Consider the following 144,179-nt stretch of genomic DNA (forward strand, 5'->3'; position numbering starts at 1 on the left):
ATGGGTGTCATCCCAGGGCTTTCCCAGGGAGAGAAGGGGAGAGATGGAGCGTCCCGGCAGCCGAGCATTTTGTAGAAGAAATGGAAGCAATCCATCGTCAGCTCCAACTCAACTCAGAAAGGGCGAAGGAAGAATACAAGAGGCAGGCAGACAAGAACCGAAGGGAAGGTGAAACCATAAGGGTGGGAGATAGGGTGTGGCTGTCAACCCAAGGGTTGCCGTTCAAAGGAGGTTGTAAGAAATTAAGACCCAGGAGATTGGGTCCCTTTGAGATCATTCAACAGGTCAACCCAGTGGCTTTCAGGCTCCGGTTACCCAACCACATGAAACTGCACCCAGTATTTCACAGGTCGTTACTGTCACCGTATGAGGGGGGACGAGAAGGGATGGCCACTCGGGGACCGGTCATAGAAGAAAGGGAATGCAGCAGCCATGTGGCAGAAATCCTCGACGCCAGGTGGAAGGGGGATCAGGTGGAGTATTTGGTAGCGTGGGAAGGAGAACCGGAGTCAGAAAACACTTGGGTAATGGCAGAAGATATCAATGACGAGGTATTGATAGAAACGTTCCATCAAAGGTTCCCAAGGAAACCTCAGCCTGTGGAGAGGTTCCGGAGGGAATACTTTGGGACCACCGATGAGGAGGAGGAGTTGGAAGGATTCCCGGACTCGGAAGGGGAAGGGGAGAAGGACTCTGAGGAGGAGGAGTACTTCGAGACCAGGAACCGCAACAGGTGGAGAGAAGTGTTCGAGACATCGGAAGATGAAGGAAGTTCATTCCGGGGTTTTGCCTCCTCACCGCCCATAGAGGAGAGGGCGGGAGGGGGTGAAGGGGGCCCTGGAGGGGAGGTGGATGTCAGGGAACTGCCATCGGAAGGAAGGGAGGTGAAAGGGCTCACACAGGTTGGGAGAGACTCAGCAGCTGAAGAGGGAACCAGTAGGGGGAGAGGAGGTGAGCTGAGGGAAAGTGAGCTGGAGGGATGGCTCAGAGACACTTCCAGCGAAAACAGTGGGGAGGTTTCAGGACCTCCTGTAGGGACACCCACTCCTCGCCGGAAACTGTCACGCAGAGAGTCCAGAAGACGTGTTTCCGTTAAGGAGCTTTTATGTTGGAAGCGATTCCGAAAGCAACCACTGTCGGAATCTGCCAGCGACTGACGGAGCCATGTTTAAGGGGCTCCGTTACAGACAGAGGTTTGCAAACTTGACCAAACTCTGAGGGACTTGGATTTTACACACAAGCAGCTCATCGTCCCATCACAAATACAATACAATACAATAAACAATACAAAACACAACCTTAACACACTAAACTAAACAAAGCAAAAGAACAACAATTTAAAAACATATATCATACCATTTCATCACTCTATCTTTCATTCCCTTATTTCATTGACCTCCTCTCACCTCCCTTTTTGTATTCCACTTCTATTACTTGTTTCAGCAATTCCTTTCCATCTTTCTCTATTTTTATCATTATGAATATCTTAACATATTTTGTACCTTATTTTCTATTAATACTGAAATACTTATTTATACCTAACTCCTTATAACACTTCTGCTAAAGCCATAAAATTTCATTCCAACAATTTTCTAACACTCATTAAATTTACAATATTTCTATATATAAACTTTAAACTTTCCCAATCTTCTACCACCATCTCTTCTCCCTGGTCTCGGATTCTGCCAGTCATTTCCGTCCATTCCATATAGTTCATCAACCTGGAGATCTTCTGTCCGAGGCTCTTAAATCTTTTCCAAGTCCCTTCTGCAGTTTTTCTTCATATTCTTTGATGCTGAGGGTGCTGAAGCGCAGGTCTTGGGGGGGCCCCGACCCAACCATACCCCCATTCCCTCTCGACAGACCAACCAACTCTCCACAGCTAAAACCAGTGTCCATACAATATCTCAAATCATGTTTCAAGGCTCCCCCAGATCCAAAGGCCCCCACAACTCCAATCACCTCCTGACCCAGATTCAAGACCCAAAGGTCAGTAAATCTCTGCATGAAAGAGTCTATCCAACCTTCCTTCTTCAATCCAAACAGGGCTCCAATCTTCAAATTCTGACTTTTTCTATATTCATTCATAAAAGGCCTCCACTTATAGTCCTCAGCTTGCCTCTGTAAAACTGGGGCTTCCACTTGTATTATTTTAGGTTTAACAACACCAACATTCTCCTTCGTCTTCTCCCCAGTTTGTCCTGTCAAAGTAGGTTCCTGTGTCAAATCCTGAACAATTTCTGTATTAATGGTCACTTTTTGTTCCAAATTAGTCACTTTTTGTCCCAAGTTCTCAAGTTTGGTATTCATAGCGTCCGTCTTCTTGTGGAGCTGTTCCAATGAATAGCTTATCTTAGATAATACAGTCACTAAGGCTCCTTCTGTCAACATTCTTAAAGTCCAAGGTCGATCTCTATTTCACACAGTTCTTATCTTGCAACTGGAAAAAACCCAGCTCCACTCTTGTAACTGTTTCAAAAGCTCCCTCTAGAGGGAAACAGTCTCCACTTGTATCAATCCTTTCAAACACAGTTTAAACTATAAAGATAGTTTCTTTTCCTACTTTTTAAACGCAGATGAGTACAATGGAAACAATATATTTCTCTTACTGCTAGTTGTCAAAAAATGTCACTCTTTCTGGCAGCCCGTTTCCAGGTTCGGAGCAGTGGTAATTTGGTTTTTCACTCTCTCCTGCAGGCTCACTAGGTCCAAAATTTTCCCCCTCTTCTCCTGCTTCCAAGGGGGGTTTAATAGTTTTAACCGATGGAGATTTAATCCTTTACAAAAATAAACTTTCCAAGGCTTTAACTTGCAACTTCTTTGCTTCAATCTGTTTACAAAAAAGGAAGGCGGACTTCCTGTTTAGAACCTTCCCGTTTCAATGCCAAATTAATGAATTTAAGGATCTAATTTTCCGTTCTACTCACGGGTAGTTGTTTAAAATCCAATTGTCCACAGGAAAAAGTCAGCGCTCTCCAGCAACAGTGATGCAGCTTCTCTCCGGATCCCCAAATCAGGGTTTCCCCGCGAGTAGGGGAGGTGCAAAGGGTGCCAGCCGAATCCCAAGTTCACAGGCTTCTCCCGCCTGTGATTTCAGTGGATCTCCGCCTTCGCCGTGGCGGTCAGACCCTAATTTCCACGGAGCAAATTCCTCCCGATCGGAGGAACTCCGCCATTGCCTGGAGGCGCCAACCCGGACGTCCATTTCTTGCATTTTGAATCCATTGGTTGCTTCCATTCATGGATGCTTCTCCTGAGAATTTGTCCAAAGGCTGGTTAATATTGTTGGCATCCGTCTGTCCCGGGAGACAATGGAGGAGTGCACCTTTGGGGGTGAAGTCAAGCCATTGGAGAATTACAGCGCCTGCTGTAGCTGTAGAGACCAATATGGGAGAGAGAGACATGTTTTGTTGCAGCTGGGGCAGATGAAGGCGTCCAGTTGTGGTGCTGCTGCATCATGGCATTTCTTCTGTCTGCACTCCTCCCACTTGTTATTCCTTCTCTTGCCACAGTGTGTACACAACCTGACTGTCTGTATTCAGGCACAACGGTCATCTGCAAGTGGTTGGTGTTGCAAACCTTCATGTCTCGTTTGCAGACTTCTTTGTAACACGGAGTTCGTCTGGCAGTGGGTCTGGTGCCAGAAGCCACCAGGATGACCAAACCATATTCACATTTGAAGCACAGTAGCATTGATTGCTGGGGAGCCTCACCAAGCATCCACATAGATACCAGGAGACTGTACATGGTAAGACAGATGATTGGTATAGCCCAAATCCTGTATTACCCATCATACCTCATGTGCCACCAGGAGGCAGAACTTTGATGGGACTTGTGACATTGAAAGGAGCTTGAAAAAATAGAATTGAGCTGTTGTTGGTCTTATGGCCTGCCAACACACACAATGATGTTAGCACCTCATGATAAGCCAAAGAAAAATTGCAACAAATAACAAGGGGCCATCCAGACATCCTTTTTATTGTGCTTTCATGGTTATTTGTGCTCATGATGATATTGGGGTGGTTAGAAGCAAACCCAGTTTCAATACTGCTGGCACCTGCAAAAGTTTCAGGGCTAATATAGTGCTTTGTTACCAGTCTGTGGATGCTCTGTAGCTTCCTGCTGAAATCCTGTAACTTTTCATATCACATAAGCTCCACCTTTGCTGTGCTACAGGGCAAGAGCATCCCTCTAGATGGCGATAATGTGGTAGCATTGAGGAAGCATCACAGAATGACTAAAATAGCAGAATGATGTGCAGAAAGTCCAGCATAAATTCACTGTTACTGTGTCAATAACAAAACAGTGAAAACCCTCCAGTCCTAAGGGGTTGTGAGTTGTATCCAGTGCTGTTGTGTTTAAGAGGAACAGACTTCTACTCACACAGTGTGACTTTCTTTTCCTTTCCTCCTTGCTTTGCCCCCTGCAGCAATCTCAAATTTGGTTTCAGGGGGTTAGGAGAGCCTCCACAATAGATTTTGGGGGTGTACAGGAGTTTGCAGAGGGGAGGGGAGCAAAAAAGTGAAGCCCTGTCTTAGAGTGGTACTCTGTTCACACTGCTCTGGACTCCACTCAGTTTTCTTTCCTGAATAATGACTTTGCTACTGGCGCAAAGAGCCAAATACATATTTTTTTGTGTGATCTTATTGGGCTTATTAGTCACTTGTCATCCAAAGGTCTCCAAGCAACACACAGCAAAAAACAAAAAATAGATATGCAATACATAATACCAGGGGAGGGGAAGTGGGAGGGGGGTCATATAATACACTAGTATTTCATATAACATAATATTTATTAAAAACTTATTCAAATAATACACAAAGCAATACTGTGACCCACTAACACACACTTAAATAAAAATAACAAACAAAGCAATACTCTCACCCACTAATTAGCAAATAAACAAAAATAAACAAAATCTCAACCTCCCCCAGTCCAAAAATCATTTACATTGAACCAACAACTTTCCCCCTTTAACCTCCCCAGCCCTCCCTGAAGCCTGGTGTCAAGGCCAGCTGTTACAAATCAGTGGTGGGTGGGTCCAAGTGTCCTCCAGGGGTGGTCTGACATCTTTCCTTTCCCTTCAGGTTGGAGCAGTAGCAAAACAAAGCAGGAAGATGATAGCAAAAGTTTTACCTACTTTGCAGTTGACCTGGCTATTGCTCCTGTCCTGCTGCTGGTGGTGGGGGGTAAAAAGGGACCCCTGACCATTAGGTCCAGTCGTGGCCGACTCTGGGGTTGCAGCGCTCATCTCGCTTTATTGGCTGAGGGAGCCGGCGTACAGCTTCCGGGTCATGTGGCCAGCATGACTAAGCTGCTTCTAGCAAACCAGAGCAGCACACAGAAACACCATTTACCTTCCCGCTGGAGCGATACCTATTTATCTACTTGCACTTTGACATGCTTTCGAACTGCTAGGTTGGCAGGAGCAGGGACCAAGCAACGGGAGCTCACCCCGTTGTGAGGATTCGAACCGCAGACCTTCTGATCGGTAAGTCCTAGGCTCTGTGGTTTAACCCACAGTGCCACCCGTGTCCCTGGTGGTAGAGGGTGCTTTCTATTTAAATTACACTCTGTTCTTCTGATTCCATTTATTATCCTAAATATAATATGTATTTTATTTCACAACAGAAAAGTTTCTGCTTGACCGTTTAAAAAGCAATTTCAGGCTGCATTTTTTGAAAACAACAACAACAACAACAACAACAACAACAACAACACAACTTCAGTTCTGGAGTATAATTCTGTCGACACGTGAACATTTGCTTCCAAATCCTTATCAATAGCTTGTGTCCCTTTGAATCAATAGGAAAAGACAATGGCAAGTTCACCCTTTGCACAATGCATGTTGAAGGTTTGAAGAACACGATGAGGACAGACTTGAGCTGATCCAGTTGTGCCATCTTTGGAAGCTACTGGAAGCTACGGCAGCAGGAATTCTCTTAATAACTAGACACGGGCACAAAGGGCAGAAAGCTGAGAAGTAAACAGGGACATTTGGCAAACACAAATTTAGCAGAGAATTAGCACCAGGCCTAATAAAGAGCAGCATGAAAAGCTGCTGTTTGCCATGGGAAGCATCAAGCCCCAGAAATTAAAACTCTGGTGCCATATGCTGAAACACGATCCATGCATATGGAAGGAGCTGGCATTCTCCACAGAGAAACTAGCCGTATCGTTGAGGGGAGCTGGACATCTCCGGGTACCATTTCCAAGCAGAGCCGCTTGAGGGCAGACTTGACACGCGCTGCCTTTCCACACTCGCTTTTTCGCCCGGGGAAGAAGTCAGTCTTTTAATTCCTCCTCCTCCTCCTCCTCCCAGCACCAAAGGGAGCAGGACAGTGACACAGGAATAAGGGGAACTGAGGCGAGGGATGGCATGTACAACCTAACGTACTAGCACAGCTGCCGAGGAGCTGAGCCAATGGCTGCGCAGCCAAGTCCACCCATCCAGTCCTGCTCTCAGAGCCTTAAGTTACTGCTTTGAACTACCCTTCTTGCTCAAAGAAGAACATGATGATGATGCTCAGTGTGAGTGGAAAGGAAGACCCTGCTGACAGTTAGATGACATGGCCCCTGACAGGGATTGCTGCTGAGAGGTACGTGGTTTCTTCCACAGGCCGAAAATGCAAAGCAAAGCAATTGCCTTGGGGATGCAAGCTAAGCGCCAGGATTATTAGTATTGTTGTTTTCATTTTTAAAAACAAGTAAAAAATCCAGCTTCATCTAAAAATTATTCATCTTGTCCCCTCACTCCACAGCTTACAACGCTCAGCTGATTTGTGCATTTCTTAATGTTCCTGGCAATGCTCAGCGCAGAGGCTGAGTAGATACTTCAGGGTACAGTGGGTGGGTACCTGTTAAGGCTGTTAGTTCTGGGTGAAGGTTGGCTTCTGCATGGCATGAAGGTTATGTGGTGTACAGGGGTGTCCATGTGTGTAGGTTCTGGATTTAATGCTTTGCACTGAGATCTCCATAGTAAAAAATGATGAGCATATGTCCCAGTGGAGGTATGTGTGTGTCCATGGACAAGCAAGTCTTCAGACGTAGGATTGCAGCGAAGTTTCTATTGTGAGGGAGATTTGCAATGCAGCCTCTTATAAAATCAGCCCAGGGACCCGTGTTGAATAAGCTGTTTCAAATCCTCCTCCTCCCTGCCAAACACAGGCACCAGCTTCCTATGTTTTCTTCTAGAATGGTGTCCTCTCTCTGTCAGTCTGTGGGACACAGCATAAAACCCTAGCCCCCTCTAAAATGGGTAAGGGATGCTAGGTTATAAGGGCACATATGCAGTTTCTTCAAAACTGCAGCAAGAAGCAACAGAAAGGGCAGAGGGATGAAGTTCAGCAACAGAGCAGAATAAGGCACTGCCATATGGCAAGAAATCACTGCTCATGTTGATGCCGTATCCTGCTTCAGGGTCAGAGGAAGACACTGAAGTGATCCCTTAATGTAATTGTCACATGATGGTCACATGACACATTTACAAACGGCAACTCTCAAAGCACAGAGAGCTAACTCCCTCGGTTATTTTTTTTTTAAAAAGGAGTTTTAAATGGGAGGTGTGGTTCTTGATTCAATGTGTATGCTCACTCAGCTCAAGATTGCTGCAGTATGTGTGTGACAGTGACTTCTACACTTATAGGGTGGTGTGGTAATTGGACAGATTTTGATCTCTGACCCAGATATTGTCATTCTGGTGATGCAGATAGCTATCTCAAACAACCACCGCATCTAAACTGATATATCGGATGTTGCATTTGCACATTCTTGCAGAAACTAGTTGGGGCTTTACTGTTGAAATTCTATAACACTTTCTTAGGAGTCACACCCCACAAAACTATCTTCTGAGTAAACACACCTAGGACTGTGCTGGAATGAATCATTATGGAAGGCACATTCAGGGACCCTCTGGACTGGTGTTTTTTGCAGGTGAATTCTGGAACATGTCATCGATGGAATAATAATACGTTGGTGATGGAGTTATACTGGACTCCACACTGGAGTTATACTAGAGATCATTCTGCATTCTTAGTTCTGCAACACTTCTTCAATTGCCACATCCACACCATACATTTAAAGCACCATGATGCCACCTTAAAATGCTTGGCTTCACCCAAAGAATTCTGCGAGGTGTAGTTTGTTAAGGGTGCTGGGAGTTGTCAGGAGACCCCTCGCAGATTCCAGTTCTCAGAGTGGTTTAACAATCAACCCCTCTTCACAAAGAACTCTAGGAACCGTAGCTCTGTGAGGGGGTTAAGGGCCTCCTCAGTGCCCTTAAGAAACCACAGCTCCCAGAATTCTTTGGGAAAAACCATAGCTGTTTAAAGTGGTTTTGTAGCATTTTGAATGTATGGGGTGAACATGGCCAATGCCAGCACATTATTGCCCTCTGGAGGGGCACTTTTGCACTACAGTGCAGCAAAAGTGGACTAGTTTTTTAAAAAAACAAAAACCTAGAACATTTGCTGTATGAAAAGTTACAGGATTTTAGTAGGAGGCTACAGATATGTCCCGATTGCACACAAAGCAGTATGACAGTGCCAAAAGTTTTGCAGGCACAAATGGTATTTAAAGTGTGATCGCATCTAGTCGCCCCACATCGTGAGTATGAATCATGACGAATGCTCAGTGAAAAGGACATCTGCAGGGGCTCTCAGACAAGACATAAAAGGTACGTTGGCATATAGGTACCTTGAAAAGCAATGGAGTAAGCCAGACAGCACCTGTGTTCAGTTGCTCGTTCCGAGGCACATTTTCATGTGCTTCCAATGTACTTTGGCAATTCATAAAAGCATCCTGTTAAAGCTTCCAGAGATGTTCAAGCCTGTGGGTGGACAAATGGAAAATCCCATGGAAATAGAAACAGGTCTCACACATTCCTACTCTCACACACCTACTCAGCTGGTGCTCGCAGAGAATGCCGAGTTCTGCCTTGACAAGACTTCAGTCTGCAGGAGGTCTGCTTCTGATGTTTGTTCCTCCAGATGGCAGGGATTCATCCTAGCGCCTGGTAGGCAGGGATTGGCGCTTAGGGTCAGCTGACTGAAGGCTCAAGCAGACTGCTATTGATAGCACGAGGTGGGGCTTTAAAGGCGCCTCATTTATGGAATCACATATTACAAAATTAATAGAGGAGGGTGTGTGTGATGATGATGATGATTTGTCAGCACCACAGCATGTGGGAAGAGGTCCACTCTTTGCTCTCTTGCTGCTTCCCCCACTCTTAGTAGTAGTAACAGGACACTGGGGGGACACTGGGGATGCAGAAGAAGATACCAGAGCCTGACAGCTGGGAGCCCCAGTTTGTGACTCACCTTTCTGCCTTGCTGAAATCTTAAGGACATTTTCAATCTTCAAAAGGAGCCCTGCCCAACATAAAGGCCTTGCTTGGGCCAGTCACAGTCTCTCAGCCTGACCTACCTCACAGGTTTGTTGTGAGGGTGAAATAGAGCCAAGGGGAAAGCTGTGTGCACCACCTTGAGCTCCTTGAAGGAAAGGCGGGATACAAATAAGTGTGGAAAGATTGGGTGGAGAAAACCTGGATTTAGCCATTGAAATGTATCTGAATTAGTTTGAGGAGTGACAAAAGCCAGTATTTATTTGTGTGGTGCACCACTGTTAATCTGTGGAATTCATTGCCACAGGATGTGGTGGTGACCACTTGCTTAGATAGATTTAAAGGAAATATAATATACAAGCGCATACATTAATGGAGGAAAATCAACTGTGGACTACTCGCTAAGGTGGCATAGTGTGTGTGTGTGTGTGTGTGTGTGTGTGTGTGTATCCCATCTTTCTCCCAGTTGGGATATATGAAACTTTCCTTCATATGCCTGCTGCTGTGGAGCAACAGCAGGAGAGGATGAATGCCTTTTTGTGGGCTTCCCAGAAGTGTCTGGTCGATCACTGTGGAAAACAGGATTTTTGGTTCAACTGAGCTCTTTCTTATGCCGTTACAATAATGAACTCTGGCTCAGAGTGGCAAGGGGCCTGCTCACCTGTCCACACGCTCTCCTTTCCAAGAGTGCAAAGTGTTAGTCTCAATCTTGCCCTCTACTGACTAGAGGCATGCCTGGTTGCTTATACCTGACAGGAAGTCCCACAGAATTTGGTGGAGTTTCCTTCTTGAGTAGACACGCATTGCAGTGCAAGCAGACAGTTTGCATCCTTCATTAGTACCCCCAACACCACCAATTGAGGTGGGCTGCCTTTCCCTACCTCAAGGGGCCAGAGAACCTCTCTGTCTGGCTCCCAGGCCACTCCCCACACCAGCCTTGCTTCATACCCTCTTTTGAACTTAACTGGAATGCGTCCTTGAACTCTGATGGTCCTCGCTTGCCTGAAGGAAGGTCAGAAAGGAATGTGGGTAGAAATCAGGCTACTGTACAAAGATACTGTTTGTTCATATCGCTGTATTCACCTTTGCCTCTGGCCTCAACTGCCATGGAAGGGAATTTCCCTTGTGTGGAAAATGGTTCCTCATCCCTGCCCTACTTGACGATGCTGCTAAGACTATTGATGTTATTCAAGAAAGAACTTAAGATGCTTCCTAAAACTATACAGTCATACCGCATGTTGCGTCCGCTTCAGGTTGTGTTCTTTTGGGTTGTGGACTGCCGAAACCTGGAAGTACAGGAATGGGTTACTTCCAGGTTTCGGCAGTCACACATGTGCAGAAGCGCTAAATCACGCTTTGCGCATGTTCAGAAGCACCGCATCACAACCCGCGTGTGCACAGACGTGGGTTGCGAACACTGTGGGTTGCGAACGTGCATCCCACATGGATCATGTTCGCAACCTGAGCATCCACTGTATAATGAGCAGAAATGAATGCCCTTTGGTTTCCCAGAGGATGCCTCCTGGCTCTTCAGGAGCTCCCCAATGACTTGTCTTCTAACTGCCAGATTGTTGGTCCCCAGAGTATCTGTTTTCCTCTCCCCAAACCTCCTGGTCCTGGACCTAAAGCACCAGAGACTTTTCTCCTGGGGTATGTGACAGGAAGGGAACCTTTTCAGCACAGTGTGACACCACCAGCATCAGCAGCCACCCCGTTCTGGCGTGAGGGAGACTGTCCCTCGTTAATCAGCATTTAATTAAAGGACATGCTGACATTTGGAAATCAGAAGCAAGTCTCCTGTGTGGGCTGGCTCCCTCTCCTTGCCTTCATCTTGCCTTTTCTCTGAATCACTTGCTGACATTTTGCCAGACGGCCATGCATTTGTCTCCTTCCCCTTTTCAATTTAAAAAATAAACAGAGGAGGAGGAAAGCTGCACTGCTGCTCCTTTGGGAGAGGATGATGCGAAGGCCTAGGAGGCTCCGGCAGTCAATGGCGGGACTGCGCGTTGCTCTCAACAGTCTGTCAAGACAAGGAACGAGCAGACAAGTGCCTAATTACTCCTTGTTGTAAGCCATGCCAAAAATTCCTGCTAGGCCTTGTCTAGACGGAAGTGCAAAGGGCCGCTGTCAGCTTTTGCTACCATTTTCTAAGAAGTATAGTGTAGTGAATGCAAGCATCCCTGCATGTCATGGCTAAAGCATGATGCCTTCCTTGTTGCTCTTTGGATACAATCCTTTGTGCACTGACTTAGGCTCACGTTCTACTGAACTAGATTCTACACAGCCATACTTTCCCCATCTCAGACACCTTGTCTCCTGCCGGTAAGGTCAAGGCAGTCCCATAATATCAGCTGTGCTGATAATATCTAATGTAGATTCTATATTGTCAGGAAACTAACCACTCTTGCCTATTTATACAAGTTGTTAGAAAAACACAAATCTAGTTTTGGGGCGGGTGGGTCAACTTATGTTAATTTCAGGGGCTTTTAAAAATATGGATTGTATCCAGCGAAGTCATCCTGTTTGTACAATGATTTCCATCTGCTCAACTGGACTTCCTTTCCTTCTGCCCCCCGTGCATAGGAGCCAGCTCCTAGGGGCCAAGGTCCCTTTGCTCCCCCACAAAATATTTGAGGGCCTGGGTGCCCCCCCCAGTTGGTGGGCATTGCTATTCAAATAGTGTGTGCACGCCACACCTTGTGATCAATTACGCATGGAAGGACTTACCTGGACCCCCCAATATTTTATTCAAGTTGGCACCCCTGCCCCCATGTGCCCCCCATGTGCTCCAGAGGGGGTTGGAGAACCCGCAGAACAGACAGGGAGAAGCGAAGGAGAGGAAGTCCCCTTGTGCAGGCAGAAGTCCTTGCAATAATGGGGCAACTTTGCTGGATACAGCTCAGTGTATTTATTTTAATTAGTGGCCAAGGGTTTATTGAAGCCTCATGCCCTGGAAGAGATCTTGCTAATTTTTTTCTTGTTTTTCCTTGTTTGCCCGAGTGAGGGAGAAACCTTGAGAGCCCTTCTGCTGCTCATACAGAGGAATGTATAACAGCAGTCATGCATTTATTTCAACACATAAAGCAAAAGAGAACACCTGAACAGTCAAGAACAATTCCCCCTCCTGCAACTGAGTGCCTCAGCAGTGCTATTTATCTTTCAAGTGAACATCTGCAGCAGTCTGGGTGAGAACTCATCAGCCGGGCTGCCCTTACCTTCTGAGCCGATCTGGACAGGGCTTGAGAGTGAAGCTCAGGGTTGCAACCTGAAGCTTTGAAACAGCTGAGCCACATCCCAAGCACAGTTTTCTTAAACAAAGACTACAACAAATTCTGAAACAGGCAGGTTACTGTTTCCTAACCCAACTCCGGTGGTGTCCTGGCTCCCGCTTGAAACATGCAAACAGAGGCTGTTACTTGTTAGTAAGAAAGATATATTTATCCGGGCAGGCAATGGTACAGGCTGCGCAGCAGATACAGTGCTCAGAAACCATGACTCTGGGGTTCAAGAACAGGGACTCTTCCAAGGTCACACCCTTCCCAGGCCTTGCTTTGCACCTTCCTCAATGGCCTTTGCCTGCGTAAAATGTGTCCTTGAGCTGCCTCTTGTTTGCCTGGATGTGTGATGTGTGTGTGTGTGTGTGTGTGTGTGTGTGTGTGTGTAAATGTATAAGGTAAAAGTATCCCTGACCATTAGGTCCAGTCGTGACCGACTCTGGGGTTGCTGTGCTCATCTCGCTTTATTGGCTGAGGGAGCTGGCGTACAGCTTCTGGGTCATGTGGCCAGCATGACTAAGCCGCTTCTGGCGAACCAGAGCAGCGCACGGAAACACTGTTTACCTTCCCACCGGACCTATTTATCTACTTGCACTTTGACGTGCTTTTGAACTGCTAGGTTGGCAGGAGCAGGGACCTAGCAACGGGAGCTCACCCCGTAACGGGGATTCGAACCGCCAACCTTCTGATCGGCAAGTCCTAGGCTCTGTGGTTTAACCCACAGCGCCACCCACGTCCCCCCGTATAAATGTATATATGTATCTAAAATGACCTAATTGCTGAGTGAGGGATGTAAAGTAGAGATGTGGTGAAGTTTCATCCAGGTTTACAGCAAGCGTCAGCAAACTTTTTCAGCCGTGGGCCGGTCCACTGTCCCTCAGACCTTGTGGGGGGCTGGACTATATTGGGGGGGGGGGAATGAATGAATTCCTATGCCCCACAAATAACCCAGAGATGCATTTTAAATAAAAGGACACATTCTACTCATGTAAAAACACGCTGATTCCCGGACTGTCCATGGGCCGGATTTAGAAGGTGATGGGGCTGCATCTGGCCCCCAGGGCTTAGTTTGGCAACCCATGGTTTACAGCATCCCCATTCCTGAGGTGCCTGAAACCCTGGCATCACACTGCAAGAGCATTCTAGATTGATGAGCAGATAGACTCTGCAGTCATTCGAGGCAGAAGTCCCATTGAAAACTTCAAGCTTGCTGCCATCCAACTGCCTTTGCAAACTCCCAGGCCCCCCTCTCCGCATTAGGTGCTTCCTGCCTCCCACACCTTCTGCTACTTTTGAAGCTGGTCCAGAGTTTTTGTTTATCTCTGAACCCATTCCAGGGATGGAGAAATGCAATCAGCAGTGAGCGATGGGGAGAGGAAGGCGAGGTGGGGGCGGGGGGGGAGCCTTCACCATTCGCTTCCCCTCGGCTGCTCATTTCAGCCTTCTTTCAAGCAGAAATTACTCGCATTAATCAAGGGAGAGAATGTGTTTGCAGCCCTGCGAATCTGGTGCCTGGAATCAAATTCCATCAGTGGCAGCGGGAGGACAGGAGCCTCTATCTCTGTCACACATGGCCTAATAGAGCCATCACCGGAGGAAATTGGATGTGAGAATTCTCCCAAATAAATCTGCCCTTAAAAATACCAGATCTACATGACAAATGGATGCTCGTAACAGAAACCAGTTCAGATGTCCAGTGTGCCAAATCAGTATGGATCACCCTGGCATTGGCTAAGGTGGGGGGGGGAGGTTTTGCAGAGGAAGGGTCTTCTAAGTGGGATTGTGACAGGTTGCAAGAGGAGAAGGGGCACAGCAGTTTCCTTGATCACCGTGCAGGGTATAAGGATTTGGGGATTTTGTTGCTAGGTTAGGTGTGTGGATTCTAGGATAATAACACAGGAGCCAGGACTTCTGGGGAATGTATTGCTGCTGAAATAAGAAGCAGCTCTCAAAACCTTTGTAGGGGGGCATTTCCCTCCAGTCATTCCTCTCCCCACCTGGTTTGGGTCTTCAGCAGTCAGGTGCACATGTTGGCCTATACCTACCCACTCTCTATGTTCGTTCCCAGAGGCACTATGAAGGTTCCTCATCCTGCTATAGTGCCCTGAATGTAGGTAATATGTTTGAATTTATTCACCTACCCCAGAACACTGAGACGGTACAGAGAGGCAACTTCGTTACACGCAAACAGCACTATTAAGTGCATTGTCCAAGATCACAGAGGGAGGAGGGATGGAGCTCTGTTGCAGAGCAGCAAAAACAAAGAAGTGTCTTGTGGATTCGCAGATTTATCACGATGGACCAGAGCCCGCTTCATCAGAGTAAGGAACTGAATCCGACCTCTCTCTTTTTGCAGCTCTGTTTAGCAGACTATTTTTCTTCCATGACAAGAAGCAAGGGGAGTTAATGTCCCAGGTCTTGCTGCTTAATTATAAGCAACACTGTAGCTTCTGGCAAGTGCAGCCATCTTCCAGGCGTCCTGGTCTGAGCATTTATCCTGAGCTCTCTAGGTGCTTTGAAGGAGCTATAGTGTTGCCACTATCCGGGCGTGACAGCTGGTTTATTTTTAGTAGTGGGACTGGGAATAAGAAGGTTGATTTGCACTTTGCCTTAGGGTGAGCCTTTTGCCTGTGTGAGGGAGACACTCATGTCGACTGGAAGGGATGATCTCACCATCTAAACATCTTCTGCGTACCAGGCGGAAAGGTCTCCAGCTGGGGCAAATTACTGTCACTCCTTTCAGATCAACAAAAGGATGGAGATTTACATCCTGCTCAGGAGATGCAGGTTTGAAGGCCAGAAAGGATAGTTTTGTAGTCGGTTGGATTAATCTGCTCAGTTGCCAAGGCCAGAGCATTTCCACCACCTAGTCACACTTGTGTGAAGTGTGTCTACTTGAGCTGCTGCTGTCTCTCTGGGTTAAGTTTATGGTGCTGTAACAGGGATGAGTGAATACGTCCATGTCAGTTTCTCCCTCATTTTTTCAATCTTAAATTGGGTTCTCCATATTTCTCCCATCAGTTTGTGAGTGGTTTTGGTGTTTTTTTTAAATAAAAAGTTCTCATGAAAATCAACCAGCATTTCAGCATTAATTTACATTAATTAGCACACCACATTTTTGTTAACAAATTTACCTAATATACATACTGTTGCAAAGAAATTTTCCCTAATACAAGGAGTTTTTCTATATTATTTTCAGTAATATTTGCATTTATATGCACACTTTACCCTTGTATATGCATTTTTATACACATTACTTGCCTGGAAAACTACATTGCAAAATCCATAGCAGTGCAGGTTTTGAAGGATTGCTGTGTTTCATTTTGCATATTGTGTGGATTAGGTAACTTCTCCTTTAAATGTGAATGGAATCAAATTTCTTCCCCATCTCTTTCCACTTAAAATGTTGGTACAATTTAAAAAAATAATAATTAAGGCCCCTCCCCACAATCCAGCCCACCTCATAGTTAATAATTAATTTGGGTTATTCATTTCCAGACTGGTTTCAGGCTTATCCCCCTTCACCTAGCCTGTTCCTAGGTTCCATCTCTTTGTCACACACTAGCGGGTGGGGCCATGCAGATGTCAACACTGGAAACAGCACCTTCTTCTGCGTAGTTAATATTGCGCACTGAATGCTTGGGAACTGCGATATCCCCCGCAGCAAAGAACAGCCCTGAAGGAACAAGATGGGACTGTGTACAATGAATGAGAAAAACACATTTATTCTGCAATAAGCTAAGGGGCGAAAGCCCCCAGTCAGTTGTTATGTCTCTTGCAAGATATTACATTTTTCCAGCTTCTTCACCCCATTCAATAGGTGTCCACTTTGCAAGGAAGTCATAAAGACAAAAACCTGCTCTGGCTTCTGCAAAGGAGTTAATCACTTTCTCCCACATCAGACTGCAAACTCGTCTTGCCATTGTTCTGAGCAGTGCCCGCCCTGTACCCCTATCTATTCCTTTTCAACTGTGTCTGTGCCTGTGGAGCCACTGAATGCCTTCTGTTCTTTGCTTCATACCCAGCAGCACCAGATGATTGAATCTTGACCTTTATTGTTGTGCTTTATTAACTCTCTGTCTTACTGTGTGAGGACTGAGCACCATGGCAGGTGGACAGGGAGACAAATGCCATTTCCATTCCATGCACATACCTGGGGGTTGTTGGACCACAAAACAAAAAATTCGGAGTGAGTTAGTGCTGTGGATTTCTCAAAGGTTTTCTGTTAAAGAGGCTTCCAGTTTTTTCTGCCTCATTCTCAGGGCACTTTAGAATGTCTTTAGACCGTCAGTGGCTTTTGAGCTTGTTTTGTTGTTGCAAGGTGGCCGAGAGTGGCGTGTCTGTTTTTCTTTGGTGAAAGCCAGAAATCACCAACACGGCACCCTCAAGCATGCACGCTCCTCCAGAGGCCTTCCCTAGCACTCGCAGGGTGCCTCTGCTACTGCTCAAATTAGGCTTGAAAGAAGCATCCTATTATAGTCAATAAGACAGGCTGTGGTTTGTGTTTGGTTGTGCTTCGAGGCCCCAAGCCCTTCCCCCATAAATAACTTCACACTGACACTTAAATTTTAGTTTAAGTTATTGGGCAAAATTTTAGGCCACAACTTTATTAATTACAGCAAAGTGAGCAGTATTGGCTTAGGCATTGGCAACAGACTATAACTGACTCCTGCCTCTCTGGCTGGTAGTCTGAAAGGGTAAACGCCAAACGAGGGAGCAACATTGATGAAGATCAACCGAAGCTCACCCCAGGGTTCCTGTGGTCCTGGCGTGGCCCTAGCTCCTCAAGCGGACTTCGGATGAGATCCAGGGCCCTCAGATTCCTTTATCGGAATACCCTATTTCTGGAGGGGCAGTTGATGGCTGCACCTCCCCTCCCACATACTTCAGTAAGCCAATGCCTAACCGCCAAACCTTACAAAGTTGTGACGATTGCTAAGGGGGTAGGCGAAAACCAAGTGGCTACAGCCAATCTGCTCAATGGAAAAAAATCCTACCCAGCCCCTGCTCCAAAGCAGGCGACCCAATCCAAAGCAAGGCCAAAGACCTAAAATCAGGGAGGGAGGGCGGATGTTCAGCATCGCGAAGCAAGTGCCCCCAATCAAATCACGCTGCTGCTTTTATAGGCCTCGGGAATCACGCCACTTGCCCTGATTGACCAAAACAGCCTGGCGCAATCCCAGGGCCTAATGGTTAAGGCTTGGCCAACACCTAGCTACAACCTACCCTACAGGGGTGTCCTGGGGGCCTGAGTGCAACCAGGACCCTCATTAAGGAGGATCCCATTTGCGCTTCAAGGCCCCCAAGCTGTTGCCCCATAAATAACTTCACACTGATACATAAATTTGTGTTTGGCTGTGGACTACTTCCTATGTTCAGAGTGGTTGAATTGCCCTCATGACAGCAGAACCGGGTGGGAACCTGTGTAGCTACTAGGGCCTACCCTGGTATACCTGATTGCAGTTTGTGCATTGCCCATGATATTTCTCCAGTTTGCAAATATCCCCACAGACTCAGAAAGGATTGGCGACCCCTTCAGTAAACGTTTCAACAACACTCTCCCGCTTCTCAGTCATCCTTAGTTGAAAAAGCCCCATGGGTGGAGTTAACACAGGAAGGCTTGCCCTGGTTTTTAATTGAGGGACAGGAGTGTAAAGTGAGATGATTTGTAGAATGGGAGAAAAGGGCACTCAGGAGTATCCCTCAGCTACCCCATAAAAAAGCACGACAAAACCCTTTCATCCCACTTATGAGAATTTCACCAAAATTTTCTCTCCTGTTTGGAGATTGCCTGATGCAAATTCTTTCTCATTAATTGATGGGAAATGGTAGTGTGTGTGTGTGTGTGTTTTGGCACTAGCAGGTTTTGTGACTGGATGGGAACAAAGAAACAAAGATCTCTGTCCTCTTCAGCAAAATCTTATTGGGTAATTTTAAGCAATCTGCCACAAAAAGCATGGCGCTGTCTTCTTAGATGTTATTAAGGCCCCCTTCATGCATTATGCACATGAAAGTGTTTCCATGAAGGAAAGCAGGACCATGCTCTCCACCTTGCCCCCAGCATTGTTCCTCTTTCCACCAGTGCCCCTTGATGTCCGTACCAGACCCATAGCTATGGGGAGGCTAGCCAGGATTTTTGCCCCAGGTGAATCCTCGAGAGGGGTACCATTGAGGCTCCCAGCCCATGTGTGTACACAAATGGACATGGGTGGATGTGTGCCAAACCGGTTCTTTGACCTGGGTGAAAAAAAGCCTAGTTTTGCCCCTGGTCTGCTCTTTGAGCATAGAAATCAGAAGAGGGGAAGCCTTGCTACTTCTGTTTCTGTGTGATCTGGAATACTGCCCTCACAGGGTTAGAGATGCATAGAGCTCTATGCACATAGGCCCCGCTTCTTCAGATGTCTATCCTGAGGGCAAGTGGCACAGCCCTCTTCCTCTTCATTGCATGAATCTCCCTTCCTACGTCTGGTGCACCAAGGGGGTTTCAGACCACATCCAGAGAGTAGTTTCCTCCAGAAATCACAGCTCTACATGAGAAAGGGAATCAGGTTTTTCTGCCAAAGTGGTACCTGCCAACTAACACAGTGGTGTTTTTGTTTGTTTCTGTTTTTTGCTAGTAACTGGTTTAGGCTGTGTTATCTGTGCTTTCAGGGATCAGCATAGATTGTATGCAGCTAATTGGTTCCATGCGCTTGGGACTTTCAAAAGCCTCCCGGAAAAAGCACAGACATTTTCACAGCAAATAGAAATGAAAACAGGTAAAAGTAATCAGGGAACCAGAACTGGCTATAGCTCCCTGTCAAGTGTAAACCCAGGTTTATTACCCTGTAATGTGTGAAACAGCCAGCTGTAAGCCAGCCCCAGTGCCCCTGTGTTGCAGATATTAGTGTTTGTTTTGTCCTTCAGTGTTACCTTTCAGACGCTTCCTGCACATGTTGGGCTTCTTCTCACATTGTGGACTGTTAATATGGGTCAGGTGAGTCCAATTCTGACTCATATTTTTTCACCTTTGAGGGCACCAATTTCATAGTTGGAACCATGTAGAAGAGGAGCAGCCTGTCTGCCAATGGTGCTTGGGCGCCGGCCACATTCAGGGAGATGATATGCAAATTGCCTTAATTATGCAAAATATAATTATATAAAATCAAAATTACATGAAACGGAATTATGCACCTTAGCTGCATCCCTCCAGCTCATGACAGATTTCAGATATGCTTCTCTGTGCAGAACAAGTTGCCCATTGCTGCATTAAACTCCCAGGTTCTTTCTGTTATTTAAAAATTCAATTTCCCCCATGGAGGTTTAGAAGTATTAAACAAAAAAGGGAGTACAGAATACAGTAAACAAAATCATTATCTACGGCACAGAAATAGAAAACCCGAAACAAATTAGAAAAGGATTCTTGGATTTCTACAGACAACTATATAAAAGTAAGGAAAAGAATAATATGAGAAAGATAGAAAGATTTTTAAAGGAAAAAGAAGTGCAGAAGATCCCGACGGACAAAAAAGATTTTTTGAACGCCCCAATTGAAACAGAAGAAATAAAAGAGGTAATAAAGGAATTGAAAAAAGGGAAAGCTCCAGGACCAGATGGATTTACAGCCAGATATTATAAGGAAATGAGAAGCACCCTACTTATACCATTGAAAGTAGTCATAAACAACATATTAAAGAACTGTGAAATTCCGGAAACATGGAAAGAAGCCTTTATCACACTTATCCCAAAACAAGATTCGGATTTGACACAGGTTAAAAATTATAGGCCTATTTCACTGTTGAACACTGACTATAAAATCTTTGCGAGTATATTAGCAAAGAGAATGAAAAAAGCATTGCAAGAATTTATACATAAGGATCAAGCGGGCTTTCTTCCTGGCAGACAGATGAAAGATAATATAAGAAACATAATAAATATATTGGAATATCTGAATGCCAGGAATGAAAAACAAGCTATTTTAATCTTTGTGGATGCTGAAAAGGCCTTCGATAATATATCATGGAACTTTATGTTTAAAAACCTAGAGTATATGGAAGTGGGTAAGGAATTTTATAATGGGATAAAGGCAATATATACAGAACAGAAAGCGAAGCTAATAGTAAACAACTATACCACAGAAGATATTAAAATAACCAAAGGTACAAGGCAGGGATGCCCACTGTCGCCACTATTATTCATTATGGTGCTGGAAGTTTTGCTAAAATCAGTAAGAAAAAATGAAGATATAAAAGGGGTGTCTATAGGGAAAAATGAATACAAAGTTAAAGCATTCGTGGATGACTTGGTATTGACAGTAGAAGAACCAGTGGAAAGTATTGAAAGAATCTTAGTAGAAATAGAACAATTTGGTCGAGTTGCAGGATTTTATCTCAACAAAAAAAAGACGAAAATCATGGCTAAAAACATGAATCAAGAACTAATTGAGGAAATACAACAAAGGACAGAGATAGAAGTGGTGAACAAAGTGAAGTATTTAGGAATATGGTTAAGCCCCAAGAACATTGACTTGTTACAAAACAATTATTTACCTATGTGGAATCAGATAAAAAGGGATTTGGAGGTGTGGGGAAGACTGAAATTGTCCTTTTGGTGGAGAATATCCACGATAAAAATGAGTGTGCTACCAAAGATGTTATTCCTTTTCCAATCATTGCCGATAATTAAGGGGGCATCAATCTTTAAAGAATGGCAAAAAATAATTTCAAGATATATCTGGCAGGGTAAGAAGCCAAAGATTCAGTTTAAGTTATTAACAGATGCAAAAGAGAGAGGTGGCTTCGCCCTGCCAGATTTGAAATTATATTATGAAGCATCATGCCTCTGTTGGATAAAGGAATGGATTAAATTAGAAAATGGAGAGCTGTTAGATTTAGAAGGATTTGACAACAGATTTGGTTGGCATGCTTACCTATGGTATGAGAAGAAAAAAATTCACAAAGGTTTTGAAAACCACATCTTCCGAAGATCACTGATAGAGGTGTGGGAGAGGTATAAAAACTTGTTGGAACCTAAACTCCCCCATTGGATTTCCCCATTAGAAGTGATGAGTGTGAAAAAAATTAATATGAGGGGGAGGTGGATAACATATGGAGAACTGGTAACAAGAGAGGGGGGGAAATGGAAAATGAAAACTTATGAAGAGGTGAAAGAATTTGTTTACGACTGGTTACACTACTTTCAGATTAATGAAATGTTTAAAAAAGATTGTAAAATGTGTGGGTATGAAGGTAAAGAATCAAAATTCCAAGTGGAGGTATTGAATAATGAGTATAAAAACCTGTCTAAAATGTATAAAGTGTTGCTGGAGTGGCATACAAAAGATGAAGAGGTAAAAGTAGTAATGATACACTGGGCAAGAGACTTTGGTTACAATATACAGTATGATGATTGGATGAAATTATGGAATGAAAGGCTAAAATTTACGGCATGTACTCCCGTTGAAAGAAAATATAATGAAAATGTTTTACAGATGGTATATAACGCCAGTTAAACTGGCCAAAATGTATAAAACATGCAATAAGTGTTGGAAATGTAAAGAAAAAGAAGGTACTTTCTATCATATGTGGTGGGAGTGTAAAAAGGCGAAAGACTTCTGGGAAATGATCATACAATGAATTGAAAAAGATGCTGAAATATACGTTCGTTAAAAAACCAGAAGCCTTTCTATTAGGAATGGTAGGAAACGAAATCAATAAGAGAGACTGTAAACTGTTTCAATATGCAGTGACTGCCGCAAGGATACTTCTGGCCCAAAGATGGAAACAGGAAGAAATTCCAACAGTGGAAGAATGGAGAAGGAAATTGACTGAATATGCAGAATTGGACAAATTGACTGGGAAGATTCGATATCAGAAAGACCAAAAGTTTATCGAGGACTGGGAGAAATTTACAGAATATCTGAAAAATATATGTGATGTACAGACAACGCTTGTTGGTTTTGAAGAGACTCTGTGAAATAGTAAGAAATACTGCAAAAAAGAGAGTAAGAGGAAAAGGAGTGGGGAAAGGCAATATTATGTTTAGAAATGTGTCAATGAATAGAAATTTTTCGAAAGATTGACAGAGAAACTGAGGGAAGTCAAAAATTGAAGCATGAGTGTAAAAAAATTTGTTGATTGTATAAAACTTGTTTGGAAAATGAATAAAAATTATTAAAAAAAAAAAGGGGGGGGGGGAGGGAAGTGGAAGGTCCCAATATGCTTGGAGTCCCAGGACTCCAAAATCTGAGGAACTACATTTTTAGATGATGTATATCAGATGTGCTGCTTCTGCAAGCCACTTCCACTACACTAGAAGCACACCTTTTTAAAAATAAAAACAAAAAATTCCAGCCAGCTGAAGTAGAATTGGCCTTGTCTCTTATTCCTAGATGCTCTGGGAACCCTAAGATTTTGTATGGTGAGTTCTATCCACTCCTCACCCTTCACTGTGCTCTGCATCTCTCTCTCTCTCTCTCTCTCTCTCTCTCTCTCTCTCTCTCTCTCACACACACACACACACACACACACACCTAACAGGGAAATGGGAGTCAGCTGGGATTCTTTGGATCTTTTAGCAGCACATGATACCATAATGGTAGCAATTTCATCATGATATTAGCTGTAAAGTAAACTTGTGCCACCAGGTTTAAATCTGAGACCATGAGGACTAGAAACTAGGATTTAAAAAAATTATAAAGCTGAAATCTGGGCCCATTTGGCACACATGCTAATTTATACATGCAGAGTCCCAAGTACTGTCAACAAATCTAAAATGTGACAAATAATTTGACACACACACAAATTCATGAAGAGGCACGCAGACACCTTGCACAATTCTGAACCATCTAACATAACCGTATCATATATTTGTTGGCAGTACTCCAATTACTGACCCAGCACAGTTCCCTTAGTGAGGTACAGCTAAACATAGTCACATACTGCTGATGAGAGGAAAGTGTGTGTGTGTGTGTTTGTGTTGAAAGAGAGAGAGGAGTGAATGTGCCTCTGGGAGCGAAGGCCCCATTCCCACAGGCAATACCAGAGGTGGGGTCTACTTGCTAAAGCATGACAGGCAGCTTGCTGGCCGCAAGGGAATATTGATTACTTTTACAGTGTAAAGTGACAGAGCCTATTTGGATGATGTAATGAAGACAGATGATTCTGGTCTCCTCTCTGCTCAGCTTGGAGGAGGAGCTGAGGAGGGGGAAAGGAATCATCAATCAGATCCTGAAGACACACTCCATCGCTTTCTCCACCTTTGCTCCCCCCCCCCCGCCCCGCCTGGTCCCTTTCTCCCATCACATTCCCCCAGGCCTCTTTGTTCACACCTCTAGGCTATTCCGCACCCCTCCCTCCCTTAACCTTCTTTTCCGTTGCAGCTCATTTTCTCAGAAATGAGCTGGCTCCCTATTAATTGCCCTGCCTCCACCGATGCAACAGCCGCTGATCATTCCGTTCTCATTAGTGCAGTCTCTGCCCGTGTCTCTGAGAGCTGGGGGAAGCCATTCAAACCCCTTTTTAATAAGCAAAGAGATGAAACAAGGTATGGCTATTGAACGACTAACCCAAGACCTCACAGCACATGTGTGTGAGAAAGAGGACAGGGACCTGAACCAATGTCCACTGTGGATCTTGCTCCTGCAGGAAGTAGTGATGGCCACAACCTTGGATGGCTTTAAATGGGGATTAGACACATTCGTGGACTGTCAATGGCTATGTCCTTCCTCCACTGTTGAAGGCAGTATTGGTTGCTGGGAATCGGAAGTGGAGTGAGTGCTGTTGCACTCAGGTCCCGCTTTGGGGATTCTCATAGACATCTGCTTGGCCACTGTGATAACAGGATGCTCGACTAGGTAGACCATTGGTCTGATCTAGCAAGGCTTCCCTTGTGTTTGTGTATAACCTAGACAGCCATCTTATTTTTGACCAGTGGCATTTTTCTTCACTACCCCCCCATGAGTATATATGTGTTGCTTGTTTAATAATGGAAATTATTTATAGCAGGGGTCAGCAAACTTTTTCAGCAGGGGGCCGGTCCACTGTCCCTCAGACCTTGCTGGGGGCCGGACTATATTTTGAAAAAAAAATTAAATGAATGAACTCCTATGCCCCACAACTAACCCAGGAATGCATTTTAAATAAAAGCACACATTCTACTCATGTAAAAACATGTTGATTCCCGGACCGTCCGTGGGCTGGATTGAGAAGGCGAGTGGGCTGGATCCAGCCCCCGGGCCTTAGTTTGCCTACCTATGATTTAAAGCCTGTGTTTCCACACTAGATGCCCAAGTCAGCTAACATCAATATAAACGCAAAAACGCACAGCAAAATGAATGAATAAAAAGGAGAAGATTTAGGGAAATGTCCCCTAGTTCAGTGGTAGATCACCTGGTTGCATGCAGAGGATGGCGGGTTTTAAACCACTGCTAATTGCCGATAAAACTGGACTAGATGGGCCAGTGATATTTCACAAGGATAATCTATACCACAAATAATGTGAGGAGAGGAAAGGTGGCCTTCTACAGGAAAGAGGAGAGTTCCTCACTTGGTGTAAATAATGGGGAAAAGATGGCTCTACCCTCTCTTGGAAACTTCTGTCTGTTTCCAGCTTAATGAGGAGATGGGAAGAACTGGAGCAATGATGACACCCTGTTCCACTGCCCTGTGCAACGTGCATGCGACAGATGTTCAGAAAAGTAATGAGTTTGCACATTAATTTCAGGAGCTACCGCCCAATTAATACCTAGGGTGGGTGGAAGGGATGTGCCTTCAAGTTGGACGGCTGTTCTGCAACACAAAACCTGCTAAGGATTCTGCAGCTCATACTGTGGGGGAGACCGATTCTGAAATCTGCCTTTCCTTCCATTTGTGATGGTTAGTACTGAATGCCAGGGATGCATACATGACGCAGATAATGTCAACCTCATTGGTGTTCTGCAGTGCAACTTAGGACGCACCTTTTCCTTCCAATTTATGATGCAGAAAGAACTATTATTCCTTACTTGCTATCAGCTTCTACTGTGCATGACTGTTAGGACTGAAATTGCATTCCAGCTTCTCCCCGGTTGCCTGGGCTTCCTGATTTCAAAAAGACACATGGGAAAAGTTACTTTATGGTGTCTTCCCCTGAGTTTTATTTGAAGTGTGGGAAGCTGGAGCAGCGAGGACTCCTGAGAGCAGCATACTTACTGATTTTGTTTTTAAGTTCATCTTGGAGTGTTGGACTAGGACTTGTGAAACCAGGCTTCCAGTCCTCACTTGGCCAAGGAGCTCACTGGGTGACTTTGGGGCAGTCATTGTCTCTCAGGCTACCTCACAGGGCTGTTGTGGAGACGAGAATAAGTGGTGTTTGCCACCTTGAGCTCTTTGGAGAAAAGGTAGGATATAAATGTAATAGCAAATAAATAACAGTGGCAGGCCAACTGTATTATGAGGATGGGGCACTGAAAATTCATGCTATGTGTCACATTAGTGACCTCTAGGAGCAGGGAAAACTTCATAGGGGATTTCTTAAAGGCCTGGATACCTCTCTCCGTTGTATGCAGGGATTAGGATGCTGCTATAGCTGTGATACACAACACTGCTACTAAAGCAGAATTATAAAACCAGACGGTTAAATATCTCTCCATTCCAGCTCCTGTTTCAAATAGAGAACAACTAAATATTCATAGACAACTTTCAATCAATCTGATTGCTCTACTGAATTTTCATGGTGCTTCCATCAAGAACTTTAAGTTCAGATCTGCCTCATATGTGCTCATGAATGATGCTTCTGAAAATACCATTATGTTTGCAAATGCTGCTTTTGAAGTTCACAGAGGTGCAATAATTTTGTTGCTCATTAGCTCTCATAGTATTTGAGATGCTTTAATCTGGTGTTGCTGAATGGTTAATTCAGTGTCTACATCTGATTACTTTGGGGACACACAGTCTTGATTATGTACTTTGTGGTAGCTTGACTCCATCTCAGGTGTGCTATGAATATAAAAACAACCTGCCCGCCTTGATTCTAGGTGATGGGAAGTTCTGAAAGAAAATGAATAGGCCACAATTTAGATTTGGGTACTTGTCAAAGAAAACCACAAACTGCACATCTGTACAGCACATTAAACCTCTGGCTGGCATAGTATCTTAAATTATATTCAAATTAGCTAATATCTGTGCAAATAAAAGACTTGACTATTTTATCTAGCCATTGTTAGAGCAGATTCTTGGATCAGCTGCAGAGGGGTATCCAGTGTTGTTAGACTCCAGCTCCCATCAGTCCCCACAGTCTGTGGGCAGAGATCATGGGATTTGTAGTCCAACAACATCTGGAAGGCATGGCCACATGGGCTACCCCTGGTCTGATATAGGCTCACCCAGATGGTGATTTGCTTCCCATGTTGCTGGTCTGGTGTCACAAGCAGTGAATTGTGTTTACTTCAGGTCAATGGTATAATTCAGTGGAGAACCTGCTAGTGGAGAGTTTAAGGAAGTTTCAGAGTGTGTCCCTTCACTGAATTCCTGCTCTTTCATTCTTGTCTTGTGAATTTAGTTGATCCACTATTGTGTGCATCATGCCTTCTGCCTTCTGTGCCCTTGGTGCATCAAACAAAGTGGCAGGTGTCAAAGGGTGTGTTTGTGTGTGTTCAGATGAGACCTTTTCAGAAAGGCATCACAAAAGAGAAGAAGTGCTGCAAACCAGCTCACTGAGAAACATGAGACATGTAGACAACAAAATACTATGGATAGAGTAAGAGGTCAAAGCCATGCATTGTTGTGGAAGTGTTTCTGGTGAGCGTGTGGAACGTGATGTGGCATGATAGCACAATATCCTTCCTCCTACTGGAAGTGTGGCTCCAGTTTTTTCCTTCAATAATACCAAATTTGTGTAATTGTGGCTATGAAATCACACGTTCTTGCATAATTTTAATACATTTCTGCAGTGCACCGGGCCAGAGGCGGCAGTGGGGGTGGAGTGGGGGGCAGGGAGAATAATCTTGAACTACAGTTGTGAACTCACCAGGTCCAGAATAGTGATACAGCTGTGCAGAGTTCTAGGAGAGGGTGGTGCCTACCATACAAGTTAACAAAGTTAAGGCATGAATGAGCAGATAGAAGAAGGTTACTTAAAGGGCTTTTTTTCCAGCCTGAACTCACCAGAACTCAGTTCCGGCACCTCTCAGGTGGGCGCCATTGCCATTCTAAGAGAACGAGGGAGACGTTTATGGTGAGTTCTAGCACCTCTTTTTCTAGAAAAATAGCACTGGTTACTTCTATTCTGATTCCACTATATTTGGGATGCATCAAGCTTGGGGGGGGGGGCTGCATGAGGTGTTAGGTAGCACCTCTCTGGTGGGAGACACATCATGCTGTTTCTGGGGTAGTTTGTGCACTTTTGGTCCCCACCCTGCACTCAACTCTCATCTATGGCTCCTAGAAGTTGCCAGCATACAACAGCAACCACATCCCAGGAATGGCTTTGACTGGCTAGCTATACCAGGTGAGGGTAGCTGATGGGTCTCAAACCTTTGGTGAGTTAGGGACTGCCCCTGCATGTGAAGATGGATTGAGTAGACAAGACTAATAGTGGGTCCAGTCAAGAAGGTGGTTTCTGCATGTGTTATAGGGGTCAAGTGAGGGGCAGATGGGGCTTGTCAACTTGGGAAGGTAGCCCATCTAGGAGAAGGAAAACTCCACTGCCTTGTGGGATATCTTTGGGAGGAAAAAAAAGGCTAAGGAAGGCTTACACCAGCGGTTCTCAACCTGTGGGTCCCCAGATGTTGTTGGACTACAACTCCCATCATCCCTGAGCTCTGGCCTTGCTAGCTAGGGGCGATGGGAGTTGTAGTTCAACAACATCTGGGGACCCACAGGTTGAGAAAGGCTGGCTTACACAAATCCAGAGTGGAGTCCCTAAGATGGTTTGATGGTGCCTTGTATGACTCCTTCTGGCAACTCCTGCAGCCAAACTGGTGCCAAACATATTGCTCTGCTTTCCTTTGGACCACAACAGTGAGGCTGAGAGGACGATCTTGTCATCTGGGCAGCTCAGGAGCTTCATACACACTGCCCAGGCTTGTGCCCCGGGGAGGTCACTTTGGTGCTGCTAAAGCAGCAGTTTGGCTTCACCCCGGAGGCACACTCCATGGTCTCTTGAGACAGGTGGATGCCAGCATGAAGGATCAGTCAAGAAACAGTTCAGCAGGATACAAGCATGGGCAGAAAAAGGGGGTGCACTGGGGGCGGGCCGCCCCGGGTGTCACCACTGAGGGGGGTGACAAAATGCTGGGCGGCACTCACCACAGGGCCTGCAGTGTGCCCAAGCCACGTGTCTCACTTGGGAGTGACGCGGTGGCTTGGGCGCCCTCAGGCTCTGCGCTGCCCAAACGGTGTGCCCACCACCTCCCCCTCAACTGTAGGGCAGCTGAGTGGGAGCAGGCAGGCAGACTCCACGGAGCATCCTGCCCCGGCTCACCCCGCCCTGCGTGCTGCCCCAGGTGCCCAATTGGCTTGCTGTCTCTTGACTGATCCTTCATGCTGGCATCCACCTGTCTCAAGAAACCATGGAGTGTGCCTCCAGGGTGAAGCCAAACTGCTGCTTTAGCAGCACCACAGATTTTACACTGGAAAAGAGGGCTGTGGACTGAGCATCATAAGCAGACTGCTGGGTGAAATGTGTGAATGAGTTCATTTACTTTTGCAGTTATCAGTACCAAATCTCACAAAACAAGCTGTGCCATTTTTGGATGCACCCAAAAGTGCCAGAGCCCCTTTTGCAGAGTTCTGCATTTATCTAAATTTCCCTTTCCTATCATTTCCTTTGGGTCTGTGGGATACCAATATTCTGCATGTGCTCTGGAGATAGTGAGATCTGTAGATACAGCCACCAGTGGCAATCATACTAGAGTCTAGACACTAGATGAGCAGCAAACTATATCTCCAAACTGTGCTCACCTCTTTGCCAGGTGAGTCATGGGCAGAGCCCTCCATCTCTGGGTAGATCAGCCTGGTTCTGCAGAACTGGACTCCTATTGCAAAACATTTCTTAATGGCAATTCACTTCATGAAAAGAATTACAGAAGCAAATCTTCAGCGGCACAGTTATTTTTAGTGACCATTCATCCACTAAGAACAAAAGTTCTGTCAAGCTCCATTGTGAGGATCATGCAAATGAAAGCCGCCAAGCCAAATAATAACAATAATAATTTTTTTAAAAAGAAGCCCAGCTAGGAACAAAGTCAAAAAGAAAGATCAAGAGCACACAATGTTTGTACCATCATTGCTGCTTCTGAAAGTTGCACAGATGCTGGCGGGTGGAAGGGGGAGCGGAGGCTTCTGTTTTTCTGCCCAGCCTAATAAGGAAAGACCCCAGTGTGCATCACTTGGTCTTGAGTGCTCACAAGAACACCTTTATGTGGACCGATACATTTCAAAGATGGACCAAATCCTAGATTCCTATCAGGTCCTCTTCCCATGTTCAACTCCAGAAAAGTGATTTGGATGACCTGTCCTTTAAACAGACCCCCACATATCTTGTCACTCTTTATAAGCTAGTCTGTGATTGCAAATTGCCACCTCAGAAACGGACCTCAGGGGAAGCCAAAAGATACAAAGGAAGTGCTGGTGGTGAACAATAGATGGCTAGCTACATTTTATAAAGGAGGCGCTGCTCTTTGAGACACAGAATACTATCTGTAATTTCCTGTCGTGTTGAAATCATAAAATAAATTGAGAGTTGTGATTTTTAAAATCTGGTCGCAGGGAGACAGAAATAATATAGTGTGTGTGCCGGAGGGAGAGAGACTGCAAATTAATTTGGTGCTTTTTCACTTTAGAATTAATTAGGTTCTTAATTGAGCTTCCTAACTGGGTAATAATGCCCAGATCCAGGAGCCTGCCTTAGCAGAAGGTAACAGTGTGGAACTGTGCGGTGAATGTAAAGATCTCATCATAACACCATTGATGCAGAAGTCTTGCCGGCGCTGCGGCCCAATGAGGAGAGAGCAAGGGATGGGGAATAATGTATTCAATAACCTCACTTTCAGGTTGCAAAGCTCCTTTCCATAGCCTATGCCGGAGGGAGGGAGGCCTCTTCATATGCACTCGTCCAAGGGCTTCCCTCCCCCCTTCCTTGCACACACACACACACACACACACACACACACACACACTTCCCTTACAATTAGGAAGATACCTATTCAACACTGCTCTTATTGCTAGGCTTTGTCTCTCTGTCCTTTCTTAGCTAGCAAGCTCTATCCTGAGTCAATCGGTGTTCTTGCGCTCAACGGTTTGGTTGGTTGCTTTTGTGTTATCTCTGCCCAAGAATTCCAGCTCTGCTGAAGTCTTGAAATTAAGGCACCAGGGAAGAAATCACATAAAGGAGGAGAGAGGGGGGAAAAGTAAGGCAGTGTTCTTCTCTTTCTTTGTTTAAAGTCTTGTCTGGTGGAAGAAAGCATGAGTGACATTTTTGTGAATGTGTGTGCACTGTGTACTATATAATGTTACACTGTATCTCTGTGTTGTGTGTGTGTGTGTGTGTGTGTGTGTGTGTGTGTGTGTGTGTGTCCCTTTATTCTTATTTTAAGCAATGAATCGAATGCCAGTGCCTGTGAATGATAATCATACGTTCTCATTTACGCACACACCCATTTGTTTGAATAGTGTTTTGTTATACCTGCAATCAGTATGTTCACATAAATCTGTGGATTCTTGATGAATAAGAGGAGATATATTGTCATTCCCAAGAAAGTCACCCTAAGTGGATGCGAAGACAAGTAGCTGCATGTGGATAGGGTCCTAAACATACCCATATGTCTGCAGTGGAAAGATAAATAATGTGCATATGCACACACAATAAATCCTATTGGATCAGAGCTCTTTGGCTCAATTTAGATTTGTTTTAAATATAAGACAATTGTATGCAGGCATATGGGACCATTTGCTTATAATGTGTTTACTTTTGCTCATGGTTGGACACTATGTCCTTTTCAGATAATAGTTTTATAGGAGTGTGTGTATATGTGTGGGCTACTAAAATGAACTTTTTGATTTTTTGCACTCTATACATATCTTTGTTTATATGCTATAAAGAAAATTATTACGTCTGCATGATTAAAATGCTGCTGCCATGTGTGAAGTATGCATGCCTTTATAACCATAAGTTTATTTCTGTGGAGACAGGCAACATATACTAGGTATGTTGCTCTTACATACATTTCTTAGAAGTTATTTTGAAATGAATGCAGTTGACTTTAGACTGAGGTGTGCTCATGGAATCAGCCCAATCAGGCACAAGTCCTTGCTTATTGTCAACTGCCATCTGTGTGTATGAGTAAAGCCTTTGTTTTTTCTGATGCCGTTTGCAACCAACTGATGGCTGCCTGTATATTTGTGTGATCAGATAAAAAGTTCCTTAATCTGTTGCAGTCAAATATCCCTCTTTGACTGCAGGCGAAAGGCAAAGACACACGGTTAGTAATTACATCTCTTTAAAGGAGTGTGACCTGAACAATAGATAATGGTAGGTAGCTTGATTTTATTTAAAAAGTAGCATGCCTTTGGTTACAGTTACAGAGAAGGGTGATGACCACCTCTAAAATGCGACATTGTGCTAAGTAAAAGCTAGAACTTCAGCGTAGCAACTGAGAGTTTTTAAAGGAAGTCTTTATGAAGCCCAATCAACAGGCATAAACAGGAAAGATGAATCAATTCTCGGAAGGGAGAACCTTGATTAAAGTCATTTAGTTATTATAATTACTTCAAGGGTGTACATAAAGATGCACTCTGGGACAGCCTTCACCAGCCAGGTGTTTGGGGCTACAGTTCCCATCAATGGTGCTGGTTGGGCTGAGGGGAATTGAAGTCCAATGCAGCTGGAGGGCACCAGCTTGGCAAAAGATGCTCTAGGTGTATCCCCAACTGCCAATTTAAGAGATAACAGTTTGGTGCAAAGAGACTAAAGACTTTTCACTGATTTACGCTCCTACCAGTAAAGAAAGATGGTCAACATGAAAGCTCGTGAGATGAATAATCGTTTTCTCTGTTGGAAGCTTACTTGAGAAGAACACAAAAGAAAAGGGTGAACAGGGACATAAAGAGTGGAGAGAGGGAATGAGAAAGCAAAAAAGGAATAGAATTTGAGACTGTGTTGGTAGTGAATTTTGGAAGTGTGTGTGTGTGTGTGTGTGTGTGTGTGTGTGTGATCTCACCCACCACAACCCCATGGGGATATTGATTCGTGTTAATAGTGTTTGCCAGCTGGCATGATTGTGAGATGAAAGAGTATGTTGAACTTCAGATAGGATCTCCCTTTTCCTTTGATTTTGCCTCACATTTCCAGATCCTCTGCAGGTTCGCCCAGGATAAGAGAGACATGGCATTATTGGTCATTGCCTTGCTCCCACTGGCTTTATTTGTAATGAAGGTGGAGAAATCTTGTTTGTACTCCATACTGTGCGATGGAATTTGTCTATTAAAAGCAAGCTAGCCAGGGAGACACCGTAGTCTCGATGCAGACACATCCCTGCTGGGAAGAAATCTGCACTCCCTTTGTTTCTGCCTTAATATTTTTTCAATAAGGAGAAACTGCTAGCCATAGATTACAGACGGCGCTGGCACACCTCCTGGGCGAGGCGAAGTGCACTGCTTGGGGGTACAAAGAACATTTGCTAACTATTAATTGTTGAGCTATAGGATCCTAATGTGATGGAGCTGTGTGGGTATGTTTAGACTGGAGAAGAGAAAAGTAAGTATAAAAGGAACAGCTGAAGATGGAGGAGAATTGGTCTGTTTTGCTCCAGAAGGCAGCTAGAAATGGCAGGGAAGCAAATTTTGGCTAAGCATGAGGCAGCACACTCCCCTAATGGTGAGAACTGGTTGGCAGTGGCCCAATTTGCATGTAACATGGAGCCAAACCATAGCTCAGCAGAAATGAGGAAATACAAGTGAGTTTCTGGAGTGAATATTTCAGCCACCATGTGCTCTTTCTCTGGTCCTGTTGCTGCCATGCTACTTCAAACTAGTTTGGTGTGGCATTATGTCCAAACCCAGGTTTGCGGCTAGTCGCTGAGTCTGGTGTCATGAAAGAGGAGCAAGTTGTTAAATATTTAATTTGTAATTGTTGTGTTTTTTACAGCCAGGAAGGAGAAGAGACAGTTACTAGATTTTCTGCCTCAGCTGCCCAAATAGCTTGGCCTGCCTTGAATGCCATGCACCTTGACTTATGGTGGGAACAGGGCACCATTTGCTGCTCCATTTCAGGCAGCAAAATGTCTTGAGCAGCCCTGGGGGGGGGGGGGGAGGCTGTCCGTCTTGGAGGCATTTAAGCAAGGGCTGGGGAGCCTCCTCTCAGTGGTTGCACGCATCCTGCACTGCAAATCCTGCACTGAGCACGGGCTTGAACTAGATAACCTCTTAGCTTCCTTCTAACTCCATGTGTGGTATCCAGCTCAGTTTTACCCAGAGTACAACCATAGAACTGAATGAACACGACTAAGTTAGGTCCATTCATTTCAGTGAGTAAAACTTGGTTGAATGCCACCCTGTGGCCCTGATTCAACTAACCTGGTGTGCTAGTGGAAGCCAGCGCACAAGATCTTGCAAGTGCAATGGGATTTCCCCTCTGCACATCCCCTGCACCTCTCCTAAATCCACTCTGGAGGGTCAGTAGAACCCCCAGACCAGTGCACAGGCGGGGAGGGGAAAGGGGGGATTGTTCCAGCTGGCTAGGGGAAATGCTTGCACTGAAGAAGCAATCAGAAGATTATGACATTGAATTCCACCCTGTGTTTCTGTGATTCAAACTTGGGATATGGATCAAGATAAATGTGAAACTTTCCCCCCGCTTATGCTCAGAAAAGAAGGTTATGAATACTCTAGATTGAGCTAGATTATAGCTGTGAATATCAGCAGAGTGAGCCTATAGATGATTCAGAACAGAGTGTTCATATTTCCAAAACGAAAAAGAGGATTTGCTGATGTCCCATTGCCAGAAAACTGAAATAGCAAAAGATCTCTCTGTGTGTCTTGAAAATGTATTCTGTAAAAGAAAAGGGGGGGGGGATCTCTGAGTGGTGTGAGATTCTAAGGGTTCATGTTTCCACCACCCTCCCACCCATTTGCAATCTCACACAGAGCCCCTTTCCTTTGCTCCCTTTAATGGTCCATCACCCAGACAATCGCCTCATCAGGAAGCTATCCTGGGTTATATTTGAACACTTGCTTGATCCAGGGGTTAGAAGGGTCTCACATACAGCCTAACCCCACAAATGAATAACACTACACAGACACACCCCAGAACAAGACATTTGTCCCCAGATCTACAAACAGCAAAATACAGATTCTCTGTAGAAATACAACAGACAAGTAAGCAAAGGCATTAGAACACACATCATTAAATCAGCTAGTAATACACAATTGCTCTTTTAACCCAATGCCTGTGAAGTAACAGCTTATTCAAGCAAGTTTTCAGTCCATCAGGATCCCTTCAGGCCTTCCTCTTTCTCCTTGGTCCACACTCCCAGCCACATTTCTGCATCTCAGAGCTGCTGTCTCCCACATTTGGCAGTTCCAAATGGTGAGTTTTGACATGTTTAAGCCAGGATGCAAGACTTGGTCCCAGAGCTGCATTGCTCAAAGGCCTTGCACATTCTTTACACTGCATAATTAAACTGCACTCTTGGACAGTGTTCCAAGAGGGGGGCTAGGGATCTCTGGCAGTGGAGGAGCTTCATGCTCTGGCACCGGGGGCGGAGAGCAGGCGGGGGCGTGGCGCGTGTCCTGGGGGCATGGTGGGGTGTGCCACCTGCGGGGGTGGGGCGCCCAGCGCGGGTGGGTGGGGGCAGCCGCGATGGCACCCTGGGGATTGTGCTGCCGGGGGTGGTGTGCTCCCCCTCTTCCTCTGCCAGTGATCTCTGGCACAGTTTCCTATCACCTTTAAACTACAATTCCCAGCATTCTTTGAGGTAAAGCTACAGCAGTTAAAATGGGACAAAGCCTATGTATGTTCTGAAGATGGTGAAGCCTTGTGTATTCTATCCCTTGCCCCACCCCCAGCAGTCCTGATCTTATTGGGGGTTGTTTTGCAGAACTGAGACTCTATTGTCCTCACTGATTCCTAAATGAGTTTATCTGTCCATCCCTCCCTCTCTGCTCTCCCATCTCACCTGTCATTAGTCTGGGTATAAACCTGCTGAAGCTGCACATGCAGACCCTATTTTACAAATATGATGTGAATGCCAGTATGAGAGGCCTCTCTCTCAGTCCTCCTTAGGGTACTACTTACATGTTGTCAGACAAGAAGACGAAAGAGGATATGAATTTGCTTAACATTTCCACATGCTAATTCATATGTATCAGTACAGATTTCAAAATGTTTGCTAAAATTTAAATAGAAATACCACATGTCCTACCATAGTGGGGAAGCCTAGATCCTAGTTACCCCCTGGGAACTGAAGTTTACTCCTCACACAGCTACAGTTCCCAGCACCCATCAACACACTACAATTCCCATGATTCTTGGCACGGTTGCATGTTTTAAATGCCCTTTAAGTACATGATTTGTATGCAGCCTTGGACTGGGGTAGCCCTTCAAATAGCAGACTCCTTCCAAGTGAGGACTGTGTTCTGCCAAGTAGGACATAGGTAAAGGTAAAGGGACCCCTGACCGTTAGGTCCAGTCGCGGATGGCTCTGGGGTTGTGGCACTCATCTCACTTTATTGGCCGAGGAAGCTGGCGTACAGCTTCCGGGTCATGTGGCCAGCATGACCAAGCCGCTTCTGGTGAACCAGAGTAGTGCACGGAAATGCCATTTACCTTCCCGCCGGAGCGGTACCTATTTATCTACTTGCACTTTGACATGCTTTTGAACTGCTAGGTTGGCAGGAGCAGGGACCGAGTAATGGGAGCTCACCACTGACCTTCTGATCGGCAAGCCCTAGGCTCTGCGGTTTAACCCACAGTGCCACCCAAAACTACCACCCAAAACCCTTTCCTGCGCCTTCCTCACCATAAAAGACAGGTGAGAAGCAGTGCCTAGGCCAGTGCCTCTTGCTTTGAGTGTCTCTTGGTGGTCTCAGTTCAGCTCTGTTACCATCCCAGGTTTGGCCAAAAATGTTCCTGGCTTTTAAAAATTTCCTTAAACCTGGGTATATTTGCAGTAGACGGATATGTGACCATAAGAGAGAGAATGGATACAGCTTTTGCAGTTTGCTAACATGCTCTTTGAGGTTCCCTGCACTTATTATCCCTCACCTCCTTTCATCCTGAAGCTTCCAGTTCTTAATCCTATCGGGAACTTAGATCTCTTACCACGGATGAAAGAGGAGGAAGCTTCTGGTCAGGTCTGCACCTGGCAGGTGCAGCTCTGCTCTCCTTGCACTTCCATAGCATAAATGTCACTGCTCACTGAGACCTGAGGACAAACTGCACAGTATGTTAGGCACACTTTTGAAAAAGGAGCCGACTGTCAGCCATTGCTGGTGAGGAGAGATATTACCGTAAACAGAAAACAGTAATTGACAACTTCTCTCCTCTCTTTACTGCAGTGCTGCCTGTTTGCTCATCCTCTTTCTCTCTAGGCCAGGGGTTTCTAAGCCCTTGTTCAGGAGTCTAGTCCAGCCCCCACAATCAATTTTAACCCCCCCAAAAAACAACAACAACCCACATGATTCGTTTGTTTGTTTACTGGACACAGCATTCACTCCACAAATCACCCCTTTCCTGGCCAGCAAATCAATCATTTGATGAGTGGAGGGGAATTAACAACCCTCCTCCTCAGCTGGTTTGCCTGGATCAGTTGAGGAGGTGGGCTATGTGCCTCTGTCTGTGTGGCAGTATGTGTTCAAAATTGCTTGGACCACCTGCAACACTGACATGGGGCCCTGGGAGAATTGGTGAAGGGTGAATTTGGCTGATAAAAGGTTAGCTATCTATGCTCTCGGTGTTGCACCACAGACGGCTGGTGGTGGAAGGAGCAGCTGCAGTTCGTCTGCAGTCCCCCTCTGGGTGGCATGGTGGAGACTGAACTACTCATCCAGCCACCCTGTGGAAGCCAGAATGAAGAGGGTTCATGAGCCTTCCAGAGAAAGAGAGCAGCAGGCGAGTCATCAGAGGTGGCAGCAGCCCTCACAGAATCCTTGCTGCCCTTGTTTGTGTTCAGTGGCTAGTCTTATCTGATCCAGCTCCAATGTATTAGAGCCAAAATAGCCTTTAAAAATAGACAAATGTGCCCATGTCCCTTAGCTCGAACAGTTAAACTTTGTCCCTGCTGATTATAATTACGTTCCACTGATCATCCAGTTATCAATATATACAATTATTAGGCTTGCTAAAGCTTACATGCCTAGCCAATTATGAATTTCATATGCAGTACAAGGCTGAGCAGTTCCGTATTGCCCACACTAATACAGCTCACAGCAGCTACTCTACCTATTTGGGACAACTTTGCAGTGGCATTTTAGCATGAAAAATTCTGCCAGTGACCTTTGGCTGCTCAAACATCTGCCAAATATTCTCAGAATATTTGAAAGCTACATTTGAGATCCAGTGATACTTGATTTCATTTTTTGATCAAACTGTCAATATGTTATAGTATCCCATAGCCTTTGGCATACATGCATACATGCATACATGTAGTATTTGACTCGGTATGTCATCTTGATATTTCAGTGTCGTCAATCTGTCCACAGAGAACATAAGGAACCCTTTAAATGTTGCACAGGATTTTAGGATATTCAAATTCAATTTGTGTGGGACACCACTTGTCTTCACCACCAATCACTGTGAAGTGAGAGTATGCTCTAGAGCAGAGCTGTGGTTGGTTTGGAGCCCTCCAGTGTGAAGCACACTCTGGCCATGGGAGTTGTGGTCCAACAACATCTGGATGGCCACAGATTCTCCACCCCTGACTATAGTGCACCCAACACTCACCTATAGCTGTGCTTTACATGGGAACAGTGGCAGTGATTAGCTTTCTTTCAAAGAATTTCTTCCATCAACACTAAGCTTCTCCAAAAACCCTACATAAAGCCAAGTTCCCTAGCAAATATGTAGCTTGAAAACGACTGTGTGTGGGGGTGTGGGGGTGTGATGGCTAGACTGCAATCATATTTTCAGTATGCAACAGTATGTTTGAGAGCCTATGAGATTTCATATTTTGGATCATTCTTTTTGCAGCCAAACTGGGTGGCTTTATCTAGCAGTTGGTAGGAGTGTCTAATTTTGTTTTTTTCCCCCAAGTCACAAAGAGAGTAAAGGTAACCATGTTGGCTCATCAAAAATATTTCAAATTCCATTTTATAACAATACCTTTATTAGTCCCACCAAAATATCACAAAACAGTGTGCAAACTTTCAAGTTCGACAGAACTCTTTGTCAGGCCAGATGGTAAACACGTGTGGGATGGGGGAGGGCAGGGAGAATTTTTTTCAATTGATGCTGAAACCATGGAATCTGCATCTGGTCACAGTCTTATGATGGAAGGGGGAAAGAGGTAGCAGACATTCAAATGAGGTTCTTTTGAATGCACACACAGGGAACAGAATTACTAGGGGAATTGCCATGTGGGTGTTAAACAGCAGCAGTCGGAGCAGGCAAAGGAGGGAGGGAGCACAGCAAAAGCTCAAATCAAGTGAAATGGAGCAAAATGAAATTCATCTAGTATCATTTTAATCCAACGTTCCAGCAGCTGCCTTGGCTAATTATTCTTCAGCCGGTGCTGGTGGAATGTCAGCAGGCGGGCGGTGTCCGCAGGGAGGTTGGTTCGCAGAAAAAGGAGTTCAAGATTCTGCCAGCATTCTTGTCTTCCCATTTGCCTTAATTTGCTCTCCTTCCTACTGAAAACTTCTCTCTTTTTTTTTGTAAGGGATAATGGTACATGAACAGAGGACTTGGGGCCACTATAATGCTGAAAGTTCATGTCATATCAGATTGGATCAGATTTCAGGAAGTGGGACCAGATTTGTTTTTGAACCAGGAGGTAAACCATCCCCCCCCCCCTTTGCTGGTCAAAGTGGTTTAGTAAAAATGCTCCAAATTAACCTGACTCCCTGTAAGAGCCATAGTTCATCTAATCCAAGATACTCGACTCCAACAGAGTAAAGGCACACAGGCCAGTTTCATCCTTGGAGATATGTGTGGGAGCACTTAGTTTTCTCATTATTCCCCTTAATTTGTTAGCATTCAGAATTATAGTAAAGATGTAACAACAGAGAAATCGTCTGCTGTACTGAGCGCTCAGTTAATTGCCAGTGTCACTTCAATTTCACTCTGGGGGTGTGCAGCCATGCATATTTTTTGGCAGGGACCCCACCTTGGAAAAGCACTCACTGTCTTTCTGACAGGGAAGAGGAGCATATAGCTCTCCAGATGTTGCTGAACTCTCCTTAGGCCCAGCCAGCATGGCCAATGGCCAGGGATGGTGGGATTTGTAGGAAGCTGAATTAGCTGTAGAAAGGGGGTAGTCGGACATGGGGCCCTCAGATTGATGTGGGACTCCCAGGAGCCATATTAGAACTGAAAGAAGGGCTTGGATCAGGCCAAAGGGACAACCAGATGACCCAATAAGGAGCTCACAAGCAGGACCTTGTGGAATAGTTGGGGGAGTTGAGTATGTTTCAGTCTGAAGAAAAGAAGACTGAGAGATGATATGAGGCCCATCTTCAGATCTCTGAAGGGCTGTCACCTGGAAGATGGAACAAGTTTGTTTTCTGCTGCTCCAGAAGGGAGGACCTGAACCAAAGGATTCAAGTAACAAGAAAGAACGTTCTGATGGTAAGAACTGTTTGACAATGGAATGGACGCCCCCAGAAGGTGGTGGACTCTCCTTCACTGAAGGTTTCTAAACAGATTTTGGATGGCCATCTGTCAGGGATTCTTTAGTACAGTCGTACCTCGGGTTATAGATCCTTCAGGTTACAGACTCCACTAACCCAGAAATAGTACCTTGGGTTAAGAACTTTGCTTCAGGATGAGAACAGAAATCACATGGTGGCAGCGGGAGGCCCCATTAGCTAAAATGGTACCTCAGATTAAGAACAGTTTCAGGTTAAGAACGGATCTCCAGAACGAATTAAGTTCTTAACCTGAGGTACGACTGTAATGATTTCTGCACTGTAGGGGGTTGGACTAGATGGCCCTGGAGTCCCTTCCAACTCTACAGTTCTATGATTCTGTGAACATCTGGAGGGGCACGGGTTCCCCATCCTTTTTCTTCAGGTCCAGGAGGAGCCTGTTGTTCATGTTTGAGTAGAAGCCGGATTTGCACAGTGCTGATTTGACTGAGACTGTATTCAGACACCACTTCATTCCATTTTCATGATGTTTCATTACCTCATAATTTCCATGTTTTATGGTCCATAGCACATAAAAGGAACATTAGAAACTGGGACAGAAATGCTACCATTATAATCAGGATAACTAATGCAATAGACCCCAAGTCTGAATGCAGAGCAGGGCTGTGCACAGCTCTGATTGGCTGGTCTGTGCAACAAACATGCTCCCCCATAAGCAGCAGATTTCAAAGTGTAAAAAGAAGTGAAAATGACAAACAAATAAAATTTGAGCAGATAAACATGCTGTTGCTTGGGGGTGGCGGGCAGAAGCAAAATGCCACCTTGCACAAGGTAGAGTTCATTGTTACTTCTCTTAACTTTCTCTTAGCTTAACTTAACCCAGATACAACCCAAGCCCACTTTTTTATTGTTGACATTCCTTGGGGGACGAACAACCAAGAAATCCATAAACACACCCTGAGTGAGAATTCTAGGCTGGAGGCTGCGGTGCAAGGGTTATGCTTGTTTTCTTTGTTCCGGTCATGCAAGATGAATGGCCAGGCATTGCTAGGAAAATGTTTTTCCTCATTTCCCCTTTCCCTGTTAGACACTCTGGAGATCAAGTTCATGAGAGTGATTCCTTCACAGTGTGTGTGAGAGTGCAGGTCAGAGGCATCCTCAGAAATAGCTGGAATTCGAACACGCAGGGTTCGACCGGTAGCGTTGCCATGTTTCCATCCTCTCCCTGGAGTTACTCTTGTTAAGCTTGATGTGAAGAAAGGGTCATATGCCCTTTGCTTTGGGAAGTATGTGTTTGTGAAAGGGAGGTGGGAGAGAGGGAAAGAGAAAATGAGTGAGATCTGATGTGCTCCTAGTACAGTAGACGCAGGGGTTTTCAAAACCTTATTTTTCAGCTTCTGAAATGCTTGTAACAGAGAAGCCCCAGATACCTCTATCCCCCAAGAAACATTCCACGTATATACAATGTACACCATACAGTCAAACATTAGGCAGGTCCGAACAATAGTTTAGAGTTGATTATATCAGTTAAGTGTCTTCTACTCTCTGTCTTAACGGACTGTCTCAGAGTGAGCCACACTTAGCTGGCGGTGAAGAGACAACATGGTAATTTCCAGTGTACTGAATAAACATGAACCATACTGTTTTGAAATTGTCTTTGGCCTTTGTGTTCCTTCATGAGGTGTTTCGTTAGTTTCTCCATAACAGCTTTGTTCTATAGTGCATCTCACCATACCTCTAGAGACAAGTTAGCAGCCGTTTTCCAATATTGTGTTTATATATTTCCAGCTGTACACATGAAAAAGATCAATAGGTCCTTAAACAATCAGTACTTATGGCCATCTATAAACATATTAAATAACAACCGCCATGTTTGGCTCCACCCTCGACTCCTCCTGACGTCAAACGCCTGCAACGTTGCCCCCCACCCCATCGCCCTTGCAAGTGGGCACCTCTGGACAGGTGTAACCTGCAATGTATACTGATATTTTGTCAGTGACACCACTTTGTAGACTCAATCTGACTCCTTCTATGCTGTTTTCCCTCTTTTAATCCCCTTCTTCTAATCTTCTTTCCTCCCCGCTCTCCTCAGTCATATCCAGATCACTGAAGCATAATTTACAACACTGCTTCTTCCCTCACTCTCTAGTTGCTTGTCAAAATTACTGGGGATTAAGCAGAGACCTAACAGTTTAGTCCTTCTTTGCATTTCTGTTTTGGGCACCTGAAAATGACGCCCCTCATTCCCCAGCTCTTCCTGTCCTTTCCTGTGTTCCTGTTTGACTCTGCTGTGTCACTGTGTTCTCAGATGAGCCACAATTTTCCTCCAGGGGACTTGAAACCCAGACTGTTCAGTTTCATGAGGAGAGGTGCTCTTGCTGCTGCAAGGGAAAGATGGAAAAGTTCTCAGCTTGCTGATAGGAATGTAATAGGTACTCAGAGCAGCTTTTCCTTGGGCTGAATTGTTGTGGTGTTTTGGTTGTGCTAAGTAAGGGAAGAGACTGAGGCTGTGTCAACATCAATCACGAGGAGCCTGATGGGCAGGAGATGGGCAATACAACACCCCTCCCCGACCAGATTGGCTTTTGAATCTTATTTCAGCAGCAGTGATGGGACAGCATCTTCCACCACATCTGAGGAGAGTAGGCTGCTTAGGGCAGGGGTAGGCAACCTAAGGCCCGTGGGCCAAATGCAGCCCAATTGCCTTCTCAATCCGGTCCACGGATGGTCCAGGAATCAGTGTGTTTTTACATCAGTAGAATGTGTGCTTTTATTTAAAATGCATCTCTGGGTTATTTGTGGGGTATAGGTCTGAGGGACGTTGGACTGGCCCACGGCTGAAAAAGGTTGCTGACCCCTGGCTTAGGGCATGGGAGAGGAACCTGGTCTGGCCTTATCTTCCCTACTCTCTGCAGGCCACCCACCTGTCAATGACCTGATGCCACAATGCTACCAGGCTTCACCATGCACGGTATGGAAAGAGCCTGATCGGCAGCCTTGAAGTCTTGATCCAGCAGCTGATGAGTGGTGATTTCTAGCCTGTTTTCTGCATGGATTGGCTATGCAATTGAGTTTCCCACTCCTGACATCATGCCTTATCTTTAAAAACTTGTTGGCACACCTTCATCTCTTTTGAACTTCTCGCCTTTCCCCCAAATTCCTGGATTGTGACTCCCGAGCCTTGTGTCTACGGCTCAGCCTTGCCATTACTTGCTTGAACAAAACCCTCCTTCTTACTATAAGTAAGAGCCTTTGCTTGCATGTTTTGGAGGAAGAGCCAAGACATGCTTCTACATGGTCTAGTGGCAGCATACATGCAGAAGAACCACAAAGATGGTGTACAAACCCCTGCTATCTGATTGCGCTGAATGAGTCTGGATTTGGAGGAAAGCATGTTAATAATGGTGGGGTGGGGGGATTACTGTTCCTTAATGGTCAATGGCCAAGCTGTGCATGTTATGTCTTTGCTCAGGGGGGATTTACATATAGTTCCTCTTACTAGTCCACCATCCAGGCAGTTGACAGTTTTTAGAGTTGCTTAGCTACTTCAACTTAGTAGAAGTAGGTGATGTACCTGCAGACCATTTTCTGGGTCCTCAGTAGGGAAGGGAGAAAATCTGCCCCCCATTTAAAGGCACTGTTTACCTAATTTGCGTTTTCTGAAACAATATGAGAACTGAAACACAGTCATCCTTCAAAATATGTGCTTCTCTGAATTATGCAGCCAAGTACTATGAAGAAAATGCATAATCTGGGGCACAGTGTCCATAAATATGCATTTATTATTGAAAAAAACGTACAAAATGTATTATTTAAGGCAGTGCTTTTTTCTAAAAAAAATGTTTAGGGGTACTCTCATTTTCCTACTCATATTGAAATACTGCCCTGCAATGAGGCCAAACATAGATTCACAAAATGTTTAGAGGTAGCATACCCCTGCGTTCCCCCCCCCCCAAAAAAACACTGATTTTATGGGATTATGACTTTGCAGAGATGTGTCTATTGGGTGAAATTGCATAACATGTATATATTAGGAGAAATTCACACTAAAATGCTGGTGAATTTTCACAAGGACTCCCTTTTTAAAGAAATCACAAATTGATCTGAAAATGTGGAGGACTCAATTTGAGATTAGAAAAATGAGAAATTGTGATTGTAGCACTGAAAATAACCTTTACAGAACAGAAAAAAGGTTACTGCTATTGGGGAAAATATTATTTTGAAGTGCTTTATTTGATGTGGTAATTGCAGGGATTTTCACAGAGGAGACATTTCAGGCAAATGGCTCCCCATATGAAAATAAGGTGGGAAACACCTCATGTGTGAGTTTTACCACTTAAAAATAAATGTGTGAACCAGTCCTTTGCTCTAGTTCCCTCCTAGGGCAGATCCATCCATATGCCTTGGCTCACATCCCTTGTTTAGTTGCTAGTAGTATATGAAAGAACCAGTATTTATGGCCATTTTCTCCTCTAGGTGGTAAATTTTGCCGTCATAATGCAGTGTGCTTCCCAAGGTACCAGGTAATTATTTGAAATGGACCGATGTATAGGGGGCTTAGTGTCACTCTATCCCATTTGGAGCAAGCTAGATTGTTTCATTGGTTGTTTATAGGAGAGTTCTCAAAACTCTAATCTTTTATTGCAGAGCATTACTCTCAGTATTTTTAGGCTGTCACAATCTGCAATGCAATTTAGATGAATTGTTTCACCCCAATGAAAGACACTCTAGAAGAGAGGTGGTTGACCTTTGCTGGCCTTATACCAGGCATAGGCAAACTCCAGCCCTCCAGATGTTTGGGACTACAATTCCCATCAACCCTAGCTAACAGGACCAGTGTTCAGGGATGATGGGAATTGTAGTCCCAAACAGCTGGAGGGCCGGAGTTTGTATGCCCGCCTTATACATATGCCTTTGGCCAATCTTCTAGGGCCTGCATGCCTGTGGTGGGTGTGGCCAAAGTGGAGGGATGGGGAGAATGTTCCATTGCGCAAGCAAAAATATTTGTAGTGATTTGTACAAGGTGCATTGTAGCATGTACCTTCATTCTGCGTTGGACCTTAGGGGAGTCAAGAAGGCAGAAAGGAACCTGCCTTTTCGTCGGAACAAAGAGAGCTGCCTGACACAGAGTCAGACCATTGGTCCATGTGGCTCAGCATTGTCTGCAGTACCTGGTAGCATCTCTCCAGCATTTCAGATGGGGAGTCTTTCCCCGATGCTACTTGGAGCTGCCAGGGGTTGAACCTGGGACCTTCTGCATGCAAGGTGGAGGCTCTTGCACTGAGCTGTGATCATGCCCTTTTATTTTGCAGGGATGGCCTTACTGTTAGGCAGAATGAGGATGTTTCAGAGGCCGGATGCAGGAGTGGGGTGGCAGTGGCTTCCAAGTCTAGCTTGCACAGGCCCCCCTAGCATACTGCCCTCATCTATCTCAGCACCAGTACTGAAGTAAAGGCTGGTTGCTGATCTGCGCAGCCTTTTTACGTGGAATAGAGGGAGGTTCTGGCGCCATCTTGTTCTCTGCCTCAGACAGCAAAAGGTCCTAGGCCAGCCCTGAGGAATCAACACAAAGGACCGTGTGTGCATATAACTGAAAACTGAGAATCTGGGAAGCTCTCATTATGCTTAGACCAGGATTAAGGTGCTCATGAAACTGATGCAAATGTGCTTTTGAAGATTTAGCAGCCTGGCAGCCTTTTAAGAAATAATGCATCAATGCCTCCAGAATATCAGCATGTGGCTTCAAGAGTCAGCCAGGCATGGTGGGAAGCGGGACTGGGAAGGCTTAAATCTCTGAAAGAACCAATGTGACTAGAGTAGACCCATCACAATTAATGGCCCCAGCTTAGGACAGGATTCACCTAATGAACCCTGTCAATAGAAACCCTGAGCAAGGATTTCCGCTTGTGCCACAGCAATTTCCCCATGTCCTCCCTGCATGCTCCCCAAATGGACCCTGGGGGAGTCAGAAGAACCCCCAAAATGCCACACAGAGGGTATTGTTCCATTTGACAAGCTGAAAAGCTTGCACAGACAGAACATTCACCTTAGCACTATGATGAATTCCATCCATAGTCGAGTTCATTTCGGTGAGTGTCCCCTGTGTAAAAGTTAGTTGAATACCACCCTTGGTGTGGGGAGAGCAGGGGTCAAATCCCCATAGCCCCCAAACTGACTGGGTGATCTTGAGTCAGCCCCTGTCTCTCAGCTTACTCCTCACAGGGCTGTCATAAGGCTAAAAGGCAGGACATAATATGCTTTAGAGGAAATATTGGACACAAATCTAATAGATAAAACATCTTTATCCTCTCTGGCCCCACCACACACAACTCATTAAGAGCAACGTGGGAAACTGAACACCTTCCTCCGCTTCAGATATCTGAGTAATACGCACCTCCCAAGCCACCTTGGTAACGTCAGCATCCCCTGTGCTGTTTGCGTGTATTGGGGGAGGCAGGCTGCGTTTCCATTCAGTACTGGGAGAGCTTGGCTGCCTTGTGTAGGTGGTCTGCTGCAGACAGCCCACCAGTTGATTGTTTAGAGCACTAATCAAAAGGGGATGTTTTCCCTTGCACAAAGATTTGTGTGAGGCAGCCTCTGACTCCCCTCTCCTCCCCACTTTTAAGGAGCTTAAAATCTTTAGTAGCTCATTGTTGTCATTCTCTGTATTAGAGTCCATTACTCATCAGGGCTCTTTTGTGCTGTTCCTGCAGATCTAGGTGAATTCCCCACTGGTTGTATCATCTGGTATTGCATTTCCTAACTCGCCGCCTAGATTTAATTACAGGCAGTGCTGCAGAGAGATGAAATGTCTGAAAGACAAAGCAGCGCTGAGAGACACTGGGGCATCCTGACAGGCTGGGCCTGAGCCTGCTGCTGCTGCTGCTGCTGCTTTGAGCCGACAGGAAACATGACAGTGTTCCTTGTGTCTTGAAAGCCAGAGACGGTGTAGCTAGGGAATATATACACAAATTGAGCAAATATATACACATCTCAGTGCTGATGATACCACTTTTGTGTGATCCTGTGTTTATGCTGGGCTGCTATACAGAGTGCCTCCAAGCACATCTATTTATTTGTTTATATATTGAATTTCTATTCCACTTTTTTCTCCAAGGAGCTCAAGGTGGCGTACATGGTTCTCCCTCTCCTGCATTTTATTCTCCCAACAACCCTGTGAGGTAGATTAGCCTGAGAGGCCATGGTGAGCATCATGGCCTAGTGGGGATTTGAACCCTGGTCTCCCAGGCCCTACTCTGGCATTCTAACCACTATACCACACTGGCTGTCATATTAGGCCAAAGCGGAATTGCTGTAGTTGTTAGAACATGGCTGACCAACACAGTGCCCTTCAGATATCTTTGAACCACAATTCCCATTATCCCTGATGGTTGACCATGCTGGGTGTTGGTCCAACAACATCTGGAGGGCAAAAAAAGCTAACCTGGGTTATGCTGTTAGACCAGGGCTAGGGACATCCAAGTTTAAATTCCCACTCAGCTGCAAAGCCCACAGCCAGTCCCATCTCACACAGCACAATCCTATGCATCTCTAGCTCAGTGGGGCTTATAACCAACGCAAGTGAGTATAGGATTGTGGCCTTAGCCTAATCTATGGTACAGGGTTGCTATGAAGATGGAACAGAGGTGGGGACATTTTGTCTGCAGTCCTGAGATCCTTGGAGGAAGGATGGGATCAAAATGGAATTAACAAGTAACAAGCTAATGGCAGGGTTTGACCTTTGCCTTGTCCTGTAGGTAAACCTTGAGGGGGAAGTAGCTAAGCATTGTAGCATGCTCTGTTATTTATCAAACGAAGTGTGTGAAAATGTGGAATTTAACACTTCTCCCTGTTGCACTGAAATAGTAACACCTTCAGCAGGCACAAGCAAGTCTGCTAACACTGCCTTAAGGCATGCCTGATGAAGACTGAAGAAATCCACACTTAGTGGGTGAGATGCATCTAATGTACACAGGGAAGTTGGTGCCCAAATTAAAGTAAACAATTGTCTGGGTTTTCATTTAATTGGGGGTGTTGTTCTTTTAGCTTTGACCACAGATTACCAGGAACAACATTTACTTATTTTACTTACTGACAATGAAAAGGTGATTTGGCATATTTTATATCATCAATTATTTCTAAAGGTCTTTTGATGTGGAAATGGGTTTTGGAGGAATGCTCTCTTGGCAGGATATCAGCCAGCCTTCTTGCTCAAAGATCTTTCCTGCAACCTTCTACCCGCCCCACCTCCAAGTGTTATTGTTGGAGCAAAACAGTTTTTACACATGTTCCTCTGTGGGAATTACCGTATTTTTCGCTCTATAACACGCACCCAACCATAACACGCACGTAGTTTTTAGAGGAGGAAAATCCATAGGCATGCCACCCGTAGGCATTCCCTCCATAACACGCACAGGAGGAAAAAAGTGAGTGTTATGGTGCAAAAAATACGGTACTTTAAGGCACTCCACTGGAGCAACTGACCTGTGTTTTGTCAAAACACAAGGAACCCGAGCATAGCAAAGAGGTTACAAGTAGAAATCCAATGGCTTGCTCACCCAAATGGCAGAGGTAACTTGAGCAAGTATATGGCAAATAGGTGTCCTGCTTTCTCTTTACTTTTATTCCAAGTTTCTAAATGTCAGATGGGGGCTAACTTCCAGGATATCCTAGGTCCACTCTATTAATCTTCAGGTTTTGTGAGTCATGCTGCTCTCTTATGCCAAACACCTATTATTGTGCAGGAAAGCAGAGCTTTAAAGTATCTACAAGAGTGCAGCCTGCTGGATATTGTGGACTACAACTCTCATCTTCCCTGAACGTTGGCTATGCTGGCAGGGGTTGATGGGAGTTGTGGTCCCAAACTTCTGGTGGGTACCACATCAGCTGCTCCAGGAATATATATGCCATCTATATTTCAATAGTTTGGGAGATGAGAAGAACGCTGCTGTCTCAAGCACAACTTCTATTCTTTCATGCTAATATGAAGTAATTTGTTAGCAAGTGCCACAGGAGCAATAGCAGCTTGCGCTCTGACCCTGGATCACTTGTGGTCAAACTTAGTTGCAAGGTTTCTCTCACTGGCATCTCCTAAGCAGGACTACAAGCAGCTGACAGGGGCAGATATCACGGCCTAATAGACAGATAAAGTGTCAGGCTGAGGCAGCATTCATCAGCTTGGTGCCCATCAGCCCTGACTTCATTCAACACCTTACCCGGCCATGTTACTCCTTAGGTGAAACTGAGCCACTCACACGCTCTCAGCTTAACTTACCTCACAGGGTAGTTATGAGGATAGTATGTTATGCATGCCACCCTGGGGGAAGGATTGAAGCCAGCTAAAACAAGAAGCTCGTTACAAGTTCATTAAGGTTATTGCCACTGTTTCACAGTAATAGCTATCTAATATGGTTTTCGCAATTAGCATACGTATCAAACCTCTCAATGATTATTATCTTTATTGTTCTCATAACATGCACATTTGGGAAAATACTGCATAATGGCTGCTCAGCCTGTGCAGTCTGTACACACATGAAAGGTTTGACAATCTTTGAGTGGCCAATGGGCCAAATCCTTTTTGACATGATTGAGGGGGCCTCCGAACTGTCCCTATTTTGTATGAGGGATTCTAGCACACACCAGTAGTCAACATGGTGCTCTCCAGATGTTTCAGACCATAGTTCCCATCATCTCTGGCTTTTGACCACACTGACTCGCACCCACCTGCAAAACTGATTATTTGGGGAGTAATCAATGTGATGCTCTCATTGTCATCTGATTAGACACTGTGAAAGTAGGATGCTGGACTAGGCGGGCCTTTGCAGACCCTCCAAGTGTCCCTATTTTCCAGGGATGTCCCTGATTTAGAGAAGCTGTCCAGGTTTCTTATTGGATCCCGGAATATCCCGCTTTTCCTTAGGACGTCCCTATTTACATTGGAGAAACGTTGGAGGGTAAGGAGTTATCTGACCCCCAAGCTGTCTGAAGGCAATCCTGTATAGAGAAGGGTTGGAAGTTGCTCAGAGTGGCTGGGCCAACCCAGTAAGATATTTAGGGTATAAATAGTAAAGTAATCATTATGGAATGAGACGTCCCTATTTTCATCAGAGAAATATTGGAGGGTATGCCTTTGGTCTGAATTTAATATAAGGACATGATCCTGCTGGATCAGACCAATAGCCCATCTTATTTTTGGTCTTTGTGGAAGCCGCCCAGAGCGGCTGGGGAAACCCAGCCAGAGAGGTGGGGTACAAATAATAATAATAATAATAATAATAATAATAATGATAATTATCATTATCATTATCATCATCGTCATCATCATTATCTAGCATCCTCTTCTCATGGGAGCCAAACAGATCCTTGTGGGAAACCTGCACACAAGAGAACTCTCCCCTTTTGTGGTTTCTAGAAACTGATATAGCAATACTTGGATTTGGGTAGGAGACAGCTGTTTTGGATTTTATGAAATGGGATAGACAATTTACTGGGAATAGCACCTCCTGCCTGTTTGCAAGCTTCTGCACCTCATAATTACATAAACGTTTCCAATGTTTACAACCTCAAAGTGATTCTTATTCTTTAGCCTGGATTTCCCACTGCTTGAGGAAGGGAAACCATCTTTAGAAAGTATATACCTCCCTAAAATGACTTGATGGGAAAGTAATATGGATAGTCAACAATACCACTATTCTATACCACTTTTCAATGTACAGAATGTTTTTCTTTTCTTATCTCACCACTCTGTTATGAATCTGTCACATGAACCTTGCAAACCACTTTGCTTGTCAATGAATAATTCAGCTTTGTCAGCCAAAAAGTGGGCATCCCTCCTAAAATAAACAATCTCAGCTGGTTTTCTTCCAATAATAATTCACAGCCTAATGTGTTGATTCAGATCTGTGATGGTGAAATGTGACATTATTATGCTACTGTACTGCAGTATGGAGCGCAGTGGTTCGATAGATCCACTTTATCTTTTGTCAAGTTAGACAGGAGATTCACTGTTGTCTAGGCTCTGTCTGTACTACATTTTTATGATGGATTAGTTATTACTTGAGGAAGGGCTGTCGCTCGGTGACAGAGTACATGCTTTGCATGCAGAAGGTCCCCAGTATCAGCAGGTATGACTAGGAAAGATTCCTGCCTGAAACCCTGCCATACAGTAGACAATATTGATCTAAATGGGCCAACGGTTGACGTGGCACGTGCTAAGATTAAGAAAGATCGTGCGAGGGCATATTATCTTTAGTTGCTGACCTTTCTCCAGGGCCGTCACAAAACTTAGTTTTCAAGTAATGCCATCTGTATATCTTGAAGGGAGTAAGCACTAGGAGCAAAAACCTTTTGGGATATAATCATATTGGGCATATAATTCACTATTTGCTAGTCTGTCCCTTATGTGACCACAGCAATACGACAAGTATTTCTTGATTTCTATGTAGACTGATGTGATAATAACAGTACTATACAGATGTACCACTATGCATAAGGAGGAAATTTAGTGTCCTCCAATAATAATAATAATAATAATAATAATAATAATAATAATAATTTTTCTCTTTCTCCTCTTGCCCTTTCCTTTTTGTTATTGCCTTCCTTCTGGGTCTGTCCTGGTTAACATATCCTTTCACCTAGTTTTCCTCTTGGTTGGAAGATTTCAGTTTCAGCTTTATATATATAGATCTGGTTTGCTTAGCCAGAGCTTAGCACAAATGAGCAGGTTCCTGGGCTGAAGATCACAGCTGCTGCACTTCTCCCCTGGTCCTGGGGCTGGTTTGGCTCTTAGTGTTACTTTCAAAGCTGGGCCAGTGGTTTGTCTCACTCCAGACAATCTGCAAGCCGCCATCAGTGTTTGTTCTTGGGTTATCACTTGTGCTTTGTCTGGGAGGACACAAACCATGAGTTTGTGATGTATGTAATGGTATGTAATGGGTTCAGATGTAATGCTAAGCCAAACCATGGTTTAACCCTGGGTAGTGAGGCAGCAGCAGGACTGGGGGAAAAGTGCTAAGGGGAACCGGTTAAGGGGAGTGTTGGGGATGAAGAGTGGACATGGCAACATTGCAGCTCCTCTTATTTACAGCATTTCTGCACCACAGTGGAAAGTTCTGCTTAATTGTTTTTAATCAATAAAATGTTAATAATAGCAACAAAATCAAATATTTTCCCACAGTATTGGGTTAAAACATAACAATCAATTATTTGTAAATAACCAGGTTTATATTACCTATATGCTGCCAAGAAACTATGCATCCTTTTTAAAAATATGAATTCTGTTAATGGTTTTAACTGAATTGGCTTCATTGCGTGCTAAATATGTTGGACATGGCTTTTCTTTATAATAGATGTTTAACAAATATTGTAAATCTGCATTATATCTTGCTGTTTGCTAGTCGGTTGAGGTTTCATCTTTGGTTAGCACATATCAAAACTGACTCGGTCCAAGACAGCCTCCTCGGTTTCATGTCTCCTAGCTTTTGGAGACTAACGTGTTAACTTGCGCTTCCTTGATGTGGTGCTGTAGAAATTTTTCTTCATTCCCCTCCCATGCTTTAAAAATTGTTCTGAACATTGGTTTTAGATTTCCCCCACCCACCTTGATTATGTTTTGTGCAGCTGCATTAATTAGACCCCAATTGTGAGCACCACGAGATATTTAAATATAAAAGAAAAAGAAGCATGTGACAATACATTTTGCTGTGTAGCTGCATTCCCCCCTTCCATTTCTTTGTCTTAAATATATTCTGTGTTTAATTGGTTAAATATATTCTTTGTTTAATGCTTAATTTCCCAGATGTTGGGACTCAAGCCTCATTCAAAAACTGTGATCCCTTTTCTTTAATCCTAGATGAGAAAGGGTTGCCTATGATGATTCGGAGGGTGGAGGGAGGTGAATATGGCCTGCCCTTTCCCACAGTGTGTCCTGTCTGAACACTGGCACTGAAAACCAGTGAGCCCAGGAGGGACGGGTTATGACTCAGTGGCACATTTCTGGATAGGGCTGGAAGAGAACCCTGTCTGAAATCCTGGAGACCTGTTGCCAATCAATTTTATCTATTTATTTATTGCATTTATACCCCATCTTTTTCTCTAAGGAGCTCAAGACCCGATTGTCTCCCTCCTCCTTTAATCCCCACAGCAACCCTGTGAAGTAGGTTTCGCTGCAAGGCACTGAGTAGTCCAAGGTCAACTGATGAGTTTCATGGCCGAGTGGGGATTTGAACCCTGGTCTCTCAGCTCCTAGTCGAACACTTTAACCACTGCACCACTCTGGTTCTCAATGTTAACAATGCTGAGCTAGATGGACCCAACAGTCCACCATATAGAGCAGCTTCTTGTGTTCCTATTTTCCTATCCCCTTTTGCTCCCAGCTCATTATATACTTCAAGCTCAGCCTTTTATCGTAAGAAGAGAATACAAGCAGATTCCTCCCCTCCCTTCTAAATAGATGTCTCTCCCCCCCCCCATCCTTTTCTTCTGAAGCTCAGGGAGCTCTACAGCCAGAGGAAAGAGCTGTGGTGGGTGGCTTGTGATGTGGGCCCAGTACGACTGTCAGTTGCGTTGCCAGGAGTTCTTTTCCTTCCTTGGCATGTACTGTTTAACCTGCCTCTGGATGGTAACAAGGGTCTCATCAGAAGCTCAAGAATGTGTGTAGTCATGGTAAACAATGAGCTCTCAGAGGGGACAGAGCTGGGAGAAGAATGGGCATTCTGTCACACTCCCTGCAATCTCTCAGCTCCTTGGAGACCAGGCGTAACCTGTGGAATGAAAGCACCTGAGAGGCTGGAGGTGGAGAGAGCAAAGGGAGGAGGCAGCTGGGGACTAAATTAACTGGTGCCTCGCAATATTAGGGGCACACAATAGGACATCTCCTACGACTTGAGTGTTAGAAACTAGAAACTCACACCCCGAGCCGCCATGGAACAAAACTGCTGGGGGCTCACGATTGAAGGCCTCACGAAAGCCTTATTATGTCAGAGACTCAGAGCACGTATATAATCTGTGAGATTTTTGATGTCCAGTTTTACGCACAGTTTTGCTATTTTATATCCCAGCCCTTCAAAAGGAGGCAGTGAAAGCTTGTGGATGCCCTAAACCTAAAGGCTGATAAATCACCCGGGCAGTTTTCAAAGCACAGGTACTTTAAGTTCATAGGGGTAGGCCAGCCGGATATTTCAAATGTACAGGGAGCTGCCTTATACCAAGATAGACCACTGGTCCATCTAACTTAGTACTGTCTACACTGGCTGGCAGCAGCTCTCCAGGATATCAGGCAGGAGTCCTTTCCAACCCTAACTGTAGATGCCATGGGTTGAACCTGTGGTCTTTATCAAGAAAAACATGTGCTCTACCACTGAGCTATGGCCCTTGCATATACAAGTGAGATTGCCAGTGTGATGCAATTTTACTTTTCTTTTTTAGCAGACAGGAATTATAGCCAAATTCCCCTAAAGGGCATCTTCATTGCATCCTGAGAATAAAGCTTGGTAGCACGTCCTCCTCTGACAGCCAAAATAGTGGATAGCAAGCTATTAAAAAAGTAGGATTTCTATTTCTCCTAATTTTCATGCTGTTTTAGACAATAGAAAACAGTCCAGCCCAAAGGTCCATCTAGCTTACCGTATTTTTCGCTCTATAGGACGCACTTTTTCCCCTCCAAAAATGAAGGGGAAATGTGTGTGCGTCCTATGGAGCGAATGCAGGCTTTCCCGGGCTTTTTGCAGCTCCGCGCCACCCTCCGGAGCCCCGCGCGGCTTCGCGCGGGGCTCCGGAGGGTGGCGAGGAGCTGCCTGCGCCCCAGGGCTTCCTGCAGCTCCGCGCCACCCTCCCGATCCCGGCGCGAAGCCGCGCGGGGCTCCGGAGGGTGGCGCGGAGCTGCCTGCGCTCCAGGGCTTTTTGCAGCTCCGCGTCACCCTCCAGACCCCCGCGCGAAGCCGCGCGGGGCTCCGGAGGGTGGCGCGGAGCTGCCTGCGCCCCAGGGCTTCCTGCAGCTCCGCGCCACCCTCCCGATCCCGGCGCGAAGCTGCGCGGGGCTCCGGAGGGTGGCGCGGAGCTGCCTGCGCCCCAGGGCTTCCTGCAGCTCCGCGCCACCCTCCAGACCCCCGCGCGAAGCCGCGCGGGGCTCCGGAGGGTGGCGCAGAGCTGCCTGCGCCCCAGGGCTTCCTGCAGCTCCGCGCCACCCTCCCGATCCCGGCGCGAAGCTGCGCGGGGCTCCAGAGGGTAGCGCGGAGCTGCCTGAGCTCCAGGGCTTTTTGCAGCTCCGCGCCATCCTCCAGACCCCCGCGCGAAGCCGCGCGGGGCTCCGGAGGGTGGCGCGGAGCTGCCTGCGCCCCAGGGCTTCCTGCAGCTCCGCGCCACCCTCCCGATCCCGGCGTGAAGCCGCGCGGGGCTCGGGAGGGTGGCGCGGAGCTGCCTGCATTCCGAAGCCTGGTGCGCACTGAAGAGCGCGTCCGGGCTTCGCGCACCTCTCCACAAGCCTGGGGAGACCGGCTCGGTTCCCTAGGCTTGCGGATAGCAGGCTGTTCTGGGGGCTGGGGTCGGGGGAAGCTCGGGCTTCCCCCGCGCCTGCCCCGTGCCTGGGGAGGGAATTTTTTTTCTTTATTCCCCCCCCCAAAAAATAGGTACCTTGAACGCACCTTGTTTTAGAGGGAGAGAAGAAGAAAAAAAATTTTTCCCCTGTTCTCCCCCTCCTATGATCCGGTGCGTCCTATGGTCCGGTGCGTCCAATGGTGCGAAAAATACGGTAATTATAATCTTCTGTACTGAGAAGGTAACTGGGAAAACGGATAAGAGCCTTTCTCTTCTCCGTCTTTCAGTTGCAGATGTATGTTAGGAAAAAGCAATGGAATAAATATGCAGAGAATGCTGCAGCTGAAACATTGCAAAAACATCATCTCCAAAGACAGATTTTATTCCATTCTTTTTTTGGACTATGCACTATTCTCCTCCTCAGACTAGCCAAGTTTTATTTAATGCTCCCACTTGAGATTTGATACGGATGTTTTGACTAGGGGATATACAAGATTTCTCTGGTTCACTCAAAAAATGCCTTGAGCTTTTGAAATGTTCAAGCTGAATGCCGGGGGGGGGGGGGGAGCCCCTGAGGTCTCTTCAAGCATTTAACTTTGAACACTTGAAAAGCCCAATATCCTGCTGCTCCGCCACCCATTCTGCCAGTCCTCCCACCCATGGGTGTCCATGGGTGTGGAGAGAAAACAAGGAGACAGTTGTTGCCCCCTCCCAGATCTCAGGACTCTTCCTCATCGACTGAAATGGGGAAATCAGCAAATACCTTTAACCTTTTTTCTTTCTTTTTTACAGAATTGGTCAACATTAGCAGGCATGGCAAGGCCTTTAGAGATCATCTTATGAGATCAAGTCTGTCAAATTCTACACAACTAGATACAAAGTTTGTTTGTGTGTGTGTGTCTGTGAGACACCTTGACAAAGTTTGAGGCTTTTTAAAAAAAGAGAGAATAAAAGAAATGACTGTAACTTTTTTAATGAATCAGATGAAATGGTTTCAGTAATGGAATAAACAACCTGGGTACAGAAAGTTTCAGTACGTGACATTTTAGAACTGTGTATCATCATTCTTGCCACCATCCATTTTCTTCACTGCCACCACCAAGGGACTAAGGCTGCAGCCCTATGCCAGCTTACCTAGGAACAAGCCTAGCTGAACTTAATGGGCCTTCCTTCTGAGTAGGCATGTACTGTATAGGCATGTGCTATGAGGAGCAGCTTTGGGATCCTGCAAGATCTGCATTTCATGTTTATCTTGCAAGTCTATTCAACTGAATCATGAAAAAGTTTTCAGGCAGACACCAGAATTGTGAAAGGTTGTCCTCAACTTAGATCTGTGAACTTCATGGAAAGTGGATTAGTGCCAGCTATTCACAGAGTTTAGTTCTGATGACATAAGCTAGGTACTTTCCATGCATTTTCTAGGAATAAGAGAATTTTTAAACGGGGCTAGTTTAGTCTAGCAATGAGTAGTCTTTCTAGACTTCACATCTCAATGTTACCAAAATCCCCTCTCCTCAAACAGGTTTCTTATTTCCATAGCTGAAGTTGTGGGGAAGACATTATGGACTCCCAGCCTTCCTTGCCTAACCTGATTCTTTGGGCACATTAATGGTATATTTTCCATTGTGGGACTTAATCTTCTTGACCAGGCTGAAGTGGTGGCAGCATTTCCAGCTTTCACAGTGCAATGCAGTCTACATGTAAGTGCATAAGCTTTTCTTAGAGCACATTGGCTACAAGCATCAGTTAAAGGTGTATTGGTGGTTCAGTGGTAGAATTCTTGACTGCCATTCGGGAGGCCCAGGCTTCATTCTTGGTCAATGCAACTCCCATTTGAGCGACCCTCAACTGGCACAGTGTGTCGGTGGATCTGGCTATTAACCAGAAGTTTGGCAGTTTGAGCCGACCCAGGGACAGCTGTGGGCAGGGAGTTAGACTAGATGACCATTGAGGTCCCCTCCAATACTACAGTTCTTTGATTCTGTGCTCCTAAGATCACGGAAATAAATGGGCTTGGATGCACCTGATTGTATGTTGAACTGAGACGTCTAGGTCAACAGAGTTAATGGAGGAATTAAGTGTTGTGGCTGGTAGGAGTGGGAGGTTTGGAAGACACATTCTTAACTACATTCTCCTCCAGTTCTGAAGTTCCCCTGTGGGATATCTTAAAAGCTGTGTGCAAAAATAAAAAGTGTGTGCCCAAGCAATCCAAATCCTGCACCAAGAAAAACTGAATGCGTTTAGGGTGCAGTGGGCCCAAACCTGTGGACCTTCTTCCATGCAGGGAAGTTCCTTGCTGAACTTCAGACCCATGACTAAGACCTGCTTGTTCCAGCAGGCATGTTAATGTAGTGTTCAGTTTTATGAGAAGTTTGCATTATTCTATTATTTACCGTAATTCTCTGTATGTTCTATTTTTATGTACCGTGCTTAGAAATGTGAATGATTAAGTGGTATATAAACATCATAAATAAATACAATATCTTACCTTTCTGCCAAGGAATTCAAGGTGGCCTGCATGGTGTTCTTCCCCTTCTTGTTTTGTCATCACAACAACCCTGTGAGACAGAACTAAAGAGATCAGGGTTCAAATGCCATGCTCCGTCCCACAGCCTAACCTACCTCACAGGTGTGCTGTCAGGATAAATGCTCTCTTTGAACTTTCTGTTTACTATTTTAAAGCACATTTTATACCATCCTTCCTCCAAGGACCTCATGGAATTGTTCTTTCCTAACCTTATTTCAGAGGGATGCAAGCGGCACTGTGGTCTAAACCACTGAGCCTCTTGGGCTCACGGATCAGAAGGTGAGCTCCCATTGCTCAGTCCCAGCTCCTGCCAACCTAGCTGTTCGAAAGCACGCGAAAAAGTGCAAGTAGATAAATAGGTACTGCTCCGGTGGGAAGGTGAACGGCGTTTCCATGCGCTGCTCTGGTTTTGGTGTTCTGTTGCGCCAGAAGTGGCTTAGTCATGCTAGCCACATGACCCGGAAAAACTGTCTGCAGACAAACGCCAGCTCCCTCGGCCTGTAAAGCGAGATGAGCGCCACAACCCCAGAGTCTTTCGCGACTGGACTTAACGGTCAGGGGTCCTTTACCTTTACCTTTTACCTACCCTTATTTCATCCTTACAACAATCCTGTTAGGTAGATTAGGTTGGGAGACACTGACTGGTCCAAGGTCATCCAACGGACAATCCAGATGACAATCTAGCCACTACACCAGCCTTACGCAACCTAGTGCCTACCAGCTGTTTAGACGGGACTACAACTCCCATAACCCCAGGCCAGCATAGCCAATGGTCAGGGATGGTGGGAGTTGTAGTCCAACAACATCTGGAAGGCACTAGAGGTTGGGAGAGACTTCACTGCACCATACTAGCTCTTCGTTTTTCTTTTCTGCACTGGAAATAAGACAGTGTCGGAGGGTGCCAGAAGAACAGAATAACTTTACAATTCTGAGGGACTTGCCTGCACTTGGTCAATGGAAAACATAAATGTGTTCTCAATCATTGACAATACGCTGATCTAAGCTATTAAGGCATTTGTTATCAGTGGGGGGAAATTCTGGTAGCTGTTGGAGGCTAGCTCTGCTTCTTGGGTCCCATAATCCAGAAACCACATCCTCTTAAGATATATCTCCCCACAATGCCTCTACCCCCCCAAAAAAAGTTTTTTGTGATAAAGGAGCCACAGCAGAGGATCTTTGCAAGGCAGGAGTTTAAAAAGCACATTCAGTACCAGAAGATCTAGGCATCCAGTCAAATATTTCCTTTGTTTGCCCCTTGTCCAGCTGCCAGTAAAGCCCTTTTGGAAAAAAGAAACGCATCCACCAGCTTCAATGTTCTCAGGATGCTAAGCCAGGACTGAATGGATTTTGCAAGGTGCTTAGTCACAGCAAGGGGGAAAAAGCTCATAATAAAAGAGGGCTCTAAGGCATAGCGGAATATTGATGCTGTCACTTCAATGGTTGGGCGAGTGATAAAAGGCAGGGATAAGTGTCTGTATCTCATCCTTGAAAATCTCAAGGCGCTGCCTGTTTGGGGCAGGGAGAGGCTGTAGGGCAGGGAAACAGCTGTGACCAGACAGGGATGGGTGAGCCCTTTCTGCCATGCCTCCACAGAGGAGGAGAGGCCTTCCAAAACAGGGGAAGCTGGGGAGGGGTGGAGGGGAGCTTACACCCCAGGTTCTTGGCTGCAACAGCTTAGCAGGAGGGACATGACTAATACACATCCCACTGGGGGAGTTAGATCAAAGGCAGTGAAGTAGATACAAGAGGTTTCTGCTTCACAGGATCTGGTTAAATAGAGCCTTTGTTACCAGGGCCCTCCAGAGTCAGGAATGGAGAAATACCTGATCTCTCCCAGCCTCCCCCCACCCGGCCGCCTCCACCACCGCCAAGAGCCTTGATGCGGAATCAGTTCAAGTATGAAGCACAACAGTAGCTGCTTGGCTACTGCTGGAGGAACCTAGAGGGAGGGGAGAGGAGGGGGGAGATGGCGGGAAGGGAGGGGTCCGGGGCTTCACACACACACACAAAATGAGTCAGGTTTAGTTGGGCACACAGCTCAGATTTCCGAAGCTGGAGTGGAAAGCAGCGTGCTCAGGGCTAGCCACCAGCTGGATTGCTTGGGTGCTTACAAGCGGGACAATCTTTTCCTGAAGCTTTGATGGGAGGTCTAGGAAGGACCAAGCCTGGCCTGGCTTCTTGTCACCAGCTTGAGGGCTTGATGCTGCTACCTGGTGCTGTCCTTAAGGCCTGCATACTTCCCACCTGCCTGCCTTGGCACCCTCTCCGCTGCCAGGGGGTTTTATCTGCTGAAGGTGAGATCATCTGCGTCTAGTGGTCAGACCAGAGACTTCAGAATAAGTCTCAGGTTTGGTCCTTTTAATTTGGAGAGGGGTGTGCATGTTGTACGTGCAGCGTGGCGACGAATGGTTTGGCAGCAGGGGGGAAGTGGAGGTGGTGGGGAAAGGTGTGAGCGCTTAGAGAGCACCAGGTTTGAGATCACTCTGGTTCGTTTATGCCTTGACCCGCTGTATCTACCCTTACTTGCAACTGCACAGCCAATACATGGGGGATGAAGTGTGGCAAAAGAGCTGGAGGGTTTGTCTGCTTTCTGTGTGCGTTTAGGTGCAGAGCATGCACCTATTCTTTTATTCTTTTTCACACAAAATATTTCTATACTGCCTTTCATTTGAAATCGCAAGGCGGTTTACAGTAAAAAGAATAAGAACAAATAAATATTAAAATTATGATACAAACTAAAACAGCGGCCGACAGACCAGGGAAGGAATAAAATTAAGAAATACAACCAACTGGTACAAATGACCAGCAAACATCCGAGAAATTAACTGAGTTTTTAGCAAGTGCGAAAAGGCCTTTAGAGGGGAGATGAGTCCATAGAGAAGACTAATCTGTGTTAGTGATTGAACATATAGTTGTAGGTCATTTGAAGCTAATCTGGAATAAAAGGCTATGACTTTTGGTGCTTTCACAAATGATGCTAAGATGACTTTTTGTGCATTGAACAATCTGCATGTCCCACTAAATCCAGTGGTCTTTATTCACAGGTAAGTATGAATACTGTTTGTAGTTTAAGGTTTTGAACACTTACTTGGGACTAAGCTCCAATGAATTTAGCGGGGCTTTCTTCTGAGCAAGCATATATGATTGTACTGTTAGCATGGGATGTCCTGTTGTGTTTAATGGTGCCAACATGCCATATTTAATATATGAGCTCAGTCAAAGCAGGTTTTTAAATTTGGTTTATAGTGGGAAATCCAAAAACGTTCAAGCATCACTTGTGAAACTGGCCTTTATGTATGCATTGCTGAAATTCCCTTCAGGCTGTATCTATGCATGTACAATTGTTTGTCTGAAAGGGGGTACACTTGATGACTTGTACAGCCAACTGTTGAGTACACAGACTGCACACCCAATGAACATTATATTACATGAGAATAACTGTGAGCATACAGCTCAGCTATTTGTGTACACAGGTACACATATAGTACCCTTAATGAAGGTAATGCTTGAACACCCCTACTGAGAAGGCAGGAGGAGCAGAATGGGAGGCCTCCATTTTTTTCTTTTCCCCTCTGTACAACCATAATGCAGAATACTGCCATCTTTTACTATGCAGGCCGTAAAGTAAAGGAGCCATTTCCACTGCCATACTTGCTCCTGGTGGTTGCATGGCTGGTAGCAGTGATATCATCAGGATAGGTCTCTGGGGCAGGAGTCCAGGACACCATGAATCAGAATGAACAAGAGAAGAGGACCCAAAACACTGTGGGCTTAGCTATCCACATTTTATTTTATTTTTTAAGTAAGGGATATAACACACATCACCATTTAAAAGAGAGCAGTCCCCCTAAATACATAAAGTTCAGAGTCTAAAATTACCTAAATGCACTATGTGCTGGTAGAAGTGGGAAGTTTCCAGACAGCTTGCATGACTCCTCTGGAAAACAGGAGCTGTACTCTATGGTTCATTCCCATGACCTTTTAGTGGGGGGAAATATATCGTACATATAGCATATTATGCATGTCCTGAGGGCACCACATAAGGCCACTGCCCATACAAAAGCAGCTAGACATGTAGCTTTCCGGCCTGTGTAAAAGGAGAGAATAAAGTTAACAGATGTTGCAGTGAAATGGAAGGTGCATATATAAGACAGAGGTCCTCTTAGCAGCTGTTGGAATTATGATTGGACATATAGTTTGAAACACAGAGCATGCACTGAGGATTACAGCTTTGTACTGACTGATTTATAGGACATTGTCCATGATACATGACCTTATAAAAGCATAAGGTGAGGGCACTCCCAGCTGTGTCTCCTGTGATCGACACAACCAAACCACCCTAATTTCTGCGCTTAAATGAACCATGAACTAATCAAAGTTTTAAAAGAAAATTTTAAACAAGAAAGGGTATTTTGTGTTACGTTCGTTCATGATCAAGTCCGCTTTTTTTAGCACTATGGAGTGAGCTAGTAAGAAGCACCCACTGCAGCTGTGAAAGGTATGCATATTTATTTATTTCCCTATCCTCCACCAAAGAGATCAAGGCACTGTACATAGTTTTCACACACACACACACACACACAGAGAGAGAGAGAGAGAGAGAGAGAGAGAGTTCTCACAACAATCCTATAAGGTAGGTCAGACTGAGAGACAGTAACTGACCTAAAATCAACTTTGGCTGAGCTTGATGGCTGAATGGGGATTTGAATCCTGGTCTCTCCTCTTAAGCCAAACACTTCATCTACCACATCATACTGGCTGTCATGTATTTGTGATGGGTGTTTATGGATGATGGGGATCATTCATCTGAGCTTGCCTAGATTTTGCAGCAGGTCATGCACACTGGACATCTTCCCAGCACACACAGACACACACACACATACACACACATACACACACACACACACACACACACACACACACAATGCTGCTTATTGCTCTCATAGAAGTAATGACTTTCCTATAAATACACATATATACATACTTTTTCTGGCTTTGGAAGGGAATAGTTAGGTCAGAATTGAGAGCCCATGTGCTTCGATAGCCAGTAATGTTAGGCAAAGTCATACCAGATGTTCCACATTGTAGGATGCAAGGTTCACTGCCAAGACAGACAGACAGACAGAGAGCGCGCTTCTGTTTCAGAAGTCTTGGGGAAAAAAGATGGATGTGGAAGTTCTTCCTCTACCAGCCATCCTCCTGTCTTGGTTAAGTTAGTAAATAAGCACTGTTGTTGAGCAAGCATGAGTCAGAGCAGTGTTTGTACAGAGAGAAAAGTAAAAGGCAGAGAGCCAAACCTTCAGCTGGCCAAACTCATGTAAGTTCATTGATTTCCACAGGCGCTCGGCAGATTTAGCCCACAAATCCCATCTTGAGCACAAGGTGCAGACACATTCATTAAAGAGCAGGAACTGTTCCCATCTGTAGGAAGGAGCACTGGGGAGATTTTGTTCTTCTCTAATTAAAGCATTTTCCTTATTCCAAGAGCCCTTCTTTCTTTTTGTAGTTTCCCCGGCCTCAGCACCGAGAGAGGTTCCTTTGAAAAGGCAGCTGAGGAGAGAGACCATCCACCTGAAACGCGGGAGGCGGAAATCGTACACTCAGTGCAACTCTCTTTATCCCTTTTGTCTGGGAACTACAAAGAGAGAGAGAGAGTCTTGTTTTGTACACCTTTCAGAGCTCCACAGGCTGGCATTCATTCATTTCGGGCCATTTTCATGAGTGATGCTTAAATCAGGTCTCACATTTCTTGTGTCTGTAAATGGAATTAAAACCTACATTGACTGGAAAATGTACATTTGGTTTAAAAAAGTATTTCCCTCTCCCTTTCTGACTTGCATAACATTAACAGAGGACACATTTCAGGCTGAAAGGCGGCATTGCATATTTGTGCAAACACTCAAGTTGTGGGCTTGTATTCAAAGTTGCATTTTTCTTATATGCCTGCTGCCTGCCATGCCTACAAAGGGGCATTTGAAATGCATGCTTATGGGAAAATGCTGGAAAATAATTCACTGCTGAAAGAATAGCAAGTGGCTTCTCTTTCACTGATGTATTATCTTTCCGTATCTTACAGAAAATTGCCAGCAGTTGTGCGCCTCTGCATGAGCCTCTGAGCATCATACACATAAAACCTATAGTTGTGAGCATAGGGAGTGCATATCTGAAATTGGCCTTGCTTGCCTCACCATGTCTTGTAGGAAAAATACAAATGCAGAACAGTTGGGATACAGTAAATTTTCAAACTCAATTTGGCATATCCTGATTTCAGTGTGCAGCATGGTGCAATGTTACTCAAATGTAGCCAGCTGTGACTGGTTTGGGGGCTATTTGTCATATAATACTTTGAGAGCTGGCTTTTTCAGAGGCTTGGCAATTCCTCTTCCCTTTGTGTCATGGTTAGCAAACAGATCCCTTGCAGTGATGTTTCATGAAAGGGGCAACGATCAAGCAAATTATACTGTACATGTTTATATGTGCAAATGTTTTAAATGTAAGCTTTTGAATTCTTAAGAGAGATTTTTGAATTGAATTGGAGAATCTGAGGCGAATACAAAGAGATTTGAAGGTTGATTTCAAATTTAATTCATCCAGTGAAAATATCTGGGCTCAATCCTAGAGACTTGCACTATATGATCTTTGTCAAATCCATTTTACTCCTCTTCTTTCAGGAGAGCTTGGAGTGCATCATTATTTTCAGAAGTTCTTCAAAGTACAGCCAGTTTCCCAAGTGTCTAGCAGTGTCAACATGCTCTGCTGATCCTTTAGCCAAATCCTAGCAGTGCTGGATACTTTTATATGGGCTGTGCTATCTGGCTCCACATGTGTCTGGGGGGGCTTGCTGGAGCAATCAGGAACTTGTGGATTTCACTTTTGAATTTATTGAGACTCATTCTAAGATATCCCCTGCTCTGCAAAAGCAGGATGAGGCCACTAAAAGCTTATCTCAAGAGATGAGCACAAACAGACAAAGGAAATTTCATTAGGGCTGAGCTTAGAGTAGACTGGAAACTATCAAAGTGGATCAATTACTGAGGACATGACTAGCCAAGGTAGCATTTTCTGGAATGCCTCTGTAATGTGGAACACTGGAGACACAGTCAAGGTGGCCCCTTTTCTTCCCCGTCTTTTGTATTTTTCTAAAGTCGTTCCGCTTATCCTCCTTAAGCCCTCTGCTGTGGTCTATGGCTTTTTATTCCTATGTGATTGCTTTTCATAACTCATGTAGGGCTAAAAGCCATGGGCTACACAGAGGAATAATCCACTTTCTTGGGCACCTCAGCAAAGCTGTGTGAAATACAGATTCCTTAATGCTATCCCTCCTTCATTTAATAAAACCAAACATCCATATTTATTTTGTAACCAACGGTGAATGAAAAAGAGGCTAGGGTATAGCGAGACTTAGCTGGGTGAATGTGGAAAGGAATACATAGCAAATGAACGTACAGAGGTGAAGGGACTGGTCTCTATACTTCTGTGCGTCTTCTCTCCATCCAGAGGTCAGAACAGCCACTGCAGTGCTCAGGGTACAGCTCAGTTGTTGTGAAATGTTTCCTTTTTTAAGAAAAACACACACCAAACCTTTGCTTTCAAACCCAGGGCCCAAAGATTCCATTGCCTCGCAAAAAGCCCATCATAATAAATGCTCTGAGCAGAATGCAGAGCCATTTCTGTGAAAGATACACCGAGTGATGGTAGTTAACTAGGCGTGCCGAGAGCAGCTACCAGGTAATTAGAGACACTTTCTCACAGTCAGGTTCCACAGGTGTCCCAGCCAACAGCTGAGGGAAGCTAAGAAATCGAAAAGTTTGACTTTTCAGCCCACAGCACAGTTACAATGGTTTTTAGACCAGCACTCCAGAAGACATGGATTTGCTGCCACTAGGGAATCTGCAAATGAAGACTGCTTCCTTTTAAAAGTGCATACCAGCCACATAAAAAGCCCTCCTCCTTAATATGTATGTGGTGCCAAACTCATGGGTACAAACATACATGTGGAGTTCTGATTTCTGATGACACTCTCACAGCACAGCTTAAGAAGGATTGTTGCTTTTAAGCATACTCTGCCAAAAAGGCAATCAGTTGAATTTTGATAGCATATTGTTGGAGAAAGCCACTTCACAGACACATTTGGAGAGTCTGATATAGCCAAATCTGGGCATTTTAGCATGGTCTTATCAGCTTCTCAACTGGCTTCCCTAGCTGTGCCTTTGGCAGCCGTTGGGTGTCCAAACACCAGCAGGTGATAATATTTATCTACATGCTGTTATATATATATAAAATCACCTGCTGATTTCTGCAGACAGGAGCAGCCGATAACACTTTCCTCCAGGCTATAAAAGGTTCCACCTGCTAATTTTTTCAGATCAAGCAGCTAATAAAAGCAAATGTGACAGACCAAGCCAGTTTGGGGTTTTCTGGTCAGTTGGCAATCCAGCTGTGGTTAGTGCCTCTGAGAAGCACATGTTGCTGTAGCAAGGAGCTACATTTTACTTGCTGTAAACAGCTGCCAGTTTTATCTCTGAATGACTGGGTAGCTGTGTATTTGTGTATGGATAGGTTATTTTGAAAAGTGGGTGGATGAAGGTCTTCCTCCACCTCCTACTCCTTTATATCTAGGCGTATGATATCTGAGACTTCTTTCTAACACGACCACCCTAGAAAATGCGCCTCTGCTCCTATGGCAGACACTCCCTTTGTGTGCTGCAGTGCCAACTGCAAAGGTCATACCACACACCTGCTTTTCTGATTGTATTTCTCGTAGCGGTGAATGAAGGGGACTTGGATGGCCAGTGCCTAATTAACTAGCAATAATAGGAAAAGGGATGGAGGGGGATAAAGAACCCATTTAACCAGCTTCTTTGTTGCAAACCAAAATGTTTTCTTGTGCTGGGAAAGTAATGAGCAAAATCCCCTTTGCCTTTAGCCGAGCCTGAATTGGAACAAAACCCCTATGGAATGTACAGGCCTGTTTTCGCTTTTTCCGCCCCCCAATTGTATCTCTTAATGATCAGGGCAGCTGCATCGGGGGCCCAGGAGCTTTTGAAGGCCAGACTTTTAAATGGTCAACATTACTGAAAAGGATTGAGGAGCAGCTCTTCTCAAACCCTCAACCTTCCCTGTGTGGTGCTTGCTCACTTCTGCTACTTTCTGATCCCCAAGTTAGTTCATCTGGAAGAGGTAGCCAGTACAGTCCATTAAAATGATGATGATGATGATGATAGAATCCATAGGGACAGTAATCCTTTTACGAGGATCAAAGGGGCACTTCCAGACTGAATCCCATCCCAAAATAATGACAACCACATACCAGCAAATTCAGGTTGTGTAATTAAAGCTGATTTAGAGCTCTTGTGGAACAAACTTGCTTCCCCAAAAGACTCTGCAGTAAGGGAAGGGATGGGGAAATGCAGTGGAAAGTGTGTGGCAACTTTTGCTTTGTCGCAATGTCATCGAGCCTCTCCACAAACCAATCAGAATGAATGCTCAACAACTAGGTTATCTAGAAGCACCCTAGAACTCTGTACAGTATGTATTCTGGGGCTTGACAGCTGGCTAGGAAAATGCCCCACTTGGCCAACTCTTATGTCTTTAAAGACAGCTAGCTGAGTAAAAATCAGTAGGTGAAGCTTTTCATGACCATCAGATATGTGTTATTGGTGTTTCATGTCTGCTGATAAAGGTGCTGTTAAATGCGCAGTGGCCAGTAAATAAGTAGCAATCCTGGCTGGAACAGAGAAGAAAGGAAGTTCTTCTCCTTGGGGTGGGAGTGGGGGAATATATTAGCTGAATCTGTGTCTAGCACTAAGCAGGACTCACAAAACCCTTGTAAAGCAGACAATGAACTAAACTGATAATCTGGTGATCTCTGTAACAGCAAAGCGAGATATTGATTTTAGAAACAACATGCTAAGCATACAGGGACAATAGAATTGGAATTGAGCAGTGTTGCTGAGTGGTTGCAGGACTGCATCTAGTTCCACCTTAGACAGCCCCGTCTCAGATGGCAGAAGGTCTGGACTGCGTATTCTAATTGCTTGTAATTGTAATGCTTCTCCTGCTAATCTAAAAGACAGGGATAATTTGTTTCTCTCTTTAATTAAATATTGAGCGCCCAACATCCTTTTTTATATTCCAGACACAGGAGACAGGCAATTGTTTGTAAGAGCAAATTTTTATATTCGTATATCAACAGATTCAAGAAACAGTAAGTGAGGTTGTCCACAATAAATATTCGTTTGTTTAGCAGAGAGGCTCTGAACAAATTTATCACCAAGTTTTTGTAATGTAGGTTAGATCTTTGTCCCTCACACTTTGTGTCGCTCTTCTTTATGCTATTGATTTTCCTTTTAGCAAAGCAGATACCAAAAGAAGCACTCTGTTCTCCCATCGGACAGCAAGGACGGCAAGAGAAAGCATTTCGTTTTGTGTAGGGCTTTATCAATAGGATGGATAAATTAGTGTGACAATGTCATCTAATGGTTGAAATTTTAGGGGGAAAGGGAGGGGGACCTTAATGGAATACGTGAGCCATTGCCCCGACTCTGCCAAATTGTACCCAAACCATAAGTATATAAAAAAGTCCTGCTGGATCAGATCCAGATACAATATAGTCCAGCATTCTCATAGCTGGCACATGGCTTTAGGGGCCCCTACATGGTGTTGCTGGAGGGGCCTCTCATTCCCTCACAGCACAGTATTTTTCTGCAGTGGTAGCGCCACTGCTACCCGCCATCTTCCCCACTGGGCACTCAGATGGTGTTTTAGCAGTAAGTGGCAATGCCACTGTTGAAAGGGGGGGTGAAGCTCAGCTGAGAAAAAGAGCTTAAAGCAGCAAAATGAGGCAGGGTGGGCTTAACTTAAGGTTACCAGACGTCCCCGTTTCCCAGGGACAGTCCCCGGATTTACAAATCAGTCCCCATACAAAATCCATTGAAGTTGAAAAGTGTCCCCGGATTCACTGAAAGAAATCTGGTAACCGTAGCTTAACTCCTTATTTGAAGGTGCTCTCATTGGTCTGTATATTGAACCTTCCACCAAGGTTGGACCTGGGCAGCTTGCTGCTTGAACCCCACCCCCTTGCAGGCACAACATGCTGTTGCCTCCTTCTCTGTGGGTGTTCCACACCACCGCCTCTTCTGTATGTGTGTGGTGGCAAGCAGCATGTTCCTTGGGCCCAGATCTGCCACCTGAGGTGACCACCACCCTTCGCGTCATGGGAGGGCCAGTTGTGCCTCTCACTGGTGCCTTATAAGCCATATGAATGAGCACATGTATAATTAGCAAGTCTGCTTGGGCCTCTATGGAAGAGCTGGTCTAGTGAAGCTAAAAAATGAACCAGGGGAGTCCCCACATTTAGTGTCTCTTCCAATAGGGGTCCTGTCTCACGAACTTGTATACAGTGGTACCTCAGGTTAAGAACTTAATTTGTTCTGGAAGTCTGTTCTTAACCTGAAACTGTTCTTAAACTGAGGTACCACTTCTGCTAATGGAGCCTCCCACTGCCGCCATGCGATTTCTGTTCTCATCCTGAGGTAAGGTTCTTAACCCGAGGTACTATTTCTGGGTTAGCGGAGTCTGTAATCTGAAGCGTCTGTAACCTGAAGCATCTGTAACCCGAGGTACCACTGTATTGGACATTGCTCTCGAAATCTCTCAGGAAAGCAGGGCTAGAAGAAGAAGAAGAAGAAGAGTTTGGATTTGATATCCTGCCTTTCACTCCCTTTAAGGAGTCTCAAAGCGGCTAACATTCTCCTTTCCCTTCCTCCCCCACAACAAACACTGTGTGAGGTGAGTGGGGCTGAGAGACTTCAGAGAAGTGTGACTGGCCCAAGGTCACCCAGCAGCTGCATGTGGAGGAGCGGAGATGCGAACCCGGTTCCCCAGATTACGAGACTACCGCTCTTAACCACTACACCATACTGGCTCTCTCTCTAGGGAACCTTTATTTTCCCGACAAGGGTTGCATTCCCTTGGGCAGGGATGAGTGGCCACCCCAGCTGGAACAGAAGGACTCCACAACATAACATGGTGTTGCCGGGCCCACTTTGTTATTTATTACAGACTCCCCCCCCCCCCAATTGACTTGTGCACGACAGCATAACATGCACAAACACCGGGGAATAATTAAATAATTCAATTCAAACCAGGAAATGGTGGGTGAGAGCTGGAGAGTCCTCGTGGCTCGTGAGGAGACCCTCCCCAGAGCCCAAAGAGGATATCAGTGAAGGTGGAGGAAGTCTTGAAGAGACTGGAGGTGCAGCGGACCTTTGTTTAAGCTGCTCAGCCTTCCCTCTAACAGCTGACATGCGGGGCAGCATTGTCATCGTCAATTTCCCACACATCCTCCAGCCTCCTTCAATTCTAGTTGTGGATATTTTTGGATACGGCATTTTTGGTATGGATGGAAGAGAGAGTGGCAGAGAGGGCATTTGGAAAGTACTCCTTACTTTACATGATTTCACTTATGCTCGCAGAGGCCCCAAAACGTAACTCCTGCATAAGTATTAAAGATACAGGAGCCCTGCTCCTACAGGAAACCTAATCACAATAGTGATGTACTTTGCTGCTTAACACGGAAGCAGATGTCTGTTGTTTGAAAATGTAGCTAGTAGATACACTACATTAACCAACTTCCTTATGCTCAGCAATATCTCAAGCATGTCAGGCTTTTATTTTTACCTCCTTGGAGCTGACAGTTAACAACTGTGCTGTCCCTAGTTGTAACTAATGATACACTGGATATTTTTTTCGTGTGTGTGTGTGTGTGTGTTTTTAAGCGATCTGGCCAAATTGTTGCAGGTGGCTGTGTACATTGGCCTGTTGGCTAACATACAATCTGGATTGCCCTGCCTCGTTCTTACGCAACTGGGGCAAGCAGGTGTGTCCAAATGGAGATTGTTCTCTGCAAATGATTTACTCGGCTCTGTCTCTTTTTGGCAAGTGAGACGAGAGAATTCTGGTTGTGTTGAACCATAGCTGGGTGGGTCGAACCCTCCCCACCCTCCCTTTCAGTTAGTTAGAAAATGGGTTATTAAGTAACAGGCTACCCCACTGGTGCTGACTCAGGCTGAAACTAATGAACACCCTGGCTGGCCATTTGAAATTTATTGCACCTATTAATTACAACCATTAGCTGCAGCCAGTGAAATTTTTATAATGAGGACCCTTGCGACTTTGCTTTCCTAGCAGCAAATTAACTGTGTGTATATGAAGGCTGAGGGGGGTTGGGGTTGGGATTGGAATCAATGGGATCAGCATACTTTACAGAAGCAATGTTTTAATTAGTGGTTCTCTGCAAACACTGCAACCTGAAATGCCAGCTGTATAGGCACCATTATTTCCTTTTAAAGAGCCAGTGCTTCCCTTTGCTAATTGAATTTATTTCTTTTTAAGACTTTTTTTAAAAATGCAAGAGGTGGGTGGTTTGTCCTTTTGTGATGTGTGTGTGTATTTCTTAGGCTGGTGGTTAATACAAGAAGACCAGGAAAAGAATGGGAAATAGAAATTAAGAATAGGAGGGTCGGGGAAGGGGGAAAAATGTTAGCACTGTAGCCTTCCTTGAAGGAGCTCAGAGCAGCATATGTAGGAGTTATCTCATGTTATCATCGCAATGATCCAGAGAGGCAAAATTAGACTGAGAGGGTCTCCCCCATTGATCTAACCCACAAACCACTATCCCTGCAAGCGTGCCCAGACACAAAAGGAAGCCAGGCTCCTGTACCTTGAAGACTTGTTGAGAAGAAGGGATTTCAACAGGTGTAGCTTTTATTGCTACACCTGTTGAATTTCCCTCTTCTACACACATGTTTATAGTGCAGGAGCCTGGCTTCCTTTTGTGGTTGGACCCACTCGCCCTGACTCGGATAGTACATTGTTCTATCCTCTGCTCCCTATTTCAGACTGAATAGAATCAAGGTGGTTTGGTTGTGAGAGCTTTTGTTAGTGGATACCTGAGAGGCTGGTTCTCCTGCGTCACAAATATTTATTTATTATCTGCCCTTCACCAAAAGGTCCTAGGGTGAGTTACATGGCAATCAAACAATAAAATGTGATACATAAATAACCAGCAGACTAAAATAGCAACTAATAAAACTGCTCCTATTATTGCACCGAATAGGGAATTTATTTTTCTTTACTGCTTTTCCATTTAAATGTACTCAAAACAGCTCACATCAGGGGTGGGGTAGGGAAAGCAAATCAGTACAATTTCATCTCAGGCAAGTTGCAGCTGGCAATAATAATGATGATGATGAGGATAATAAATTGCATGTAGGTAGCTTAACTTTGTATAGGGATGCGGGTGGCGCTGTGGGTTAAACCACAGAGTCTAGGAGCTGCCAATCAGAAGGTCGGTTCGAATCCCTACGACGGGGTGAGCTCCCATTGCTCGGTCTCTGCTCCTGCCAACCTAGCAGTTCAAAAGCACGTCAAAGTGCAAGTAGATAAATAGGTACCGCTCCGGCGGGAAGGTAAACGGCGTTTCCGTGCACTGCTCTGGTTCACCAGAAGCGGCTTAGTCATGCTGGCCACATGACCCGGATGCTGTACGCCGGCTCCCTTGGCCAATAAAGGGAGATGAGCGCTGCAACCCCAGAGTCAGTCACGACTGGACCTAATGGTCAGGGGTCCCTTTACCTTTACCTTAACTTTGTGTACTTTTTATTATGAGTAGCCATCTAAGGGAGCACATGCTCTTTCTTGCAGTAGAATCTACCACAGTTCTAGAGGTGCCTAACATCTCACTATCACTTGACTTTCTTGGTTAATATTTGACAACTGAGTCCTGGAGGAGGTGCTGTATCTCAGTGGCAGACCACATATTTTTCATGCCCAAAGTCCCGAGTTTCTGTTTCCTCCAGGTAAGGCTGGGGGAAATTCCTGATGGAAATCCTGGAGAATCAGTATAGACAATGCCTTTCAGAATAGACAAGGCTGAGCTAGACAGACCCAATAGTCTGACTCAGTGTAAGACAGTACTGTACCTATTTTGTCTGCAATTTTCTTGGTCAAATGTTGATACAGCTAAAGTTTATTTTGTGTTTCCTTTATTGCTTGGCAGTTCAAACATGCAGGTTTATAGACCCAGTTCACATGCCATGTTAAACCATGCAAGTGAGGAAACAAGCCCATGGGCCTATGTAGGCTTATCATTTCCTTCTCTCCAAACAAACCCTCAGCCCAGGTTTGCACATTGTGACAATCCTGACTCTGGCTTGTGAAGAGCAGGACAGGAACAAAAGTGTATGTGCTCATTAAATTATTCTTTATTTTAAATGGTGGTATAATGTTATGTACCAACAACCTCATATTCCTGGATTTTTTAAATGGCATCCAGGCATAGAGATGCACCCTTAAATTATACAGGCCTGTAATCACCTGATACAAAACAATCATTTCTGTGGTTGAAGATTTGATGGCTGGCTAGTCTAATCCTTGCAGGGTAGATCTTAGAGAGATTGATGCACTCCTGTGATCAGGACTAAATATGTGGTCATGACATCATCCTCTGTCTGTATGACTGTTACCCATGATTTGGTCAAAGCAGGCTCCTTTGAAGGAGTCCATTTATATTCTAATGTTTGCTCCTGCACTTTTCCTGGACACATATTAGATATGCCCTAAGAAGGCATACTCCAAGAGAAGAATAGTTCCCTTACCAATATACATTTTTTGTGTCGGTGGTCGAAACGGGAATTAAAAATCAGTCAATTTCCTTGCTCTTTCCATGGGACAATTTCCCTCTAATTCCTTGTGTAGGGCTTTAACAAACTGGATCTCCTCCTTTCCTCGTGGCTGGGAGAATGTGTGAAAATGGATAAAGATTTCCAATTTCAGCAGCAGGGCCCTAACTGTTAAGAAGAGCAAAAACCTGGTGAAATCGGTAATTGTTGGTCTAAGGAATTGGTTCTGTCCAGCTGGTTCAGAAAGACATTTATTAGAGCTCAGGGAAAGTGACATTATTAAAGTGAGCATGCTGATTTCAGACAGCTCCCAATTCATCACTCTGACAGTGACAAACACAGTCTGAGGTTAAGCAAATGACTAAAGAGAATTCTTTGGCTTTACATTTTTAATGCTCACCACATTTTTTTGGCTGCAGAGGGTTCTATTCAAAGGATCCTCACCCTTGAATAGAAAGGGCAGAACAGGGCCATGAAACATGCTTGGATTTTGCAAATCAAGTAGGGCATCTGTCACTCCACTAGCGCTAGTTCATTTATTTTTTAATTATTCCTCACTCCTTAAAAGATCCCTTTTCTCCATTTTCAAGAAGAACAGGAGCATTTGACTCAGCTGTGCTGCCTCTGTTCTTCCAGGCTCGTTCATCATTGTCTGCCCCCTGAATGGAAAGTGGAGGGTCAGTTTTAAAAGGCTCCATGCTACAAGCTTTCCTAAATACATCAATAGCTCCCTAATGGAATTGGGGCTCTTGTCATTCAGACCACCCAGGTCTTCCAGCAAGCAAATGTACCTCAGGTACTTTGGTATACTCCATCCCATTAGCAGGCAATCTCATGTAAGCAGATTATTGTCTTTGCCACGGCTTCCCTTTCGACAGTAACATGATGTTGGACTACTGTAAGGAGCTCTACATGGGGCTGATCTTGAAGACATTTCCAAAACTTCAATTGGTCCAGAAAGTTGCCACTAGGATGTTAGCAGGGATTGGAAGATTGGTGCATATAACTTGGGTGGGATGCTTTTAATGTATTTCTCTTTCCTTATGGCTTTGGGTTGCCTTGGACTAATCATATATATATATATATATATATATATATATATATATATATATATAAAATTGTGTATCAACTACACTTCTTACCAATTCAAGGTGCAGCCTAGGAACTTTAAAGCCTTAAATCACCTGATGCCAGAGTATCTTCAGATTTGCCACTTCTTGTGAGAACTTTCCCAAGAATTCCATTGCACTGTAGCGTAGCAGGTGGACACAAAAGAGAGGTCCATCAGGTGTGGTGCTCAGGTTGAGGAGCAGCTTACTTACAAAGGTTCACCTGAGCAATCCATTGGCCCCAATGAGTGGCAATGAAGGCAATTCATCTAAGTACATTTAATTACCTTGACCTCTCATATGTACGTTTCTAATCTTATGATATTTATAGTTTGATTTTTTTATTGATTACTTTTTTAGTGAGTTGCCTTGAGTAGAGAGTGACAAATTTGTCCATTTTGTGTTGTTCAGTTTTTCATTTTTCTCATTTTGAGTCCAGTTCATCACATTTCCACATTAGGCTATGTACAATCCTTTTGATCTTAATCTATTTTTTTTAAAGAACCATGGCAATATATATTTTTTTAAAAAATAATTATTGTCTATATGTCATAGAGTTGAAAGGGACCAGAAGGTGATCCAATCCACCCACCTGCTCCAAAACAGGAGCTGTAAGTTTTTTTAAATTGTTTTTTTAATTGTTTCTAATGCTGTAACACACCCTGGAGGGAGGGAGGGAGGGAGGGAGGGAATAAATAAAATAAGTCTCTTCATCCAACCTACTCTCTCACACCAGATCACAGTGTTCTACTAGCACTATTTAATGAGCCTACAAAGAAAATAGTTTTAGATGCTCAGGTAAAAGTGGAAAGCCACATTAAGCTGGGAAAAACAAATGCATAAAATAAAAATACTTTTCCTCTTTCAAATCCAAAAGCAGCAGGGCATCTATCCTTAATACTTAGTTGAAAAATATATTAACTTTGGAAACCAAAGCTTCTGAAATTATTTAGCAGGACACGTTAGCATTGAGCCCAGTGGAAGCAATTTGTTTGCATCATTTACGTGCCAGCCAGTTCTGATGAGATGTGCTCTCTTATGACACTTGATACACATGTACTTTAAATTATATATTTATTAACAGCAGGTGCGTATTGTAGGCCATGGACAACTTGAAATCCACCACAGCCCTTCAGACTGTCAAATAAGGAGATGAAGACCAGATGGAGAGTGCCTGATATTGCAGGTGCAAACATGACATTTTCAAGTATTTTTACTTTTGTTTTAAAAAATTAAGATCTTATGTCCTCTTTTAAACAGCGTTATGATTTGCAGACATTTATGGTAAAAGAAGTTTTGAAACCATTTCAGAGCACAATAAAAAACAGTATGTGACACACTTTCTTCCTGAGTGTACACATGGTATTTAAATATACTTTTCCTTATGCTATGTATTCAAAATATGCAATAAAAAACTTAAGAAAATAAAGAAAATGGCTTAAAAACTGTGATTTTTCTGGTGATTTGTGATGTTTGGCATTCATTTTATTCCTCTACTTTGCTTTTAGCAATTGTTTTTGTTTTTAACATGAAAACCTGAGGGCGGGGGGAAATATAAACACAGAAGCTGAAAATTTAAGGATGTCCATAGAAAGTGGGTTTCCTTTTTCCTGTTTCCTTTGCCTTCCTTTAATGGAATCTGGTGTCGACTAAGGTATTCTAACACTTTCTGACAATGCCATTTACCTAGAGAGGATTGACAGCAAAATTGCAGGCTGAAAGCAAAGAATGAGTTCACTTTTGTGGCTGCAACAGCTTCATTTGGTAGAACTGGCTCTCTCCTGGCCATTACCTCCGAAAACTCTTTTGCACGCATGCAATATAAGCAGCTGAGAGAGGCACAGAGCTGGCGGTCTGCTCACAAACCTTGCAGACAGGAAGACTCATTAAGGAGTCCCTGGTCATTGCTTTGTGAGTCTCAGAGGAAGTATCAGGGGCCTTATTTAAACTAGGTGTCTGGCAGACAGGTATACCAAAACCTGTCAAATGAAACTGGGGGTGGGGGGTGGTGAGCGTGCAGCTGAATAAGTGAGTTCAATGGGAGGTGTGCATTTGTCTTGCTTATCTGCACAGGGACTGCTTTGTGCTGAAGGCAGGGCCTGTCACTGCAAAGACAAGGTCAGGCTGAAACAGAAAGGATAAAGCGAGCCTCCTCTGGTTCCCAGGTTACAGGATGGGAGGGATGCAATTTTTATTGCCATGTGGAACTGACTGTTCTGAGGTGCTGAAGGGTTATTTAATGAATGCCGAGCGGCTGTGTTTGAAGTTAGAAGGTCAGTCAAATATTCCCTGTAACCTTGGAGGGCTTAATCATGCCCTGAGTGCTAGCCAAGCTATTGAAGAGCAACCATCGCAAACCGGGGGATTTTGGCTTTCGCCTTTTCTTTTTCATCTGGCTGAGGTAATTCGCAGATTGGAATGCTGTGATTCGGTGGGGGCAGGAGTGCGAATGGTGGCAGGGGGGGTGGCGGGAGAAGAAAAAAGTCATTTGGACTCCGTATGTTTGATTTTACTTCACAAGCTTTGTGCAAAGAAAAGAATTGTTAGGGCTTTGCTGGAGTCTCTATGATCCCCAACGAGAAGTTCAGGCCCTAGACATCTTTTCATCTTAAGATGAAACCTCATTTTAAAAACAACACCGCAGAGATGGAGTGAGGGAAATGGCCCACATTGCTTCACATTGCTCTGCAATAAGGCCAACCTCAAAAGCTGTCGCTTAGTTCATATTCTTCGTGGTTAAGTTGGCCTCCAAGCCGTTGCTTAACGTTGATTCATGATCATGCCTTTTGCTTGCCTGGATGGAGGATTGAGAGTTGGGAGTGGAGGGAATGCTGTGTTATTTTTCTAGAAAAAGAGGTGTCAGAACTGACTCCCTTGTTCTCTTATAATGGCAATGGTACCCACCTGAGAGATGCCAGGACTGAGTTCCACCAAGTTCCGGCTGAAAAATAGCCCAGGGGGATGTACGTGTATGTCGAATTTAGCCTCCTTTACAAAGGTAACCTTTACACTCATTGCTCCACCTATCTTTTGAGGTGATGTTATTGTATTATTAACTGGTTTCATTGCATCTTTTATTTGAGTGTGACCTGCCTTGAGATAGTTTGCGAGAAAGGCTGGGATATAAAACGTGTGAATGAAGGGATGAATGAGTCAATACGTACCAAATTCATGATAGCAATTCTTCATGCCCAATGTGGGGCTCAAACCTACAGTGATGAAGCTGTACTCTGCCGCCTCAGCTAGCCACACTGGTGTAGGAAAGGTGAACGATTAGAACATCCATACATTACTGATGCCAAATGGAAGCCAGAAGTGGATGAGTGGCTTTGCAGCAACAACCATACCACAAAGATAACATGTGAGTCACTGGACCATAGTCAGAAACAATGAGGCGGAATGATGGAGATGAGGGGCAGCCACCCAGTGCTTAATTTCTAATGTGAGAGATGCGAGGCGACCCATACCTAAACTGTGTATTCATGAAAGGCATATGAGGTTTCAGGTGTGCATGGAGGGGGGGTGCCTCTGGCAAACCCAGCTACAGTGTGCATTTCATACTGAAGTGTTTGAAAAAGAAATCCTTTCCACATAATATTGTTTACAGAAACAGCTTTTTCAAAGATGAGTTTCTGGTGGCCTTTGTTGGGAACAAAACAACAAAAAAGTGGGGAGTGTCAAAACTATAATTTGTGGGGAGGAATCGTGGATTGAATCCAGGGGTAGATCTACTATGAAACTAATGAAGCTTAAGCTTCAGGGCCCCTAATCCCAGATTTAAAATTTGCTTTAAAAAGTGCATCATGCATATATGTAACATTTCCCTAATTTTCATCCCCTCCCTCCAACAACTCAAACTATAAGACATAGGACATTTTTGTTCACACCAGTGACTTTGACATGAGATAATCCAGTACAGCAATTTTAATGAAAAACTGAGATGTAGTACTTAATTTTTTTAAAAACGTGGTGATGTGTTGTAGAATAACCCAATTAAGAAGATAGCAGTGGTTACCCAGACCTCATTGCTGGTTGCAAAGGGCTCTCCCATAACAGTTTAAACTTCAGGGGCCCCCAAATGTAGGTCCACCACTGACTGAATCTGATTGTGGATGGCAGCAGCTATCCATGTTCAAGGAACATAGGGTGCTGCCTTCTACCAACCAGGTGAGGCCTTGCCCATCTGGTGCAGGACGATATTCTCTGATTGTTTGCAGGGTCTCAGGGAAAGATGTTTAACTGGAGATGCTAAGGATTGAACCCTTGGACCTTTTGCTTGCAAAGCATATGCCTCACCACTGAGCTTGGTCCCTGGTCCCCCCCCCCCCAAATATGTAGAGGTTTTAGGTGGGGGAGCCAAGATTCATTCTAGGTGGAAAACCTGCCGTTCTCTAATGCACTGAGCATTTGGAACGCTGCTCTAAAGTGAAAGTAAGAGATGTTCTGTTGGAAAGCAGGGAAAGAAACCCAAGCTTTTCTTTTCTCTCACCTTACTTTGTATAGATTTCCTTGGATGCTCCTGTCCTTTGCCTGTCCCAGGGGATGCCCCAGTTCACCTTTGCTTGCTTCTGTGGGCTCCATGGCTTCTGCAAGATGAAGAGGAAGAAGGAAGAGCCCAGCGCTGAGCAAGAGACCGCGGTGTGACCTTTCCTTTGTGCATCATCTTACTTCTCTCTGTTGAGTTGGAGGAGCACAGCAACTGTGGTATGATGCTGTTACCCTTGTAGGCTACCTCCTGCCCACTCTCATGGCTCTGCCCTGGAGGGAGGGGACTGAAGAGTGCAGCACCCCCCAGCACAGGGCTGCAGGTGGCCTCCAGACAAATTTTCTAGAGCCCTTAAGTCAATTTCAAAAAAGCCCTCTGCAAGGTATTAGTTTAGACCTCTTGGAAGAGAAAGCTTTCCCTCCACCAACAGCCTGCTGTGCAGGGAGACAGGACAGAGAGAGCGGATGTCAGAAAGTGAGTGAGAGAGAAAGGGGTGCCAGAAAAAAAGAGAGAAAAGGGGTGACCCCACTCATTTTTTTGGTCTGGCCTGTTCTGGCCCTACCCACAATAATCATGTGCCCCTGACAGAATGTGGCCCTCAACAGGAGAAAGGGTTGCCCGCTCCCACACTAGCATCTCTGCATCATCATAATTATTTTTAACATCACCACAGATTTGTGGAGGTGTCAACGGAGAGGTTGGAGCAAACCAAAGGAATGGTGTTTCTGGTGGAGGCTTAGTGGGGAGAACCTAGCGCCATGTCCCCCATGGAGATGCTGCCCCTCTCCTTTCGGCTCTTCCATGGAGCTTGATGGATTAGCTCAGGAAGGGATACTGGCAGGAAGAGATGAACCCATTATGTGAATGATAGCCTCTCTCATCAGTGCCAGCAGTGGGAAGAGAAGAATGTGGAAGACGTTAATCTGCTTTATTACATTTATTTCTCTCTCCTTGTTTTTCTCCCCTAGAGACTTTGCAGGCTTGGGGGGGGGGGGGGGGGACCTCGCTCTGTGCAGATAGGAATGTAACTGAGGATCCAGAAGCCAAGCTGGGCAAAATGGCAATTCTACACGGTGTCCTATTTGGAATTACCCTGAGCCTTAGAGACGGTGGGTATCATGACTTAAAAGATTCTGTTAGCTTCTTAAGATACGACTTTATGGGGTTTTTTTCATCTATTGTGTAAGAAAGCTGCCTGCAAAATCCTCCGGATATAATCAAAATGAATTTGAAAGTTCATTTAGAAACAAAGCACTAATGTGCTTATATTGGATTATCTTAATGAACATTCTGTCATACACTTTCATATAAAATCTAGTAGATGCCCCCCTTTCTACTGAAGCATTGCCACTTGCACACTGAAAAAGAAGAAGAAATTCATAACAAACAAACAAACAAAAAGAGATGTAGTAAGTACAGCTATTTAGAGATGCTATTTACAGAAAGACTGTGACCAGGTGACCTTATGTGCCTGCTCAGTCTGCTGTCCCAGGTCCTCACAGTTGAGGGGCAAGCTGAAGACCTTGCAGCTCCTCCTCCTTATGGTTTTAAACTCAACTTGGACTGGATAGTCCTCCCAAGAGAGGACGTCCTCAAACAGAAGATTGTCCTATGTAAAGTAGGACACATGGCCACTCTATTAATTGCTGAGCCCATTTCAATTATTCAATAAAACCAAAAAAGGCATGAGAGAGAAGGGAGCCTTTTAACTATATAAATATACTTGTTTTAACTGATTTTAATATTGTATTTTTCCATTGTTGTAACCCAGCTTGGGACCTTATAATTAGGTGTAGGATACGAGACCTAATTAATAATAATGAATGAACAAATACTACCACTATTACTACTACTGCAGGCCGCCTGACCCTTGACAGTGTAAAATTTCCTGAGCTGGAACTATCATTCTAATGCATGGTGTTCCAGTGTGTTTATATTAGGATTGAGGAACTAGATCTGGCTAAAGAATCAGATGCATAGCGGCCAATCCTCCATGGGCCACTTGAGCAGATGAGAAGGGATGCCTACCTGTCAGTCACCTGACATCAGCTGACTGAAACTGCAAAGGAAGATTGTTCCTTCATTTGTGATCCCAAATTGAATCAGATACTTTAAAAATTTAAGCTATGGCTGCAAAGGAAGACTCAAGAATGCACCCCTGATGCTTTCTTTGTAGCCTTGGCTTGAATTCTGCCCTTTTTGAATATAACACCTTTTTCTGTCATCAGGCACAGGAAAAGCGGGCATGGTTCACCCAAGAGAGCCTGGTGGGCCGACTTCTGAGACCATTACTGCTTTTTATCATGAGGGCATAATTTGATGCATGTCACACCACATATCTTTATTCTATGGGGCACAGGAGATTAATACAGAATAAATCTAGCCCTGGAAGTATCCGATGAGCTGACTGTGGATGGCATGCAAGTTTATCTTATGATAAACTCTCTTAACCTTTCCAAGCTTCTCATCTCTGCCAAGAGACCAGATTTGCACCATAGTAGCAAAGCTGTACATGCTGGTGACTTGAGCTCTTTTTAGGAGGACTTACAAGTCTGGCTGATTGCCAACAAGCACACAGCAATTGTTCTATTTTCTTAGCCCATAATGGGAATGTAAAATTTGTGTCCAGTAAAGATGACCAACTATGAGCTAAATATGATGTCATTCCAGGGAAGGGGTCCCCCCCTTTTTGTAAAGAAAAAAAATAGAAACTAAATAGGTTTTAATCAATCTTTGTCAAGTTCTAGGGAATGATGTTGCTGTAGGAGATGGCTGAAATGTTCCAAACCTGTAATTCTAAAGAGCAGTAAAATAATGGGCATGAAGCCACAATGAGGATTCATCTCCTCACAGAATCAGTTTTAAAAGTTCACAGGAGTCCTTTTCTCCTTCTCATTGCCATGGAGCTGAATGAAGACACTCATACAAGACTTTGGCTAGTTCAACTATACACAAAAACAAGGCTAAGAAAGCAGCCTAACTCATCTAACAATGGAAGCCACCCTGGTACAATTTGGCCATCGCAACAAAGCGTGCTCTCTGGATACCACCACCTTATACATTGTTACTTTGGACCAAGTCACACTGAACTCAGTGGAAGCCTATTTCTGATGTAGGATCAATATATTTTAGATTCATTGTCTTCTCAAAGAGCATTCAAAATGCATTCTAACCACATTTTAGCCACAAAAAGTGTGCAAGTCTCATCTCCATAAAATAAGTGTCAAGATTACCTTAACCCCCCCCCCCCGCCGCTTTAAGATGTTGAACTATCTATGCCACCTTGTACAAATCTGGGGATGCTAGCCAATAGGCATCCACCAGAGCTGCAATTTCTGCAGTTTAGATTGAACCATGATGAAAACTGCATAACTGGGATTTTTTTCTCCAAAGCTTACACTAGGACAAACATACACATTTACTTGGAACTACCAAACCATCTCCCATCATGCTTGATAAGTCCTGCCCCCCCCCCCATATACATAACTATATAGCCCTTGATGTTTTCCAGATGAACTGCTCACTACCATTTTCAGGATAAGTTCTTCCCCTCTAAGGAAGCCATTTCCAACAAAACTTATTTAATATGTTCATCCCTATAGAAGGTAATAATGTAAACAGAGTGCACTATCCCCAGTTTCCACATACACATACATTCAGACAAGGCTGTATCAGAACTAATCAAGCAGTGACATTGTTTTTGCCCTCATCCTTGTCTCTAAAATTACATTGGCAGACTTCAGTGTTGACTCTAAATCATATGGCTCAGAGTTGTTTAACCTGCTAGTTTATATTTTCCAAGTATCAATACAGTGTAACCTCAGGTTACAGACACTTCAGGTTACAGACTTCACTATCCCAGAAATAGTACTTCAGGTTAAGAACTTTGCTTCAGGATGAGAACAGAAATCGTGCAGCGGCAGTGGGAGGCCCTGTTAGCTAAAATGGCACCTCAGGTTAAGAACAGTTTCAGGTTAAAAACGGACCTCCAGAATGAATTAAGTTCTTAACCCGAGGTACCACTGTACTGCAATGTATGGATGCAAATGACTCATTTTTGGTTGGAATCATGTGCATCCGAAAGAAACATAATAATATTTGCAGTTTTTCAACTTTGAGAAAGATGTTTAAAAATGAATGAGCATCAACAGTCAATATAGGTGAGTGGGAAGTTAGTCGGTGTGTGTGTGTGTGTCAAGATTTTTACCATTAACACTAATTGCCTGCAACTTTGCTTCAGGGTATCTTTCAAGATAGATAATATATTGTCTGTCTGGATAAATATTAGTCTTGCTCGGAGCCAGAATGTCTCTCAAATGTTTAATGGTAGGGTAGGAAACAAAACTGTGTGTGTGATGAAGCTGTCTTCAAAGTTGTGCTTTGTTTTGATCTTTTGACAGAGGTGATGCTGCCAAGACAACTTTCATTGCACCCGTTTAAGGTAAATGACAAGTTTTTGTGACCAGCTGGATGGGTGCAGGACATGCACAAATTGCAGGAATGAAGCCAAGGAAGGGAGAATGAGTCAAATACCTTGTTGTACAGCTTCCCAAGAAGAAACTGTGCTAAATTATAAACATGAACATCTTTCCCAGCCTAAACTACTCTGCTATGTACACTTGCACTACTAATCCTAGAATCTTAAACTGTGAAATAGGAATAAATCCAATAATTGTGTTATTTCTGACTGGCATTTAAAGGTATTACAAAAATAGAAGTATCAGGTTAATTTCAGGTTGTACAGTTACTGCATTCCAATACAGTATTACCTAAAGTAGAAAGGATACTTTAAAAAAATCATAATACAGTTGTATGGTGGGTTTTTGCACTGAGGCTGATATGGCTATAAGAAGCACTTTATTTCTACAGGGTCAGTAGATATATGTTTTGGGATGAGGTTAGACCAGCATCTAAACGTTCATGGCTTTGTTGCTCGCAAGGATACAGTCCCTCAGGAGATAGAAACAGAGAAAACCAAACATCTACTCAGTATCTCTTACCTTCTACTTATAGCTTATTGCTATAACCATCTGATGTGTTCTCTGAATTTCAAAGCTGAATGCCTGGGTGGTCAGTGAATTTATGAATTTTTCAGAGGGTGGCTGAAAATGTTTTATATTATTTTGTCTGGCCATAGAAAATACTGCAGTGACCAAATCTTGTCATAATTATCATTGTAAGCAATAGGCACTATATTGAAATTGAATGAAATCCTGTGCATATTTAGGTATGCAGTATACAAAACTGTGGGCTGGATTGATTCTGCATCTCTGATTAATGGAAAGAATTGTTATCTACCCCATCTATTTATTGAATGTACCTGCAGTCAATTCGCACAGTCACATTTATGAGTGACCACACGTGTATATAGACCACTAATGATTCAAGTAAAGTCTATATAGATTTATAGATTTATCTATATACAAATATAGTCTAAGTTTACTCTTAATTATGCTGGAGCCTAGCTAGTGCACAGCAATTTATTTTTATTTCAAAATGTCCTACGTTCTCTGAAATACATATGTGTAGAGATGGGCATTGGTCAAACCCAGCAACTTTGAGATCCTTGGATGTACACACCTTGAACCTACCAGAAACATTATAAGGCAATTATATATCTTTGTGAAATAAATTAGAAACTCAAATGTTTCTTTAGTTAGGTTCGTGAAAGCTGTTTTTTCCACAGGGCAGAGAACTTGCCGAGAAGTTACAAAGACACACAGATAACTCTTTCTGTCTTTGCTATATGACTCCAACAAGTTCCTCTTCTGGGAACAATGACACTGATTGTGTCATTGGATATAACAGTAATATTGTATGTATTCAGGGTCAAAGGTGCTATACAAAAGCTAAGTGTTAGCGATAAAGCACAAGCTTCAGTCCATTCCTTTTGACAAACTACTTAAACACCTACTTATATCTAGCTGTAGGTTTTGAGAATCACAGCTACCTTGGAAGTTAGTTCCTTTGAACAACTTGAGCACAGAGTCATTGAAAAGGGATGGAATTAAGTGTGCCTCCAAACACTTGCTAGGCCAGACCTAATGATAGTGGTCCATATTCACCGTTACTGTAATTCCTATGACCTCCATGGATGTTCAAAACTCTCCACATTTAAAGGTACTGATGTGTCCTTATCAGCCATCCAAACCTCCTTTGAGCAGTGCATGAGATTCCAGGGGTCTTGGCACTTAACCAAGGTTTGTGTTCCATTTGGAAAATTAAGGCACATATGCAGTGTATTGACGTCCTGAACAGGATAAGCGTTATAGCCTGTATTTTTACACTGCTCTTTCTATCTTCCCTTAATACTCCAAATATGAGCTAAATGATAATATTTACTAATTTAAGAGTTTAGGGGGATCTGCCTGACAAACCCATAACAATATGTTTACTGCCATTAACCGACAACCAGGGTATTGAGACTCACTATATAGTCATTTTCAAGCCACCTGTATTGATTTAAAACACTGGGGAATCTAACTCATCCGGAATGCATGTATCATCCATGGGGAATATGCCAGCAGAAACCCCTGCAGTTCCTAGATGTAAATCTATGTCATGGGCATCAGAAATGGTAGCGATCGTGGTATTGGAATGTCTGAGGAAACAGATAAAGGCATTGCCTGTAACAAGAGGAGCAAATAAGAGTAATTGAGGGCACGGGCAGAAATACAACTTGGCATAGACCTTGATGCCTTTCCAAGGCACTCCAGTGTGGTGTAGTGGTTAAGAGCGGTAGGCTCGTAATCTGGTGAACCGGGTTCACGTCTCCGCTCCTCCACATGCAGCTGCTGGGCTTGGGCTAGTCACACTTCTCAGCCCCACTCACCTCACAGAGTGTTTGTTGTGGGGGAGGAAAGGAAAGGAGAATGTTAGCCGCTTTGAGACTCCTTCGGGTAGTGATAAAGCGGGATATCAAATCCAAACTCCTCTTCTTCATCTGAAAAAGTCTGATGCTTCCAAGTTCATTATAAAGGATGTCACATTTAGGGAGCTTTCTTCTGTCATAATTATGGGTCATGCCCCATATTAAACCTCCACCTGCCCCCATCAGTGGTAGCTGTTACCTGTTACACATGCTCTGTTCATCTGCGATACTTTGGCCAACTTTTAGAGCTGGCAAGACCAAACTGTGTAGTAGTTAACAAGAGACAGTCAGTTGGGTCATGTCAGGACATATCTCTGCAGCAGGGACAAGCGAGTCTTAAATGTTCCTAGCATAGCCCCACAGTCCATCCCCCTCTGCTGCGGACGATTTGTTCAGATCTCACTGCATGGAAAATCTTGAGCCTATCTTGAATGCCTTCTGTGTCTTGTTTTGTTTGCTCACATTGCATTTCCCCCCCTAAAACTCTGAAATGTCTATTCAGGCTTCTTTGTGGGAAACCCCCTGGACATAAGGGTAGATGAAGATAGATGCTGTTATATTAACTATTTTTAGATCTCATTGTAATTGTGCCTATCGTGCAGAAAGTTCTTGCCTTGCTATGCCATACTGGTTGGTCTGACCTGGATCTCCAGCTCTTGTCAGTAAAAAGGAGTCTTACTTGAACTGAGGACAGGGAAACACGAAGGCAGAAAATGTCCCCGAAGCTGGCTACATTTGTTTCTGCTCCCCTTTTTGCTCTCTGGATTCCATCATATAGGAACCTAAATAGAAATATTCCTCAGTAGTCTTCCAGCCTCAGTAGCCATAGAAACCAGCTATTTTTATCTATTTTGCATGATATCAATAAATGACTTTTTCTACCCTGGATAGACAGGTCAACTCAGCTTCCTGCTAACTGGATGTCCTTAATAAGCCATGCATATCTCTTGCATAATATTGTACACTGAGAATACAAAACAGGATTGTTTGTAAGTGCACAAAGGATTCTGCTATGTAGATAATTCACATTCTATTATGTACCCTTTCAGAGAGAGAAAATATTTACGAGAATTTTTAGAATACACCCTTTGTAGTATTTCTTTATTTTAAAAAATGTATTGAGAACCAGGTGGTGGTTGTCATTTATCCTTGATACACAAGCATTCGCTTTTAACAAAGATGACAGCTTTTTTTTAAAAAAAGACACACCACAGTGTCTCCTTAAGATTAAATTAATGACTGTGAGAATATCATTGTAACACTAAAGAAAGCCAGCCAAAAATAGTGTAATTGTTTTATGGAATCCAGTCTGTATTTGCTAAAAGAAGCTTTTATAAAGCAGGATAAATAATCAAATTTGTATGCTCAATAATCAAGTGCACTTCACAAAAGAACATAATTGCAATTTGTAATGCAGGATGCTTCTCCTAGGATTTCCGGTCCCACAATTGGATGATTATGGTAGTCTGCCATATCTCTTTGGAGTCCTAAATGTTTATCCATTTATTTACATTGCAGAGATGAAGGCATTGCAATACATGCAAAATGTTTATTTGAAGCCTATACAGTAGAGTCTCCATTGTCAAAACCTTAATTGAAAACTTGTTATCCGAATTCACTGTGTTCTTCAGAACTTTTGTATCCCTCTGAAAATAATATTTCCATTTATGTGGCCCACTGAGTATCTGAATGCTTTGGATGACTCCAAGGCCATTTCAACACACATATCTGTACAGAATTGCTGTATGTGCCCTTAAAATCCTATGAGCCTTTTGGTTGGGGAATTTTTTCTGGTGAAAAAAATGGTGCTAAAATACATATTCATGGATTGTATGTGATATATATGATATATATTGATACAAAGTAAGGCTCATTGACAACTTGCTAGATGTTACTGAGATTACCTTGCTAAAATGAAAGAGATCGTTCTACATGCCCCAAAACCTTAGCTATGATAAAATCAGAGAAGCCCCACTGACTTTATTACTGATGCAATCCTGCTGAGCATGTTATATATACTTTCCAGTGCTTCTCAACACTGACACAGCAGGACCCTCTTCCAATTGGATCAGTAAACCCCTCACGGCACAGCTGATTTTCTTTTAGCCCTTAACAGATATATTTTGGGTTGTAACAACATAAAGCCCAAAGACTTCTGCTCTAACAAGGTGGTTTACAAGGTTGTATTATAAATTATAGATGCCTATCATGTCTGTATCTTTCACTGAAATACTTGCCGATCGATTGGCCTTCTGGCTGATTAATTCCCTTTTCTTCCCAATGCCCGTTTTCGAACCAGCTTGCTTCAGTTCCTTCCTTTGTATTTTCTTTCTGTAAACTATGCACTTGAAGTAAGCACTTTTTTGCTCTAACTGTGAAAGCATGCTTAGGAGAGCAGATATGTTAATTGCTGTAATAAACAGACTTTATTATTACGTCTCTGTGCAGTCTATAAATTACATCTGCTGTTGCTTGATGCTTTCTTTATTGTTACTACGGATGAACTGAAATACACCCCTAACCTGAACCACTGGTTACTTAAACAAGTGAAAGGAGCACAAAGGTAGAAACACTTGCTGACTATGATCAGGAATAGAAAGCAAAAGGGTGGCTGAAAGAGAAGGCAAATGAGGCCGCTTTGCTGGAAAATGAGCTGTCCACCCTCCTTTTTATTATTCAGTATGATGCAAACAACACAGAAATAGCACAGCCGTTACAATGTTTTCAGTTAACAAGTTTTTAGATCTATATACACTACCCTGGCAGCCTAGAATATTCTAGATGTTTGGGCCACTGGGCCAGGAAATCCAAAAGGTGCCCTCCAAAGTGGCACATGCCTAACATCTTGCTGTTCTTTAAAGCCATCTCCAAATCTGATGCTTAATGGTAGGATGAACTCTGCATGACAATGTGTAAAGGAAATAGAATGAGTGGGAAGGTCCTCTTAAATCCCTGCTGATGTATCTAGGCATATCCACCCTGGCACCTCCAGGCAGGGATGAAGAAAAACCTGTAGTTAGTGTAGACCAGTGAAGGCCAAACTTGGCCCTCCAGCTGTTTTGGGACTATAATTCCCATCATCTCTGACCACTGGTCCTGTTAGCTAGGGATGATGGAAGTTGTAGTCCCAAAACAGCTGGAGGGCCAAGTTTGGTGTAGACTGGTGTAGACCAAGGATGAGGAATCACAGGCCTGGAGGCCAATGTAAAAGCCTCTTTCAAGCCCTCATGACTCTCCCTTGGCCATACATGCTTTCCAGGCCACAGCCCTCACCAGCCCTGCTTTGTACTCTCCTAGGGTGTAGTTGCCTGGCTGGAATATGTATGCAAACTCGGGTTAAGATTGCCTGGATGGAAGACTGAGGGAGAAACTAGTCTACCATAAAGGTAAAGGGACCCCTGACCATTAGGTCCAGTTGCAGACGACTCTGGGATTGCGGCACTCATCTCGCTTTATTGGCTGAGGGAGCCGGCATGACTAAGCCGCTTCTGGCAAACCAGAGCAGCGCACGGAAACGCTGTTTACCTTTCTGCTGGAGCGGTACCTATTTATCTACTTGCACTTTGATGTGCTTTCGAAATGCTAGGTTGGCAGGAGCAGGGACCGAGCAACGGGAGCTCACCCCGTCATGGTGATTCGAACTGCCAACCTTCTGATTGGCAAGCCCTAGGCTCTGTGGTTTAACCCACAGCACCACCCGCATCCATACAAACATAATAAATTCACATTTGCTGATGTGCCCACTCTTGTCTCTGGTCTGTTCCATTGGCAATGCTTTTTACTAGAACCAACTAATATGTCACCAAATCATGACAAGCTTTCCACTTCTACAGAAGTCTATCAGGCAAGATGCTACACAAAGTATGGGGGAGGGGAGGGGGAAGTACAAAAACTAGCCTGAGTGTTGTAACCAGGTCAGCTTACAGATTCAGTTCCAAGATGGAGATTGCAGAGTGACTGGCCTCTCCCAGGTGTCAGAGCCATGAGGACCCCCCTTATCCATTCTCCTCGTATGTTGTGTAAGATATTTGAGTTCTGGGGAACTCACAAATTTGTTAGAATTTTGTGACATTTTGGTTGGTCCTAAGACAGCTATTGCTCAGGGAGATCTTGAGATGAAGACTGAAACCAAAGAAGCATCCAAAAGATGAAAATGTTGTAGTTCCAGATAACCTTGGCTACCCTCACAGGTCTAATTCCAGCATTTAATCTACTGGATAAATGGTTCTTTAGTAAGATGGGTGTGTTCCCTAATACCTTTTATTGCCTTAGATATTCCAGGTTCTAAAAATAAAACTGCAAAAGTTGTCACCAGTTTTAAATAGACTTGAAGGATTTATTTAAACATGATGGTTTGTGATATATATATATATATATATATATATATATATATATATAATCTGTATATATGTATAACTTTATTATCAAGGTCTAGGCCTTCATAAGACATACCTGAATGTATTAAAACAATACAAATACAATAAAAAATCAACAGAAAGATAACCAACATAAATCAGATTAAAGCAGCAAAAAGAATACAGAGAGCCTCCTTTTTTTAAAAAAACAAACCCCAATCCAAATAAAAAGAAACCAGCCTTTTATAATATTTCAAGATCACTTGTCTTTTTTGTTATTTCCCAAAGAGAGCAACCCTAGTATGAGAAAAGGACATATGAAACACTATCATCTATATGTAGCCTATATCCAAAATCCAGGAAGGTCACTTGAAACTCTGTAAGAGATCAATAAACCTCAGATTTAAGCCTTATTTGATGTGGAGAGCTCCAAATCTAGTAATCTAATCCAAAATGAAAAATAAATGTGTGAACCACCCTAAAGATGAAGTGTAAAAGAACCACAAAGCCTTTTACACTCAAATCCCTTTCTCTGCTTTAATGGTAAAATATATTCCTGTGAATTATTAGATTATTAGAATTATTAGATTATTAGAATTATTAGATTCCTTAGGTAAGATATAAAGAACAAAGTAGCAGCAGTCTGTATCAAAACAAGTACATGCTTCACAAAGCTTTTTCCTGGGATATAAAATGTCAAGACAAACTTTATTATCTATTGCAGTGGTGGGCAGACTTCAAACATGCTTTTCCCCTAGAACTCAAGAGCAGGAGTGAAGTGCAAAATATTGGCTTAGAAAGAGGAACAGACATATACTTAGAACTAACAAAGAGGGCTCCTCTAGGAATAACCCATCCCAGAATATTTTTCAGTGTCGGAACTGAAATAAAAGTCCTTTCACACAAAAATCCATTCTTGGTTTCCCCCCCTCATCTATGCTTTTTTTTGTTTTTTGTTTTTTTGTTTCAGTAGCCTAATTTCAGGAGGAAAGCTGAAGTTATGGGAGTCAGATATCTTTGCTAAGGACCTGGTAGATATGGATCAACTTTTTGCCTACCCCTGACTATTGTATGTGCGTCATTAAAAGTTGAATAAATTATACCGGAAACTTCAACAAACATGTTAAAAAACCCCATTTATTATAAGATACAAGGCATTTAGAGATATCCTAAGGTAAAACTTCAATAGCTCTTCCAGAAATCAGCTTCCATAGGGACAGCAGCTGCTGATCTGAAAGTACATTTTAACCCAAAAAAAGTGCTGGTAAAAGTGCTAAAGAAGTATTTAAAAAGCAAACAATTCAGAGAATGGGCACATAATAGCGTTAAGAAGATGAGGTCCACATGGGGCAACTGAGATTAGGGCCCTGAGCAGACTCTTTCAGAGGTCCTGACAGGTTCAGGCCGCTTCCAGCTGTTGAGGATGCTAGTGATAAGAACAATAAAAAAGATGACATGTGAAAACAATTAGACACGAAAAACTGGTTTTGCTTATATAAACAGCAGATCTCAGAAGACATGTTCATCAAGGTCCAATTTTGTGCCATCAGAACCGATGTATTTTTACGAATATTTGTGAGCATTTTAAACTCTTTAACAGGACAAAATCTGTATCAGTTAACAACAAGAAATTACATTTAATTTGCTTAAATTTGCAGCCCTAATCGGACAGAGTGCGCCACTTTTTGGGGGGATGTCTGATGCACATAAATACAAGTTGTGAAACTTATCTAATGCCAAAAAACAAACAACTGTGTGAGGTCCCCACCCTAAATCAATAAGTGTCTAAATTTAAAGCCTTGGCAAAATGGCCTTCCTGGGTCCCCCTCTGCTTGACCTTTGCCCTGAGTGTACAAAAAACCATGGCTCTGGAACCTGTCTTTTACTTCACAAAACAGTTAGAAAGAAGTGATTGATGCCAAAGCTTGATAAATAGCAGGTTAGATAAGAAAAAAATTAACCTGAAATGGAGTCAGTGAAAGCTATTATTTCAATGGCATTTCCATGTAAGCATTTGTTGGTTTGTACCTTTATTATAGGTATTTAGGGATGCGGGTGGCGCTGTGGTCTAAACCACTGAGGCTTAGGCTTGCCGATCAGAAGGTCGGCGGTTCAAATCCCTGCAACAGGGTGAGCACCCGTTGCTCGGTCCCAGCTCCTGCCAATCTAGCAGTTTAAAAGCACGTCAAGTGCAAGTAGATAAATAGGTACCACTCCGGGGGGAAGGTAAAGGGTGTTTCCGTGAACTGTTCTCGTTCGCCAGAAGCGGCTTAATCATGCTGGCCACATGACCCAGAAGCTGTCTGCGGACAAACAGCGGCTCCCTCAGCCAGTAAAACGAGATGAGCGCCGCAACCTGAGTCATCCGCAACTTAATTGGTCTGGGGTCCCTTTGCCTTTATTATTTAACCCAGTCACATATAGGTTAGTTTTCATATATCTTTTCCCCAAAACACCAATGTCTCTTTGGTCAGAGGTCTGCACATTTAATTTTATGGCAGCCAGCAGCAGCAGGCTGCCCTCAGTTTAAAAATAACTATTTTGACAGTTTTGATGCAGCTATGTGAACTACAAGATTTTTGCATTCTGTACTGCCTGGAGCTATATGAGCTGAGAATAAGGCAGTAAGGAAAAAGATCAGACAGTGCCATCTGCAGGGCTTTCCCTCAGCTTTTTTTCCCACAGAACACAGCAGCTAGCAAAGCAGCACTTTGGAAACTTAATTCCTTCCACGAGGGCACTTCGCCACAGCAGGAGTCTAAGATCCACAGTAGGCTGAAGATAGGCCAGGTTTTTTGGATATAAGTGAAAGCAATGAATGGTGTCATAAACATCATTTACAGAGATCCCTGATGAGGAAGAAAGGATAGAAGGGAAAATTGTCACTTAACCCTTGGGTTGCAACCTTATTGATGAAGCTGTTATATTAACCTTTTAAAACTAATTGCACAAGCATCCCTGTTTACTCAGACAACATCTGGAGAAAAGTTAATGATTTTGGAGATTTTCAGTGCAAAAAAAATTAAGTATAAATTTCATACAGAACCATCTTAGAAGTATTCTCCTTACTAAAGATCCACCGTCTTCAAATGGGCTGTATGGGGTGTTAGGACAGGAGTAGTACCTCTACTGTTGGGGGACATGTTGTGCTCCTTCTGGGGTAGTTTCTCCATCTTTGGTCTCCACCCTGCACTCAGCTCTCATCTGTGGCTCCTGGAAGCTGTCAGCATTTGACAGCAGCCACACCCCAGGAACAGCTTCAACTGGCCAGCTAAACCAGGTGAGAGTAGCTGATGGGTCTCAAACCATCAGTGAGTTAGGGATTTTCACAGCATGTGAAGACAGGTTCTGGCAGACTGATGGATGAGATCAATAGTAAGTCCAATGGTCAAGACGGTGGTTTCTGCATGTGCTGTAGAAGGGAGGGGCAGATGGGGCTCATCAACCTGGAAAGGGAGTCCATCTAGGAGAAGGAAAACTCTGATCCTAGATCTCTGCTGCCTTGCAGGATACCTTGGGGAGGAGGCAAAGGAGTAAACCCTACAAAAATCCAGAGTGGAGTCCCTAAGATGGTTTGATGGTGCCTTGTAGGTCTTCTTCTGGCAACTCCAGCAGCCAACCTGGTGCCAAACATATTGCTCTGCTTTCATTTGGACCACATCAGTGAAGCTGAGAGGAGGGTCTTGTCATCTGGGCAGCCCAGGACCTCCATACACACTGTGCAGGCTTATGGCCTGGAGAGGTCACTTTGGTGCTACTACTGCAGCAATTTGACTTCACCCCTGGAGGCACACTCCATTGTGTCTTGAGGCAGAGGGATGCCAACAGCCATCTTGAAATAGTGCCTGATGAGAAATATGCAAATGGCTTTAAAAACAAACTAAAACACTATTCCCCCCCTTTCAGAACCATTGCCTCATGCAAACTGATACAGATTTAGTCAATCTGATCAATTATTTTATCAAGTAGCAACCTGATCCTGTTAGGTGAGCTAAAAAGCACATTGATTTGGATGGGTTGGTGTGTGCTATCGCTGCCTAGAATGCAGTTTCACATATGCACAGGATTTCTGTGGTGACAATCCTGTGCACACTTACTTGGTAGTGGTGATGAAGCAGACTCAGTACTGTACACAAAAAGCTTGTACCATACTAAATTTGGGGTCAGTCTTCAAGGAATTACAGCACTGTAGCTTTTACTTGGGAGTAAGTCCCATTGAACTAATTATTTCCTTTTGAGTTCTATTTAAATGTGCTTAGACTGCAAACAGTCTATACCGCTATTTAGATTTCTATTTATAGATTTCTATTTATTTAGATTTCTATTACATTTCTAGGAAAACAGTAATTTGGTGAAATGCTGGCTCTCCTACAGGCATGCACATGCATGGTTTCGGCTGGACTTTAGTTGGCAGGTGGCAGCTGTAAGATTTATTGGCGTGGGTTACGTGGACTCAAGTCTTCCGTGGCATCAATGTTATCGACCTGTTGTGTGTGAAAGTGTACGCGGTTTACATCTTCATTAAATTACAGAGGTGAAGTCAATATGGAGACGACAACAAAATAAAAGAGTCTTGTTGTGCATTAAAGACTTTAACCATTCATGAGAGAGGTAAGAAGTGTTGGTCTGCCAACTGAGGACTTCTCATGCCTCAGAAGACTCGGTCCACAAAATAGCTACACCTTTTTAAAGTGACACAAGGCTCTTTGTTGTATTTTCCTATCAACAGCGACAGCTCGCTCTGCAAGCACCGCGTTCCCTGCCCAGAGACAGCCACTTCGAACCTTACCACTTATTGCTTCCCCCCCCCCGCCCGCAGGACCTTTAGTGGACCTGTCCAGTAAAAGTATGTTCCCCACAAGGTGGTAGCTTCCGGCGTAACTGCCTTCTCAGGGTCTCAGTTTCCCCCGTAGGTTCCGCCCATAAAGAGGCGTGGTCTGCCTGGTGGTTGGCTGGGTAAACACACAGGGGCTGTCCTTCAAAACGGCGGTTTCAAAGCAGCCCGGGAGGGCGCGAAGCTGTTGCTCCTCCTACTAGCTGCCTTGACATCTCTTTCTGCGGGGGGCTTAGAGTAGGGTTTTGAAGTGAAAATAAGTAAGGCTATGTAATTTCTTTACTTCCTTTAGCAAAGGGTAGCCAGTCTAGGAATGCAGAAAAAGCAAGGTCCCCCACCTCGGTGAGTGTGTATTTTAAAAAAACCCCATACAGAGCAGAGCGCATGCGCAAAGAGGAAGCGGGAGGGGGGGGGAAAGCAAGCCGAAGAGCGGCGGCAGACTCTTCAAGCTGAGCTTTCGAAGAGCTTCCTAAGACCTCGTGGCGCAACGGTAGCGCGTCTGACTCCAGATCAGAAGGCTGCGTGTTCGAATCACGTCGGGGTCACGGGTCCCCGGGAGGGGATTTATTTTACCCCTTCGATGAAGTTGTAAGCAAGCGGAGTCGAAGGTTTAAAAATACCTTATGTTTAGAAACACGCCGGCCGTTTAAGAGCCGGGGGGGGGGGCGCCCCCTCGGGGTTTGCAGTGCAGGGCGAGGAACCCAGACGGGGGTGAAAACGGGCGTAAAAGGCGCGGGGGTGGGAGGGGCGTCGCGTTCCGCGTGGAATGTGGCGAATGGAGCGCGACAGCTTCGTGAGAGCGAGGAGACTGAATAGTGAGGCGGGAAAGCGAAAGGGCGAGGCCCAGTTTGCTACCGTCCAGGACGAGTTAATAGGACCGAGGGGCCATCCAGATTCATTTGCCTTTTCTTTTCCAAAGGAGGGAGGAGGCAAGTTTGAAAAGTAATAGCCGTTTAGGGAAACTACCTCACAGAGCACTGTGAATTTTTATAGGGCGTTATTAAAGCCCCTCAATGAGGTAAATATAGAGCAAAACAAGGTTCAGGAGATGCTTTTGGGGAGGCCCTACGGAGTGCTTTTTTTCCTTAAAAAATGTTTAGGGGTACTCTCATTTTGACTCAAGAAAATCGATTTATAGTTCAAATCGGGGGACATAAATACAGTAAATAGTACAAAGTAAAAGTACAGTGCAAATACAGTAAAAGTACAAAGATTCACAAAATGTTTAGGGGTATGTGTACCCCCAGAAAAAACACACTGGCCCTACCCCTTTTTACACTGCATTCTGTTACTTGCTGTTTGTTCACAATATTGAAAACGTGGCCATTTTCATTTTTAAAAACCCAGATGTCCTATTTTCTATATCCCTCAGAAAAAGAGAAGGGCGAATCTGAAATTTTATCCTCTTTCCAGCCCCTCACTTTCACATACATTTTAAAGAACATGGCATTCAGATTTTTTTTGAAATGGAAAATGAGGGACTGACAGGGTCGGCTCCAGATTTGAGAAACTCCAGGGCAAAAGTGCTTTGGTGGAGCTGGCAGGAGGCTTACCTAGCTGTTTGTATCAGCTGGTTGGGATCCAGCCTCCTTTTTAATTTTTCACAACATCTGATCTAGCATTACTCTGGGGGAATTGTGGGGAATTAAAAGTGTGTCCCGATGCAGCTGTACGGACCAGATGTACTGACACTGCTGTCTGTGGGACACCCTGACCCACGTTGCTCAGGACCTCCTCAGACTTGGAGCTGGTCCTATCATTCCCCCAATTTTTCATCCCATAAAATGTGTTCCTAGCCGCCGCAACCCAAAAAAAGGCATGGGGACCTGGTGTGTGTGCGCGTGTGATCTGCTGGCTTCCAAAGGGTGCCAAACGCTCGTGCCAGTTCTTGGGGTGATTTAATTGGAAACACCTAAAAGATGTGAAGATGCTCACCTCAAGGGTATTCCTTCTGGGTGCCTCCTGACTTGCTGTTTTGCAGAAATAATTCTGGAAATATTGGTTTCTGCAGTTAAAAGTGTTCCATTGTGCTAGTGCAACAAATCCACTTTCTTTTTTTAACCTGGACTTCTTATGGTTAGGAAAGTATTCAGAGTGTGGCAAGAATGAATGATTGACAGGAAGATGCGTAAACATTCCACAAACAAATAACAAATGGTCAATTTTATATATACACACACACACACACACACACACACACACTGCCGTTTCACAGAAAATATTTCACAAAAAATATAACAAGGTAGTGTATGACATAAAAGCAGAATACTGCAGTAACAACAGTAAAAATCGGTGAAAGCCAATTGGTAAAAATATAAAAAGCAATAAAGACCAGAAATAATCTGCTCTCCCTTTAAACTTTGTACAAGTAAATTGGGAGGAATGCTCAATAAACAGGTTGTCTGGAGGAGCCCTTGGTATGATTTATATGTGGGGATAATAAGAGTTTTGAGGACAAAATGTATTCTGAGAGCGGATTTTAGAATATATACTGATAGATCTTATACAATAAAAACTCGTGCCTTTAATCATTTACTGTATTTTCAATTGGGTTACAATAGAAATAAGGTCATAAAACAAGCTGGAACAGCACATTGATGCATCTGATAATATTGGCTTGAGAGCAGGAAAATATGTATATGTAAATCTGAAAAGCAGTTTTGTTCTTTGCAATGCTGTACTGCAGTTAGTGGTTGGAATCTCTTTTTTCTACTTAGCTGTGTTGTTACTAATCGGATCATACTGCTATGGGGGGATGATGTAATTCTAAACACCAGTTTACTTAAGAGTTTTCAAGGGCATGCAGTGTGCCTTCCTCTCCAATAGGAGGTGCACCGCCTCTTTTGGCTCTCTCTTTTGCAGAGAGTGCCAGAAAACAATGAGTTTTTTGCACTGTGCCATTTCTGCCCACCTTCTCCTTGCACAAACAGTTTATCTTGCATAACTGCAGTTCTGTTGAAAGAAACGTTTCTTTGCTTCTATAGGGCAGGCTACAATTATAGCATGTTACTTGGTGAGCTTCACAAGATGTGGAGGGGAGTATTAGACATGGGACAGTAATCCCTCCTCTGCTGAAAAGTCTAGTTTTGTCCAAAATATATCCAATCATTCTGGCAGTCACTTTTATTGGTTCATCATGATTCCTGACACTCTTTCAAGTTATATATACTTTCATTTTTGGAGCACTTAAACTGAAATTTTGGCAGAATCATTTTTGTTGGTGTTGTCAGTGAGATATGTCACTTTATACTTAATTTGGTTTCTACATTTTTATGAATATGCATATAAACATTACAATACTGTTCATCTCATCATTCTTTTAAGACCATAAGAAATCATTCCAAAGCTGGCACAAATCCAGATGCAGCACTTAAGCTAATTCATGTTTACTTGTCTGATTCAAAAGTGATTAATGGGGGAAAATACTGCAATAAAGAGAGTATTCTTAACCAGTGTTGTGTTTTTTTCATAGACCCTACCATTAGGAGATATGGAGAAGGTTACTGTTGATGTGCACATAGAAAACAAGGGAAAAGATTCTCCAGAACAAGGCTCTGTGGAACAAGACTCCAAAGATGAAATTGATGTTACAGCTCTGAGTGACACTGAGCTATGGGAGCTTCTCTGTGCATATGGAATCACCCCTGGACCAATATTACGTATGCTTCAGAAGAGTGATCACTAAAACAGTGATAAAAAGGGCAGTTGAGTCTAATGTAGTGAGGAGTTGAATTTGCAGTAACAGATGAGTGATTTCCAGATTAAGGCAAATAGTTGTCAATCCCAGCTAGAGGCAAGCCAGTTCTGGGCAGGGAGGGTGTATGCAATTGATTTGAGGTTCTTTTTTTTTTTTTGGACAGAATGAATGTTTGGTTGCTGCAGGTCAGCATGGGCACATGGCTCCACCGCTATGCCCATGGTGCCTTGTCCTTGCAACCACTCCCTTGGTAATTGGCAGCAGCCTCTGTGTTGGGAAACTAGGTGAGCAATGCCTCTGCCCTGCCAACAGCTACTGCATAGGAGAGGGCAAAGATACTGGATAGTCCTCTGTTGGGAATCCCCCAGCTCTAGATTTCCTGCATTGGTTAAAGCTCCATCCAGCTGTAACTATGATTATCAACCATTCTGAGTATGTAAAATTTCCCGTTCAATGCAAACAATTTAATAACACTTTGAAATGCAGCAAGCTATTGCTAAAAACATTTGTGCTCTGGCCTGTTTCTTTTAGCTTCTACAAGGACCATTTATGAGAACAAGCTCCTGCAGTTGATGAAGCAATGCCCAGGAACAGCAGCTGAGTTGAACAGTGAGGTTAATTCTGAAAATGATGGAGAAGGTAGTACATAGTAATCATTCCCTAAATGAAATGCTTTGAGCCCCCACCCCCAATATATAGTACAGTCCTAATGGCTAACATAGATTTGTTGTAAATTCAAATGATGACATTCATAATTAAAGTAAGCATGTTGTGGGGATCTCATTCTGGAGCAATCTCATGAAGAGTTGGTGTGTGTTTGAACCATTCTCGGGATTCAGTTGTGTGTGTGCTTTTCAGGTTTCACCCATGCACATTATTTGCATGCATAGTTCCCCATCATGTTAGGGATGCATGTGCAGAAGACTACTTTCATGAGCATATGGCTGGCACAAGGTGCCTGGATTCTGTAAATTCAGAAAACAGGATTGCTGAAAGTACAATGGCTTGGGAAACAAAGGAATGCTTTACCTATTTGAATAGTAGAGTGTGGGGAAGGATGTTCTAGAAATCTACCTGAGAATACTTCAGGAAAGCATATTACTTTCGTAAAATCCCATATCCTAGCATTCTGCGCAGTAAATTCAGCTACTTCAGAGCTCTTGAGTTTGGAACTCCATTTTTGAAAGTATTGTGTTGTATAATGTGGCATAGATGAATCAGTGACAGTTACTAAAAATATATATATATTCTCACCTAGGAAAAACCACAGAAGTAGTCATCCAAACAAATGGCCTCACAGTGACAACTGAACATACCTCTGGGTCTGAAAATGTAAGTAACCCAAGGCATGAATATTTTATGGCTATAGCTAAATTGTGAGCTAATATAAACTGATGTACTTTGTGTCAGACTCCTGACAAGTGAAGCAATTACTCCAATCACATAATTAGAATGTTCTACTGTGGCTTCTGTTGATGCACTAGAGCCCTAGGAAATCTGATGCAAAATAGATTTCACAGATAGTTAAGAATATTCAACTTTATTTACAGACAGAAAATATACATCAGAGGAATTATAACTGGGAATGTAGACGAATTTCGGGTATATTTAAACGGGACAGAACAGCATTCATATCCATGCAGTGAATTGTTCCATGATAGATCTTCTAATAATCAAATTGGCTACTTTTGATTGTTAGCCTAATGAAGATAAATTTTGGAGAAGCAATCATGGCAGAAATTGATTTTCTGGCAACCCACCAAACCCCCTAGGGATGCCAACCTTGCACTTAAGCACTGGTCAGGTCCAACAATGTGGGGGGGGGGGGATTGCTAGATACAAGTCACACCTCAGACATGCTTATCTAACCTGTTATTCTATCACAAAGAGTTTACAAACTCAAGAGTAACCTGTTACAATGCCCAGCCATACTTCACTCCCTCTCTTGATTTCTCCTGAGGTCAGCTGCTGGGTTGTCTGCAGGAGCAGCACTTGAAACACAAACCTTTAAGTCTCTTTTGGAAGAGTTTATTGGCCAAAGGGGGCAACCCCAATATTCTGTGATGTTTATGATGCTATTAAAAAAAACAAAAAAGGCTGCTTGCTAACTCAGGAGTTACCCAGATATCCCATGCTAGTAATTTATGGGTAGGAAAACATCTCTTTAAAATTATGCATTAATTTTATTTAATCCTACTATTGTATAGAGTAGTTGGCTCTTTGTGGTCTCTGTGCAAGCACATCTTTTGGTTTTTCACCTGTCCAAAATACTGCTGAGAACTCTCTAAAGTAAAAGTCTATAAACTGATACCTCCTCTCAAGGGGGAAAGTCCTCCCACTACACTTATCTCATAGGGCAAAACACACACTATCATTCTTGGTTTTTGTTGTTGTCCACTGAAGCAGCATTGTGGAAATGTTTATTTCTTAGTGAATTTTGTTGGCCATTTTTCATAGTTATGGGCTCATTTGTTTTCAGTTTCCTTTCAGTTACAGTCTCTGGCCTGTTAATTTTTATCAGGATTTGTATTTTACTTTTTATTTGCTTTTCCTCCTGCCCTGGTCACTTATTGTGCATCAGACTTCATTTAAGAATTGTCATGGTAGAAAATGTCCAGTCAACAAAGAACACAATAACTACCACCACTGTTTAGGTGAAGAACACAAAACTGATTCCTGCCTCTTATTCAAAAAACTTACTAAGCATTCTCATCTCAGAACTCTGTAGAGCAGCCAACTGGTTGCATAGTTTCATGTTTATAAAGCAGTATGCCCATCCTCACCCACACATAATATCATATGACCTTCTCTATCTTCAGTTTCAGTCATAGTTTTTATGGTTTCTTTTTTACTTCAGAAATCACCTGCAGATGTGGCAGAACGTCAGAAAAAACTCTTGTCATCTGATGTTGAACACAGTTTAGCTAAAATAGTGGCAGAAGTAAGTAGCTACTGTTGCAGCCCTTTGATTTAGTCAGGCTGATGCAACTTTCATTGTCTGGGTCATTTAACTTAGTTCTTCAACCTTGGATCCCTAGATGATGTTGGACTACAGCTCAGATCATCCCTGACCATTGACTGAGGATTATGGGAATTGTAGTCCAACAATATCTGGAGACTTAAGATAGAAGAACTTTGATTTAAATAATAATCCTGCGATACTCTTTGTTGTAGTACTTACTTTCCATGGATGCTAATTCTGAAGGATTGCTACTTTGACTTAACTATTTTATTTCCAAATTAGTTTTTGTTATCCTCTGTGAGGGTGGGAAACTGATTCACTTATTTTCCTAAAGAAAAAAATAATTTTCAAATTTTGCCCAGACTTGTCATATGTTTAAGTTAGCTGCAATTAATGATAAAGCTGGAGTTGCAATGTCTCTTTTACATCAACAGTTTCTCCATTTTTAAAACTCTCAGAGTGAAAGTGTGGAGTGACTGCTGCTAAAGGAATTGTAGCAAGCAGACTTTTTTTTTAGCAGACTTGCAATTTACAAATGAATGATACTGTTCATGTAACATGCCTGAACTTTTGCCAAAGACGATAGATCATCTTTGCTATGAATGCTTCCAGCTTTCATCCTTTTCTTCTTGCCCACACATCTTTAATTAATGTCATCTTGTGTATTAACAGCTGCAGGAAATATTGCCAGAGGGTAAAGTGGCACTGCATCGGTCACAAGGACCAAGGAAGAAAGCTGGCAGTCCTGAAAGGAATTACAGACAAAAGGTATTTTTGCAGCGATGGTACAACACACTCAAATGTTAAACCTGGCACTAAATGTGCCATTCTTGAAAGCAGAGTTCTGGAAGCAAAGACATAAAATATCACTTGTGAACAGCACACCACTCTATAAGTCTGTATATATATATATAGATATATATATATATATATATATATATATATTCATTCTCTTGTTCTTTGCCCAGATACTAAAACTTTATATATATTTGCTAGACCAAAGTTGTCAAATGTTAGATATCTGTTCTTGCTGTAGATGCTAGCTAACCATGATTGCATTGCTTATTTGTGGATGAACTAGAATTTGACTTGCGTTTTTAAAGTCAGAACCTTTTTTGGAACATGTATTTAACCTTCAAGGGTGACATTTCTGAGAAGCTATTATAAACTGTTAGGACATTCAGTTTATGTGTAAGACAGAGTAAACAACAGGCAACCAGCGTTTTTATTTGAACTCCTGGGTTGCCATAAATGTTTCACAGGTTTTCATCTGACTTCTTTACTTCCTTTTCACTTTATTGGCACATAAGCGTTTTGATCACAATGTGTCAGATGGCCTTCTAAAAAAGTATGAAAAGGATTCTTTTTCTTAAGATGTTGCCTGTTGTTAAACAGATTTTTAAAAATGTATTTTACTTCTAGTTAAGGCTGGGCAGGTTGAAAAGTTTTGTAGAGGGGCAGCAGGAAGCACACAAGCTCTGCTAGTTTTACAGTAATGTCAGTCTACGTCCCCAGAGTAGAACTAAGCAGATCATGTCAGTTGCTCCTCCAGATTTCCCTTAGCAAGTAACATGCCCTCTGACAGCTTTCAAGGTAGGAATAATTTAGGTTGTGGAGGACTTAAAACCAAGAACTGGCCATAGTTGTATTTATAACCTCAGAAAAGCAATTCCTGTGTCTGATCTTCATGTCAGATATGTCTGAGCATTTTAGGTCCGGTAAAGAGAATATGTAACTGGCCTACATGGACGTAGGCAAGGGGGGGCAGGTGCCCCCCCCAATCAAGTAAAACAATAGAAATAACTAACTGACAAATCACATCAGTTCTGCCTTCCCAAGTCCTGCCCTTTCCCCCCCAATGAAAATCCTGGCTACACCCATGCTGGCCTATATGCTTACCATTTCATACTTGCTTAGAAGCAAGCAGTTTCATTAATCAAAAGTGATGCACATATGTGGGACAATGAATTTGGAAACCTGGACACTCTGGAAATTGCCTCTGGTTCAACACATCAAACCAAGAAAGCCAAATGTTTCACCTTCCCCATATAGAACTCAGGGAAGGTTGTGTCCAGACAATCCATGATGAACTAACACATTTGAGTTTGTCTCTAAGAAGATTATAATTAATAAGAAAGGAACACAATTGTTTTTTTTTAAAGGGCTTATGCCAGGAACCATTGTGAACAAGAGAGAGAGGTGATATATTTGGCTATGTTTAGAGAATCAGATTGATAAAAGCACAAACCTTATAGTGGGGAACTTTCACATAATACGGTCTAAAATAGAATATTATCCCTACATGACAGTACCATTCAACTACAAGCTTTCACCATAACCACAAAAGGAGGTAACTGCTAGGATGCCTATGAAACAAACCTTTTTCCTTTTTGCAGACAAGTGATCTACCACACCAAGACTTTGGCTATCCTGATGTTAATGTTACTGTAGGACAAAGGTAAAGCTCTTCAAAAACTGCCTGACAAAGGATCTCTCTCTCTCTCTCTCTCTCTCTCTCTCTCTCTCTCACACACACACACACACACGGAGATATCAACAGTTCCTTAGAATTCCTAGTCTTGGAAGTAAACTGAAGAAGTTCTGTTATGGCTTTCCATATGTTGTGGAAAAGAAACTCATTGAACATACTGAGTTTGTGAATATTTACAGCACAGCAGAGGTAGAGAACTGGATCAAGCCATTGGACCAGGTCTTTACCTTCACAAACCCCTGTGGGCCAAGTTAGACTGGTGGACAGAACCCGCCACCTATTAATTATTTGATGTTACTATGATGTCAGATGACCTGTTTTTTTCCAGGAGAGAAAGGTATATGTCCCTTCCCGGGCATCAACAATCAGCTGATTGTTGGCACTTGAGAAGCATCTGTTCAAGGCCTGTGCTTGGCAGTTGAGATTATAGGGGTTTGGGAAGCACTTAGCACAGGACCTGCAAAGCCCTCCTACACAGCACTCTTCAAGTACCAATAACCAGCTGATTATCATCACTTTGGAAGCATTGCACTGGGGGCCTTGGTTGATCATGGATGTAAAGCCCCTTTCATCAAGCCCTGCCTTTACCTTCCTCATACCTGCTATCATATATGATGGGAAGTGTAGAGTAGATGGATGTGGCTTGGCCAAAACAGCCTCGTGAACCAAATGAGGATTCCTGGAATACCTGATGAGGCCCATGGGCTGGAAGTTCCTCACCTGATTTAGGGCTTACTGGGTTGCATAGGTCAATAATCTTACTCTGCAGATATAAAACAATTGTGTGTTATATTAGTTTCAAGGGAGGTCAGTAGCTTAACACTCTGATCCATGGCTTAGCATAAATGAGCAAACATGGATTCCCAGAGTGAAGATGGGGACTGCAGCACTTTCCCCCTGGTCTTGCTGCTGCTGTTAAGCCATGATTTGGCTTAGCATTATACCCAAACCCTAGCTTGTGGTTTCTCTCTCCCAGACAAGCCTCAAGTGGTAAACCAAGAACAAACCTTGGTTCTAACACCTAAACTAGACAATTATTCCAGCTTTTCTTCACAATTAGTTTATTTGTGGTGCAAGCAGGTGGTAATACTTTCTGCTTTTCAGAGCACTTAATTTTAATGATAGAGGGCAGAATTCATCTAACCAGCCCTGTCAGTCAAAACCTTGCATAAGGACTGTTGCTTGCATTATGGGGCTTCCCTCCCCCTCCCCTCCAAAAAAAGAGGCTTTTGGAGGGATTGGGAGAACTCACAGGAGAGTTGGGAATCATTTCATCTGATAAGGTGAAATGTTTGTGTAGAATTGGAAGAGTGCAATACTTAAATAGGTTAGTCTGAGGTAGGGAACAATTGATTGCTGGGAAGGGGAAAACAAGGAACAATGGACTAAGCCTTTGGAAGATATATCTTTGTTGGGATGGGACTTTACTAGTAGTTCATCAATTGGCCTAACAAATGTGCTGCTAGAAAGCTTGAATGGTTTCCAGAAAAGTTAGGACAGAGAATTTTCAACAGCATTAAGCTGTCCAGCCCCTGCCATTCAGAATACAAAGTTCCCACCCAGTACCACTCCTGCACCTGTTCTATACAAAAATGTTATTCTGAATTATAGTGCTGCAGTTTAGTAATCTTCTAGTTTCCTGTTTTTCTAGGCTAGGATGCTGATCTAGTGTGAGACTATATGTCTTAATTTGAAAAGTGTTAGGCAATGTTTCTCTTTTTAAAAGTATGATCAGCAATATTGCTTCTTGTGTTTCTAGTGCTAGAAGAAGAAGAAACGCAATAAAGGAGAATCCTCCCTCTGTGAAACAAGATCCTGAAACCAAATGCCATGTAGTACCTGGGAGATCAAGAGAAGGACGTATACCAATACGTGTAAAGATTGCTGCTTTTGCCATCTTCGTGTTCCTTCTCTTTGTGTATGTAACTATGGAAACTAATTTTCATAATCCATTCACAAGCTTTGCCAAGGGCAAATGAGTGTATTCTGTCTTTTAGAAATGGAGTTGTTAGACCAGACAGGGTGGTTCTGTCTAGCTGCTTATGAATTAAGTATTTGGGGGTAGCTGATTAAAACACAAAAAGAATTATCCTGTGTGTGTGTTTTCTTCCTTTAGAGTTTGTATTAAACAAGTTTCTCTTGACTTCAATATCTGGTAGCATCACCTTTCTTTATAATACCACTTTTCATTGTTGAGTTCATATATGGACATTTCTTTAGAAGGTTGAATTAAAATTGCTCACTTTGGCATGTTGTGCCATTTTAGGGGGGGGAATCATAGAAAGTTGCGTTATCTCTTTAGCAGTCAATTTTCCATTCTAGTTACTAGACCATCTGCCCAGAAAATATTGTTTAAGCAGTAAGAGATAGGAACCCAGAAAAGCAATATGCCAGCAGTCTTGCTCCCCCAGTATGTGTTCATGCCTATAAATTTTGTTGCAGAGTGGTTCTCTGTAGGTGCTGAGCAGGACGTGTGTCCCCGTCCATACTGATGAGCTGAGGTCATGTCTGCATGTTACAGCACAGCCAGGCACTTTACCTCAAGCAGAAGCCCTTATTACTTCATATAGGACAGGCTTGCAGACTTCTCCCAGGAGGAGCTGGACCACACAGAGAGCCTGAGAAGGAGCAAGCTACTAAATGGTCCAGGGCAAAGCTCCTGCTTGTGGTAAGGTGTCCATCTGTAATGAAATGTGGGTATGCAGCTGTAGCTCACTCAGCTCAGAATAGACTGGTTTTATTGCATCTTTCCTTCTGATTGGCATTCTGACATCTGGGTATTGAGAGTTTAATTACACCAGATTCTTTTTGTTTGTTTACACAAATTAGACCAAAGCTTTTCTTACTCAGTTAAGGCTTTGTTTTGTAAAGCATGAAAGTGATTACATTATCAATTTCAACTCCCCTTGTTATAGGTTGAATACTAAGAAACTAGATTACTGGGTTATGGAGTCACAGCTTTTGTAGTCATGGTTTTTAAAAAGCATAAAGTATCTCACAAATGGTGAAAGCTCAAAAGTTGCTTTAAGACAAATTTTAACTTTTTAGCAAATGCCAAGTTACCTGTGTAATTTCTACAATCTTTGTTAAAGTGCTTTATTACATTTCTATCATCCTAAATTGTACACCTTATGATTTTATTCTATGGTAACAAAGGGGCACAAGCAGCAATCAGGTTGTCATTCCTCTCATTCAATGAATGTTTCCTGTGATTACTTCCTGACATATGATTTAGTAAGATTGAGAGATGGTTTGGTTTGATATCTTCTAACGTATCCATGAAAATGATATTGTACAATTACCTATAATAATGTGCAGGAAGCCCAGGGTAAGGAAAGTTGGCTACTGAAGCTCAAAATCTTGTGGGGGTTTTTTGGGCAGGGGGTATGAGACATCTTTTTATTGTACATTCATGATGATTTTATGCTTGGTATCTTGTTGGTTATGTGTGATCCCACTTTTAATGCTATTTGCACCTGATAAACTTTCAGGTTAATACAGCTTCATTTCCAATCCTGTAACATTTAATACCAGAAATGTGGGTGGGGTGGGGGGTTGTTCTGCTTTAGCTGTGCTATAGTGCAAGAGTACCATTGACATAAGTAGATGGAGTTGGATTTTGGGGTACCTGAATTATTTTCTTTTTTTAAAAAAAGTTCCTATGTGCTGTAGTTCAAAAGACATAAGACAAAATGTGAGCTCTCCACCCCCACAATTTCTGTAAAATGCTGGCTGGTAGTCCCTGCTTGAGGGACGCGGGTGGCGCTATGGGTTAAACCACAGAGCCTAGGACTTGCCAATCAGAAGGTCGGCGGTTTGAATCCCCATGACAGGGTGAGCACCCGTTGCTCGGTCCCTACTCCTGCCCAACCTAGCAGTTCGAAAGCATGTCAAAGTGCAAGTAGATAAATAGGTACCACTCCGGCGGGAAGGTAAACAGCGTTTCCATGCGCTGCTCTGGTTCGCCAGAAGCGGCTTAGTCATGCTCGCCAGAAGCGGCTTAGTCATGCTGGCCACATGACCCGGAAGCTGTACACCGGCTCCCTCAGCCAATAAAGCGAGATGAGCGCTGCAACCCCAGAGTCGGTCACGACTGGACCTAATGGTCAGGGGTCCCTTTACCTTTACCTTTAGTCCCTGCTTACAGGGTTTCACCCAGTGAGTGAAGTCAAAGCTGGAATTGGTGAGTGACCTTTTTGGACAACAAGAGCTAGGCATTACTAAGTAGTTGCCATTTCTGAATTTATCTCATTGCTGCCCATCTCAGGCATTGCATATTGGGCAAATCATTTCTAGAATGTCTTCTTAATTTCAGGACAGCCTTCAAGTTTGAGGTGGTCCTGGGCAGTGTGTTAGCTTTCATTCATGTATCTCAACAGCCTCAGTTCACAATATCTATACTCAATATAGAGTGTAGCGCTGTTCTCTTTTTCTTTGACTACAAAATTTTTCAACCTATTTTGTAAATATTATAACAGTGAGGCCCAGATTGCCCCCATGTTCTTGAAAGGGACTGGTTGCCTAAGGCAATTTATTTACTTCGTTAAATTTGGTATCACAGCTTTCCACCAATGCTCAAGGTGGCCAAGAGCAATAAAATACAAATACAATAAGACAACACAAGTTCAAAGCCAATGTGAGATTTAAACAGATTGTGTCTTCTGGCTCCATACCTCATCTTAGCCACAACACTGTAGAGGTCTAAACTTCTGTATGGCTAGCCAAATTATTTTATTCTAGTTTCTTTATGAAGCAATGCCAATATCCAAGTTAGAGTTTCACCAGCCAGAAAAAGAAGACTTCCTTTTAATATGGGAATGGATGGATCACATATAGTTTCCCTTTGATGTTCATGTAAATGATCAAGGTGAATTCTTGGCTTCCTGAATGTCTAATGAACAGACTTGTCAACTGTGCCTGGCTTATTTCTCTCTGCTTCTGTTGGTCTGGAAAAATACATGTGAAGCAAGAAGGAATTAGGGGTTTCTTTTTGAGATCAAGCAGCTTATCCTGGTTGTTAATAAAAACATGTGGCTTCTTTTTCATTCCATTAATACCTGCTAGTTTGAATACAGCTTTAAGCTCTTCTGTGTCTAAACACCCAAATTACTGCTGCTAAGGAGTGTGTGCTTGCGTGGGCCGGCCTGTGCATTTTATTTTCTTTTTCCCAGGCCTTGTCTTTTCACAGCAGCTGTCTTTTCTGAAATGATGCCTCTCCGTATTTTGTCAAATGGTCAGGCACAGCTGGTGAACTTCTTCCCTTGGGTTATGTACCAGTCAGAAACTCAGCTCGATCTACATCTTCAGATGTTGACCTGACTCAATGTGGCAATAACTGTCAGAGCACATGGTAGAATTCCATTTATCAAGTCCTTTTTAAAATCAATTGTGCCACAGGACTAGGCTAAACCAGCAATTATCAAGCCTTGTAGACTAACAGAATGCTGTGCCAAATCTCTGTGGTATCACTATCACGAGAACATGCTCTGTATTCAAATCCCAGCTAACTTTGAATTTGAAACCGAGACACTAAAACCATATTGTTCAGAGACCAGTACAATATAGCAGGCAATCTCATTTCACAAAACAGCCATGGACAAGATTCAGAGATGGATCAACTGCCATTGCCTCCTTTTAAAAATAATAGACTTTCCCATTGCATTAACAAAAAAACAAACCAAAGATGTGAGATCCTATCCTGGAATTTCTGGTTTGCATCTTGGCGCTTAAGCTGAACACTGGAGATCACAATAGAACTTGCAAAAATTGGGTTGAATTCAGAGCAAGGAATTTGGGTACCTCAAAAGCCATATTTGTTGTTTTATTCTGACTGGAGACTCTTGAATTTATATATATCCCACTCTGTTCCGTGGGCTCAGAATAGCTTTTACAGTAGCTTTCCCTGAATATAAATCCTTAACCGTCCTGTCCTCATGGGGCTTGTAATCTATTATACAAAGAAACTTTATACATTCAAAGAGGAAACAGCTTGCCACCCCTTCCCGGTGCCAGTAGCTTCTGCAGCCTGAAACCCATTTTGCACCTCACATGGTCTAAGTCTGCGGGTGAGGAACCTGCAGCCCTCCCAATGCTGTTGGACTCCAACTCCCATCAGCGATTGTGTTGTCAGCGATGATGGGATTTGTAGTTTGACAGCACCTGGAGGGCCACAGATTCAACTTTCCTGCTAATTCCAGCTAATTATTGCCACGTAACTGTCCTACATTCCATCTTAAGATGTTTACAAGCAGCAGGGGGTGGAACTTTTTGATCATAACCTGAGACATCTCTCTGCCTCTAGCACCACATTCTGTACCACTTCTGTCCTGAAGCACAGCAGCATTCACAGTTCCTGTCTCATTTCAGATGCATGGCTCCAGAATGAGAAAGCTCATGTGGTGTAGCTATTAAGAGTGATGGACTAGGATTGCGGAGACACATGTTCAACTCTTCACCCAGCTTTGAAGCTCACTGGTGAACTTGGACCAGCCTAGTGTACCTCACAGGATTGTTATGAGACAGCAAAGCAAGACATATTGCTTTCCTTCGCTTCATTTCCATCCCAGCTACTCAGCGTAACCTGCCTCACAGCAGCCCTGTGGGGTAGGCCAGCCTGAGCTCCTCGGAGGATGCTTGGGGTGGAAATGTAATGCAATCTGTCTTGTTTCACTTAAAATATAGACCTGCCCACAAGATGGTTATAAATAGCTTTCATATAGTGCATTTCAAATGTTTACATCATGTCACATATATTATTCAATAGTCCTTACAACAATCCTGCAAGGTGTGGTAAGCTAACTGCTTTTGGCAGAAGTGGCAGATACATGTGTGTGCGTTTAACATAGTGGCAACTGGGAGGAGAAATGGACATTCTCTGTTAATGGCACACATTCTACTCCAGAAGCCAGCTGTACCATCAAATGCAGCATATTCTGTGGGGAAAGGAATATGCAGCATGCAGCGTTCAAGCCATGTTTAATTTACAAGTCCCAAGAACCTTTCCGCTCTTGTTCCCATGGAAACAGATGCCTGTAAAAAAAAAAAAAATCCTTACAGCTGTGTGCTTTGCCTTTACACCACAGCTGCTTAAATTTATCTGTCATTTTTATCTGAATATTCAGAAATCCATAGATTTTTGCCCACGGCCTGTTTTACAAGGGCTAGCTGTGGTGATTGCCGCACCCCTTTTTGTGCAACGGGAGCAGCTTGCAACACATTTAGCTCTGCCTCAGTGTCACGAGGAAGCAAAGCCCATCTGCAAGACTCCAAGCAGCAGCTGGAGTCCAGAAGGCCTGCCCTTTTAGCTGTGCACAGCTCTCTCGATTATATTTCAGCTTAATAAGCTGCTGCACAAACCTCTCTCTGCCACAAACATCTTGTCCCCACCCCCCTTCAACAGTCTGCAACGGTCTGACTCCCTAAATCTCTTTGATGGGGTTGTTTCCATGGCATTAACTGCATCTCTCTTTGTACACAAAGCAGCAGTCCCCCCTCCTCCCCCAGCCGTCAAGGTAGAGGAAGCTCCGGAGACTGTCGTTTGGCTGTGTGTGTGTGTGTGTGGCCTTTTCAAACAGACCAGCTAGACAAAGCCAACTTCTGCCCCCACCTCCTTTTTTTGTATTGAGAGCTTCGTATTATATAAGTATGGCTCTGAAGCGTCAATTCGTATCCAGCTTGTCAGCTCTGAGCTGAGCGCCAGGGAAATCATTAACCGTGCACACACTGTACACCTTGGATTTTGTATTGTGACAGAGATTATCGTCTTCCTCTGCTATTCAGTCCTTCATCCAGAACCTCCCTACCCTTGATATGTCCCTTCTTTTGTATTTTCCAGTTGATAGTCTGGGGTCCTGCCTTCTCAGTGGTAAGGTAAGCCCATTTAAACGAATCTTCTCAGAAACTGTTGCCCTTGACGCAAATGGCTGTAAGATTTAATTATCTGTTTTTCACTGAGGTGAACTCGCTGCTTAGGAAGGCAAGGGATATAAATTCTCTTTAGCATCTGCTCAAATTAGACCCTGCTAACAAGTTTACTCACATGTGTGGCCTATAGTTTGAGATGCTGGGGAACTGGGCAGACCTTTTTTGTATGAGCTGCAGGGAAGATTTCTGGTCCTACTGGCAGCTTAACAATGATAGGGTTTTGAGGATGCCATTGGTATGTGTTTACACCAACCTCTCTCTATTTTCCATTTGTGCCAGGTTTTCAACTGCATGTATAGCTAAAGGTAAGGATAGGTCATCCGTCCATTGCAAATAATGGAGCAGCATTTTTATTGCACAGTATGTTTATTTCCTGCCTTGCAGGGGGTTGGACTGGATGGCCCTTGGGGTCCCTTCCAATTCTATGATGCTAGGGATAACAATGACCACAGCTTCTTATAGAGTCTATGATATAACCTGAGCAGTTGATTGTGGCAATGGCCTATTTCATCAGATGCATAAAGTGGACTGAGAAAGTGTGGGAGCATATGCCTATATGCTTATAGGGTAAGATGCAATTCTTTGTGAAGGATACCTCCATACCCATGGAGCATAACACATTAACCCAGTGCGTGTTAAATAAAATGGGTGTGCAAAAACCACATCCTGGTGGTTGGTAGGCTACATGGGATGGTGGTGGTAAGACATTAAGTCCTACATTTCATTTTGGGGAAAATTCTGTTATGTTTAATCTTCTTATGGGTGTTTTGTCCACCTTCTAAAATCTTAATCGGGTGCTTACAATGTGCTGTTCTTGCTTATTTTTATTTTTAATCCAATTTTTTTCTGACAAATCTCTGGGGACTAATCCAGGATCTTCCCTCCCCCCACTCTCTTCAGCAGTTGGGAAATTTCATTCAAACTCAAATACGAATTTGGTGAGACAAGTGTACACTGTTGCTCATCTGTGGGAGAGGTACTTTTGTAAATAATGATTATAAATGGTACAAGTTTTGGCGGCTTGAGCAACTTGGCGTTATTCCTTCCTACAACATCCCTTGTAGTGCTTGTTCAGAGTACCCAAAAAGAAAACTGGTAAGTTGCATCTTCATATGGTGGGTTGCAGCAGGAATATCTCCACCTTTTCCTAAGAGAAAGAAAACAGCAGTTTTCCTCCCTGTTCCCTATCAATCCTTGCATGAGTGGGTGGGCTTCCTGAGAGGTCCACAGGAAAGCATCTTGTCCAGGGCTTTCTCAGCCCTGGTCCTGGACAAGAGTCCACAAGAGACTTTGCTTCCTCAGTTCTTGGCATGATCTGTCTGTAGGAGCTGTCCAGCAGTCCTGATGCTGCCTTGAATTCTATGCCGAAAGACAACTCAAAATTTAAATAGAGATACCCATTTACACCAGTCATTTTGTGTATTTCAGTCCAGCTCAGGCTTGTAGCAACAACTATAAAGAGGTTCACTCCAATTTAATGTTCTTTTGGCTAGTGTATGAGGCTCCAATGTGCATGCACATAACTCTTGAGTAGTCATTCTGTTTAGTGTGCATGTGATATGTATGCCACCTGCTTATGCATATCTATGTATCTGCACAGATATGCCTGCATAAACCCATGCAGGACTGTAGTGTCAATAACATCAAAACACTACAATCTACCCTGCCTAAATGCAGCTGGAGAGTTTTTAAATTTTATTTCTTAAGCGGCAAATGCACTCACTTTAATTAGCATTTTAACATTAGATTGGTTCGGTTCCTAAACATCCTATTTGTATGCAAATTAAATCCTCCCTTTGGATAGTTAGGAGATTAAAATAGCTGTTAGGGGATGGAAGGTTGCCCTGGTATGGAAAGTGCTGCAGACATCTTGCTTATTGACTTGCACATTTTTCATGACCTGCTTTCCTTTTAAAAAACAACAGCAGAGCAGCTCTGTTTTGAACTCTGCAACCAAATAAGCCTCACTGGGCAGAAAACAGAAGAGAGCTGGTGTTATATTAGCTCCTTTAAAAACTTGCCCCTTGGCAACTGTAACTGCAGAGTGGTAATAGTTTATTATAGCATCTGACCTTGTGTTCAGTCTGGTATGACCACCCTCTTAAAAACACTCAGGAGACAAGCTGTGGCAGGTGGGGAAAGTGGTCACAACAATGGTCATGCTGGACTTACCCAGTGATCAGAGACCATATGCTGCCCTGTCTCCATGCCCTTAAAGCTACCACATAGTGTGTTTTAAATGCAGGCCTAAATGACCTGGGCAGCTCCAGATATTCCTAGACTACAACTCCCATGCTGGCAGAGGTTGATGGGAGTTAGAGTCCAATAACACCCGGAAAGTCACAGTATAAAGTGATTACTCTGCCGCTTGCTGGGCTGAACGAAAACTATTTCCACTTCCATTTTTCAGTGTATTTGCTACATTTTCAGCGTACTCATTTTTATCCTGCTCTGCAGCCAAAAAGGGCTCCTCGGGCAGCTTGCAGATGTGAGTAGCGCAAGATAAGCCCTGCCCCCAGGCTTACAAGCTGAAATGCATGACACAAAAGGAAAAGAGATGGGGAGGAGAGAAGGGGTACTAGTTCTCAGTTATAAAGCTCTTGCAGTCACTAGCTGGGATGAAAAAGTTTTGTTAAGAGCAGGAGCCAAAAGTTCCTGAGTTGATGGAGAGGCCCTGTTCCCCCATCTCTCTCCCTCTATGGTTACTGAAGACAGTTGAGAGCAGAGACTGATGGTGCTTGAGAGAACTACTGTCAGTGCATGAAAGTGACAAATGAGGTGGGGAAACCCTCTTCTCCTCCCACACCTGCTGTTGCAGATCCTGCTGCCACCTCCACTTGCCAGGGAAGTCAGGGGAATCGGGGAGTGTGTTCTTGGGGCTTGGGTGGGGCAAACAGTTTCTTTTTTTTAAGTGTCTATTTCAGTTTTTATAATAATGTTAAATAACAGTACAAAGTCACAACCGTTCCGTACAGAGCAGTCTTCAGATTGACTTAGAAAATGCCATTTATCCCCTCCCTCAGAAGAAATAATCTAAGTCCCAAGAGAAACCAAAGTGAGCATGGGAGAACTCACCCCTCTCCAGTTTGAACGGAGATTGTAAGGATTATTGTGGTAATGTAAACTAGTAGGTTAATTTTATCCCCATACTGTAGATGTGGTAGTGCTGGCAAGGAACGGCTTTCTTAATGCCACTAGTGAGTTCACAGCATGGGTGACATCCAAACCAGGGACATTCTGGTTCACAGCCCAGTCAGAATTGGATGTATCCCTACCCTCTACCTCCATATCGTAAGTGGCATGCAGAATATTTCCTAGGCTGCATAGTGAAAAGCTGTATATGAATAACTTAACAGGAGGCAGCTGCAAAAGGGGAAGCTTAAAAGCAGCCATCAGATGGGAGCCCTTCAGAAATATAGAAAGCTGCCTTATACTGAGCCAGACCATTGGTCCATCTTGCTTAGCATTGTCTCTGTTGACTTGCAGCAGCTCTCCAGGATTTTGGACAGGGGTCTCAGCCAGCCCTAAAGATGCTGGGCAGATACTCTACCACTGACCCACAGCCCTATCCATTCATTGACCTCTGGCCCTCAGTCATCACTTAAAACTGCCATGAAATCTATTTACATTCAGTCACAAGCACTTACGTACATTGACAGGTTTTTAACAAAGCTACCAGTGCAGAATTCCCTGAATAAAAGGCTTGCTCTAATTTTTTCCTTAAGTGTGGTTCAACATTTTCCCATTATCTTCAAAATAGTAACTGCTGTGTGGATAATTTGAGTAAGTGCCATGAAATCTTTGCTATCAATCACTTATTATGCATAATAATAAGTATAATATTATTACTTAGTATTGGGCAAAAGGGAATTACATATGCACTGGGGAGAAAGCCTTGCTGAGTCTCAGCAGGAGACTATGCCCCTTGAGGAATGGAGGTCAAATTGCAAAAGATAAACATTGCTTGCTTCTGATCGTAAGTTAACTCAGCTATTTCAGTTAACTTGAGTGTTATAGCTTCATAAAGTCTATCTTTGAAGCAATCCGATCCAAATGCGACAAATTCTCCTGTCCCTCAGCTGTGGCAGACAAACATAGAGTAGACTGTATCCATGCCAATGGGGATTCACCAAATGCAAAAAGTGAACACAATAGCTGAAGGCTGCTTGGTTATTTGACTGTGATTTCATGATCTACAACAGAACCAACTGCAAGCATTTGTCTTAAGAGCACCATCCCATAACGTCTTTCCAAAGCAAGTTTCATTGACATTACACCCAGGTGTAAAGCATTGCAGCTTATTCTAATTTACCATATGGGGCAGTATCTGGCAGAGAAAGCTGAAATACCAGTCAAAAGGTCAGTATATAAATTGGTATTCCCCACCCACACAGTCCATATTACAGAGGGTGTCATATTCAAGATTGGTTCATTTTTATTTCTTTTTACATGAAATATGGCTTCAGGAGGGAAATGCAGAGCAGGTATTTTTTTGTATCATCATCATGGTGCAAAGGGCAGCGTGTCTTGCCAACATATATTGAGAAGCCGATATACTGTACTTGGCTCGGCATATGAATTCTTTTTTTAAAAAGGCATTTGTTTTCAATCACCATTCATGCCTAGCAGGGCCCATATTTTTGTCTTGATTCATTTTGTGGTGGAAAAAGGAACATGTACTGTATAGTGAGACTGGCTCATATGTCACAGTACCAAATGCCACCCATTGGCTCTTCTGGTCTTTCCATCCATGCCTTGCTTCATCTTGGGGCATAGGAGCCCCAACCCTTGGATGAGGACGCCAAGAGGTGGTTGACAGTGCTGCAGGCATGTTCAGTGCTGCATTGTGTATCGGTCACTTCCTTGCAAGACTTGCAAGTGGCCAGGAGCTGTGAACCAAGGAGGAAGATGGGGAATGTATCTTAGGCCACCCATAGCCTCAGGGAAAGATTGCCATCATGCAACAGAGCTTCTGAGCCCTACTGACTACCTGTGTGTGCCTACCATGGTGGAGGAGAACTTTGGGAAGGAGAGGGAGCCTGTCAAAGGAGCTCGGGTGGCTCTGGCAAAGTAATACAAGAGGAGCATGTTGGTGGCTTATTGTTGAGTCTGCATTATCATCACTAGTCAGATTCATTTGGAGTCAACTTGGACAGCTTTCAAAGGGGATTGGACAAAATAACAGGAGATAAGTATCAATGACTGCTAATCGCAATGGCAGCATATCACCTCCCATGCCAGAGGCAGTATGCATCTGAGAGTGCTATGGTGATTGTTTTCTGCTTATGGGTTTCCCAGATGCATCAGGTAGGCCATGGCAGGGACAGGATCCTGACCTGGATGAACCTTTGACATGATCCAGTGGTGCTCTTATGGTGCTTTTATGAGCCGAAGGTCATAGATCATAGAAGTAGAGATCACAACTGTATAGCAGTGATTTGCTTGTTATGGAAAGGGAGGGACTGACGTTTGCTAGGGGTGCTTGTGCCATGACCCTAATGCTGCTGCTGCTGCTGTTAAAATAATAATATTGCGATTTACGTCTTCAGTGCATCGGTCACTGTGGAGTGCAGGTGGACAGTTTGCATCCTTTGAGCACAGAGTTGGCATAATTATTCCCAGGCAATCGGGGCAAAGGCAGGAGTAGAAAACCATTTGATTTTATGAATGGATTTGTTGGGACAAAAGTAACTGATGTAAGCAGATATTATTAACACCATTGTTATCACTTGGAATATCTGAGTTTATGCCAAGGCTGCCTGTAGGCACTTCTTGGCATGTGAAAATATCTCCTATGCCTTCATCAGAATTTCTGCCATTTTCACCCATCCCTGCCTTGCATTTTCAACTGAGCCCCGCTCCCTCCCTGCAATTCGCCACGCGAGAGGCTGTTGGAAAACTTCCTGTGCAAGCATGGGAGCCATAAAAGGCTTATTCTGGCTTTTATAATCCAGTGCGGAGACACACACACACTCTCCTCTAGCTGACTCTAGGCAACTGAGAAAATACAGGTCACTCCAGCAGACGGGGATTCCTCTGCACGTGATTGTATTTCAGCTCCTGTAGAGGAAAGTGAATATTATGAGAGTTGGATTGATGCAGCTGGGCGATCCGTTTGCCCGGCTCCTCCTTTGCAAACATACAGCCGTCATCTCTTTTGGGTTTCCTTCCTCCATAACCATGGACTACAGCCTCCAGGGAACGGAGATCACAGATGTATGTGAGTAATTACATTTAAATAGATTGGAGGGTGTGAGGGAAAGGGAGAGAGAGAGAAATAAAAAATCAGACTTACGCTATGTAAGAATTCTTGTGTTAAACTTGATTTCCCCTCCCCCTCCAAGAAAGAGCCTGGTTTTGTCAGAACTGTCTTTTTAAAACTATAAATATAAAACTATCTTAAAACATTATTCGGCAGCCAAGCAAAAAATCCCACGCGTCTTTAGAGGTCATTGCTTTCTGTGTGCATGGCTGTATGTTTTGCATAGAGAGTAGCTTCCTTCTCCTGAGCGCAGCTTTTAGGATGCAATCTGAGATTAATCATCATCATTACTGACAAGAAGTATGTGGGTCAGTTTGTCGAGTTATTCCTCTGATGGTGTCGTAGCTTAAGGTCGCGCTGTATCATAAAGTGTCAAATGTGCTGTTATTTATTGCTTCCCGCAGTGGTCCAAGAGACTGCATGACATATTTCTGGATATGTGAAGTCAGATATAATAATTTAAAACACACACATCTGCATACAGTTGCTCAGGAAACAATTTATAAGGAAGTGAGGTTGTGCTTCTATGTGAACAGAAAGACATGCCGTAGTGCTGATCCTCTGCTGAGTGCCTTCTAAATGTCAGAGAATAGGATGTGATATCCTGACAGGTGCTATATGACCATTATGCCCAGATTATGCCGAAAGTGAATTGAGTAAATGGTTAATTCTGTACAAAGTACAATCCTTTCACCTTGCAAAAGGCATCTGTGGTATCAAGAGTGTGGAAGAAAGACACAAAATACTAATGAAATGAGGAGAAGGTTTGGTATTCCAGAACAAAATGATTTCTCTTCTGCAGGAATTGTGTTTCCTAGATTCTCAAACACACCCTGGCAGGAAGTTAATAATCCATCAAATCCCATACTGTTCTGCAAAAGAGTAGAAGAGGAAGAGATGTAGGAAGAGGTGCTTCCTAGCTAGGGTAAAAGACCTTAGTGGGATTCATTGTTTGACATCAAAACCTGGTATTTGGCTCCTTTCAGTCTTGTGAAGTGGGCGGCTGCAGGGAGAGAATATGAAATTGCTGTGTTGAGTCAACTCCCTTTATCCATCTAGACCAGTATTGACTATTTTGACTGGCAGAAGCCCTCAAAGGCCTTTGGCAGAGCGCTTTCCCAGCTCTGCTTTTTCATACGATTTGACAGTAGATGGTAGAGATAGAACTTGAGACGTTTTGCACACAAACCATGTATCCTACAACTGAGCCGTGCCCCTTCCTTATATGTTTGCACATCAAATTATTTACAGCAGGGCGGGATATATTGGCCTACTCTGCACAACACACTGAGCCAAACTATGGTTTACAGGCTTCGTTCAGGTGGTCTTTAGCATGTCTGGAAAAATAAAATTGAAAATCATATAGCAGCTAGCACAGTCCGTTACAAGTGCTAACAATAGGCAGGGAAATAATTAAGTGGTCCACCCAGACCCTCAGCAATTTTCAAGTGGTTCATAGGGAGAAAGATTTGAGCTTAGTGAGACAATACGAATAGAAAGAAGATCACAATTACTTTGCTGCGCCCTGGTTGTTTTTGCTGCCACATTGAATGAAGCCAAAGTTTGGTTTAGCACGTTGTCCAAACTAGGGCTCATGGTTAAGCTCTCTCTCCCTGCTAACCATGAGATGTAGCTACAGATCTGACATCAGAAAGGTCAAGAGTCAGAAACAGGGTGTGTGGGGAGGGACATTTCAGCCTCTCAGGACCTTAGTGGACATTCTGAAACAAAGCAACTTTGAAGGGGGGGGACTCCAGTATGAAATTGCTGAATTACAACCTATTAAGAAGTTCAGTTAATTAGCAGCTATCTGTGTTATCACCAACACTGTTTTGTGAATGGTCACTGAACTTATTCAACATAATTTTCACACTGTATTTTTTTATTATTCCCCTCTGAACTCATTGTTTTACGTGTGTGTGTGTGTGTGTGTGTGTGTCAGCTTAAAATAGGAAAATGCTTAATGCATCTGATGAAGCTAACTGCAGCCTATGAAAGGTTAGAGCATAATCAATGTGCAGTATGTAAATAATCATGGGACTTTTTGCTGCTATATACCTGCCATCATAATTTTGAAAATCCAGTAGACACAAAGTGGGTGAGGGAAGCTGGTGGTATATGCTGGTGGAGCAGTCCCAAAAAACTAATAAAGAATTAAGATTATTTGGAGCAACAAATTTGATGGCAACAAGTAGCTGTCTGACAGAAGTCGTCATTTCTGCCTGCATTGGTACTTTCTGGTACGTCATGGGAAACAAAACAAACTAGAATTAAAACAACATTGGAAATTCTCAGTCATGTCCTCACCTTGCCTGAAATTATGTAAACTCTGTGCCTCAGTTTCATCAAGCTTTACAGAAAAATTAAAAGTAGATATTCTACTTGTGGATATGCTTCACAGCAGGCTGGGGGTGCAGCAAACCTTTAAGCCAAGGCTAGAGATCAGCCTGTCCCAACCCATTGCCCTTTAGATGTGTGGGACTACAACTTCCATCATTCTTGACTATTGGTCATGCTGTGTGGAATGATGGGAGTTGTAGTCCAAAACATCTGGAGGATACCAGCCTAGAGAAGGCTGTTGTAGATGAACCTATTCTGGCAGGATGTAGATCCATGTTTTGTCCCACTAGGTATGTTATTTTAAGCAAACTCTAGGGAAGCTCACAGTGCAAAAAAAACATAAATAGTTATTCTCTTGCCATGAACTGCATTGTTAAGTACCAATAAAAAACAGCAACGGTCGCTAACCAGCAGCCTTTTCCCCTAGACATTTTATTTTATTTGGACTTTGAAAGGCAATTGAGGGCACATGTCACATTACATGCAAATGTATTTTAAAAAGTGCTGTTGGACATTTTAAAAACATCTTCAGGATGAGGCAATTTTGAGGTTAGAAATGGTGGCGTATGTGTGTATGTTTAAACCTTTCCCTGCTGGCCATTGTTCTGCTCAAAATCATTCCCTAAGCGACTTTCCCTCCTGTTGGTAGGATTTCAGATGCTTTTTTAAGAAAGATAAACAAATATCAGGAACTCATGGGACAGTAGGAGGACACTTTTGTGCAGAAAAATGGAAAACAGGAAAGGGGTGAAACATCCCCCTTTCCTCCACTTAACAGCTTTTACCCTGATGTTAAAAATGGTCAGTGGTGCTTGAGGAATTTGATATGTGTATGTTCCGATAACAGCTGACCTGATCCGCAGCTCCCAGACTCATGTGTGGATCAGAACGCAGCCGTAATTTGGATTTTGCAGTTCTCCAAGTTTTGCAATGCGACTGTCAGCTCAAAAATATATTAAAAATGCATTGTACTTTTGGGGAGGAAATACATTCGAAAATATGTGTGCACAAAATTTCATGCAGATTTTTTAAAATTACAAATGAACTTTTGAACAAGCAGTAGAGAAAGTGACATAGTATGGAAATATTGATCCATTCATCCCTAACTGACTTCCTTAAATGGGTTTGAAGACAACATGGTCTACAGAGCAGTCTGTTCTGACTGGCAAACTCCAGTCAATTCTTCAGTCAACATGGAATTTGTCCTGCAGATTTAGTGGTTTCTGCACCGGACTGTTAACCCTGCTTATATTAATATTTAAATTTCCTGTGTTGTTCCACCAAAATCATTCACTTCCTTACTATCATAGGTCAATCACCACTGCCTTGCCTTATCATATATCAACTTAGCTGATCATATACCGTAATACTTTTTAGGTCCTGCACTGAGAAGGCAGCTAATGAGACACAGCTGGAAATCAACTACTCTTCCTGGGTAAAGTGGTTCATCTGCCTTAATTGGATTTGTGTAACACATTCCTCCAAAATTTCCAGTTCAATTAAGGCTAAGAATAGCATGGAAATGATAACTGCGAAGAAGAAGAAAAAAATATGGAAAGAGAATCAAGGTATAGAAATGCAACAAGAGAATTTAAAGCAGGACTGAGTGTAGGCAGACATATTCTGTGAAATTATCTACAAGATCCTTTCTTCAAATTCTGCCTGCAATTTTGCACTCAGTATTATTCAGTTTTCTCCTTGAGCAGGGATGAAGAACCAATGGTCATCTAAGTGTTGAACCACGATTCTCATCATCCCCTGTCCACTGGCCATGCTGGATGAGGGCATTGGGCTGATGGGAGTTGGAGTTCAGTGACATCGGGAGGGACACGGACTTCCCAACCCTGTCTAGACATATATCCCAGGTTTAACTTTAGCATTCTGGCAGAGCCTATAACTGTGCTAACACTGGTCTTGTACTGCACCCCTTGCACTGAATTGCTGCATCTGGGAATAGCCTTGGATTTTGATTTCCCACAATGCCCTGAAGTAACACTTTGTTGGAGGCATTATGGGAAATTAAAATGGAGGCTCCAAGCTGCCCTGCCTTATTGTAGCCCTCCTGTTGCCCACCACCAGACCCACTGAAGGACCCCCCCCCTTCAAATCTGGCCCTGCGTATAATTCACCTGCTTACCTAGTGCCAGTAGCAAACAGGCAGGAAAGTCAAGTTGCAAGGCAAATCCAGTTTGGTGCAGCGGTCGGAGTGTTGGACTAGGATATGAGTGACCAAAGTTCAAACCCTCTAAAGCTCAATGGGTGACTTTGGGCCAGTCACAGTCTCTCATCCTAACCTACCACACAAGAGTTATTGTGAGGATAAAATGCGGGTGGGTGGGGGGAGGAGAGAAACTTGTTTTTATCCATCTTCAGTTCCTTGGAGGAAATATGAGGTATAAATGCAATAAATAAAATAATACAGTGGCACCTCAGGTTACAGACGCTTCAGGTTACAGACTCCGCTAACCCAGAAATAGTACCTTGGATTAAGAACTTTGCATCAGGATGAGAACAGAAATGGCACAGCGGCCAGCAGGAGGCCCCATTAGCTAAAGTGGTACCTCAGGTTAAGAACAGTTTCAATGCCTCCTGGGCATTGTCGGCCAGAAGGTGTTAAAGAAAGACAGAACTTTTTTATGTATGCAACGACAGCAGCAAGAATACTTATTGCAAAACACTGGAAGACACAAGATTTACCCACACTGGAAGAGTGGCAGATGCAATTGATGGATTATATGGAATTGGCTGAAATGACCGGCAGAATCCGAGATTTGGGAGAAGAAATAATGGAGGAGGATTGGAAAAAGTTCAAGGACTATTTACAAAAATATTATAAGTTATATGAATGTTAGGAATTTGCATGATTTGGAAAATCTAGCTTCAGCAACAAGATTCGGTGATATGGGAAATTAAGTTATAATTATGAAGGGACTAAGGTTTAAAATGACATTACATTTATATTAAGGCAAAAGTAAATTGACAATAAGTATTTTAAACCTAAAACATAACTATTTGAAAGTACAAAGGAATGCATGAAACAAGGTAATAATTTGTTGGTATTTTTATTATAAAGAATGCAGGGTGAGGGGGACGCGGGGAAGTCCGGTTGGTGATGAAAAAATGTCTTGGAAAGATGGATTTCTTTCTCTTTTTCTTTTTTCTTATTACTGTTATTTCTTTCATATATCTGACTTCATTTCTGTATCTGAGAAAAGCAATAAAAAATATTTTTTTTAAAAAAAGAACAGTTTCAGGTTAAGAACAGACCTCCAGAACCTGAGGTACCATTGTGAGGTAAAGCCAGGACCTCAGCAAAAGCCATGGAAGAAAGAAGGGAGATGGACAACTGTGTTGGGACTTTCTCCTATTTATCTGAAGCCCAAGTAATTGCTAAGTATCTTAATGCAGATGGGCTGAAGCTCAGTAAAAGAGCCTCAGCGTTGCATGCAGAAGGTCCCAGGTTCAAATCCCGGCATCTCGAGGTGGAGCTAGGAGGGTCCCTGACTGAAATGCTGGAGAGCCACTGGCAGTCAGTGCAGACAGTACTGAGCTAGATGGGCCCAATTAATCTGATTCAGTATAAGGCAGCTTCCTGTGCTAATTTCTTCCTTCACTTGAACCTTTTGTTTACGTCACACAGTATTTCCCAGGCTTTGAAAAAAGGTTGCCTGACTTTTTCTTCGTGTAGTGGTTGCCATGGCAGGGGAACTGTTCATTCTGTTGCAAGGTCAGAAAATGTCAGGCACAGACTCACATTAAACCACATCGGCTGCTTGATTCACGCAACTGAGAAACACTGTCAGCGCCAGAGTCCCAGTTTCGGAAAGATGCAGAACCATTTCAGCTAAGAAATTGGCCTCACTGTGGGTTCCTTGCACATTAGTGCTGTTGCAGATGATGAGGAATTACCCCCTGGTTAAGTGTCCTGAAGACTGTGTCATTGGGGTATAATTATTATATACTATACCTGCCAACTTTTGCCACTGAACATGAACACAGGGTCAGGTGAAGCATTTTGCAGGGGAGGTCAGCGTACAAGAAGGGGAACTTAACCCGCCTCCATACCTGCAGGTTCTCCCTTCATATGCCCTGCCAGGCCATTTTCCTCTGCAGCTGTGCTTTCTCTGGTTTGACTGAAGGGAGAGGGACAGTAAAAAGTGAACAAAAACTCTAGGTAGGGAGAAGAGCATTTGCAGGTGAAAATAGGCAAGCGAGAAAGGTTGAAGTATCTCCTCAACCACCAAGTCCTTTGTTCCTAGAACCCCCCACCCCCAAATCAGTTTTGTAGGTTCCCCCAACCCTCTGGAGCAGAACTGGGGAGGGCACAAGGCACAGGGGAGAGAAGGGAGGAATCTCATTGTGCAAGTGGGAATCCTTGCACTGACAGGCCGTTTGCTTAGCGCTGCTTGCAAAGGTTTGGAAACAGGGTCTTTAAAAAAGAAAAAAAAATGTAGCATGAAATTCAGCCCCTGACTTTATCATGTAGCCTGGTGCCTTCAAAGCCAAGGAAAAGTTGCTTAAAAGATGCAAAAAACTGAAGAGCAAGCAGCTACTTGGGGGAAATGTTTTGTTGTAACGCGGGCTTCAGAGACAGATCTATCACCGTAATTGAATCTAGGCCATAGCAATAGGCTTAAAAGCTCTTTATGAAATAAGACGCTCGCGAATCCCGTGAGAAAACTATGCTTTTCTCAGAAAGAAAGTATACGATGATAGTGCTTAACAGCTGGATGGTGAAGATAATGTTTGAGTATCTACCAGGAGTAACCACTTAATAAATGGAGATTTTAAGCCAGGGTTGGAGAAGCAGTAGCCCTCCAGATGATACTGGACTATAACTCCCATTGTCCTTGACCACTAGCCATGCTGGTTAGGGCTGATGGGAGTTGGAGTACCACAGGTTACTCCACAGAGGGTCACAGCTTCCCCATATCTGCTTTGGGAAAGGGGAAGTAGGGGGCATATGATAATTACCCACCCTTTTTCAACCTGCCCCATAACCTCCCTGTTTTCAGAGGCAGACAGGCAACAATTGAATGATGAAAACACCTCATAGTAAATGATCATTTATATTCACCCATTAATGTATAGGTTGTAACCCTATACTTACTGACTTGGGAACAAGTTCCACTGAAGTCACTGGGGCTAACTTCTAAGTAGGCATTTATAGGATTGTGCTAACAGTGCATATAGCCCCTTGGGCAGATTGTTAACCTTCTATTGTTAACCTTCTACAATGAAAATGGGCACATAAGTGTGTTAGCTTGGTAGGTTGTTTACCAGCTTCTCAAATAGTTCCTATATACCCTAGGAACTTACCACATGATAATCATCTGGCTTCGCTATAACTTGGAAACAGGCCTTGGGAAAAAATCTGATCTCCAACTGCTCTGCATTTGAGATTGTACATTTGTGCCCTTGCCATTATGGTATTTTCGATAGCTTGTCACTTGCTGTGAGCTGAAAATGTGCCCAGGGACCTGAGGACACAGCACAGCTAGGAGCTGTGGTTGTATTTATTTGTTTCTGGATAATAACAGATGAGGTAATGCCAGTATCTGTCTTGCTTCAAAGGAAAGAAACTCTCGTCCCTGATGGGGGTGGGGAGGGGGAATCTTGTCATTATGGTTTGGTTTGAGATGGCTATTTGGGGAAAAGATTTCCCCCCTTCATATTTTAATATTTTTTAATACATAAATGATGCATGATATAATGTATTTGCTTTTGCAATGTGCTTTGTGTTTTCTCATGAGAGGAAAGGTGTGATATGTATTTTTCAAAAAAATGAATAAAATATAAACAAGATCCCAATAGCATTGGGAAGGCAAATATATACCAATTCACTTGCAGGAGTGCCCACTTCACACTTCCCCCACTCCTGCCTTTTCCTAGCAGGGGGAAATGGTCAATGGTCAGGAATGATTCTGGTTTCTGGGTCCTGCTTGCTTCTTTCCCAAAGGCGTCTGGTTGGCCAATGGGAGGACAGGATGCTGGACTCGATGGGCCCATTGGCCTGATGCAGCAGGCTCTGCTTATGCTCTTATGAAACAAACCAAAGTGTGTTACGTGCAAAGCAATGTTCCTGTTTGGTTTCCTCCAGGTTGGGTTGTGCAACATTCATCTCCCTTGACTTTAAAAGCCATTTTTAGTCTTGTCAATGTCATTTGCCTACTGTTGTTGATGGAACAAGTGGAACTGACAAAGCTCCCTTGAGCTCAGGGGTCTGAAGGAAGATCACTCAAAGCAAAGAAATGGCTTGGATCCTGCTTTGCAGAATCATGTGAATTAAAGCCCTCTCTCTTAAAACACCTGGAGTTTCTATTGGGAATACTTCCTATTGGAAAAGGTCATGTCAACTCAGGAAGCAGAGGCTGGGTGGAATTCAAAATCCACTGCAACCATACAATGGCGTGTCAGTGTTTCAAACTATGTGGACATCTTCTGCCCATGTGAACAAGGTTCATTGATTTGGGATAAGAGCCCAGCATCAACAATCTCTGAAACAACATTGAGTGATCCTCATTGTGTAAACAGGACAGGCTCTTGGGAGTCCCATGAAAACAGTGCTTAGGGGCCTCAACATCTCCAAAGTGGGTGGTACCCAGTGCTTTTTTGGGGGGGGATGCAGGGGTACACATACACCTAAACATTTTTTTGAATCTCTGTACTTTTGTCCATTTACTGTATTTATTTCCCCCGATTTGAACTATAAAACTGTGATCTTCTTGAATCAAAGTGAGGGTACCCCTAAACATTTTCTAAAGGAAAAAAAAGCACTGGTGGTACCATCCCATGAGGGGGTGGGATTACCTAGTGGGGCCCTAAGAGGCAAGGGAGGTTCTGAAGACGTAAATGACTATCAGACACTGGGAACCATTGCACAGCAAGGAGCTTTTCAATTTTGCAGTGCCACTGCTTGCAGTGTTACAGGAGCAAGACCTTTATTTTGGCCTATGTGGGTGACGGTTAAATTAGACCTTAGTAAATTAGACCTATAGTACATGCAAGAAGCCAGAGGAACATATAAAAGCAGAGTTATCTAGTTCTTTAAAGAAAGCTCAATTTTAAAAAAGAAATCTTGGTTCTATAATGAAACCTTGCTTTGGGTTTCTGTGTGTGCATGTGTCCTCAGGCTCAGGTGAGAAGAATGCAGCTGCCACTCTCCATATGTATACTCAGCTTTCCATCTACCTAAATTTATTCACCTCTTTTACATACTTGTCAGCTGTTCAGAGAAAGAAAGCAAAAAATAATCGCTTGGCTTGCGATAGGTGCTTGTGACTCTGTGTTCTAACTAATGGGCTGTTCTGTAGCAGGCTTACAGCTCAGCACACTGCTGCTGCATGAGGCAGAGTCAAGTTAGGGAGGATGGGATTGAGGTGCGTTTCCTGCAGCTGGTCCAGGAAGACCCAGAGGGAGACAGAAGGATTTGGGAAGAGAGGCCCTTGAGAGGGAAAAAGTTCAAGGGACAAAAGCCTTGGAAGCAGGAGAGGCTCTGACGTATCTGATTGCCCCTGTTAAGAAGCAGAAACAAGGGACTGAATCCAACCTTATTACCGTTATTTCTTTCCTTTATTTATTTAGGATCAGGATCCAGCAGATGCAGAAATGGAAGATTAATAGATACTCAGTGAAAGGTATGATCACTGCTTTGTGTGCCTGTGATAGGATATTGTTGTTGATGGCTGCGGGAACAGTGATCTATTGCTTGTTAAGATGTCGGTTTCTGGGCTATTCCAGATGAATGTTTATGGAGCATTTTTCCTGAAGAGCTTACACAATAGGAAGCCTTTTTCATTGAGCATTTGTCCTGATTTGTTTGCTTGCAGGGAGGTTTGGTGACAGTGAACATTCATCCTGATTTGCTTGGGCAGAGTTTATATGTCTTCCTGTTGACCTTTAATTTATCCCACACTTTGCAGAGTATTTCCACATCACTTACCTAAATGTGGAGGGAGGAATTCAAAGTTGCACTAAGGCTATCTGTAACACAACTATTTTGGCTTGCCAGGTGGAACAATCTCACCTCTTTTCCCCTCACTTATCTGCAGGTTCTTTCAGTGCTCCCAAGCAGATTTTTTTGGGTGCTTTCACCCACTCTTTAGCTCTAAACCCACTGTTTAGCTCTAAATCAGAGTGCTTCAGAGCGCTTTCCCCTGGAGCTAAGCATCAGGACCAGAGGAAATGTGAGTAAGCCCAAACTATTCAGTCCTAAATTTCCAGTAGGTGCTTGAATCAAAACACTGACTACCCAGAGGCATCCTCTAACTATTTTGAATCTCTGTTTCTGATGTGCTTTGTTATGCCTGAATGACATTTGCTCTGATTTGCATCCTTTCATTTTGCAGTACAAGCGAGCTGCCTAACAGATGCCGTCTTGCTCCCATGATGGAGGTGCCTAGCATCAAAGACTTCCAGTGGAAAACTCTGGCACCTCTGCCCAGCCGGAGAGTCTATTGCTCCCTGGTGGAGGCTGGTGGTCAGGTCTATGCCATTGGGGGCTGTGATGACAATGGTGTCCCAATGGACTCTTTTGAGGTGTACTCCCCTGAAGCCAACCAATGGAATTCTCTCCCCCCAATGCCTACAGCCAGGGCTGGGGTAGCTGTAGCAACACTGGGCAAGAGGATAATGGTGATTGGGGGTGTTGGAGCCAACCAGACACCCTTGAAGATTGTGGAGATGTACAACATAGACGAGGGCAAATGGAAGAAAAGGAACTCCTTGCGGGAAGCCTCGATGGGGATCTCTGTGACGGCGAAAGGCAAGGAGGATTCTTTTTCTAAAAGGCACTGGTGGCAAAAGTAGGATTGGCTTTTAGGGAAGCTCCCCAGTGCATTTCTCCTAATTAATTTGATGAGCAGGGTGGAGTAAATTTCTTCTTACATGGAAACAGATCTGCCCAGTGGGGAGCACTTAGCCAATTTCTGCTACGCTGTGAGTGTGCCCTGGCTTTGACCCTTGCACACTGGTTGTTGGAATGACCATCTTTGAATTGCTTTGGGTAAAATCTGGTGATTTTCAGCAGCCCAGTCTAGAACGGGCTGTGAAGGCTGCCTTGTAACTGGAGCGCGCCATCTGTTTCTGTGACCTCCTCTTTGCTTGTAAAAAAATGTCAATACAGCCAGCACGTTCTGTGTTCCTGCCAAATGTAGGACAGCCTGGTGGGGTTTTTTTTGCTTTGCAGAACTGCTTTTGCAGTTCTTGAAGGACAAATCATCGAGGGCACAAGCGATGTGAAAGCATCAGGTCACTGTATGAAATCTGTATGAAAGTTTCCCTCTATATAGTAGAGCTTCAAACTCCACATATTCCCCTCCACCAAACACACCCATATCTGTTTGCTTCCTGTGACAAGTTGCTTTAGCAACTCTAAGCATTGCCAGATTGTCTTGCGCTGCAATGTGATGAACTGCTGTTGGGAAGGGAAGGTTTCCATCTCAAGTGGCCGTGTGCCTTGCTTTACAGAGGGCTGCCAGAGGACCAAACTCTTATCTGAAAGAGTCTTATATTTGAAGGGTTGTCCAGTTTAAAAATAATGAACTAAAAGATGCTGCTCATCAATAGGTAGCACCCGGAATGCATATTCAAGAAGCACACAGATCACCTGGCCACTGTCTTCCCCACTGGAAAGAGATTTATTTCTGTTTTAATTATAGCAACTGCATATATATTTGCATCCATTCTTATCAATTAGCACACTGGTCTTAAGCTGGTGGGTTGCAGCCTGATCCAAGGTGGCTCTCAACAGGATTATGACCACCATGCAAATACATGGTAAAAGATTAAGAAATTGGACCGAATGCATGTTTGGGCTAAAAGTTACTCCTAGGTCTGAAAAGGTTGAAGATACTCGAATTAGCATAAACTAATTTTATGAAGGTCTTTTGCCTTTTTTGGGGGTGATGCAGTTCCTCTTTTTGGGTGATATTTCCATCCTTTGGGTAGAAATAGATGGCAAAAAATGAAAGTTTGGGTAGGAATGAGATAGTTCTGCTTTCTATTTCTGCTAGTAATGTGTCCCAACTTTTTTTTAGTTATGGAACGTATTTAGGAACTACTGTGATAAAGCAGAATCGAGATTCTTGTTTGGATTTATCCTTTTGCTTTTCCTCTCTCTTGCTGTCCTTTTCAGACTACAGAATCTATGCAGCTGGTGGAATGGGAGGAGACCTTCGCCCTCACAATTACATGCAGCATTATGACATGCTCAAGGACATCTGGGTGTCGCTGGCAACCATGCCCACACCCAGGTATGCCGCAACTTCCTTCCTACGGGGCACAAAGATCTATGTGCTGGGTAAGAATGAGCCTCCAGCCTATTCCTCCGACCATTATTCCTTTGACTGGAGAGTCGCCTAATGCTCCCTCTAAGCTGCTCTCTTCCATAACCTCTCTAAAAGTGCTAGGCCTTCTCTGGGATTAGCAATGCCAGCTCTGTAGCTGGGCCTCCAGGTCCATTTTTTTATGCCTAAAACCATGGGCTGCATTTATTGCACAGGAGAGATAAAATAATGTTGCCTGAACAGAGCTCTGCCTTTACAATATTTTTTAATTAAAGGGCAAGCAAGACATGACTGACACTCACAGAAGGAGGTATTTGTTCACCCAGAGCATAGTTAAATTGTAGAATTCATTACCACAAGATTATTTTTAGAATGTTTTAACTGCTTCTCCTCTTTTGTTTTTAAATTGTGGAGCAGTTTGCTGCTCCCTGGCTTCTTCAGAAGGATGGCCAGGAGATAAATTCAATAAATAAAATAAAATAGGATGTTGGCCTTTGCCCTGACCAGACTGTGGTGTACTTACATGCTCACAAACTGTTCACTGTTTAAAGGGGTTCAAATCTGCTGCCTGAGGGAACTACCGCACTCGGTGGTAAATCCAAAAGGTATATTCACACCCTTTGGCACACAAATGGACTGCTTATGCTCCCATTTCATTTTCTGACTCTTGTGCAAATTGCTCAAACCCTGTGTGTTTTGGTTCCCAGCTCTCTGTGTGTAAAGCAAAGCTAAACAGAAGTAGAGACAGCCTGACTTGGTCTAGTATCCATAGTATTAAGTTTTATCAAGGTTGTTTGTTTTTAATCAAATTAATGAAAAATAATCAAATTAATGGCCTTTAAAAAGTTTTAAAAGAAACAATCAGGTAGAGAAATGGAACTTTATTGCTTTGAGCTAAAATATTTCCACTAAACTTGGCATGACTCTGTCCCAAATGCACATGTACTTTGAGAAACTGTAAATATTCCTTCTAGGAGGGATCCAGAGGTAAAAAAAAACCCAAGGGCTTGGGTGCCAGACTTCCACTGGCTTTTATTTTTAGCCTTTCATAGTTTACCCCAGCTGACCATGGCAGAACAACAGAAGCAAAAGAGACTTGTAAAGGCTAACAGATTTATGGCAGCATCAGCATGGATGTTTATGCTACAATAAATCTGCTAGTTCTTAAGGTGCCACAAGATGCCTTTTTGTTTTTGCATAACTGTTTCCAAAAGACCTTTCAGTTTACCCTCTGGCTGTATAAATAGCTTTGTATTGTCCGTTAGGTTCTATTTTCAGCCTTGTTCCAAGGGCTCAGGGTAGGGCACCATTTTACTGGCCCTGCTTTTGTGCCATTGGGTTCCTCCCAATGACTCTTTTTGGGGGCCTTCATCCTGATTTGCTTGCACAAAGCATAAGAGCAGACGAAGAGCCTGCTGGATCAGGCCGATGGCTCATCTTGTCCAGCATCTTGTTCTCACAATGGCCTGTAGGACGTCTGCATGCCAGACATGAGCACAGCAGCACTCTGCCCACCTGAGATTCTCAGAAACTGATATTCAGATGCAAAATGCCTCTAAGAGTGAAGGTAGAACATAGTGTATGTGTTGGTTAGGCCATGCCTGGTGTTCATTGAGTATTTGTTCTGTTCTGTTGGTAGGATGATTATATGACAATGCACACTCATCTTGCATTCATCCTGATTTTTCTGGGATGTGTTTATATGTCTTCCCATTAGCCTTTAGTTTACCCAACACTTTTCAGTGCTTTCCCCCATCACTTTTACTTCCTGTAAAAATCCATTTTTATGTTTGTTGCACTAGAATGACAGAGTGCTTTAATCCACTTTAATTGTGCATACCTAAATTTCCAAATGGGTCTTCTTTACAACCCATCACCTTCTTTCCCTTCTTTCTGACCATTGCCTCTACTGTACTTAGAAGATGAGGAGAAGACTTTCTGTATGCTACTCTCTGAATGAACCAGTACTCTGTGGCAACCATGCATGATGTAAAGAGTGCTTTGGCGATCAAATTGCATTTTGAAACTTGTGCAGGGAACCATGTTATTTTTGTTTACTTTACCATAAGGAATCATTTCCAGCTGAACTGGAGAGGGGGATGAAATGTACTGAACTAACAAAGATGGACAGTGTTTGTCTATCAGCAAAAACAAAAAAAAACCACTCTAATGCTATTCTAGGCTGTATCAAGAGAAGAATAGTGTACCAATCAAGGGAAGAAATAGTCCCACCCTATTCTGTCTTAGTCAAACCATACCTGGAGTATTGTGTCCAGTTTTGGGCACCACAGTTTAAGACAAATATCGGCAAGCTTGGAACGTGTGCAGAGGAGAGAGACCAAGATGATCAAGGGTCTGGAAACCAAGCCTTATGAGGAACGGTTGAAGGAGCTGGGTATGTTTAGCCTGGAAAAGAGGAGACTACAGGAGATGATAGCCATCTTCAAATATCACATGGAGGATGGAACAAGCTCATTTTCTCCTGCTCTGGAGGCTCGGACCCAAACCAATGGATTGAAGTTGCAAGAGATTCCAACTTAACATTAGGGAGAACTGTCTGACAGAAAGAGCTGCTTGACAGTGGAACAGACGTCCATGAGAGGTGGTAGAGTCTCCTTCCTACTGTCATGTATGTTCTAGTTGAGATTCCTGCATTGCAGGGGATTGGACTAGAAGGGGTTCCTTCTAACTCTGTAATTCTATGAACCCAAAGGTCATGCTTCCTGCGTAAGCCCCTTATGCGAATGGACTTTGCTGAGCCCTCACAGCTAGGAATAGTGAGCAGCCGGTGCCCTGTGGAGGGACTGCTTGGAGGTCACAGGGCAAGGGCAAATGAGTGGTCACAGGGGTGTGGGCAAGTTGTCATTGTTTTCTCCCCACCCACCTCCTTTGCAAAGCTACCTTTACATTTTTACAAAGAGCAAATGTGGTTCACAGGGGTCCCTACTGTCACAGTTGCTTCTCTGCTGGGAGATAGGTTGTATGGCCTCCATCCTATTCTGGTTCTCTTCCTATCTTCCTTTTTTGCAAAGAAGCAGAGGGCACTTAAAACACTGCAGATTTGTTAATACTCCACATTTAAGTGTTGTTCAGAAGGGGCCCCTGCCATGACTATTACTAGTGGGGAGGGTTCATGCCATTGAAACTGTACATTATTAAGTAAGCCCCACTGAATTCCATGGGAGTTTACTCCATGATACGTATGTACAGGATTGCTGTCTTAAAGGTTTCATATAGGACTGTTAACAAGGGACCCCATAAACCTCCAAATCTGTGAGAAAATATTATTCCCCTATCTCCCTGGATATCCCTGCTACATCTTTTCCCCCCAGAATGTGGAATAAAGTGTAGAGTTATTAAGTGCACTGGGAGCTGAGAGACCAGGGTTAAATCAGCCATGAAACTCCATGTGACCTTGAGCCAGCCACTGTCTAGTGTTTTACATTTGGGTAAATTGCAGGGGGCAGAGACTCTATGGCTCGTTGCCATCGCTTCAGTATACTTTTGGATTAGGGTTGGCTGTGTGCTCCAGAGACCTGCTTGGCCAGAGAATAGTAGACCCCCATGGCTCCAGTTGTTGCTGCACATTCTTCACTATACTCCCTTCTCCATCCTAGGAGGAAGGCAATCCAAATATGCCGTGAATGCCTTTGAAGTCTTTGACATCGAGACCAGGTCGTGGACCAAATTCCCCAACATCCCCAGCAAACGAGCGTTCTCCAGCTTCGTGTGTGCAGAGAACAACATCTTCAGCCTGGGGGGTTTGCGGCAGGGCAGGCTATACCGTCAGCCCAAGTTTATGAAGAACGTGGATGTGTTTGACATCGAACAGGGTGAGTTCTTCCTGGGTCACCATCTGCTTTTCAGCATGCATGCCTTAAGGGCAAGATGCAGGGTGGGGAATCAATTTCAAAAATTTCAGATTCTGCTACTCAGGGCTGGCTTCAGATTTTAGAGAGCCCTGGGCAAAGGGTCATCAGGTGGCCCCACTAGTGAGATGCCTCAGTGGGAGGCCCCTCCAGCAACCTACCTCTGCAGTGGTTCAGCAGTGGGTATATGCACAGTCTTGCATTCTTGAGAAATTGAGGTGTTTATAGTGTGCGTTCAGTTGCACAAGTCTCTGTGCTCTTGTCTGCTCCCAATCAAATGACAAAAGGGGAGGGCTTGACCAAACCCAAGCATCAGCAGTGGTGGGCCTTGATGAGGCCTTAGAGCCCTGGCATTTTCCTTGGTATGTTGTACATTGGCTCTGGGACCCTCATTGCTTCAACAGTTCGTGCCCAGTATTCTTGTAGTCAGACACATATACCCCAAACCCTCTCTTAGTTCCCCAATTTTAGGATTATAGAACACACCCTTGATTTCTCTCTGAAGGAATCCAAATGCTTCAGAACATTAATGGAAAATCATGATTATTTAGCAGGTGGTCTTGTTAATTTTCAGGGGGCTGGATGAAGATTGAGCGCTCATTCTTTCTGAAGAAACGACGGGCAGATTTCATATCCGGCTACTTGAAAGGAAGAATTGTCGTAGCTGGAGGCCTAGGTGAGGGTGACTCCTGTCCTGTTTCAGTGTGAAGTCATTATTCTATAGCTTGTGGAACTATATTACCATAAAATTATTGCTGCTACAAGGATGGCAGCTACTATATTTGAGGCCCTTCTCAAGTCCCTTTCTATGCACAAATAGACAGAAAATGATCATGCATGCTAATGTGGTATGAGCATTTTGTAGACATAATCCTACATACTCCATCAGTTTTATGAAGAATTAGACTGGTGCTAGACAGTGCAGTGTCTCCCCCCCCCCCCCCCCCAATATTTTGGACTAGAACTTTCATCACTCTGATCAGACCACACTGGGTGAGACTGATGGGAATTGATGGGTAGAAGTAGAGAAGGGGACAAATGAGGAAGAACCAAAGTGAGAGAGCCGAAGATCATTGGAACTCTAAGACCAAGCCAAACCAAACTTGAATTATCATCCTCATAAACATGTAGAGCAAATGAACATAATCAATATCATTCATATGTGTGTGTATACACAAACACATATGCACACAAATGCACACATATACACATACACACTAGAGGCAGCAAAGGTTGGTAGTTTATTTTATAAACAAATCCTTAGTTTAAATTAGCTGTGTAGACATGTGCAATCAAGTATCCATGTGTGCTCACATGTTCTCTTGATGGTCTTCATGTTTTCTCGCTTATTAGGAAACCAACCAACTGTACTGGAATCAGCTGAGGCCTTTCATCCTGGAAAAAACAAATGGGAGAGCCTTCCACCTATGCCCACCCCACGATGTGCCTGCTCTAACATTGTGGTAAAAAACTGCCTTCTGGCTGTAGGTGGAGTGAATCAGGGCCTGAGTGATGCAGTGGAAGCTCTGTGTGTCTCTGACTCCTAGCCGGCCTGTCTTCAGATGCTGCACCAAGCACCTAAGAAAACGATTAGCCTCCAGTTTTGAGCGGTGGGCCTACACCATCCCTCTCACTCACTACTATGTGGCTTTCCTGTAACTCCTTTCACTGTGTGTTTTGGAGAAGGTAGTTTCTTCAGGCAGCTACACAATTTCATGGCTCTGGTGGCTAGCAGAGGCCCTGTGGCAATGTCAGTTTTGCAAGCTCTGTCGAGCTCCACCACCTGATGAATCTATGGTCGCTTTTCCCTGTCGACTCTGAACAGCTAAGGAACATGCTAGCTTTGCTTCAAAACAGAAAAGATGCATAGAATGGTGTGGGATATTCCAGGCAAGAATTAGGAAGCATTACCTAGGAACTAGAAGCATGTTTTAGATACTGTTGTTGAACCTACCGCAAAAGTCTCCATTGGGTTTTTCACAGGTAAACAAAGGGAGTGCTGAATCCCAGAGGCAGTGAGAGAGAGAGAGCTTCCTGGTGCTCTTTGAAATGGACCAAAAAGTTCTGGCTGTGGTGTTGGGTTTCAAAGTGTTCAGGGTTTAAAGCATCCTGAATGAATTTCCAGGCTGCTTCCTCATCATGCAGCTAGAGGGATGGTGAACCAACCCAATTTGTTGCCTTGATTGACAGTTCCTGCAATTAAAAGTTCCATATTGCCTCTGCCAGAGGCTGAAGGCTAGAAGGCCATAGTTAAGAAACCAATTTATGGACAGGGATGGCTCTGCACCATGGACCAAGATTGCAATACCTGCAATGCACACTCTCATGAAGTGTGTGTGTGCACAGAGACAGACACACACTTTTCAAGTTGTTCATATCCTGTCCATTATACCCAAGGGGCCAGCTGTAAAACCTGGAGCGAGCTTATTGTAGCCCATGTTTGGAGAGCAGGAATGTTACGGGGTCTGCTCATAACAGCTTTCACACAGCGTCCACGGCAACAGCAAAGCTTTGAGTACCTGCTGTTTTTATTGTATTTCATATATTGTTTTCTTTATTACTTTGGCACAGAGGTTGAACTTGCCAGTGTCATCTGAATTATGTATGATGGATCAGTTGTAGCAGTTCTGCTTAGGTATTAGTAAATAGCACAATTAAACTATTCTTATGGTAACCTCTGAGCACCTTTTATATACAGCTAGAGTCATGACAAATCCAAAAGAGGGCTGTGAACTTGCTTTGAGCTATCTTTTTAATCCATGTGAGGGCATTTCCAGACTGTCGCTATTTTCAGGTGGGTTTCAGTCACATTCAGACAAATTACAGCTGACTGGTTGCTCTTGTGCAACAAGCCCACTTCTTCCTAAAACACTGGACTTTTTGTGATAAGGAAAGAGACGAGGAAATGGACTAGAACATCTAGGGTGACATTTGCTTGATGCAATGTCAGGCTTGTCCACACAGGAGCAAAATGTGGATTTGCACCAATTTCTCTCCCCATTAATTTAGGGGTGTCCACATGATATCCTTCTCATCCTGGTGTTGTCCTGGATTTTTTGACTCATGGAAAGTCTGAGACGGCAATGCAATGTGTGCCAGTGTTGCTGCATCCTACAATGTTGTGTAGGCACCTTGCTCTGGTTTTGTTCCTGATTCTCTTTTGGCAGCTTCTCTTTCCATGCCAGCTCTTAATTTCACTTTAGTAAGCGATTGTGTGAACTTCTGGCTTGCTGCTTTCAGAACCCTTTTCCTCCTCTCAGGCAAGAGGCTTCTGCTGCTACCTAGGGGTGAACACTTTAGGAAATGGTTCCCCCAACCTGTTTCTCTTTGCCAGTACCATGGGGAGAGGGAGGGGTTGTGGGTGTGGGGGGGGGACAACTGTTTCACCCTCTTGCCCCATCCATACTTCAGCTTAATGTGGATTGTGAGCCCCTTTTCCCTTCCTAAATCCTCAGATTCCCTATGCTTTGAAAATCTGCGTAGGAGAGCCACATCTTTGGATCCAGGAAATCTTGGGAACTGGATCTGGCTGGTAGGCCAGATTCTTACCTCTCCCACCTGCTGTGAATCAATTTACAGATTAGTGGGGTCACCCACCTGTCAATCAACTGCTGCTGCTGTTTTATTAAGCCATTTGTCAGCTGACTGCAGAAGAGAGTAGCGGAATAAGAGTAGCTTCAAATAGTTACAACCCCCAGTCTCTATAATGCAGATGCCACATCCCATCCTGCAGGTGATAACACTGATCTAGTGTGCTTACTCCGGCCATAATTACATACTTGGAAGTCCCACTAGTTTCAAATATAAAAATAAGCACATGCTTAAATCTTGCATTGAAATAAATGGGACTTACGAGTGCTTAACTGTGTTTGAATTGTGCCATGTATGATAATGGGGACCAGATGCATATGTACCCCAGGGAGTACACATAGCCGAGAAGTAAGTTAACAAAAAAATGTGTTGTGTAACCATAGCGTTGGCACAGGGGAAAAACCTTCATGCTTTCCCAAGTGGCAGCATTCAGTCTTCTTATCATGTTGTACATGTAATAATAAAGTCACTTGGCCTAGAAGGAAAATAGGATTTAGCACACTGCAGTCTCAGCCCATGTTGTTCAGAACAAGTTGCGGAGGTGAAAGGGGCGGAGGAAGCTGCGCGGTGGCTTACCGAGAACCGATCTGGAGTGTAAATGGTCTAAGCCTCTTGCCGCCTTTAGAATGCTGTTGCTTTTAATCCGTGTTTCTAATATGGCAGGAGCTGTAGCGACAGCTTCTGATGTGGCATACAAAGGCCGGCTTTCATCTGGTGCACTGATAGAACCATCTGTGCTAATCCTCTGCCCATCCTGAACTGGCAGATGATGCAAATGCTGGCAGTGAATACCTCTGAAAAACCTATTCTCGTGGCACAGAACTCCCCAGCAAGCAAGCCATCCCTCTGCTTTCCTGCTGCAATTCAATAGCACCCCAAACAGAGGGAGAGATGGGAGGAAATATCAGATATACTTATCTTGGAGAAAGAAGATTAAAGGATGCTTTGTACAGAAGAAAATTTTCCTACCAAAATGTTGGAGGGGTGTGTGAATATTAGCTGTTTGTATCCAATGTTAATCCTACACAGGGTATACCCACTGAAATGAATTGAAACAACTAACAGGCCCATTAATTTAAATGGATCTACCCTGAGTATGTTGGACACAACTCAGTGTGAGAATATTGAGGTTTATTTATACCGCACATACACATGTTGGTTGCACTATGATCCTGCTATATTTCTGCAGTCTGCTGAAGGTACCAACTAAGACCTTAGCAGATTTTAGCTGTGGATAAACTAATGATGCCCCACATAGCCCCATTTGCTTCAGAGAGCAGTGAAGCGCCACCAGGGTTTTCTAGGACCAACTCCTAAACTAGTCTGTTTCCTATTACCCCCAGGTGTGATAAAGGATACTGTTCTGTCTTGAAGTAAGATTCAACAGACAATCCAGCCATGGCTGCGGGGAGGGGGATGTTGTTCTGTGCCTGAGGCAGGAACAGGTATTGAGTGAGCAGTGCAAATAAGGCATTGTTTCAGCCCTTCAGCTACTCATTAGCTGTGCTTTGTATAGCTACTCAGCTGACCCTCCACACAAAGACTACTCTGAGATTGTCTCCTGTTCCATAATGTACCTTTTGGCTATAGGTGAGTGGCACTGGAGCATTGCCTATTGGGCTGTACAGAAATGTAGTAAACAAACAAGCAGACTATGCAATACTCCCCACCCCCCAAAGGTAAATTAAAATGAGGAAGCAAGATGGAGCAGTAATTCTAGGCAAAAGCAGAGGAAATTTGCAGATGGTGGGTTTGTCCCCAACAATGAGATCGAAAAGCCTATCATGGGACAACAACTTGCATAGTTGGGCTGGAAAGAGAAACCTCCCCAAGTCTGGAGGAACTGACTCAAGGCTTGCAAGACTCTAAATATTGCTGTAAGTTTGAGGACTTAGAATTTCTATATTGCAAGCTACTAGTTTAGTAGAGGGATGGGGAACATTTGCCTATCCTCCAACATTTCTCTAATGAAATCCTATTCCATAATAATAATTTTATTATTTGTACCCCACACATCTTACTGGGTTGCTCCAGCCACTCTGGGCAGCTTCCAACATATATAAAAACACAACAAAACATTAAGCATTAAAAAACTTCCCTATACAAGGCTGCCATCAGATGTCTTCAGAAGGTTGTATAGTTACTTAACTCCTTGGCTTGGGGAGTCACATAACTCCATACCCTCCAACATTTATCTGATGAAAATAGGGACATCCTAAGGGAAAGCGGGACATTTCAGGATCAAATCAGAAACAGGGATGGTTTCTGCCATTCCAGGACTGTCACTGGAAAATAGGGACATTTGCCCTGCTCCCCAAGATGTTGCTGAGCTCCAGCTCTCATCAGCCCCAGACAACTTGGCCAACAGTCAGGGATGATGGGAGTTGTAGTCCAGCAACATCTGAAGAGCCACAGGCCCTCCAGCCCTGTTTCAGTGCCTTCTCATTTCTATTGCAGCTTTATAGCCTGAACTTCACAATTGCTAAAGAAACAAATACATAAACTAACCAGAACCCAAATGGAGATTTCTTGTCCCTCCCCCCCCCCCCGCCCCAAATTCAGACTGGTAGCTAAAAATATCCAGGGCTGTAAGAAACTAATGTGTCTCTGAGGTGACATTCTTGTGAAGCTCTGAGGACATCTTGTGGAGTTTCTCGCAAACAACAACTGAAAGCTTAGTTCAGGATATTTGCAGTTCAAGCAACGATGGATAACTAGCAGCCCCTCCTGCATCCCTTAATCAGAAATGGACAGTAGGACTCAATCCAGTTCCAGAATGAAGAATCCAGTCTTCACCTGGAGATTTGATAGCTTTGACTAAGCTAGAATTGCCTTCCCATGTAATTTTCCTGTGCTACATGGTGGAACCGTTTCATTGTTATTTCTTAGCAAAATAACCATCATTATTAGAATCATAGAACTGTAGAGTTGGAAGGGACCCTGAGGCTAAGTCAGGAATATGCAGCTACCCCATAGGGGGATCAAACCTGCAAACTTGACATTGTCAGCACTAGGCTCTAATCAACTGAGTTCTCTAGGTTGTCAGCAGCGTTTAATCTCTACAACAACCCTGTGAGGTAGGTTAGGCTGAGGAGGCAGGGAATGGCCCAAGGTAACCCAGTGAGCTTCATGGCCGAGCGGGGGTTTGAACCCTGATCTCCCAGGTCCTAATCCAGCACTCTAACTGCTACACCATACTGGCACCAGAAACAGCAACTCATGGGGTGGAGGCAGAGCCAGTGATGTCCAACCAGCAGGGGCAGGATTGTGGTCATTGGGAAAGAGCGGGGCAGCAGTGAAGTTGGGGTGCTCTGGGGCACACACACCTGCAGATGCTGCTGCTGCCTCTGCTCCCCCTCACGAGCCATTGCAATCCCATACATGAGTACACTTGGTTGAACTCAGTGGTGCTTACTTCTGGCTGCACATGTTCGCTTTGTAAAGGACATTGAACCACAACAAAAGATCTCCAGCCAACTTTAGCCTTATACGTAGAAATGCACACCAACTTGCAAAGAAGCCTTGCCATTTAAATGTGATATAGGAATCCCACTGAAGTACAGGAAAGAATTATCCAGCCTCTGCTTGATGATCTTCCTCAGCCTCTGACTTCCACCATGCTAAACTGTCACAAACTTGAAAGCCTTGTTATCGCCTCATTCAGTTACCAGAGCAAGAAGATTCCATCAACTTCCACAATGTTCCAGTTGATGATATCACACCAGCTCTGGGGGGGGGGGGGGAGCCCTGGAGCTGGACTTCTCTACATACTTCCTCCACTACACTGTCTATATCCCGCTTGGACTACTGTAATGCGCTCTATATGGGGCTACTTTTGAAGGTTACCCAGAAACTACAACTAATCCAGAATGCGGCAGCTAGACTGGTGCCTGGGAGCGGCCGCCGAGACCATATAACACTGGTCTTGAAAGACCTACATTGGCTCCCAGTATGTTTCTGAGCACAATTCAAAGTGTTGGTGCTGACCTTTAAAACCCTAAACAGCCTTGGCCCAGTACACCTGAAGGAGCGTCTCCACCCCCATCGTTCAGCCCAGACACTGAGGTCCAGCTCCGAGAGCCTTCTGGCAGTTACCTTACTTCGAGAAGCGAAGTTACAGGGAACCAGGCAGAGGGCCTTCTCAGCAGTGGCGCCCGCCCTGTGGAACGCCCTCCCATCAGATGTCAAGTAAATAAACAACTACCTGACTTTTAGAAGACATCTGAAGGCAGCCCTGTTTAGAAAAGTTTTTAATGTTTGATGTTTTATTGTGTTTTTAATATTCTGTTGGAAGCCACCCAGAGTAGCTGGGAAAACCCAGCCAGATGGGCAGGAAATAAACAAACAAAATAATAATAATAATAATTCCTACCCAATCAATGCTGTGTTGTTTTTCAATATCCAATGCTTGTGGACTTGTGCTGCAAGAAGGATGGTTATCACATAATTATATACACAACAAACCAGCACTAAGTTGCTAGTCCTCTTGGAGCTCATGACTACCTAAAGAGGCACACTGTAGCAGCATTAATTTCTAACTGCTTCTGTGGAGCACATGCTCTAATTGGGAATCCAGAAGGTGAAGTGTCAGGAGTAAGTAGACAGTGGGCTGAGGAAACAGGACCTGATTTCCCTTTTATAAATATATAGGTCCAGTTTTCTGACATACCAAATCCCCATGAGCATCAGTTAGCGTGATGAGAGCTGCTTTAATTGGGTTTTCCAGCTCAGTCAGTCCAACAAACCAACTGAGACACTGAAACAGCCAGTGGAAGCAGAAGTTAGCTTTGCTAGTTTCCATCTCCTGAACCACAATTCAGAGCAAGAGGGAAAGTATCCCGGTCTTGTTTGTTTTTGCTACCAAAAAATAAAATAAAATAAATCCCCTCAGTGTGCTGCTGCAGCTGGTATATCTGTCTGATCTTAACCCAACACCTCAGATAGATAAAGGGCAAAAGAGGTTTGCTCTGCAACTGGCAACATCATTAT

General features: G+C 43.7%; 3 protein-coding genes across 19 annotated transcripts; all 3 read left to right on the plus strand.

Moving 5' to 3' along the window:
- Positions 1 to 6,287: 6,287 nt before the first annotated feature.
- BLACAT1 (BLACAT1 overlapping LEMD1 locus) lies at positions 6,288 to 89,015 on the plus strand. 13 transcript variants are annotated; one of them, XM_081009136.1, is made up of 6 exons: positions 60,434 to 60,725; positions 75,779 to 75,834; positions 76,308 to 76,409; positions 79,727 to 79,927; positions 80,678 to 80,818; positions 84,110 to 89,015. In XM_081009136.1, the coding sequence occupies exon 4, from the start codon at positions 79,766 to 79,768 to the stop codon at positions 79,865 to 79,867; it is 102 nt and encodes a 33-aa protein (XP_080865262.1). In that variant the 5' UTR covers positions 60,434 to 60,725; positions 75,779 to 75,834; positions 76,308 to 76,409; positions 79,727 to 79,765; the 3' UTR covers positions 79,868 to 79,927; positions 80,678 to 80,818; positions 84,110 to 89,015. The 13 variants fall into 13 exon arrangements, 8 of the variants coding, with proteins under 8 accessions (XP_080865264.1, XP_080865263.1, XP_080865266.1 ...); XM_081009138.1 differs by lacking the exons at positions 60,434 to 60,725; positions 75,779 to 75,834 and adding an exon at positions 6,288 to 6,599; XM_081009139.1 differs by lacking the exons at positions 60,434 to 60,725; positions 75,779 to 75,834 and adding an exon at positions 68,099 to 68,113 and having other exon boundaries at positions 76,311 to 76,409.
- A 7,117-nt stretch (positions 89,016 to 96,132) lies between these two features.
- On the plus strand, positions 96,133 to 107,008 carry LEMD1 (LEM domain containing 1). Its single transcript, XM_081009142.1, is given in 9 exon segments — positions 96,133 to 96,179; positions 96,181 to 96,259; positions 99,242 to 99,428; positions 99,998 to 100,105; positions 100,725 to 100,798; positions 102,324 to 102,407; positions 103,101 to 103,196; positions 104,825 to 104,886; positions 106,679 to 107,008. Coding segments are annotated over 9 exon segments (936 nt in total). The 5' UTR covers positions 96,133 to 96,153; the 3' UTR covers positions 106,899 to 107,008.
- A 5,459-nt stretch (positions 107,009 to 112,467) lies between these two features.
- KLHDC8A (kelch domain containing 8A) lies at positions 112,468 to 138,273 on the plus strand. Of its 5 annotated transcripts, none has more exons than XM_081009632.1 (7): positions 112,468 to 112,788; positions 129,029 to 129,081; positions 129,793 to 130,208; positions 131,580 to 131,744; positions 135,348 to 135,563; positions 136,174 to 136,275; positions 136,953 to 138,273. In XM_081009632.1, exons 3-7 carry the CDS (start codon positions 129,830 to 129,832, stop codon positions 137,144 to 137,146), a joined length of 1,056 nt encoding a protein of 351 aa, XP_080865758.1. In that variant the 5' UTR covers positions 112,468 to 112,788; positions 129,029 to 129,081; positions 129,793 to 129,829; the 3' UTR covers positions 137,147 to 138,273. The 5 variants fall into 5 exon arrangements, with proteins under 5 accessions (XP_080865758.1, XP_080865761.1, XP_080865757.1 ...); XM_081009635.1 differs by having other exon boundaries at positions 112,468 to 112,783; XM_081009631.1 differs by lacking the exon at positions 112,468 to 112,788 and adding an exon at positions 118,753 to 119,062.
- The last annotated feature ends 5,906 nt before the right edge of the window (positions 138,274 to 144,179 follow it).

Source organism: Podarcis pityusensis, assembly GCF_964106645.2.
Source record: "Podarcis pityusensis genome assembly, chromosome: 6".
Taxonomy (NCBI): domain Eukaryota; kingdom Metazoa; phylum Chordata; class Lepidosauria; order Squamata; family Lacertidae; genus Podarcis; species Podarcis pityusensis.

Excerpts from the sequence above, each read along its gene's own strand:
- BLACAT1 (XM_081009134.1), top strand. The coding sequence starts at position 77,397 with ATGGGAGGGATGCAATTTTTATTGCCATGTGGAACTGACTGTTCTGAG. Across the intron at positions 77,625-79,726 it reads TTCTTTTTCATCTGGCTGAG|ATTTCCTTGGATGCTCCTGT; the intron begins GTAATTCGCAGA and ends TACTTTGTATAG.
- KLHDC8A (XM_081009632.1), top strand. The coding sequence starts at position 129,830 with ATGATGGAGGTGCCTAGCATCAAAGACTTCCAGTGGAAAACTCTGGCA. Across the intron at positions 130,209-131,579 it reads GATCTCTGTGACGGCGAAAG|ACTACAGAATCTATGCAGCT; the intron begins GCAAGGAGGATT and ends TGTCCTTTTCAG. Across the intron at positions 131,745-135,347 it reads CACAAAGATCTATGTGCTGG|GAGGAAGGCAATCCAAATAT; the intron begins GTAAGAATGAGC and ends TCTCCATCCTAG.